This window comes from Antedon mediterranea, chromosome 7 (assembly GCF_964355755.1).
Source record: "Antedon mediterranea chromosome 7, ecAntMedi1.1, whole genome shotgun sequence".
Lineage (NCBI taxonomy): Eukaryota > Metazoa > Echinodermata > Crinoidea > Comatulida > Antedonidae > Antedon > Antedon mediterranea.
This window is the reverse complement of record NC_092676.1, coordinates 21,189,495-21,298,799: the sequence shown is the minus strand read 5'-3', so window position 1 is coordinate 21,298,799 and position 109,305 is coordinate 21,189,495. Positions and strand designations below refer to the sequence as shown.

At 32.5% G+C, this 109,305-nt stretch overlaps 8 protein-coding genes and 3 long non-coding RNA genes across 13 annotated transcripts; 2 read left to right on the top strand and 9 right to left on the bottom strand.

The window, feature by feature from the left end:
- The first annotated feature begins 1,635 nt into the window (after nt 1-1,635).
- On the top strand, nt 1,636-20,421 carry LOC140055677 (low-density lipoprotein receptor-related protein 2-like). Its single transcript, XM_072101045.1, has 26 exons — nt 1,636-1,734; nt 1,919-2,410; nt 2,872-3,006; nt 3,316-3,445; nt 3,577-3,718; nt 4,884-5,000; nt 5,527-5,790; nt 6,082-6,235; nt 6,876-7,010; nt 7,295-7,412; nt 7,788-7,935; nt 8,111-8,233; nt 8,390-8,641; nt 8,890-9,052; nt 9,395-9,525; nt 9,839-10,112; nt 10,379-10,512; nt 10,760-10,924; nt 15,007-15,186; nt 15,380-15,562; nt 15,676-15,861; nt 16,385-16,513; nt 17,066-17,203; nt 17,759-18,061; nt 18,522-19,321; nt 19,688-20,421. Exons 1-25 carry the CDS (start codon nt 1,712-1,714, stop codon nt 19,313-19,315), a joined length of 5,013 nt encoding a protein of 1,670 aa, XP_071957146.1. The 5' UTR covers nt 1,636-1,711; the 3' UTR covers nt 19,316-19,321; nt 19,688-20,421.
- LOC140055678 (uncharacterized) lies at nt 20,145-21,761 on the bottom strand. Its single transcript, XR_011846685.1, has 4 exons — nt 21,739-21,761; nt 21,488-21,541; nt 20,978-21,049; nt 20,145-20,667 (listed from the first exon to the last, which is right to left on the bottom strand). It is a non-coding gene; the product is annotated as an uncharacterized lncRNA (long non-coding RNA).
- A 374-nt stretch (nt 21,762-22,135) lies between these two features.
- Nucleotides 22,136-24,812, bottom strand: LOC140053855 (uncharacterized). Its single transcript, XR_011846460.1, has 9 exons — nt 24,754-24,812; nt 24,569-24,625; nt 24,402-24,479; nt 24,217-24,272; nt 23,547-23,579; nt 23,006-23,081; nt 22,639-22,695; nt 22,273-22,350; nt 22,136-22,191 (listed from the first exon to the last, which is right to left on the bottom strand). It is a non-coding gene; the product is annotated as an uncharacterized lncRNA (long non-coding RNA).
- Nucleotides 24,813-26,306: 1,494 nt separating this feature from the next.
- LOC140054340 (calretinin-like) lies at nt 26,307-32,788 on the bottom strand. Its single transcript, XM_072099293.1, has 14 exons — nt 32,714-32,788; nt 32,323-32,417; nt 32,145-32,201; nt 31,972-32,049; nt 31,682-31,737; nt 31,085-31,117; nt 30,625-30,700; nt 29,745-29,801; nt 29,402-29,479; nt 29,265-29,320; nt 28,909-28,948; nt 28,693-28,746; nt 28,115-28,186; nt 26,307-27,444 (listed from the first exon to the last, which is right to left on the bottom strand). Exons 2-14 carry the CDS (start codon nt 32,398-32,400, stop codon nt 27,334-27,336), a joined length of 846 nt encoding a protein of 281 aa, XP_071955394.1. The 5' UTR covers nt 32,401-32,417; nt 32,714-32,788; the 3' UTR covers nt 26,307-27,333.
- A 1,513-nt stretch (nt 32,789-34,301) lies between these two features.
- On the bottom strand, nt 34,302-39,862 carry LOC140053991 (NAD-dependent protein deacetylase sirtuin-3-like). The gene is made up of 8 exons (XM_072098782.1): nt 39,367-39,862; nt 39,075-39,273; nt 38,539-38,679; nt 37,870-38,102; nt 37,415-37,515; nt 36,999-37,166; nt 36,573-36,785; nt 34,302-35,709 (listed from the first exon to the last, which is right to left on the bottom strand). The coding sequence occupies exons 1-8, from the start codon at nt 39,476-39,478 to the stop codon at nt 35,362-35,364; spliced, it is 1,515 nt and encodes a 504-aa protein (XP_071954883.1). The 5' UTR covers nt 39,479-39,862; the 3' UTR covers nt 34,302-35,361.
- A 1,434-nt stretch (nt 39,863-41,296) lies between these two features.
- On the bottom strand, nt 41,297-46,592 carry LOC140055002 (CD151 antigen-like). The gene is made up of 8 exons (XM_072100150.1): nt 46,483-46,592; nt 45,896-45,992; nt 45,206-45,397; nt 44,749-44,823; nt 44,373-44,477; nt 43,896-44,048; nt 43,666-43,749; nt 41,297-43,195 (listed from the first exon to the last, which is right to left on the bottom strand). Exons 2-8 carry the CDS (start codon nt 45,977-45,979, stop codon nt 43,127-43,129), a joined length of 762 nt encoding a protein of 253 aa, XP_071956251.1. The 5' UTR covers nt 45,980-45,992; nt 46,483-46,592; the 3' UTR covers nt 41,297-43,126.
- A 539-nt stretch (nt 46,593-47,131) lies between these two features.
- LOC140053888 (protein arginine N-methyltransferase 1-B-like) lies at nt 47,132-53,626 on the top strand. Its single transcript, XM_072098624.1, has 9 exons — nt 47,132-47,223; nt 49,098-49,241; nt 49,639-49,794; nt 50,244-50,307; nt 50,796-50,938; nt 51,264-51,351; nt 51,515-51,781; nt 52,093-52,214; nt 52,553-53,626. The coding sequence occupies exons 1-9, from the start codon at nt 47,206-47,208 to the stop codon at nt 52,634-52,636; spliced, it is 1,086 nt and encodes a 361-aa protein (XP_071954725.1). The 5' UTR covers nt 47,132-47,205; the 3' UTR covers nt 52,637-53,626.
- A 793-nt stretch (nt 53,627-54,419) lies between these two features.
- On the bottom strand, nt 54,420-55,315 carry LOC140054443 (uncharacterized). The gene is made up of 3 exons (XR_011846517.1): nt 55,277-55,315; nt 54,876-54,959; nt 54,420-54,487 (listed from the first exon to the last, which is right to left on the bottom strand). It is a non-coding gene; the product is annotated as an uncharacterized lncRNA (long non-coding RNA).
- Nucleotides 55,316-58,093: 2,778 nt separating this feature from the next.
- Nucleotides 58,094-65,862, bottom strand: LOC140054297 (23 kDa integral membrane protein-like). Of its 3 annotated transcripts, none has more exons than XM_072099236.1 (8): nt 65,664-65,862; nt 64,168-64,228; nt 62,639-62,833; nt 61,921-61,995; nt 61,409-61,504; nt 60,115-60,255; nt 59,399-59,482; nt 58,094-59,172 (listed from the first exon to the last, which is right to left on the bottom strand). In XM_072099236.1, the coding sequence occupies exons 2-8, from the start codon at nt 64,225-64,227 to the stop codon at nt 59,110-59,112; spliced, it is 714 nt and encodes a 237-aa protein (XP_071955337.1). In that variant the 5' UTR covers nt 64,228; nt 65,664-65,862; the 3' UTR covers nt 58,094-59,109. The 3 variants fall into 3 exon arrangements, with proteins under 3 accessions (XP_071955337.1, XP_071955336.1, XP_071955335.1); XM_072099235.1 differs by having other exon boundaries at nt 65,578-65,680; XM_072099234.1 differs by lacking the exon at nt 65,664-65,862 and having other exon boundaries at nt 64,168-64,410.
- Nucleotides 65,863-69,963: 4,101 nt separating this feature from the next.
- LOC140054821 (23 kDa integral membrane protein-like) lies at nt 69,964-79,707 on the bottom strand. The gene is made up of 8 exons (XM_072099913.1): nt 79,620-79,707; nt 76,128-76,223; nt 73,940-74,131; nt 73,524-73,598; nt 72,973-73,071; nt 72,187-72,306; nt 71,769-71,852; nt 69,964-71,224 (listed from the first exon to the last, which is right to left on the bottom strand). Exons 2-8 carry the CDS (start codon nt 76,200-76,202, stop codon nt 71,171-71,173), a joined length of 699 nt encoding a protein of 232 aa, XP_071956014.1. The 5' UTR covers nt 76,203-76,223; nt 79,620-79,707; the 3' UTR covers nt 69,964-71,170.
- Nucleotides 79,708-81,121: 1,414 nt separating this feature from the next.
- On the bottom strand, nt 81,122-84,432 carry LOC140055496 (tetraspanin-11-like). Its single transcript, XM_072100839.1, has 7 exons — nt 84,361-84,432; nt 83,403-83,594; nt 82,839-82,913; nt 82,304-82,411; nt 82,031-82,180; nt 81,609-81,692; nt 81,122-81,190 (listed from the first exon to the last, which is right to left on the bottom strand). Exons 1-7 carry the CDS (start codon nt 84,430-84,432, stop codon nt 81,122-81,124), a joined length of 750 nt encoding a protein of 249 aa, XP_071956940.1.
- Between the last annotated feature and the right edge of the window lie 24,873 nt (nt 84,433-109,305).

Sequence of the window (109,305 nt, the reverse complement as noted above, 5' to 3'; positions counted from 1 at the left end):
GTATCTCCATTGAGATCCAGCCACTGATACCCACAGCATTGTCATTTTTTTCAGTATTTTGCCTTTGGATTTATATAAAAGGGTATATAAAAATCTATTATTTTCAAATGAGATGCAAATAAATCAAGTCAAATCAAAAGACTCGATAAAATGTGTTCTGTGCCAATAAAAATATACAATGTAAAATATCTCTTCTATATCAAGCTTCGTGAATTAATATACTACTGAACGATGCGCACAAAGTTGAACTCTTGCGCATGCGTACAATTTAGTTTTGTACAAAAAAATGGACAAACAATGGTGCCATTTTGTCGTTTAGGCCTGTAATCGCCACCCGCCTACCTTATATTATTGCCTAATAGTATAACGAGCGATGGATCTGTATAATTGGTATGTATCTTTGATTTATTATTATATGATTATATTGTTGAATTCAAATAGAACTATTGTACACAAACTCTATGTAAAGAACAGTGTAACTGCTACAGTTTAAGTGAGGTGAAATTCGATTCAATTAAGTGGGAACTACCTGGTCAAAGTGGATTGATAATAAACAAGGCCAACAGCCATTAAGTCGCGTGCTACAATGCATAGTGATACCGGACCGACAGACAGACCGACAGACCGACAGACCAACCGACCAGCATAGTGAACTATAGAGTCACGTCCACGCGACTAAAAAGGCATAATTTTGACGAATTTTTGAACTTTTTCATCATAAACGTGCGCAAATTATCAAAATTCGACGTGCTCGTATGACGTAATTTTAAGTCGAAATTGTTTAAACGTTGGTAAAATTATTAGAAAAGGCTGCAAAAACATAAATCACGCGTAAAGTTTGCGCGCGTATGGGAATTTTTGACATGCTCAAAATGACAAGAAACGCGTAGAAAGTTGATTAAAAATTAATTTTGCGCATTTTAAAATTTTAAATGCGCGCGCGCGTAACTTTGTGTAAAACACATTTTTTTCTCAACAGAAAGTTAGCGCCTGATATAAATTAAACTTTTGCAAAGTTTCAATTTAAAATGTTATTTGGTTTTTGACCTATGTTAATACGAGAAAGTCGTTAAATCGCGCGTAAATCACGTTGAGCAACTCTAACGTCATTCACAATAGGATGTCTACAATTTCACGTAATGCCCACATGTTGACATCAAAACAGTTCAAAAAGTACAGAAAAGCAATAAAACGCATAGTGATACCGGACCGACAGTCTAAAAAACAGTCCTGGCTTTGTTTGTATCAAACCTGTTAGTGGCGGTAATTATCGCTGTTGGTTTCGATTGAATAACTGTTGAACTCAAGCGATAGGAAACGCAAATACAGCTTACCCATTCCCAAAAATTAACTTAACCCTCTAAATATCTCTCTTTTAAAATAGAAGAAAAAATATATCATTATCATCCTCAGAAAAGTTGTGCTGTTTCGAAATCCCTACAATATTTTTAGGGGTTTCCCCTTTACTGTACCACAGCTTTCTTCTCATGTCAACAGGAAATTATCTATCTGGAGTAATGGTCGTATAATAATATGCATTTTCCGTTTGCTAATTCAGGAAACTGACACTTTAAATACTTTTGAAATGGATTGACTGTAAACTTTCACAACAGGAATTCATTTGACGTTTCAATTGTTTCTTTCATTGTTTTTTTCAATACTCTGTTACAACAAGTCATATTTATGGTAGCAGTTTACTTAAAAATACAGAATGGACTCAATGCAATGGTTTATGTAAGTAATTATCATGTAGGGTTTCGTAAAAACAGATAACTTTTCAAAATGCGCGCATAATTTTGCTTCAAAATACCTGTTTTATTCGCGCACTTTCAAACTAACATATTAACTGGCTACACCGTAAATGAAATCTTACAGCCAAACTGAAGTTAATTAATCAATTTTTGTTTTACTAATTAAGGTTGATTATTTTGGTATCTACTTCATCAGGAGATGATCTGCTGCTATGGACAGAGGAAGTGGACACAGGTAACCCATCGCTACCTACTGCTAAAATCCAGACTCTGCCTGCAGACCCTACAACATATGCACCGAGCCTAATATCTACTGGAAAAATCCAGACGTCTTTTAAATACAATGTTGCACCGGGGAAGTTTGTTGCACTAGATACTGATCATCTTGATCAGGTGATATTTTTTAGCGCTAGTTTGCGTACGTCCATATTTAAAGGGACAATAGATACAGGGAGTAACAGTGCTAGTAGAGTATTCGGTGGAACCTCTGAAAGTGTCGAAGGAATTGCAGTCGACTGGTTGGCCAAAAATATATATTATATTGACCAATCATACAACTGGATTTTCCTTATGAATCATAGAGACAAGCAACGTTATATTATGTTAGTGAGAGATGGATTAGACAAACCGCGTGGAATAGCAGTTCATCCAACAAAGGGGTAATGTTGCATATTTCTTTTCTAGAAACAAAGCAATCGTTATCTAAGTGATCATTGTTTTTCGTATGTAGTAATTTAGACTTTATTTGAAAGTAGTAGAAACCACATGATATTTCAGTGAACATTTTTATTTTTAAAATTGTATCTTATAGACTGATAATCAAGAAAATGTAAATAAATTAGGAAAAAAACAAACATTACAAGTTAAATTTGTAATAGTGTATTGTTCTTCATCCAAGGTTTAATGTAATAATCCTTCTAATTTTTAGATTGTTTTGAATATTCAGAATTTTTAAAATATACAGTAATTGACTAACAATATACAAACTATTCTAAAATCCTAGATCAGAGAGCCAGTTTTTGTCACCTTGCACTATTACAAAAATTGTTTGTGTTATAGCCTAATTCGCAAAACACTGTTGTGGTCAGATATCGTAAGTAATGACTTGTCTCTTTCACAGACTTCTATTTTGGAGTGATTGTGGAAAAGTGCCAAAAATAGAAAAATCAAATCTTGATGGGACAAATAGAACAGAGTTGATCACAACTGATATCACTTCACCAAATGGATTGTCTGTTGACTATTCGGACGACAGGTAAGCCATAACATATTATACTTTTAATTATGGATGCATGCCACCATAATTTAAGTAGTGATGTTAGGGATTCATGGGAAGCAGGAAGGTTTGTTTTCTGGTCAAGATACTGACAAATGTTGATTTGCCTTTTAAAGTGGTCAGTTTGAAATGTCCCACACTTGTGATTACGTCTTTTACAGTGACTGTAGCCTATACACTTAAAGAAATGTCATAATAAACAAATATTCTAAGTCTAACGATAAACGCTGACGTGACGCATAAATGTAGCTAATATCAAATTATGTAGTTTGTTTATGTATGTTTTAGACTTTACTGGACAGACGTTGATGGAGAGTTTTCTAAAGTTGAGTCATGTGATTTTAACGGAGCCAATCGACGCATCCTTTTTAGAAAAACCAGATCAACTTCAGAGTTTTTTAAATTGAAAGTACATAAGGTAATGGGAAGTGGACTTGGTATATACGGTAAAGTAATTTGTAGTAAATAAATAACCAGAGATTTGAATGTGTTTGTTACTCATTGAATATATTATAATTGCCTTTAATAATATAAATACTTTTTTTTCAGGATTACGTTTACATAACTGATTGGAATCTTAAACTATGGTGTATACATAAAGCTTCCGGACAGGTCTACTTTAGCTTAAATCTACAATCCCGTCCATATGGTGTTACTATATATGGAGACGATAGTCAAGTTAATCAAAAATGTAAGAAGCCTAACATTTGTATTTTCGTTTACTAATTACATATTACTAATCAAGTGACAAAACTACGGTGGCCGATTTCCGCCAAAGAAAAAAATTATTTTATAATAATACGGCGTTATAACGCCCGTATTAGGGTCACGTGGTACATTACTGGCCATCTTTGTGTCCAACTATGCCTATGTAGTGTATGGAGTCGAGTAATGTGCTTCAAAATGTATAACATTCACAAGGTTTTAAATATCAAAATAATCAATTTGTTTAAAGGTTTTTGTTAAGATAACGCAATCCTAAAGTTACTGCGAAGATGATTTCAAACAACAAAATGTAAAAACAATGCATTACTATAGAGAATCGCTGTACAAAATAAACGCGTAGAGCATGTATGGAGCGCACAGCTAGAGCCGTTAAATTAAATGGATTAAAGCTATTTTTTTTGTTTAAAATCATCAAAATAATGTTATTATTGTTTTAACAAAAACCTTTAAACAAATTGATTCAATCCATTCAAAGTCGCAACTCTTTATGGCTCCGGGTTTGTTGATGTACTATGCATGCGCATGTACATGTGAACGGATTGTATAATTACGGCGTTATAACGCCCTAATTACGGCGTTATACCGCCGTAGTACGGCGTTATAACGCCCCAATACGGCGTTATAACGTCCTAACACGGCGTTATAACGCCATATAGGGCGTTATAACGCCGTATTATTATAAAATAATTGTTTTCTTTGGCGGAAATCAGCCACCATACAAAACAAATGAAATAGGTATAAAATCACACAACACACGCGATTGGAGGCGCTAATTTGCCCACGCTTATACACAGTTCATTCACAATGTTTACGTTGCTAAGTTATTCAATATTGCAGTATAATTTCAAAAAACGCAACTTAAATGGTTTAAATATTTTCAAAATTTACCGAGCGTACTATGGCAGATTATAATGTGAGATGAGTTAGAGAACAAAGGAATTTTAGGAGGTATATCTATTTAGTTTGCAATATTTACAAAACAAACACTTTTTTGTGCCGTCATCGTGGTTAAAAATGTCCACTTTTGTCCTCATATCTTTACCTTTATTATCCTAGTCTAGTAAGCATTATTAAGATGTAAATGATAAGCTGTGTTGTTTTATATTAACGTCAACATTTTAATATTTTAGCCCCTTGTTTGAGCAATCCTTGTTCGCAAGTTTGTACCAGTGCTGATAATGGTGAATATAGATGTGTCTGTAGAGAATCATTTAATATTTTGCCTGATGGAAAAACATGTCAGCGAGGTACGTACAAGTTTATACAAAAGTTAAAATATAAATGAAAAGGTTTTTAGATTTTATAAAATGTACATTTTTTAGACATTACTGTGAAAGAAACATTCATTGTATTTTGATGCGTCATATTTTCATACAAATCAGTGGCATCTCTATTCCTATTCCGTTACGTAACATCCGATTCTAGTACGGTGTCATGTCTATAAACAATAAACTGCGGAGCTGTTTCATGTCAAGCGACGGTAATATGCCTATCCACAACACACGAATGACACATTTCAATACCTAACCTAACCTATTAAAAAATCAATATCTAAAATGTCAACGACATGTCTAAAGCAATGTTAATTATTGATCAGATGATTTTCCCTATTCTAACGTAAATCTACGAAATAATTGGCAAGTAATACGCAACTATCTAACCCTGATGCAAAGCTATACTTTGTTGTAGTTATGATTTTGTTTACGTCATCACAATACCCCCTGGATCAATCTGAGATTAAATTAATTAATGTCGGTTACACTTTTTTTCCAGATGACTTTGTTGCCACACCAGTTGTACTTTTCTCAAATCAAACCTCTGTTTGTAAGCTGACATCAAACTTTCCACACACACTCTCTCCAAACGATCCTCTTGTCGGTTTACTGAACAATCAACGTTTGGTCGTTGCAATAGAGGCAGACGTCAGGCGACGCATTTTGTTCTTTTCGGATGATGCTGCTAAATCCATATTCAGTTTAGATTTAAAGATACAAGGTAGACGAAGGTTGATTTCCGCAAATCTAGGAACAGTGAAAGGTATGTCTGCCATAATAATGCTAGCTAATGCTACATATCTCTATTTCAGTATTCAATTGCGTTAAGTTATTTGAATGGAAACATTTTTCAGAAACTAAAATTGTAAAATTCCACAGATTTAGTAATACCATACGAATATTCGACTTCAAATGATGTAAGGTAACGACGAGTGTCGATGTTTGCATGCTTTGTTTATTTTACGTAAACTGTTGGTACGATAATCTGAGTTATAATAATTAACTTACTTCTACGTTCGAAGACGTTTTTTACAAGAATATTTTATGTTCTTAGGTATTGCTGTCGACTACCTCTCTCAGACATTATATTGGACTGATTCCAGTAATAACCATGTCATGACGTCGTCATATGATGGACAGTACCGCTATGTTCTGTTAGATTCTGATGTTGTGCAACCAACAAGTATTGAAGTCGATCCAATCCAAAGGTAAACATCGCAAAAAGTACTTGTTCATTTAAATATAAGCATATTTAAGCATAACTTGCTCCCAGCATATTGTGGCAGGATTGGGTGGCAGTTTGCTCTCGCGCAGTGCCATTTTTCCTACTGGAGTTCCTTCAATCATTCAGATTCCTTATTATTCAGTCAGAAATGTAATGCGCATGTTATTATAACATGATGAACCGCCATGCGGAACTCTGAATGCTAACTATCTTTTTTATTTAATATTATGCAGGTCTATATCAACTTTGAATAAGTGCATTTTGTAGGATTGTAGATAATAAATAAATCATTTTGTTTGACAAATCCAAAAGAAATTACTCATATTCTTTAGCTTTCGCCATCTTGGCTGATGGCTTGATCACAAGTGATCCGGTCCACTACTACTTCCTGGAAATCTGTTGTTATTGTTTCTAGGTGACGTCATACTTTTTCGTAACAACAGATTTCCAGGAAGTAGTAGTGGACCGGATCACTTGTGATCAAGCCATCAGCCAAGATGGCGAAAGCTAAAGAATGTGAGCAATTTCTTTTGGATTTGTCAAACAAAATGATTTATTTTTTATATCAACTTTGATTCACAGTTTGCTAATATTTAATAAAACGTGTGTCGTGTTTTTGGTAGATATATCTTTTGGGTAGAGGTCGGATTGTCTAAACATATAGAACGTGCTGGACTTGATGGGAGTAACAGAAAGATAATCGTGAACACTCAGCTGGGTATAGCAAATGGAATGACCATTGACTTCAAATCAAATAGGTAAAATAGTTAAGTAAAGATCCACTTATAACGGGGGAGTTAAATTTCAAACATTGCTCGACTTTGGCTTTTAACTTCCGTTGGCATACTGTAGTATTCCTAGCACTTCCGTATTATCATGACTTTCTGTTTCCATAATAATTTGAGAGTCCCTACCGTTCACAGTACTTTAATAACTACAACTTTTTGACATCCACCTTTGTACTTTCTGGAGATCCACTTCTCTTTCTTGAATTTCATAACCGTGGTTTTTTATAAATTTTTCAAACTTCTATTTTATTAAGATTATATTTTGCTGATAAATCGTCTGGTGCTATTCAATCTGTTGATTATGATGGAGAATCAAGACAGGTTTTATACGTTAAAGCGGGCTCTGTATATTCTGACATGGATATTTTCCAGGTATTGCTTACAACGTTATAAAGTTCATGTCCTAATACTATTAACTAATTAAATTCAACCTATGACTTATTTCGACAAATTTCGATAATTAATTGCAAAACAATAATGACATTTTACATTATGTTTAAATAAATCATGTATTAGTACTACTGTATGATTACTGTGTTTGTACATTAACAAGCATTATATTCTGGTGGTATGCACATTGCCTTAGTGGATATGCATTCCTCTTATGGGCCTAAATACCACAACCACAACATTCCGTATTTCAAGGGCACACGGTTCTATAAAATATAGGCACTTATCAATAGAAAATTTATTTATTTCATCTTACTTATATGAAAAATATTGATTCAAAATATGTTACTTCAAAAGGATTTTCTGATATGGACTGAATTGCCACCCAATAATGGTCTTCATGTATTGAATCGAGAAACTGGAGAGTTCTTACGTTTTATACCAACTTCTGGAAGAGCATATGGAATCTCCACGCTAGATTTCTCACGACAACCCAATGGAACCAGTAAGTAGGCATAATGTTATCTAAACATTTAGCTGGAAAATCATAAGCAGTTCCAATGTGACACTCCCAGTTTCAATAGATAAAACTTTGCAGTTTAATTAAAGAACCTATTATTTATATAGGTATTATTCAAAGTATAGATAGTCAGTTGTTACTTTATTATTGGTAATCATAGGTCCATGTATGATCGAAAATGGTGGCTGTGAGCAAATCTGTCTCCCAGCAGGACTGAGTAATAGCAGTACGTGCTTGTGTTCTACCGGTTTCACTGCAGTAGAAAATGGAAATTGCACTAATAGTAAGTAGGCCTACCTGACTTGGCCTAAAGTTTAAACTCTATTTTTGTTTTAAAAATGTAATGGCCATTAAGGTAAAGTGAACACATATTTAAACCTTCTTTCTCGTTGTTGCTGTGCATTATGTATAACAATTCATTTTGTATTTCTCTTAATAGATATTTTGGAAGACAACTTCTTACTTGTAGCAGACACGGGACGTAAAACAGCCTATCAAATTGACGTGCATACACAAAGTACAACGAACTATGCCCACACAGCACTGCACATGGGTCCATTTGAAAACCCAATTGCGATTGCCTTTGATCCAGTTCATCGCTACGTGTACGTGAGTGACGTCGATGCGCGTATGATTATGAGATCATTACTCGATGGCAGGGAACTCGAAATCGTTCATCGTGACGTTTACGGTTTGTAAAATTAAGCAGAATACTCTATTAATAAAAAGAAATCCACAGAAGCATGTTTTATGTTATAGTACTGACGGCGGTTTAGGGGAGAGTCAGAAAGTTGTTTTTTTTATATCTAATCTTTAATGATTAAAAACGTAGGTCTGGACTTAAATATCTTTGAAATTCTAAACTTTATAGTTTATCCAACGTTTTCCATTATGTTAGCATAAAATGTGAATAAAATGAATATAGTTTTCTTTTATTAGCTTGTGATGGGCTTGCAGTTGACCATATTCACCGACTGCTGTTTTGGCCTGATGGCATCAATGGCACTATCAATGTCTCTGGATTGGATGGTAGCAACAAGACCGTGCTGATAAATTCAAACATAGAGAAACCAAGAGCGATTGCGGTTGATCCAATAAGAGGGTAATTATAATAAAGATAATTATTGAAACTACCAACTAGTCTAAATACTGTAATTGTTATGGTTAAATAATCAATTAAGTTTATATTACTGTTATATCATTTTCTCATTTCTCTAGTTTGTATTACCCTCGACAAACTCTCGAAATTACAAATAGTTGCCCACATTCCACATGTAGGCACATCAATTTTTTTTTTGTAAAATCTTCGAAAGAAAGAAGACATCATAATACTGATGTTTACGATTTCACATCTATTGTCGATAGAAATGTATTGTGTTCTGTGATTTACTAGGTCTATTATTTTATATATTGTTATTAAGACGCCTATTTCACACATTCACAGCTTGTTATTCTGGACAGACTGGGGATCTAGTAATACGAACGTTGAAAGCTCTTGGATGGATGGAACTAACCGACGTATTCTGGTCGATACAGATATTGGTTGGCCTAATGGTCTTGCACTAGAGACTGAAAGTAAGTTTGAAAAAAAAATCATCTTGTTTCAATGTATTAGTAGGTAATGTTCATATTGAGTATTAACGACCAAACGTACACAAAGTACAAATTAAGACATTTTTGGAGAGTAAAGGGTTCATTTTGAACCAACTTCATGAAAAGAATTAGATATACGTAGAAAAGAGAGGTGTAAATTAAATGTTCTGCAGCACGTACCCAGCCGATTTTACACAATGACTTTTAAGTGAATTTACATTTTTATGTTGGTTTGCTTATAGATTGGTTTTGGAATTAGTCAAACCTACCCTAACTCAAATGTTTTATTTTACAGATGAATTCCTGTATTGGTGCGACGCACAAGTAAACAAGATCGAAAGAGTAAAGTACGACGGTTCTCATCGCACCGTAATGAAACAGCTTGACTTTCTTTCTCACACGTTTGGCATTGCTGTCGATGATACTTACATCTATTTTACAGACTGGAATAAGAAAACACTTATGCGCATGAACAAGATCGAAGACGATGAACCAGTTTCTGTTGGCGAGGACGTTTTTGGAAAGCTCAGTGGTCTGATGCTGTATAATTCACGTGAATTACAAACTGGAAAGTTATTTACTTATTTACAATATTAGATACGGTGTCACAATCAGACTGAACTTTATGGTCATGTGAACTGATTAAATATCAATAACATATAATAAAAATAGTCTAACTCATTAGATTTAATAATCGATAAACGTGAGATAATTATATCTATAATAATATATAAAGAGTCTTCTTAATCTGATATTTCAATCTATCTCATAGCTTCAAAACCCTTTTAGGCACAGTTGTTTTTGTTAACGCTGTGTTTTATATTAAAATTGTAGGTGAAACGTCTTGTACTCAGAACAATGGAGGATGTAGTAAGCTTTGCCTGGCAACGCCTAACGGACGAACATGCGCATGTCCACTGGGAAAAGTCTTGGCTGACGATGGTATTTCGTGTAGGCGTAGTTCTATAGGTAAGATTGTGCGTTATTAACACTTTTATTATCGCATAAATTAATGAGTGCGCTAAGAATCTGTCAGCTTTTCCAGGCAACTATATAGATGATCGTATGTTTTTGTAGTAATGTAATGACGATTGTACCATGGAGTGCCATTGTACAAGGCAGGAGGTATTTTGTTATCCAATGAGAAGCGTTTTATATAGGCATTATGCTCTTTGCAGTTTCTAGTATAATCATTTAATTTCTTTCTTTATTAAAGGATGTCCTCTTGATATACCAAATGGAAAAACAACTGGTTGTGACAGAAGAGCCAATTCAACGTGTTCAATAGTATGCAATTCTGGTTATCAGACGATATCGACAAACAATGTCACTTGTTTGCAGTCTGGAGAATGGGATGGTTTTGTAGAGCTGGTTTGTATCGGTAAGTACCGAACTCTATAAGATTATTTTACTGGTACTGGTACTGGTTCAAATAACCGTCTCACAGAGACATCTGGTAGCCATTGACTTGAAGTTGGCATTTGGATGTGTTACTTTTAAATGTAGGCCTACAGTATGAGAGTGACTACTACCAAATTACACAGTCACAAAACAACTTATAAAACAGTTCATATATACAGTTAAAACATTGCTGGGAATTATAAATTTCTGTTGAAGCAGGCTCTAATGAAGTTGCATCTAGTAAGTTGACTTTGTTGTACAACTCTATCAAGTACTGATGGTATCTTCCGACCTCTTCGTTTACTTTGTGTTGTGTGAAAAGTAAGAATTTTTGTAGGATCTTCATTTTCTTTTCTAATTACATGTCCGATCCAGTTGAATTGTTGCTTGTAGACATATTCTTCTAGCGGTTGACAGCCAGTAATTTTGTAGAGATCGTCATTATCAATTACGTAACGCCAGTCTATATAGGTTTCATCTGTTTCTTCATCTGAGGATATGTCTACATGGTTTGGTGGGCAGACTCTTTGAAAGCCATTCACTAGCATTCTTCTTAGGAAGGTTTTGTATGTTGTGCTAAGTTTGGACATTTCACTTCCTGTTGCCCTCCAAGCATGGCAACCATAGGTGAGTCTACTCCTAACTAGACCATTAAGAAACATCATTCTTGTTTGTAGGTGGATCGTTCTGTTGGTAAGCAATGCCCTATTCTCTGCAAATGCTCCTTTGGCTGAATTGATTCTGTATTTTACTTCTTGATCTCCAATATGAACATCATTGTAGGTAGCCCATACACCAAGGTATCTAAAGTGTGTTACGTTGTTAATGTGTACGCCGCCAATTTGTATGATGCATCTTGGGTATTCTTCAACTTCCTCTTTCCAGTTCCATATAATGGTTTCTGTTTTGGGGGCACTAATTCTTAGACCAAATTCCAGACAAACTTTATTCAAGATGTTCACAATGGTTTGCAGTTCTTCTTGTGACCAGGAGCTTACAGCAAAGTCGTCAGCATAGCCACTTTCAAAGTCGTCATAGATGCCCCTTGATGGTGCTTTACATCTTTGAGCACGATTTGTAGCTTCAATAGGAATTAGGTATTGTATCATTAGGCCATCCAAACTAGCATCTTTACAGCGTTGTTTGAACACTCTAATAACGTAATCAAAATATTGGTTAAACATGCTGGTACTCTCAATACCACCCTGTCGCACCCCAGAAGATGTTTCGAACTTATCATCACTCGGATCGTCGTCAGCAAGGTATGCTTTCGTTGAGCTGTACAGTGATTGTATAATGTCAATCATAGTAGTAGACTGGTTTAAGTGAAACCTATTACGAACGCTTAGGAAAAGAAGATTACGATTCACATGGTCGAATGCTGCTGTTAAATCAATGAAGCATGTATAGAGTTTACGATTTGAGCGATACGCAATTTCCTGGATCTGCTTGATTACATATATAGCATCATTGCACCCTCTGTTGGACCTGAATCCAAACTGTGTGCGTAGAAGTTGACTTTCATAAAAGATGGAAAAACGTGAAAGAATGATAACCATAAGTATCTTTGAAAATGTAGACCCAATTGATATTCCTCTATACATTGATGGATCAAGTGGACTGCCTTTTTTTTCCAAATGGTTGTTAATTTGGACAGTCCCCAATCACTTGGTACTTCTTTCGTTCTCCAAATTTCCTCAAACAGTCTATGTACATGGTCGACGAATACTGGGTTCTCTGTGGCGACTTGCAACATTTCAGAAGCGACATCTAGGGTAGCTTTGCGACCTTTTAGATGTCCGATTGCATCAATAATTTCTTTCTTGGACGGAGGTTCATTGTCCATCTCAAATTCTGGTTGTCTCAGGTTGATAATATATTCTGGAGGTGTGCTAATTTCATCTGGGATTTTAAGGCTAGATTGGTCTGGATTAAAGTGATCTTTAAAGTGTTCACGTAATCCAGGACATTTTATAGGCTTTGGTGCTTTTCTTATAACATCACCGTGCTCCTTAGCTTTTCTCCATAAATCAAATATTTTTCTATTTTGGTGGGCTTCATTTAACTTGCTTGCTTCTTCATACAAATATTCATTCCGTAGTTCCTTCACCCTTATCTTAATTGCTTTCTGCATAGCCTTGATCTCCTCTTCTTTGTAGGTAACTATGCTTTTGTTAATATTCTTTCTTTCTTTTATAAGCTGTTGTAGTCTTTCATCACCATCCCAGGGATGAGCATTTTGGTTTCTTGTTTTCTTCGGGACTTCTTCAACTGCCTTATTTAGCACTGTCATAAGTGTTGTATAGCGCTCAGTTGATGTAGTGGTTGTTGTCTTTTCAGGAGAAGTAATTTTATTAATTTCTTCTTCTATCTTTGTTTTAACATTATTTCTTACTTCTCGATCTTTAAGTTTACTCATGTTGGCTCTCTTGCTCTGTTTTTTCTTTTTATGCTTCTTCCACCTGGCTGCTTTGTTGGCTGGTGTTGTCATATTACTCACAAGGATTCTATGATCCGACGAAAGATAATAGTTGTTATAGACTCTTGTGTCAGTAACATACTTCCTCAACCAGTGATCACATATGTTGTAATCTAGTATTTTCTTTGTAACACCATCGTTGCTATGCCAAGTGATCCGATGAACGTTTGGATGGTCAAACCAGGTGTTCAGTATGCATAGCTTGAAGTCAGAGCAGTAGTTGATGAGTCTTGTGCCATTGTCGTTACTAATGTCATCTGTGTCTTGAAATCTATGTAGGTTTCCATCAAAGAGTGATTTTCTGGTTGTTATTGTTGATGTTGCATTAAAGTCTCCCATCAGTAAGAGTTTTGTGTTGTTCTCAACTCTTGTTACTTTGGAGAGTTTTGCATAGAAAATATCCTTTGATGATTCTGAACCGGATTCCGTAGGAGAGTACGCAGACACAATTCTTAATTTACAATTTTTTATTGTGACGTCTATTGCCATTAGACGTTCATAAACATAATAAACATTAGACACTTTGATATGGGGTGACTGTTTGATGGCAATAGCAACCCCATACATCTTTTTGATTTTCAGTCCAGTCCAGTATACATTGTAGCCCTCATGTGAGATTGCACCGGTACCAATCCGTCTCACTTCCTGCATACACACGATGTCAAGGTTTGCTGCTTTAATTTGAATGAGGGTTTCATGTAGTAAGAAGTCATCTGAGCAGGTATTAACATTAATCTGTCCTGCTCGCCAATGAAAATATTTTGCAGGCTTTTTTTTCCTAACTGCTTCTTGTACTTTCTTGTTTATGTTAGAAAGGCTTTTAGAATCTATATCTTTATTACTCTTTGTGTGAAATTTTGACTTGCGTCCACCACGGGTACCTCTATAATGGAAAATTCCCAAGTCGTTCAAAACACTTCCAACCGCAGTAGTAATTTTTCCAGCATATTGTCTCAGGTTAAGTAGCTTTGAGTAGCTATAGTTATAGGTCAACATAGTTTACTCGTAGCAATGGTAGATTATAATAATAATATCACACATACACCGACTCTAGGCCCTGTAAACAAATCTTCTATGCTATGCTGTCCCAAAGTTCTAAGGCAACAATAGGCTTTGCTTCACTGAACACTGCTAAGACAATAGCATGCACACAGCTAGATAGGGCCTAGCTATAGCTATAAAAAAAATCTTTTCTAAATCCAGTTTAGCAGATAAAAATAAGAAAAAAGAATATACAATACAATAGTTGTAAGTGCTGATAACAATATTGGTAGTAAAATCACTCTCAAAATGTGTACTTAAAACCCAAAAAGCAAGATTTTAAAAGCAGAATGGGAGTAACACTGTTGGATTATTTACCGACCTATCGCGTGACAAAACAAATTGAGCTTGCCGGTGAATATGTTTCTTCGTTGAAAAGTACTGTTTTGTGCAACATTTATTACCATTTTGCAATACATAACAGACACGTGAAACAGAATCGAATATTCAAATGGGATACTTTTTAGTATGTGTGATAGAAGAACGAACGAATTTTTTAGGTTGTTTATTTCATTCGATGGTATGATTGTATCTTCACTTAGAAACACTGTGTCCACACTTACGAACACCAGCCAATGCTGGCGGAGACTGCAATAATTTAAGAAAACCTGGAGAAGTATGTAACTTACAATGCTTTGAGGGTCACATGATGACGTTTGGTGACGTCAGACGTGAATGCCAAGATGACGGCACTTGGTCAGGAAACGATTTATGGTGTCAAGGTATGGTCGTAAAATTAGTATCTAGTCATATGCGTCGCCATCAACTTGACATACACCGAAGAGCGATTCATCAACTTCGTTAAATAAAATAGTAGAAACAATGCGGCCGAGACCCAACAGTGTGACTATTAATCGATTGATTGCATGGATATAAAATGTGTACATTAATGTTTACCTGTTTATTTGTATTCAGCTATTGCTTGTCCTGCATTGGTTGTTCCGAATTTTGCGACCAGCAGTCGATGCCCTAAACCGTCTCTTTTCCGATCAATTTGCTCTTTCCGTTGTAAGCCAGGAAGTGAAAAAGTTAGCGGAGATGAAACCAGAGTTTGTCAAGCAGATGGAACGTGGTCTGGACAAGCATTATCTTGCTCAGGTATACTAGATTGATCAGCACTAATTTGGGTAGAGGGTGTGACGTGTTTTCGATTAGTGGTGTAAAATTTTGTAGACTGTGCCGTTAAGTTTTTTTTTGTAATATGTTTTTAGAAATGCAGAGAAAATGTCCAGAATTACCTATTCTTCCTGGTGTTGAAGTGGTTCTATGCTTAGAACCAGTACCTAACTCAGTTTGCATATTCCAGTGTGCAGACGACCATTTTCAAGTTTCTGGAAGTTTCCATCGCATCTGCCAGCAGGATGGTACCTGGACAGGAAGTCAACTTATTTGTCAAGGTTAGTAAGCTTTCTTTTTTACAGAACCATCTGCAGATATTATAATAATTATGTCCAGTATCAGATTAAAAAAAAAACAGTTTTATAGTTTTAAGATTCGCATGTCCTACATACCGGTATGCCTAATAATAATAATAATAAAAAAACAGTTTGTAACTTTTCTTTGTATATAAATACCAAGACAACTTACTGATGTCAATGCTGTGGATATTAGTGGCTCGATCACAATGAAAATAAAATAAGCAAAAATATAAATCAAAACGATAAAGTAAAATAGTCAGAAAATATGCAGATCTTTCAGGCAACACTTTAGTCCTTCATCCGTGCATGTGAGAATACTTTCTTTTGTATATAGGCACAAATCAATAATTATGATGTGATGTTTTAGCCATAAGTTAATATCCAATTTAATTGTATTTGTTGAATGATAATTAGAAATATTGAAGCTAGCAAAAAATGACCTGCTATGGTCCTACATTTCATCCCACTCTTACTGTACATTTTGTATATGCTTTGATGATAGAACTTGCATTTGTAAACTCTCTTCAAAATAAATCTGTTGAATTGGGAGACCTAATTACAGAGACATGTTCAGTCAGCGACGCATCCGCTCATGTTGTCTGGTTGAGAAATGACGAACTATTAGAAGAAGGTATGTTGTTTGTGTTTTTAAAAACCAAGGTTTCCAGGAAGAATGGGGATTGAAATGAAATTTGCCAGGCAATATATTGCATAATAATTAAATAATTCAATAAGTTTGTTTGTTTTGAACATACAATAATAATAGAATAGAAAAATTTTCAGTTGAGAAAAATTACTTTACTTTAAAAGTCATAGATAATCCGGAAATTAAAAAGACAACATTTGTGTTTATCAGCGATTTGCGACGACGCTTCTTTAATGCAAATCATTTTCTTGAAATGGTTATAGATATCTTAAATAATACTATTGTTAGTTTAACCAAGGCAATATATCGACAAGATGCTGAGCTCTGGAGATCAAAGCGTTTATCTGTGGCTGCTACACAATCAGTTCCACGCCACTTATAGACAACACCATGTGCCGCAGTGAATATGTCCATAGTACAGTACTGTTGGTATTTGTCGCAGCCAGGCATAAGATCAAAAGACTGATATGAGTTTCTATCTTGGTTCGAGTGTCCTGTTATTGTCTTTCCTTGGTTTAACTTTTGTATGTTTTTTAGGACAAGCAACGGATGGTATTCTTGCTCTGCCTGGAGGAATCTTGTTTATAGCTTCTGTGTCTTACATTCATCAAGCAAAGTATACATGTCGTGCTACAGGACAAAACAATAATGTAATACAACAACAAATGTTTATAGGTGAATCAACTTCATTACTATAATCACAATGATACATTTTAACGATAGTGGGCAAATGGCCATATTATTTTTAATGATTCCTCATGTCGCTCAACACTTCCCAGCCCAAACGTTTTTCAGGGAAGGGTCGATTATATATACCTCTTTATTTTGAATTTTAAACTTTGCTATGTTACAAGGGATGCAGTTTTGTTTTATGTACGACGAGCATGGTTTCCCTTGTAGGAAAATAAAATTTATTTTCCTTGATTTAGGATGAGGATACAATAATTAAGATTAAGAAGAAATCCAAACGAAAGCAGGCTAAACTAAAGTGATTTGTTACCGTTTTAAATATAACGTTTTGATATTTATAATTGGTTCACAGTAGCTAAGCGTTTGATCAAACGCCAAGAACATTGATTACACACCCACACGTACAATAGCCTTATTGCGATGATTTCAGTGTTGTGATTTGGTCAATAAAAACTTTTTGAAAAAGCTTTATGAACTGAATCTGTAATATCAATTTCCTTGTCTTTACAATGGTTTTTCTATATTATATTTTGTACACAGAAGTAATAGTTGGCGATCTTTTAACTACAAAACCCAGTAATATAACACGTAGCTCTGGTGATAATCACATGTTTAGCTGTACATTGGAAGACGATACGTATTCAATAATGTGGGAAAAGGGTGGTGAGGTCATAACCAGTAACGAACATGTGTTTAGTTTGCCAGATGGAAGTTTAAACATTACCACAATTACTGCTGAAGATGCAGGAAAATACGCATGCGTCGTAATGGCAGACGGTAATGTGGTTCTCCAAGTAGAGTATGCCTTTCTCGCCGTACAATCTCAAATTAAAGACATTGATCGTAAGTAACTGACTTGACAAATCACTCTTTAACTAACTACACATTATTTGATTATAAATAATAATTTTCGGCATTAGCCTCTCATGATAGGCCTACATTAAATGTATAATATATTTGTTGTTTATGTTTATTAGCGTCATGGCAGGTAGTATCAGAATAGATTAATCTACCCCATTTGTTTCAGTGATTTTTGTTATATAATAATAATAATGTATTACTGCAAAGACAAAACCACACATGTCAGCATGCGTATGCAGTAACAAGGCCATATACTGTACATGGCTGCAGTCGCGTGCTCAAGTTAGAGTTTACCGACCAACCAACCGACCGACATAGTGAGCTGTAGACTAAAAACAATGGCCAAATATTAATGTTATTATAAGTGTTACGTGGCAACCCTTATATTTATAATTATCCATGATAACGAACAATTAAATTAAAAAAAGGTTTTGTTTAATAGAATGTGGAATTGTTACATCACCAGAGGCGTTACTCGATCAGAAAAAGCGCAGTGCAGGCAGTGGACGTGTGGTGGGTGGAAGAGAATCCGTGAGAGGTTCTGCTCCGTGGATAGTACGACTCTACCACTTTCGCAAAAGGACACATTTCTGCGGAGGATTAATCGTTAATTCCGAATGGATAGTAACAGCAGCTCACTGCATTCTAGAATTCAAAGTGAAAAAGAGGAATACTCTTATTCGTGTGGCTGACCACGACTCTGTATATAAAGAATCTGAAGAAGAGTTTTACAAAATTGCGAAGATTGTTACGCACGAAGATTTCAGTCCTGACACCTTTAACGCTGATATTGCCATGATTAAGCTTGATAGACCAATTTCAACCTTTACAGACCACGTTAGACCAATATGCTTACCGACAAAAAACCTAACCGCGAAAGCCTTGAAAAGGAACCAACTTGGTCGAGTAAACGGTTGGGGGAGTCTCGTGAAAGGTGGCCCAAAACCACGGTTTATGAGTGAGGTATATGTCCCTTTCGTTGACCAAAGAAGATGTATTTCTTCATCAAGACACACAGTGACAGGTAATATGTTCTGTGCTGGATACGAGCGAAAAGTGCAAGACGCCTGCCAGGGAGATAGTGGTGGGCCCTTTTCTATTTTGCACGATGACCGTTGGTATTTGTTCGGGATAGTCAGTTGGGGTGAAGGTTGCGGACAATCAGGAAAATATGGATTTTACACTAGAGTTCCATCTTTTCTTGACTGGATTCGTGACATAATTACAGTAGGATAGAAATATGTAAGTAAATGATTAAGAATATAAACATCTTATATTGTGAGTAAAAATAAAGTACAGGATATTAGGTCAAAATAATTAATTTACAGTGTAATTGTTATAGAATACTTATTAACTTAAGATACTTGCTCGTTTTATAAGCAGGAATTAACAGTAGTTGAATTAACCTGTAATAATTGAAAATTTATAAATGTAAATAAAAGTCAATAAATAAAAGTTAAAAAAAGTACCGTAGGCTATTCCATTTATTTTAATAGCAACGAGAACGTAATTAAATAACACGAAAAAAAAGTATAGATTTAATTTTTATTTGGTAAAAAGAAATAAGAAAACATTTAAACCGACTGTATTTTTTTTTTTTTGGAATAGAATTTCCGCAAATCGGATCATATCTCGATCGTTTTTCTGAACATAAGCCGAACTCATGATTATCTCAATACCTGAATATACCACCGGTCAGAATTAAAACAACATATCGGAAAACTGCATTGAATGTTTTGAACAATCTCTCAAACTATATCGTCTAGCTAAACATCAAACAAATGCTAAATGAAAGCCACTATTGGCTGATTATAAACTTGTGGGTATGCATATCAAGAGCGGGCTAATTTGAATAACAATCGCTAGCAAGCAATCTTATTTCTCTTTGATTATTTTCGTCATTCTTCAGTATAGAAAGCAGTGAAAGGCATGAGTTTATATGGCTTTAATGGGTACGTATACTTATTAATGTATCGTTATTGGTAATATATTTGTATACTTTTCTTTGATAAAAGTTTATATTTGAGTACAAAACACATTAAAGAAAAATTGCCCAAGCAGGGCATTTTCACTCTCCTCTGGTTCAAGTAAACCACTACGTCATACGTAATACTGTTTACATTTGTTAATTACATGTGTGTTTACTGCCGTACAGGATCGTTTACTTACAACATAAATTCCACCACCTTAGTATTGCATTTAATAAAGCTACATTATTTGCAAATTTACTTACTGAAAAAAAAAACTGTATGAAAGTTTTAAAAACTATACCATGATTCTTCTTTTTAACTAACATTCTTTTAATTTTGGCATAGTTTTCCACCAAAAAAACAATACTAGTTGTTAATTAATATTAATTAATATATTTTTAAACACGTCTATCATTTATTATTCATGCTGAGGGTGTCTTGCCACACAAAAAGCAATTTTTAAATATTATCTTGTAAAACAGTGTTTTCATTAAAATTAAAATAAACTTATAGCATCAGTTCACGTAGTTCACTTTTCTGAAGTTTGTTGTCTTTGTTCTTGTCCAATAATAACGTCATTTTTTTTGTGTAACTTTCGATGTCTTTGATGTTAACGTCCTGAAGTGGAAACAAAATATGTACTTGTTTATTAAAGCTAAAAACAAAATAGTATTATTCCTGTTTTACATTACATTAATAGTTCATTAGTTTTGGAATATGTATATAAATGATACACTCTATCTTTTGGTAGTGTGATATGTTGGCTAATTGCTCTACTGTAGGAAGACAATTCGTTAGAATACATAACTTTTATGTTAGTCTCAATGTATATTGATCACTGAGAAGAATAATACCAAACTGTGGCGTATAAATATTGACAACGTTAGAAAGAGGATATTGCTAAGGTTGAAGCATCTAATGTACTTACACCGCCTTTGCTTTCCATAAAGTCTTTCATAAAACTGAATAATTCATCACCATCGAGAGTGTTATCATTATCCTTTAAAAACAAACAAAAAATGCATTTGAATAATTGATAAATTTATCTGGTTTTGATTTATTTGTAAATAGAATAAAATAGAAATAATAATATAAATATGTAAAGATACTGAGAAGTCTAGCTGGTTAGACAGACGAATGTTTTGACACGCAAGTTTTTTTCAGTGACGAGATCTAATAAGATCGAAAGAGTACTCTCTGAATATTACGGTAGTATAAAAGAGGTTAAAAGAGACACTGGACACGTCTCAATGCTCCGATGGAGAGTGACCTTGTAAATAAGTTAAACTGTATTCTTTTTTTATCAAGCAAAAGAAATAGAACATTCAATTGTACATTGTATAATTTAAACCTAATACACGAGGTCAGAACAACACATGCGCAGTATAATTTATTTTGTACATACCGTAATTCAGGATACACAATAGTTTCCACTTACTTTATCATAATGCGCAAATATTCTGTTGAAGTCATTGATTGTCAAATGTGCTCCCTGAATATACCAACATAATATTTGTGATTATTACATATAGTGGTTTTCACAATGTATATCCTTACTTAATTGATACACTAGTAAAAAAAAACACGTCTTAGTATATTTACACATTACATTCTTGTAGGTGAGAATGCAAAAAAATAATAGGTACTTTATCAAACGTGATCAACCACATTCAACAACTTCAAAATTACCTTGAATTTTGCAATGAAATTTTCTTTAATCGGCAAAAGTCTGTAAACAAATCATAAAATTAATATATCGTTATAATACATCTCTAAGGTAAAGATAAAATGTAAATTACATACATAGAAAATATTTTCCGAATTCGCTCCAAATCATACCATAAAACAAACACTATTAGATATATTTCGTCTGTTTGTACCCTTCTCAAGTGTTGATTATTCCTTAGTTCCAACAGTTTTTAAACAAAATTGCAGGTAGTTTGTACATTATTAGTGACAAAATTGGTCATGAAAAATATTTGTATAGAACAAGAGTTTTGTTTTCTCTGTAGGGAGACTGAGGGCTAATTTAACTACGGTGACACTACTCCGTAATTAAGTTTATTGGAAAACACATCATTCTTACTCAAACATTTCCTTTATGTCCAATTTGCCATCTCTATTGGTATCGAAAAACTGCAACTGTAAGAGAAGACAATATTATTAGGTAACACTAAAACACAAACATTTGCAGAGATGTTATCTATTCTAATGGTAACTCACAATGTTTTTCTTATACTCTTGAAGTGAACCAGTACCGTCGGTCTTATAGTTTTCCTTCATCAAATCTCCAAGAAATTTCTAGAACAAAAAGAATCAGATAAATCATTTTTTATTCTGGATATTTTCTATTACTTTTTAAAAATTAAAAATAAGGTTTATAGAAATACTATTTATTAACATTGAAATATGGTAACATTATGCTTAACTGATCATTATTTTACAATATGGAAACGTCTTTTTTTTTTACAGGCTCCTGATCATAAACGCTTTTTGATGTGACATCTACACACATACAGGTAACAATCATGTCATTATTGCTTTATATCGTGTATAACTATTAGGATAGTTTTGGTAAATTTGACTTACGTCCAGTTCTCCACTTTCAATATAACCATTACCATCAGTGTCATACTTTTTCCATATCTAATTATTAGTAATTATAAATGAAAAAAAAATATGATCATTGATTAAGTTATTAATACTTACCACTTTTTTAAAGACAAAAAATGGAAATAAAAATTTAAATCAAATAACAGTTTTTCGTACGAGTTGAAATTGTTAGAATTAGAAAATCTGGACAGAGACTATTTCACAATAGAAAGTAACTTAAGTACAAATAATGACTCATGCATCGAAAGGAAGATATGCATCTAAGATTAAAAAGACAAATCTACACTAAAGAAAAAAAAAAAGAAATTCGAATAAACAAAATCAACGACGTAATTGTAAATACCTTGATAAAGTCTACACTGTGTACACCAGTTTTTGAACGAAATTGTCCAAGAAATACTTGTTTTAGATCGGCATTGCTAAAATGAATTTTGTTGATTAGTGTCATGACAACAGATCCATTAATAGATCAATAAAATGAATAGGCCAAACCCTGGTTGTGGTAGGATTTCATGCTACTTGCCCCTAAAAAATATTAGTTGCCACGGAGTTTTGTAAATTTATTTAACTAATGTGGAGTACCTTTGCTTCAGGAAGTTGGGTATTTGGTAAGATATTTTGCCATAATCTGACTTTTATACTAAGTAGATTTGAGAATAGTAATTCTTGGGTGGGACTTCAGGCTAGTGACTTGGAAGTCGTGGGTTTGAGCCCCATGCGAGAATTTTTTTCGTATTTCCAAATGTACTTAGTATAAAGTACAAACAACTGACCAAGTGCTACTTAGAGTGTAATTACTTGTTGTGGCTTAGTTTTATTTTCCATTTTAAAAACTTGGAAAAAATAAACATTGATTTGATTTAATACTGTAAATTCTTACTTACGTTGAAGGAGATGGATCTTTTATTATGAACAAACTGAAAAGAAAAAATAGTCTGTCTAATTTTATAGTCTATTATGACTTTCTTGGAAAGTATACTCAAAAGAAATCATGTAGTTCAAATGAATAAGGTGCCTAGTTTTAAACAAAATGTGAGATTTAAGATTGCTAATTGACTATCACACGTGTGTCGAAAGAATAAGCCTATGTTAATTCACAGTCACGTGATGATGCTATCCTGAAATTTTCTCATACTTTACACATACAGATATATCTGTAAATAGAGTACGTTTATGAATAGAATCTGCAATGACTCATATTTTATTAACCTAAACAATTTATCTTTTATTGTAGATTGAGAATAATACAGTACAATTGATCAACTCGTTTTTATTATAAATTGAAAATAATACAAATATATGTAGAGTATAGACAATATTGGGTCAAAGGCCTGTAACTTATTGTAGTAGGATCCAGAGAATATGAATAGCATTATCAGTAAAAAGGAATCTTTGCTAAACTTGTTATAGTAACATGTGAAGTGTATAGATTGTCTTATTTATTCCAACAATACACGTCAACTTTGGCGTCTTATATATATATATATATATTTTTTTACATCATAAATAACCACTTAGCTTTACTTGTTAAAAAAGACTAATAATATTTGTCACCTCTACATTTCTCTGAGATTCAGTCTTTTATCGTCGTTACCATCACACATTTTCAACTAAATAAAAAGATTATCCTGTCAGTCATGTACTTCAATAAAGGTATATGAATAAGTTGAGTAGAAATAGTATGAATGAATAGAAAGGATTAATTCTTTATTGTTTGTATAAGAGAAAGAAAAACTCACAATATGTTTTTTGTACAAATCCATATCATCACGTGACAGATCACCTTTTCCAGAATTCAACAAATCATCAGTTAGTTTCTGAAATAAATAAAATAGTTAACTACATGTAGGCCTAAGTTCTATGTTTCTGTATTAGTCTTATGTACTATGTAATGCTAATTTCTTACCTCTAGTTCTTTTACTTCGACAAATCCGTTTTTGTCAGCGTCATAGTTTCTCCAAATCTATCAATAATTTGAAAAATAGTTTTTATTTAATACCGGTAAGTATAATACTATAATTTGTTTGGAAAATATCAAGTCGTGCAAGCACGGACGATACCACGCGTGTCTGCGTTTATGACATACCGTACCTTCATAAACTCATCTTCTGTGATCCCGGCATTTAACTGAAACTGCTTCAGAAAATCTGACTGTTGCTGAGCCATCTTACTGATGTAAAAGCCTTAGAAACAAAACAAATAATAATTAAGTTTTTAGCTCTACAGCTCACTGTGTCGGTCGATTGGTTGATCGGTCGGTCGGTGGGTTGGTTGGTCGGTAAACACCAAACTTAGTATATACTCATGAAAATTTAAAAAAGTCGCTAATCATTAGATATTATTCACTCATTGTGTTAAGAATCTTACAGTAATTATATTTTTTTAAAGTTATGGATAGTACAGTATAATAGAATAGTATAGTTTTGTTTAAAAACAAAACAAAGCAGCACAAAATTGCAAAATTTAGCTATGCATTCTTCATTTAGAAATTATGCTGTTCTCAAAAGTAAAATAAAGGAAACACGGTGTACTTACAAAAACAGAAAATGTTAGAACCAGAATAAAAACTGAGTAATTGGTATCAAGTATATTTAATATCTGAGACTCGGATATAAACTAACACGTTTAAATTGAAACATGTATTCAATATCTAAGCAGTTCATTATAATCCGTGAATTCCTAATCATTGTAACCGTAACCGCATATTGCCTTTTTTGAGGTCCCGTTTATTCAAAATGAAGTAACTAAAATCAGCCTTTATAATATTTTCTTTAAATCGCTGCGTTTTGATAATAGTCTACTCTCTGAATTTCTGTAATATGTTAATAGATTATATAAAACTAACCCAAAGAATTGAAAGCTTAAATGAATCAATTGAATGAAGCATGAAGCAAATGTGTAAAACTGCTTAAAGAGAATCGATAACTAACCACCGAAAGTAAAGCGACTAAGCCAAATGGCACAGTTTATTTAGAACCGAATGTATTATTACAATAGTTATTAAAAACAACACAGAACAAAAACAAAACAAAAATACTTGGAATTAAGTAACCTTGTATTATATAATACTTTGAACTGATGAAAAACCTTAAATTAAACAGGTGAAGTACAAAGCACTTAATAAACGTAATTAACGTTTACACTTAATAATTATAATATTGTAAGGGCGTGTGGCGAAACGGGTCGGCCGTTGGATTACTGGTCGTGTTTCGAATCCAACTCATGGCGCTTATGTAAGATACTTTACTTATATTTGCCTCTCTCCACCCAGGTGTATAAATGGGTACCGGGTTAGATCAAGACACAACCTTGCGCTGATTACTAGATGCACTGTTATTATATGAGTATTATGTTTCCGTGCGTGTTTGATTAAAAAAATGACCGGGGTAATAATGTGCAGCGCATTGAGAGCTTGCTTATATGCGCTATATAAGAATGAACTATTTCTTATATATATTTCTTATTCTAAGATATTAGGTCAAAATAATTAATTTACAGTGTAATTGTTATAGAATACTTTAATTATTGACTTAAGATACTTGATCTGTTATAAGCAGGAATTAACAATAGTTTAATTCACCTGTAATAATTGAAAATTTATAAATGTAAATAAAAGTCAATAACTTCAAATAAATACATACAAATAAAGTACCGTATACCATTCATTTTAATACCAACGAGAACGTAATTAAATAACACGAACAAAATTATAAATTTAGTTTTTATTTTGGTAAAAAGAAATAAGAAAACCTTTAAGCCGGCTGTATTTTTTTTTTTTGAATAGAATTTCCGCAAATCGGATCGTATCGGGTGCATTCGGTCGTTTTTCCGAACATAAGCCGGACTCATGATTATCTCAACACCTGAATCAGAACCAACACAACATATCGGAAAATTGCATTGAATGTTTTAAACAAGCTCTCAGACTATATCGTCTAGCTAAAACACAAATGCTAAATGAAAGCCCCTTATTGGCTGAGTATACACTTGTGGGTATGCATATCAAGAGCGGGCTAGTTTGAATAGCAATCGCTAGCACGTGAAGCAAGCTTATTCTCTTTGAATATTTTCGTCATTCTCTTGTATAGGAAGCTGTGAAAGGAGTGAGTTTATATAGCTTTAATGGGTACGTACACTTATTAACGCATCGTTATTGGTAATATATTTGTATACTTTTCTTTAATAAAAGTTTATATTTGAGAACAAAACAGTGAGTGAAAATTCATTTTATTTTCACTCTCCGCTGGTTCAAGTAAACCACTACGTCATACGTATGCATCTGCTTTCAGGCGAGTTACTCTTTACTTATGTAATCATATGTATGTTTACTGTCCGTACATATACATATGTAAATCGAGATTTTTTACTTGTTTAATCAATTCCACCACCTTACATTCAATAAAGCTACAGTATGTGCAAACTTACTTACTGAAAAAACAAACTGTGTTTATGAAAGTTTAAAAAAAATTATGAATCTTACTTTCAACCTACATTCTTTTAAATTTGGAATTATTAGTTTTCCACCTGCAATGGAAATGTGACATGTAATCTGACTATAAATTAAAAATTAGCGATCATTTTATTCTTCATGTTTGAGGGTATCTTGCCAAAAACATCGTTTACATATCTTGAAAAACAGTGTTTTCCTTAATAAGTAAAATGAAAATAAAGTTATAGCATCAGTTCACGTAGTTCGCTTTTCTGAAATACGTTGTCTTTGTTCTTGTCCAACAATAACGTCATTTGCTTTGTGTAACTTTCGATTTCTTTGGCGTTAACGTCCTGAAGTGGAAACATAATATGTTTATTAAAGCTAAAAATAAAATAGTATTATTCATGAAAGCCTGCTTTACATTACAGTAATATTTCATATATCTATCCCACTATTATTTTGTATCATTATTTTGGATGTTGGATAAGTTTTATTATCTTATTGTATTTTTGTTTCAAGAATTGTAACGTGGTTTTAGCCATTTCGTTTCCGATATACCACTACAACACGCAACTGTTAAACATATATTAACATGCGTAGAAAGACTATGCTTGGTTTTTACTAGAGATAACGCAAGGACGTAAATCAAATCAAGACTGAACTCGTGGCGCGTCGGGGAAAAAGAAGGCGACGCTATGTATTATTGTAAGGCATCTTCATAGTTAAAAAGTGTATGTAGTTTAAATGCAGTAAAGAGGGAGAGACAGACAGAAAAAATAAAGGAAATAAATTTTGTCGAGAATAAGGAAATGCTGATGGTAATTATAAGTTGCACAATATGGTTTTTTAGCTTGATATTGAATTAAGAATAGGTATACACATGATACACTCTATGACATTGCTATAATTTAGGACATTTTGTTAGAATTTAACAAGAAGGTGGAAGACGTATAACTGTTAAAAGAATAACAACGTTAGAGAAATAGAAATAACTGATAGTTAAACATCTTTTGTACTTACACCACCACTGTTTTCCATGAAGTCTTTCATAAAACTGAATAATTCATCGCCATCAAGAGTGTTATCATTGTTCTTTAAAAACAAACAATTAAAGCATTTATATAATTATGAAAACAATTTCATCTGGTTTCGCTGTAGGCCTAGTAGTATAGGTATAGGTAAACAGACCTACTGAAGAAGTCTAGCTGGTTAGCTAAGCGAAACTGTTTGACACGCAGGCTTTCCACTGGTTTATAATTTATGAACTTTACCCAAACATTTATAATAATCGATCGAAACAGTATTCCAAGGGGATTCCCAGCTCCCAGGATAGTTATAGTATTTCTTAAACCAAGTCATATTACTATAATTAGGAAAACATCTCAATGCACCAATGGAGAGTGAAGTTGTAAATAAATCTAATACTTCCTTTTTATACCAAACAAAAGTAATAGAACGTTACATTTTACAGTATAATTTAAAACTTAAAGGTCTTTCACACCTGAACAGACCCTTAATGCACGAGTTATAGAACAAGGTTTTACACATGCGCATTACAATTTAGTTTTGTACATAATGCAGAAAATAGTTTCATTTACCTTATCATAGTGCGCAAATATTCTGTTGAAGTTATTGATGGTCATAGGTGCTCCCTGAATAAATAAACATAATATTTGTGAACAATTAGAAAATCATATCATCATAATAACCGATTCTTAGTATTATTTAGACATTAAATTGTCGTAGGTAAGATCGCGAAAATTAAGAGGTACTTTATCAAACGTGGTTAACCAGATTCAACTACTTCAAATTACCTTAAATTTTGCAATAAAATTTTCTTCAATCGGCAAGAGTCTGTAAACAAATCATATAATTATTATCATAATAAAACATCTTTAAGGCAAAGATAAAAAGTAAATTACATACATAGGAAAAATCTGTAAGGATAGAAATATTCGCTCCGAAGTGTTTTTTTCTTAGTACTCCTGTTTTTAAACAAAATTGCAGGTGGTTTGTACCTAATTAGTGGCAACATTGGTCTTGAAAAATATTTGTAGTGAACAAGAGTTTGTTATTCTATGTAGGCCTCGTTTGGAGGATGAGGGCTAACTATTTTAATACGGTGACACTACTCTGTAATCAAGTTTATTGTAAAACACAACACTCTTACTCAAACATTTCCTTTATGTCCAATTTGCCATCTCTATTGGTATCGAAAAACTGCAACTGTAAGAGAAGACAATATTATTAGGTAACACTAAAACACAAACATTTACAGAGAAGTTATCTATTCTAATGGTAACTCACAATGTTTTTCTTATACTCTTGCAGTGAACCAGTACCATCGGTCTTATAATTTTCCTTCATCAAATCTCCAAGAAATTTCTAGAACAAAAAATATCAGATAAATCATTTTTTAATCTGGATAAGTAAAATAAGGTTTATATAATTATTTTTCATTAACATTGAAATATTGTAACATTATGCCTAACTGCACATTTTTTAAAAAAATTAAAAAATCTTTTTTTTGTTTACAGGCTCTTAATTGGCTGATTGTTGTGACGTCTACATACAGACAGGTAACAATCATGTTTATTATGGCCTTATATCGTGTATTACTATTAGGATAGTTTTGGTAAATTTAACTTACGTCCAGTTCTCCACTTTCAATGTAACCATTACCATCAGTGTCATACTTTTTCCATATCTAATTAATAGTAATTATAAATGAAAAATATGATTGTTTATTAAGTAATTAATATACTTACAACTTTTATAAGGACAGAAAATGTACAGTTATATATCCCGGATAATAACATTTACAAGTTAAAATGACGGATAATTGTTAAACCAAACTCTGGCAGACTGAGAGATTGGGATGTTCCATTCATCGCAAATCAATACATTTGTATAATCGTATATTAAATCTATCAAAATAGTATTTTTTTAAGAAAATCGGCCTGTCTTCAACATTATGATGGTGTACTCTAGCTGTTCAACCGGTTTTCAGCTATTAAAAACAATTATCGTAGGAGGAGATAGGAAAATGCGAAACCTCCTCGCATTTTTGTGGTGGGTATTTTTCAAGATGGACATCCATTAGACAGTGTATACCACGATCGGAAAACACCCCTATTTGGGGCAAATCGTTGAACCTAAATTCGTTTTAATCGTCAATAACTAATTATCTAACTTAATTTAATTAGTAAACAGGGTTACATCAGGTGGTTAAAATCAGTACCGAAAGTACGAACCAACTTTATATACCATCGAGTAAAAATTCTACAAGTAAGGCGCGATTTACCGAATTTTGCCCTTACGTAAATTTATATATAGATGAGAAAGGATGGACAAAAACTAATGCATGATTAAAAGAATAGAACTAGGGCAGTAAAGTACCGAAAATAACTTGCCTAGAAAGAAAGGTATGCGTCTAAAATTAAAAAGCCAATTAGATAATACCAAGGTAAATCTACATTAAAAAAAAAAAAAATTCACAAAAAAAAAATCTACGTTTGATTGATAAATACCTTTATAAAGTCTACGCTGTGTACACCAGTTTTTGAACGAAATTTTCCAAGAAATACTTGTTTTAGAGCGGCATTGCTAAAATGAATTTATTGTGTTGATTAGTGTAATGGCAACAACTCCATTAATAGATAAAGAAAATAAATAGGCAAAACTGAAGTCATATCAAGGTTGTGGTAAAATTCCATGCAACTTCCCCCCTCCCCCCACCCCTAAAAATATTGGTTGCAAATGAGCTTTGTAATTGTATTTAACTACTGTGGAATAGCTTTGCGTCAAGGAGTTGAGTCTCGGTGTACTTAGTATAAAGTAAAAATTACGTTAGATTAGAGCAAAACATCTGACCAAATGGAGCTTTCTTGCTAAGTGTTACTTAGAGTGCAATTACTGTTTGTGGCTTAGTTTTATTTGTTTGGAAAAAATAAACCTAGATTTGATTTAATACTGTAAATTCTTACTTACTTTGAAGGGGATGGATCTTTTATTATGAACAAACTGAAAATAAATTAATCATGTAATTCAAATGAATGTGCCTAATGTAAAACAAACTAACACTTATTGGAATATCCACGTGTGTCGCTGTGCATAAAAAATAATAATATTTTAAATAATCCACAGTGACGAAAAGCTATTCTGGAATTGTTTATACTTGACAAATACAGATATATCTGTAAATACAGTATTTTTATGAATAGAAAAGTTGGATGTGTTCATATCAATCTGTAATGACTAAACCCTAAACAATTCACCTTTTATTGTAGATTGAAAACAATACAAATCTATGGAGGGTAGGCTATAGACAATGCTGTGTCAAGGTCTGTAACTTATTGTAATAGGATATGCTTATGATATGAATACAAATCGTATAGAATGTAAAAAACACTCTATCGGTAAAACATGGGATCTAATTTGCTAAACTGAGTGTATGATTGATTTCATTATTCCGACAACATACGTATCATTTAAGTCAACTTTAGCGTCTCATATATATTTTTTAAATAATAAATTATCCACTTAATTTTACTTGTCAAAAAAATTATAATTATATATTTGTCATACCTCTGCATTTCCCTGAGATTCAGTCTTTTATCGTCGTTACCGTCACAAATTTTCAACTAAATAAAAAGATTGGACAGTCTGTCAATCATAAATAATTCAATATAGGTCTACGGATAAGATCTGAGGTTACCTTTTGAGAATGATAACAATGTAGGGCCTAATTTTAAGCTCAATCAATTTAAATTCCGACCTACAATGTATAAATATGATTGTTGATAATGATATTAGTAGCCTACTTTGGTACTGTAAGAGAAATAATTTTTTCTCCATGGTATAAAAGGAAATCTTACCATATGTTTTTTGTACAAATCCATATCATCACGTGACAGATCACCTTTTCCAGAATTCAACAAATCATCAGTTAGTTTCTGAAATAAATAAAATACATCACTACATAGACACATGTGGCTATGTTTCTGTATTAGTCTTATTACTCTGTAATCAAATTTTGCTAATGTATTACCTCTAGTTCTTTTAGTTCGATAAATCCGTTTTTGTCAGCGTCATAGTTTCTCCAAATCTATCAATAATAAAAAACAATAGTTATGATTTAATACCGGTAATTATGAATACTATAATTTGTTTGGAAAATATCAAGTCGTGCAAGCATGGAGGATACCGCGCGTGTGTTTATACCGTACCTTCATAAACTCATCTTCTGTGATCCCAGCATTTAACTGAAACTGTTTCAGAAAATCTTTTGACTGTTGCTGAGCCATCTTACTTATGTAGAAGCCTTAGAAAAAATAATAATTCAGTTGTTTTTTTGTTTTTTTTTCCGAACTTGTTACTTTAATTATACGCTTTAAAACACCTTGCCAAACTTGAAAAGATATACTCATGAGAATAAAGAAAGGTCGTATGATCATTAGGTATTCACTCATTATGTTATCGCAAGAGTCTTTAAATAAAAAATTATGGATAGTACAGTTATAGTTTTTAAAAAATTCCTAACTATTTTAGCTATTCATTCTTTAAGACTTGATGCTGTTATGAAAGGTAAAATAGAAGAATGAAAAACAGTGTACTTACAAAATCAGAAACGTTTCAGAAATAGAATAAACACTGATCAAATTGTATCAAGTATAGTTAATGTGAGACTCGGATATAAACTAACAAGTTTACAATTGAAAAAAAGGTATTCAATATCTATACAGTTCATAATCCTTGAATTCCTCTAACCATTGTAACCCGTAACCACAGATTGTCTTTTTTCGAGGTCCCGTTTATTCAAATGAAGTATATAAATTCAGCCTTTATGATGTTTTCTTTAGATCGTTGCGTTTTGATAATAGTCTACTCTCTGAATCCTGTTACCAAACATGTAAATAGATTGTTGTATAGACCTAATCCAAAGAATTAAAAGCTTAAATGAATCAAACGGCTGCAGCATTTTGCCCGTGAAAAGTTGTCACAACTCAGCCAATGGTATGAATTTCTTACTCATGCTCAATAGGCTAAAGCACCAACAATAACTCCGGGAATAACTCCCATGCCCATAATCATTGCGCGTACTGGCTGAAACATATCTATCATGTTTTTTCCATGAAATTATTGTGAAGGAAGATTTATTTTCCAAACGGCAGCTGTAGTATGCATAACATATAGTTCACTTACTATACCAATCCGCCACGTTTGTATGGGAAATGTGTAACATTTTTAAAAGAGCATCAGATAACTAACCACCGGATATAAAGCGACTAAGTCAAATGGCACAGTTTATTTAGAACTGAATAAATTATGACAATAATTATTAAAAACAACAACGGAAAAAAAACCAACTAAGTAAACAAAATGTTGAACTGATAACAAACCTTGAAGATGTATTGCCACCCTGAAAAAAATAATTTTACAATTTTTTGTTGAATATGCCATTTTAATTTCACATAATAGTTATCCTCTTACCCTCCAAAAATTGGACTGAAAAAAATGTATTTGCCTGAAAAACAGTAATTTAAAGCAAAGAAATAGTCAAATTGGCTGCCAGCCAGTGAGGTTTTGGTTGAATTTAGTCAATTCAAATTTTGTCATTTTATTAGTGAAAACATTTTTTTTTCTATGGAAGTGATTAACTTTATTAAAACTACAAAATAATCTATCCAACGTCTGATTTAATTAAACAAATAATAGTATTCTGTGGTCTAATATCCATGTGAAATACAAAGTTTGCACTTGTATTAATATAACATAGAGTATTAAAATCAAAACATCAACTAATGTTTCATTGGACATACAGTAACTCAGCAAAGTGGGATTAGATTTGTAAAAATCATACATTCTAAAAAAAAAAACATTTTGAATGTTTTTAGGAATATTTTTTTTAGGATACTATATAAGTTACAGTACGCCATCAGTTTCAATGTGTTGTGAAATGTTGGTGCCAAAATTGTTCTTATATGGCCTTTAGTTCATGTATTTGGTGTAAGTTGAAAATGAGCCAATCCATGCCCGTTTTAGTGAAGATAGCATTTCATTACTACTACTACGAGGGTTCATCTTCGAAGAAGTCAGCCACACTGCGCTTTGTTTTTGTTCATCACAGCCCACTGTACCTATGTTCAGTCCCTGGCGATCCTGTATGCGTTTCTGATATTGAACTACCTAAATTGTTTACACATTGACAAATTGGTTCATTTAAGTAACAGTGAAGGTGATAGACGAAGATATAATAGAGTTATTGAGGCATACCCCACTAGAAGTTGTCTGGGATGCAACATTTCAAGGATCGCATTATGCAGTCAAATATTTGCTGGAACGGATCCATTGGTCGATCATTTGACCTCTAGGCATATAACTTGAGTTGAAACTGTTTTTAATTAACAGCCATACAATTAATGAAAGATTCAATAAAAATTGTAAATCTGTAAAGAATTTATAGTTTACTCTCAGACGAAATAATAATGTTAAATATTTGAAAATTTACTAACTGTTACAGAATTCATCAATAAGTTTAGTGATATTTTAGTGATTTAATTATTATTTATGTAAAGTTTGTAGCTTATAAAACATCAATTATTTACATGGAGATTGGGTAGCAGCGTACATTTAAATATTAATCCTCTACTGTTTTGTATTGTATTCTGGAAAATTGTTTTCATAATTCAATTGCTATGCCATCTATACTAAGTATTGAGGTTGAATGTTGTCCATTACTTCAGCACTATCAAACTAGTAGTAGCACTGGTAGTGATATGCCCTAATATTCAGGTTTTTTTTTTTCATTTCGTAATATTTATTCAACCAAAAAATAGTACAAATTTTATTTAACATCATGTCCATATATGGGCACATAACATTTTTTTTGTCACAAAAAGTTTGATACTGTAGAGAGATCTTTGGTGCCACTTAAAAAAACTTAAATAATGTGGAAGTTGATATTGCATCAAAGATTGAAATACTGTATATAATTGTTCTATTTCTAGTGATAATAAATTAATAGTCTGCATAGTAATTGCTAAGTTCCTCCAAAAATGTACATTCTATTCTTCCCGAAATACAGCATTATTGCTCTGAATCACAACATTTCACAATCACATGTGAATTCGATATCATGAAATTGCTGACGTCGAAATACCACAAGAATCCATGTAAAGTAGTATACTTCCATATTACCATTATGCCTTTGCTTATGAAATCACTCAGGCATAACAAAAATGCATTGATCGACATCATTATCATTTCTACTCTAGATTATCACTAGAACTAGTACTTTCTTTAGAACTACTTGTTGATTCATCACTACTTGAGTTATCTTTCTTAGAAAAGTAAGTCGACCTTTTGGCAAGTTGTGGCAATCGTATACTACTTGCTGCAGATTGTAGCTGTTTTCTACGAACGTCCAACACAGAATCAGACTTAATCTGCCGTATAGCAGTGTGTATATTACGTGTGCTTGGATGTGATCTCAACAGGCCATTTTTAGAAGACATTGGATCTGATTGAGCACCTTCTAATGGTTTTGTGCCATTATTTGAATTGTTTGTTTGTTTTAATTTCTCCACTGCTTTATCCTTTTCAGCTTGCTCTTCCTATTAAAATAATTAAGTAAAATGATGTTTTAGTGACCCTACAATTGGTCAATGTTGTTAATATTTGTTTGTATTAAGCTCTGTCTACACTATCAAACTATATGTGACGAAAAAATGTGTTTTGTCCATATACTATCATATTTAAGCATATTACTACCCTATTTGGGCAATTTACACACTTCTTTTGTCAAACTAGTTTGACAGTGTAAACAGAACTTTATACAAATTCCAGTATAATTCCTATTGTTTTGATACCTCATAATACACCTAAAATACCCTGACCACAATAAACTCCTGCACATCCACGTTGATAAACTATTTCCTTATATCTTATTCTTATTAACTCAAAATTATTTTTACTAACAAACATTACTATTTGTATGCCTAGTGTGTAAACATTATTGACATAATTTCATAAACATCTTCATGTCGTACAACTACTCGTAACATTTTTCTCAACTTTCTATCATCTAAGAGTCGTAGTTAGTCATGCCTCGGGTCACATTCTATGGTCACCGTACAGGTAGGCTACTACATTAGTACTTCTATGAATGGATGACTAGCCGGTGACAATAACGCTAGTTGGTCATACCCAGTACCGTTTTGATTTTACGATCATTCGGGAAACCACCTCACGACGACTAAACCAGTTTGTAAATGACAAAAATCTATACAGTTTGATGTAGGAGGGGATAGCAATTGCTTTAATAAGTTCATTGATTATGAATGATCCTATTTTAGTTCAGATTGCATCCACGGAACGATGGTAGATGTTTTCTGGATGATACTTTAATATTTGTTTCATGTCAAAAAATAAAGATAATCTATGCTTGGTGGACATGTCATGTTTAATCAAAACTTACCAACTTCTTTTCACACTCAATAATAAGATCATCCATTGCTTTCTTCCAACCTAGAACTTGAGCAAACTTGCGGACACCTTCAACAAGATCGCCCTCTCTTGCAACATCATTCACTCGCTTTTTGGATTTAAATGGCTCAACAATTTCCCGGTTGATGAGTAGTCGAGGGATGTAGCTTCTTACTGAATTAACAATATCAGCAAATGGGTAAACCTGAAAAGAATTATATATAACTAGAAAAGAGCGCAACTGAGCGTATCAAATAAAGGCCTATGTATTTTTTTTGGGACACAAATTGACTACAGATTTACAGAAAAAACATCTAATACCTTCCAAGAGGGTATACTAATGATAATTAACTATAAACTGTAAACATGGAGTTACCCTTTAAGATCAAGAAAATGACTGTATTCTTGCTTTTTTTACCTGTAATGATGTCCCCATAACAATAAGTAGATCGCACTGTGGAAAGTCTTTAAGATAGTAGAAAAACCTCTTAGGAAGATCTTCACCAAAGAATACAATGTCCGGCTTCACAACACCAAAACACGATCTTTTAGAACACTTTGGTACATTGCCAGACAGAATTGTAGCCTTAAGAAAAAGAAAATTATAACATACCAATACTATTATTAGTATTCCTTCTCGCACCTAAGCTCTACAATAGGCTTTAAGGCGGTTTATGTTGACATAAGCACTCGCACACTGGTTCCTTTCAATTTCGTTCAGTTGACATAAAAGCTCTTGCTCAACTTATTCCTTTCAGTTTAGTTGAGATAATTTTGAGTTGCATTGAGTTTTATGTCGACATAAGCCATACGTTATAGAAAACCCATTCTTACCTTGATTTCTTGTCCATTACTCTTTGATCCGCATTTAACACATGATGCAGTTGAGAATGTCCCATGGGCTTCTACCAGCTTCACAGCAGGAATACCAGCCACTGGTAAAGAACAATTATTAGAATAGAATTTAGCATATTTTAATGAATTTAATGAATTAATATTAATATCAATAAATATTGCTTTTGATCCTACATCCATGAACGCCATGTATATAACAATATGGTTGAACTTTTAAATTTAATTATTAATCTGGATATATTTCTTGGAAAATATGCAAGCTTCTTATTCCATCCAACTGAATCAGACAGAAGCACTTGTACACAACAGGGTCAAAAGACCCTCCTTTGGAACATGACTGATCAGGGGACACCCCTATTAAACGGACATTTTCATGTGTCCTGAAAGTGAAACCTTAAGTGTTCTACTGTATATTAATCTTATTATTGACATACATCTCTCAAGTCCATCAATATTTTGTGTGTACATCCTCAAAAGCAGTCCTTTCTCATGAAGCATCCTTACAAAATAGTGAACATAGTTTGGCTTGAAGTTTCCAGGATATAGCTCCCTAGCCAAGGCAAAGAAGGGTCGAGGATCCTTGTGGAAGTAGTCAATGTCAAATATAGCTTCTGGATATGGAATTCGGTACTGCTGTAGATTGTCATATAGACCAGTGCCAGGGGTTCTGAAAAATTAAAATAGCATACAAAATGATATCCTTTTCTGAATATTGAACCATGAATATATTTTACTAATAATTTGAGTGCAAGTTTCTCGGGAAATAACAGGGAGTCTAACTGGCAATACACTGCTACTCAGTCTCAAGGCCAAAATATTGATATGCTATTTTATAAAGCATATTTGTGCGGATGTTTTTTCATTTGAATTTGTTTATTTTAGAGGCAGTTTTACAGCTTCTGAAGTTAATATTTGAGTATTCGATACTATAGCATTTGATACTACATCATGCATGCATCATTATAAAAAATACATCTACAATGCTATAATAATACAGTAAGCCTCTCTTTCTATTGCCACATAGTCATGCTGTATTTTCATGTCAGTATACTCTTGAACATTAGGGACATATGTACAATATTATCAGTATAGTTATGTATTACCTGAAATCTGGTATTCCACTTGGTGTGCTAATACCAGCTCCTGCCATCACTACAATATTCTTACTTTTTTGACTTAGAATCCATCTAGCCACATCTTCTAATGATTTGCAAGTGCTTGAGGAAATTGAACGAGTCACACATCTAAAGAAAATACAATTTTTTAAAAAAGGTTATCATTCATCCAGGTAGAACATAAGAATATATTATGACCTGGAATTTTTGGTCGAATAACGTTTGCTATTTTAATAAAGTAAGTTGAGTTGATACGATTTACTGTAATTTTTCATCCATCGCTCTCTGTCAAAAGTACCTGGCAGTCTTCAATCAAAGAATGGAACAGGGCCCAACATTGCTTAACTTCTTGGACCTGACAAGAACAGGTGTTTCGATGGAGTATGGCCGTAATAAGTCCGGATTGAATCCCTCTGATAAAACCAAAATTTAACCATCTATATTCTACATTTAATCACAACCTTGCAACCTATATGTGTATGCATGTTTACAAAAATAATAGAGAAATATAGTTCCAATGTTACCTTGTTGCAGATGTACTCTTTTCTCGTAAAGTTAACTTTTGAAAAGATTTTTCAAGTCCAACTGCGGACTTTTGAGGATTTGATTTCTGACTGACATTTCTTCTTGGGTTGAGATTATTGACACTACTGGAAGACGCTGATATATGGATACCACTACTGGGGATATTAGTGGATATACTTGTCTTTGGTCTTGTGCTTTCTAAGAGAAACAGTTAAATACATTTTAAAATGATAAAGCTTGTCGACATCCTTGGGGTTCAGATTGGCATACTATAGCCTAGGCCTAACTTACCCTTCTTTGCATGCCCTTTCCCTCCTCCTGATGAAGACTTTTTCTTTACTGATTTGGTCACATTTCTTTGCATGTTTGCTAATAACAATTTGGCATTAAATCTCAACAACATAACATAATTATGATAGGCTCAGCTAGTATAGTAGGCCAACTCAAGGCTAAGCCTAGGTAGTAGCCACTCTTAGATTGACGAGAGGGAGTATACAGTAGTACCAGGCTAGGCCCTATCCCCCTCGGCCTAGGCCGGGTTACTAGGCTGCAGCAGTCGCCCTTTTTAGTTGCAGACAGACTGCTGTCACTGCTGTCAGGCAATCCTTGGTTGGTGGGCTAGGGCCTAGGCCTAACCAAACTTGGGCCTACGATTTGTTTTTAGAACTAAACGCATACAATGTTCGCCCAATATTATGATGATGATAGTAGTATAGTAAATTATTAGCTCATAATGTGACAGAAATAGTCCAAATAAAAGTTTTAAATTGCGGACGAAGTCATGACAACATTTTGTCATTATAAGTGGTATGAAACGCGAAATGTGCCAACTGTGAAAATCATCGTCGTGAATCCAACCATGGGAGCTGGAGGTAAAATACCTCCTGATACAACTACTGTATACTTTTCATTTCATTTTTTTTTTTGCTATAAAAATAAATAAAACATTTTTAAAAGCAGATTTAACAAATATAAAACAGTACATATAACAATTTTGTCATAAAAAAAAACTGAAAACATCATTATGCATTGTTATTCCTATTCACAGAATAATCTGTTTTAATTCACTTCATTTCGACTGTTACATATTTTTGGAGTAACAAAAGAGGTCGGAGGATTAACCTAAGCAAATTACAAACAAATATAAAAAAACAATTGATATTAGAATCAACAAGAATCACACATTAAAAAGACATAAGTAAGAATTATAAGTATCGTATTTTACACAAATTACACGAATTTTAAAATCTTTATTTTGACATATTATACCATAAACATACCGTATATTATTCCCTTTTAATAGTCATAATTAGATTCTTCACGGGAGGTATACCGTAAATCTATTTGTAACCCTGGGTTATTATTATTTGATTGTTTTTTAGGGTGGGGACTATTAGAATGGGGGTTACTATTACTGATCTTAAATTAGGCACCTGAAAATAGTAACCCATCCCCAACTCTTCCGGTCAGCAACTCATAGCAAAATAATAAAACAGTATACGAATAAAAAAAATTGGTTGAACTCTAACTTTATTTTCTAAACTCAAAAACACTCAATCTTCCCCCACTCCCGAAATAAACATGCATTATCTCGTTATTTTCAAAATAAAGCTGCATCATATGTTTTTGTGACTCTAATAGTAATCCCCATGGGTTGCTATTAGAGTAGTGGGTTATTATTATTATAGATTGACTTATAAGGTGGGTTACTATCAGAAGTGGGGTTACTATTAGAGTAGTGGGTTACTATTAGAAGATTTACGGTATCCACACTACTGACGAAAGGTGTTGACGATCGAGGTCAATGCAGGGGGCCGGACCTAGGAGCTCTATTTTTCGAAAGATTTAAGAATAGCGAAAGATACGATTTCAGTAATAACTACAAACTTTTTACCATAACAATTTTCCATTAAGGAGGGAGGGCAAACAAACAAACATTTTTTCGGCCTTATTATAGCGTTTATGGTGACCCGTATCGGAAATATCTTCATCGGTGACTTCTTGACTTTCGCATTTATTGAACACCAAAAAATGTTATCTATTGTTACTAGTCGCGCCCTAGATCCGCCCCAGATCGTTACGTGCTGTACGGCCAATAGTGAACCAAACTGTTTATAATTATAACGTGTCTATGATCGATATCTACGTTGCTCTTTTTACACCTCCGATTTCCTATCTTTGATCCCAAATTGAAAACAAAATCAAGAAGAAAATCCAAAACTATAATGTAAAACATCCCAGATGTGTTTATTACTTTCGTATCAAATAATTTACACATTAATATTAAAGCTACCTGACAAATAACACGCACAAATGTGACTACAAACTAACATCATTTCTAACTAAATTATCAAGGAGACCTACTAGATAGTGATTAAGTTCGCTTTTTAGGAATCCTGTCTCTGCCTGGTATTGTGTGATGTTTTCTTGTTCATGTCCATGTTTTTTTATATTGTATTTTTATGAGACAAAATAAATGAAATTTAAAAAAAAAATCAATTTCTATAAATTAAAAGCAAAAATGTAATAACTAACATGGCAAAGCAATTCAATTATAGTTCTGTTAGTTTTTAATTGTATTTTATACATAGTGTAATCTTAGGTATTACAGTGTACTGGTAGACCTATACAATAATACCATAAACAATTAAGCCACTTTCTTTTATGTTGGGCTAGTCCATTATCGCATATGGAACTTTATTTATCAATAGCATAGCTCTCTTTCAGGAGAACAATGGCTACTGTTGGTTTATCCAGATAAACTTGGAATTGAATAGACCAAAATAGTCTATATCAGCACATGGCCCAATTTAATTATAGCTTTATAGTAAACACATTATGTAAAGTTATTTAATCGTTTATATGCAATGTTAGTACAATTATAGAAATTCATCATCGGGAAAAAACAAAAAACTATACACACTTCTATAACTATATAAATTATCAAAGCAATAAACAATATCAAGATTTTAATTTTTTAATAATACTGGAACTTATCATTTGACTACATCTATTAGCATAAATTAGCATAGATTATTATAAATTATCTATTATACTATATCATAAATGATCTATATTATAAATTACTAAACACACTAAATCAAGTATACTATGATAAAATATGGCATAAATTTGTATTTTGTAAGTACCAAAGCATGAGAAAGTTGTTTATTAGGCCTAAAATACAGTTGTATTATGTAATATGATGGTTGAATATATTTTGTGTTTTTTTATAATTATACATATATTGTACAGTGTTACCACATGTTTATAGATTTATAAAAATATTAATTTTGGTCACTTACAAAAAAAAACTTATACAGATACAGAGTTTGAAATAAAAATGATATGGACTGTGTACTTAATATATAATCATTACAGTATAGTCATGATTTGGCAAGTAAGAACATTACTAGAAAAAGCAGAAGATAAACATTCACACATAAACAAACTTCGATAGCACTAGTTGATAAATTGAAGACAAGCTATATTTATTTTTTTAAAACAGCAGTTTTTAAATGATCGTGGGAAGAGTTTGGCGGTATAGTTTTAATACATTTAACAAAACACTTTGGAACAAAAATGTCAAAACTGCACCAAATATATTTTCACATGAAAAGCATTAAAAATCATAAATGTAATGTATTGCATAACATTGAAATGAGAACGGTAGCTTTTAGGATGGAGTGCAAGCTATGATGAAATTGAAAAGAAAACAGAAAAATAAAACCATTTTAAATCAAAATAAAACAGTATAACATAACAACCAGACAGAGAATGCTTAGCAAACTTTAGCCTAAATTGGAAATATAAAAACATGAAGTTTTATTTATAGATTTATTAAAGTTTACAATAATTATATTATAAAAAAAAACAATTTCTATTGATATCAAACTAAGAAACCTCTTTGGTTTGTCTTCAGTGTAAACACACATTTAATTCAGCTAATTTATATATTCTAAAGTCATGTCCATACATGACATTTAATTAGCAATCATATTTCTAAAATGCATACCATTCCATTGTAAGTATGATGTTTTGTTTTCCCACATCAATAAATATCATCATCTTCATGCTTCAGATGACAAAGAAGACACATGGAGAAAATTAAACCAAGTATCTGCAACAGAAAAGAACACAGTATAATTAGTATTAAAAAAAAAGAAAACAAAATTATAAGAATTGTTCAAGATCACACAAATATAGGCATATTATTACTATGAGAGAGTGCCTTAATAATTATTTACACTGACATGACTCCTTGATAAACTATATTCAATTCAGGTGAGATTTATATATTGTATAGCCTGTCACTCATTTTTAATTACTCTTTTTTATTTTATTTATTTCATGGATTACTTATATTGTTATGTGAAGCGCATAGAGGCTTTATGTATTATTATATAGTCCAACAATTATTATATTATTATTAGGGGAGAAGCTCGTAGTGTAAGTGTAACATCCGATTTCAAAGCACCATGAGCAATGATCGTTATACAAATGGACGTCATACAAACGTTATCAAATCAATTTTAGTCCCCAGTTCGGAAGCAACTAAGTATAAAAATTTCAAGAATAACCTGCCCTCACCTGGAACACACAAACACCGAGACAGACAAGTAGAATGACAAGCAACTGGTTTCCTATGTAATCACCAAGACCATCTTTACATCCCTGAAAAGAAGAAATGCAAAACAAGGTGTATCTCATATTCCACAATACATTTTACAAATTTAATTTTGCATAAGATCTAAGCATAAAAAAACATGTCTACAAACGAAGTTCCGGATCGGTATCTAAAATATAAAATAGATAATTACGCGTCTGTAAATGTTAGAAGCGTGATCACGGATACCACACTGATACATCTCCGACTTGCAACAGCTGTCAGGCACTTTGTTAACTCCCTCCTGTGTTTTCTTCCACATGCTAGTATCCCAGTCCTTATAAGAAGCAGCACCACAGCAATTAAACTGGCAAAAAAAAAGCATATAGGTTTCAAAATATAATTTTAAATTTGAAAAAGGTGAACCAGTTTTATCTTATCTCTGTATATACAATGTATATACAGAGATAAGATATATTACATGCAACATTACATTGGACAGTAGGTATTTATAGTTTGGAGTAAAAAAAATAAGTATGTCATGTGTGCTGCTACATAGGCTTTTCACCCAATATTATTATTTTGCTCTACCTAAACATCTAAATAAATGTCTCAAGTATATCAAAGTACGCAACATTTCCGTGGGTCATTTCCTGAACTTGTACATTAAGGTGTTTTAATTATCACTTACATATCCTTGCATAGCATCAAATGACTCCGTGAAGGCTTCATAGCCTGGTTGTCCATACTTCTCCACTAAGGATTCATTCAAGCAGTTTTGTAATTCAGTATCAATCTAAAGGTTACAATTTATTTATTTTTATTTAAACTTTCTACCATATACAATACAAAGAAGACAAAACAAACATAAAAGGCAAGACCAAACAGATGCTAAACACCTATGCTAGACACCTATGCTAGACACCTATGCTAGTTGGTCAACTCAGAACAGAAAGCAGAAAATAAACCCAAAAAAAAAATTACATTCTACAATTAAATTTATCAAATTAATATGCCATTCATTTATTTACAAATATTTACACTTTATTATAAGTACAATACTATACCTGCTGTCTGTATGCATAAGCTACAATGCCAGCAACAAGTTCCAGCAGAAATATGAAGAATATCAGCAAGAAATACTGAAAAGACGGATTTTTAATTACCTTATCTTTATAAAAAAAAAAATGTATCAAAATGGATATCATATGTTTATGGTTCAAGGCATGTATAATATCTTCAAATAATCAATTTTTTGACCAACATATAATCATTGATGGGCACTACAACCATTCTAATCTTTGCAATACGATTGATTATTTATAGACTAAAGGCCAATTTACACAGACGAGCGGCAATGTCAAGCATAACTTGTCCCACACACACTCGGTATCTTTTTTTTTCTACTGCCTGTCCGCTCCGTGTTGTTTGTAAATAGTTAAAAAGAATAAGAGTTTTTTACATTTGCCTTTACAGGTAATTTAAATTTATTTTGGGAAAATGCTTTTAGGTAAGTTAGCTTACAATAAGAAGACAGCATTTCTGTTCTTGTACAGCACCACAGCAACCCATGGTGGCCACAAAGATTATGAGAATGCCAGATACGAGTAGAATGTATGTAGCAGCAGCATATGTGTTGCTGCACATAACTCCAGCGTAGTCATACTTTTCAACTAAAGTCCAGATTCCAACACCGGTCACTGCAGCTCCTCCACACTATATGAATATATATTTTTTTAAATACAAAAAAAAAACAGAAGAACAAATTACAAAATTTACTCTGAAAAACAAAGCGTTTAAATACATCCTGCTAGGAGCGTTTGGGTGAAAGCCCGCCCTCACACCCTTCACCTAAATTTGGCAAAATATAATGCGAAAGATGGCAAAACATTTAAAGTGTTACACAATTTCTTTTTTGATACTCAAATACATTATCTTACTTATAAGTCAAAGGCAGTCATATGATGAAAAAATACAACCCTTGAATATTTACTAAAGCTCTGTCACGTCTACACTATCAAACTTTATGTGGCAAAACAATGTGATGTGCCTGAATATGGTAGTACTGTAATAATATGACATTTATCATCATGGTCATATATGGGCACTGTAACATTGTTTTGACACATAAAAAAATTGATAGTGTAGACAGAGATTTAGAATAAGTTAGAGACATAACTGTACACCATTATTAAATGCAAATGTATGCCTCACCCATAAGAAAAAATTGAAGATAAAAAGCACGTATTTGAGACAGGAAATTCCACATCGTGGTTCAGAATCATAACGTGAGCCCATCTTTATAAGTGATCTGTTGATACAAAATGATTTAATTATAGGAAAAACAATACAGTATTCATCAATAAACATAGAGATCATAAAGCCTAATTTGAAAGTTTAGAACAGAGAAAGTTTTGTAGTTAGGCCTACTAGGACCTATAGGGCCTCTAACTAGCCTAGGCGGATTTGAAAATTTTATAAATAATTTTAAAAAGCAAAAATAATAAAATTATAAAAACAAATGATGATCATTGATGGCTGAGAAATAGTGGTTGGTAGATTAATTTTCTTCTTTTTGCATTTCAACGAAAAAAAACTAGGCCTACTATTTCAAGCCCAGTATACCAGGTAGACCAACACCCTCCCGTTTTCTCCTTCTTCCCCTGCTACCTCCCTACTCTGTCTAAACAGACTAGCCTAGCCTACCTAGAATATAGCCTATTTATATTCCCTTCTTTTATTATAATTATACATAATTTATAATTCGATAAATTGTATAATTAATTAAACAATAATCTTACAAGTTACTGGTTACACTTATCCCGTTGTTAAAGAACTTTAGAAGTGGAAGTAAATACAAGTTGATCGACTTTCTATCTCTTTTTCAATTCGTTCTTGAACTTCCAAACAACTTCCGCTTAGATCGTAATTACTTCCGGTTTCCATTGATACTACACTGTATCCTATCTTAATGATGCTGCTGCAGCTGGTCTGTCGATTCCATTTTACAGTGGGTAATAATTATATTCTCCAACTGATTACTATGTGATTTTTAAGTAAAAATTAATATTATATCTCTATAAAATATTGTTACCCAAATTCGTATGTATAACTATTGATTATGGTGTATGTAAATAATTTATTGTTAATGAAAGTATTAAAACAGAAAGAAATGTACTAAAATGGTATCGTCTATCTTTGACATTTGATGAGATGTTGGCAAGCTTGCATATCAGATTTTCCTGGGGCGAGAGCAACATTTTTCACTTGCGTACCAAATTATATATTAGTACTGTACTGTATATTCAATTTTAATTCATGTAATAAATCTCTCCATTAATGAATATAAATTCATCAAATCAACAGCCTAATCGTGACGTCACATTTAAATACCCACATTGTATTGAAACGGATCCAGTAGTCGTCGTTAAGAGATAGCCTATTGCGCGTCGTATCGCACATGGTATGTACGATTGAATTTTCAAACAAAGTCGAGAAAACAACTATTCATTTAACTCTATAAAATGGAAGAAAACATGCAGGTAATGCCAAAATTATTGCTATTATGTTATGCCCTACTATTAAAGATAGTATAAGATTAGTAAAAGGGCAGAGACGGTATATTTTAAACGTGATTTAAGCTGTTTATTGTTAAGCCTAGGCTAGCCTCAGTCAGAGTGACTGTAGAGTGTAGTACTACTGTATTTCATCCATGATACCGGGCGGTGAATGCCTTGGCAGTGTATGAAATGTGCGGCTTAGCATAATGCAGCAGGCCTGGTATTCTTAGGATGTTATTAAAGATGATAGAACAATAATAATAATATTTAGCTAGGCCTATTACCCGCCGGTAATTAATTAATCTTACCTTTTTAAATTATAATTACAAACAGTTTTTTAGGCCTAAATTAATAATTTTTTATTTTTACAATAAACTTGTCTGATGATTGGATACGCTAGAGTAAAATCTTGTTTGCAAACTGGTTTAAACTCCCTCCATTCAATCCATTCCTACTCACGATTTACCCTCTACTTGTGTGTTATACAGTCAGTAGAGTACAGCATTAATGCCAAGATTATTTAGGTCTGGGAGTCTTGGGCTTGTTTTGGGTTAAATTAAAGGCGCTAGTTCCGTTTCGCACCTGTCGTTTATTTCGACTCAAAATTTGTTAAGTAACTTTATCGTGAGTACCACACCTTAGAATTAGGCCTCAAAAATACTTTACGAAGAAGAATCGCATAAAAAGTAACAAATAAATCCTTTAAATTGATGAATTTACAGACGTGTTTCTCGGACATCGGTTCGTGAATTTTGCATACCTCATGTTCAATGTTGTTGTTTCTATGGAGCGCCAAAAGAGCAATCATAATAGAAGGCTAATTTTTAAACTCGGTATAATACGTATATTTACCGTAATGCATTTATTGGTGAAAATTACGTTTAATTTTAACATATTTTGTCAATGTCAATGCAATAAAAATGTTATTGTTACATGGTTTTCGCAAGAACTTTTAGGAATGAAAATCAACAAATTCATTATCATATTACATGTACTGAAGGTTTATACCTCAATGATCTAAATAATATTCCTCTTAGGCCTACTGTAGGCTAGGTAGTAATGCCGATTTAGGGTTGGTTGCTATTTGAAAACAGGACATTATTAGTCAGTAAAATGTTACAGCATTTTTATTGACATAAAATATATTAAAATTAAATGTGTATTTCAATAATAGATGCATTAAAAGAAGACGCATTCACTGAGTTTTTAACCATCTATTGTTGTTGCTCTTTTGGCGCACTATAAAAACGAAAATATTGAACTTCGAGTATGCTAAATTTGCGAACGGTATGCAAGAAACATGTCTGTAAAATCATCAATTTAAAGGATTTATTTGTTACTTTTTATGCGATTCTTCTTCATAAAAGTACTTACAGTATGACGCCCAATTTTAAGGTGTGGTATTCACAATACTGTAAGTTACTGTACTTAACAAGTTTGGAATCAAAAGGAAGTAGAAATAAAAACAGGTCCCAAACGGAACTAGCACCAATTAAATGACTGCCCAGTGCAGTTTTATAATGGAATATTAATATATTGTTTTAAATCACATTGTACTTGCCTGCAAATGGTCTCATCCTTTAGAACTTATCCGAATTATTACAGTAGTATTATTTTATTAGGCGATGATTTGTAACAATTACTTTGATTTTTCAATGTTTTTCTCATTTTCATATTATGTACTTTATCTAATTCCATTTTAATATAAGATGTTTTTTTAATGTGCAATATTTTGTAAAATTTTACACAATTTAGCCTTTGGCTACAATGTAAATTTTAGTTTATTGAATAAAACCCTTGAATGAAATGACATATATGCATTGATTGAATAAGAATTTAATTCTCATTTAAATTAGACTTCGGTAGCAGTTGCTTGTAGTAAAGCAGACATCGTTCCATCTCCTGAAAAGAAGGCCAAGGGTTCAGATGAAGCAACCGTAGATTCAATGACGTCTAAAGATTATTATTTTGATTCATATGCGCACTTTGGTATCCATGAAGTGAGTATATATATAAACTACGGTATTCAAATCTAAAGCTCTGTCCACACTATCAAACTAGTTTGACAAAAAAGTATGTGTCAAAATATGGTAGCAATATGCCCAAATATGGTAGTTATATGCCCAAATATGGTAGTTATATGCCCAAATATGGTAGTTATATGCCCAAATATGGTATTGATATGCCCAAATATGGTATTGATACGACATCATCATCACATCACCACTACCCATTAATTGTAGCTTTCCCCCCCTACACACTCTGGCTTGGTTGGTACTGTTTGGTTGTTGGGGTATCCAAGATCTGTGCAAAAAACCCTTGATACATGTATTAATTGGTTAACGAAAATTATAGCTATGTTTAAAAAAAAATAACATTTGCGCAATTTTATTCCAGGAAATGTTGAAGGATGAAGTTAGAACGTTGACATATAAAAATTCAATGTACCACAACAAGCATTTATTTCGCGGAAAGACCGTGCTGGATGTTGGATGTGGAACTGGTATTCTATGTATGTTTGCAGCCAAGGCAGGGGCAAAACAAGTTATAGGGGTAAATAATGTATAATTTTTACTTTACTCTACCTTATTATTTTTTTTTTTGATAATAAAAATTCCATTTTTTTTTACTCTCAATCCTCATCACACATGTACAGATAGTTCTTTTGCATAGGCTAGATAGGGCCTCAACTCAACCCCATCAATTTTTGTATACAAAATCAATCAGCAAAACCAAGGCGTTTCAAAACAACAAGGCAGGCATTTAAAATTGAACTTTCAGAGTCAAGCATATGGTACAGATACTGTAGAAAGGAACATTTCATTTTTTATTTCGTCAGAAAATAACAAATACATTACAAAAAAGAAAAGAGTTCAAAATTCAAATGACTGGTTAACCAAAAAGGAAATTGAGTTATACAATTATAATTAAAATCCATTACGATTCTTTAAACAAATATATGACATTTAATTTTATCAATATTAAATTAATGACTTTTTCAGATTGAGTGCTCAAGTATAGTGGATCATGCTAAGAAAATAGTAGAAGCCAACAACCTAAGCCACAGTAAGTTATCACAGTCAAGTTGTATATGCACTATTTTATATTAAACAACGCTTAAAAAAGAACAATGTTTCGACTCCATAATGGAGACATTAGTAGTTCATGTTTTAGTATATACTTAGGAGATGCAAAACAAATTTGACTTATTATTGATTTATTTAAATGCTGTACATCAGACAATTAAAACCTAGTCTGAATAAACAATGTCATTCTTTAACGCTTTTCATTTAACAGGATGTTAGACAATAGGTCTTTTGTTATTTAAACTTTGACCCTTGATTAGTGTTATATAATTAGCTGTTTTTTAGAATGTCTTCATTAGACTTGATAATGACCCCATGATGGAGTTCGAAACATAATTTTTTTAGCCTTATTTTCCTTTTATTTATTTACATTAAATGTAAATCATACATCATTTGTAATATAATATTAGTCCCAATAAAAAAATAAAAATAACATGTAAATTATTAGGCATCTTTTTTTTCTTACAGTTGTAACATTGGTGAAAGGAAAGGTTGAAGATGTTACATTGCCTGTAGATAAAGTAGATATAATCATCAGTGAATGGATGGGGTATTGTTTATTTTACGAGAGTATGTTAAACACAGTGATCTATGCACGTGACAAATGGTTGGTAAGTACTGTAGATGTTCTTTTATCAATTTAATAAACATTGTTGTGGTTAGCTATATCATATTATTGCTGAATGTTAAAGTGTATAACACCATTGATAATCATTGCCCAAATTTGATGGTGTTTAACTTGCATGGACTACATAAACGCATAACATCTCATCTAAAACAAGTTCCCAGCCAGAAGCTGAAATGAGACGCAGTGTTCACAGTTCAGCGCAAACAATAATACCGGATGCGAAGATAGAAATTTAAATCGTAAGCCAAGGAACGTTCACAGCGCGTTTTATGCATACAACCACAAACAGCAATTTGATTTACCAACAGGCACCTGAAGGGCTTATATTTCCTGACCGTGCAACACTTTATGTAACTGCCATAGAAGACAGACAATATAAAGATGAAAAGATCAATTGTAAGTACAATACTAAGTTACTCTCAAATTACTGTAGACCTTGTTACTATTTAGGTACTTTGGTTTTTTACTAATTAGTCGATAGTTTTGAAATTTGCAGTAGAAATTTAATGTTCATTTATGGAATTATATATTCAGTGTACTATATCTGTATTTTTTGCAGGGTGGGAGAATGTATACGGGTTTGACATGAGCTGTATACGAGATGTCGCAGTGAGTGAGCCGCTCGTCGATTGCGTTGACCCGAAGCAGGTCGTGTCAAACGCTTGTCTACTAAAGGAAATTGACATGTACACAGTGAAAGTGGAAGACATGAGTTTCTCGTCGCCGTTTCAACTGAAATGCAGTAGAAGTGACTATGTTCAGGCTCTTGTCACTTACTTTAACATTGAGTTTACAATGTGTCACAAACGCACAGGGTTCTCTACAGGTAAATCTATTTTGGTATTAAATAATATTCTACAAAGAAGTGAATTCATTCATTGGTGAAAACATTTTCTGATATGGTAGAACCCCTATTTAGGAAACACCTGCGAAAACAGACGTATGTGTCTCGAAGATTTATCCCCTGAAGAGAGGTTGGCCGTAGTTTTAAAACATATTTCCTGGGGTTTTTTTTAGGGAAAGTGTCTCTTTAATGGAGGTGTCCTAAAAGAGCGTTCTACTGTATATATTCCGACTTGTACAAGTAATTTTCATGGTCACATGCAATTACCTGTATTTCTAATTTTTTTCATGTAGCTCCCGATTCACACTATACTCATTGGAAGCAGACTGTCTTCTATCTTGATGATTATCTGACTGTTAAACGAGGTGAAGGCATTACTGGTGTCCTTACTATGACACCTAATGCTAAGAACAATGTAAGTAATTATTATGCTTAACTTAAAATGCTAATACAGGGTACTGTATTTTATTAGAATATATAGAATACAATATTTCGAAAAGGCAATATATTGCAATATTGACTTTCTATTTTATATAATTGTTAATAATTTGTAATAGTGATATACAGTCAACTCTCTCAATACCAGGCACCTTAGGGCTGGCGAAATATTTCTGGTTTTCCAGAAAGTCTGGTATTTAAAATGTGCTTGGAAAGAGGAATTTGGGACCTTTTGCGAGAGTTTCTGGTTTTCAGAGAGTTTGGTATTGGGAGAGTTGACTGTATCTATTATTAACATTTTTTATTCTTTTTCAGAGGGATCTTGATTTTGAAATAGATGTCGAGTTCCAAGGCGAGTTGAGTGAATGTAAACAGCGGTTCACATATCACATGCGTTAGGACACCGGGCTTGAATGCTTTGTCGTGTTGTCTTTTGCATTTAGGCCAAAGCAGATTCTTATCTGAATTCTCTCTGCCTTGCATCATTTGCTGTTCCAGAATTCCAAAAGTATTCAACTGGTAATTTTGAATGAAGATATTTGGACATTGGATAGCAATCAACGTTTAAGGAATGCAGCTTGTACTTTCCTTATGTTTTAAATAATGTTAATAACGAACTATTTTACAGTGTTTGGAATGAGGTATTTATATTCCAGTAATGTATGCATAATTGTCAAAATCAAACATGCATAACAAATGAGGGTCATGATGTCATTTCAATAGTGTATTAATACACTACTACTACTGTCAGCCTAATAAGTAGGCTGTGAAATATTTATGAAGAAATAAAAATGGCGGTAATCACTGCAAATACGATGTTAAAATGTGGTATGTTGAATACTACATTATGTGGTATGTTGAATACTACATTATGTTAAATTAAATTATTTTAACCATGATAAATCGATTAATTCAACAGTGTATGCTTGGTGCATTTTCGTTGAATATTAATTGCATTAGAACCTCTATTAAGGGGACACCTTCAGGATTAAATTGTCCCAAAGGTAAGGGTAAACTGTATTAAGACTTTTGAAAATGTTTTATATGGAAATTCAGTGTAATATACAACATATACTGCATGTATTATTGTATAAACATAATACAGATTAGAAAATGAATAAGTTAGTCAGGTGCTGTTTGTAAAATATCTGTAGGCCTACTTTTAAATGCTGAATGAAGATTATTGTATTCATTGAATGCTTATTTGGCACAAAATATTTTTTAATTGGAAATTTTTTCTTGGACATTTTTGTTTAATGGAAGGCTGCGATTTTTTCTCTTTTTTTAATGTTTTTTTTTAATATATTTGATGCAGTTATTCAAATCAATCTTCTACAGGTCTAAAAAGTTGAATAAATAAATCTACCAGTTGTACGTACTGTATGTCCATATTTGTTGTTTGTTAACCAACATTTGCATGGATCTTATCTTTTCCCTTATATATTTCAGACCATTTTACACAAAAAAAGGTGATATACGTAACTATTTTAAAGCATGTTCACATTTAGATGCCACACAGGGGTAATTGATTAAAGATGTATTGTCCCCCTCAAAAAAATGTTTTGTTGTTGAATATGCCATTTTAATGTTACATAATATTTATCCACTTTGAACAAAAATTGAATTGAAAAAAATTATTTACCTGAAAACACTATAATTTAAACCAAAAAATAGTCAGATTGGCTGCCAGCCAATGGGTTTTTGGTTCAATTTGACCATTTATTTTGTAATTTTTATATGAGAAAACATTATTTTCGTTCGTTTTGTTTTTATGGAAGGGATTAACTTGATTAAAACTACAAAATAACCTATTGAAAGTCTGATTTAAGTAATCCTTATTTTTAAATTTTTAAAAATTAATCTTTATTATTGCATCTTCAAATCAATGCAATCTAACATAAAGCATTTGATCTCCCGAGCTCAGCATCCATGGTTAAATGACGATGTCATTGGTCAACTGACGTTCAATTGGGAACAAATCTTTAGTATAATAATGAAGGTATAAGATAATGTTATAATGGTATTATATAATAGGCACAAATGAAATGTCTTTGAAGTTCTTGCACGTTTTAACTGTCTGGCGTTGAAGACTAATGGTTACCCCCCCCCCCCCCCCCCACTTTCTGGAAGCGGGCGTTCCTCATTCCATGTTTAAAGCTCGAAATTACAACTCATCTGTCCCAAGATTCACAATTTTGTTGTTTCTCTCAATTCAAACACTAGCACGCAAGATAGAACCATTGCAAAAATCTGAAATAAAACATTCAGTAATTGTTTTCATATTGAGATACAGTAACCCATTCACATGCCTAGCGCAACTTCTGAGCATCGAAACTGCAGGGTTTTGAAGATTCTTACCAAATACGACATTTTTTTTTAAATGACGGTATTTACAGTACTAGTTACTTTAGCCTATGTACGGAACATTGTTGTCAGTGTTTCTTGTATATGCCACCAGATTCTCCCACCAGATTCTCCCACAGTGTCATAAACTGTGCTGCTGTTTGTTGTTGCGAAACACAATGTATATACTACAACATATCAGTATCAATTTATTCCACTACAACAAAAAAATATAAAAATGTATACATAAAATGTTGTTGAGCAAAGCTCGTTTTCCGGTCACCAGTAAACTAACCTCAATAGCCAATACTCCAAAACAAACACCAGCAACGGCTGTAAAATAGTCGTGAATGTACCCATACAAGACTTCTACACAACCCTAAATCAGAACAATAAACCATTACATAGTGTATTACGAATTTCTAAATTGTTTCCAGATCGTCGCTCAAAAGATCTTGTAACATTTAAATGTCTAATTTAGACCTTAGGTATATATATTGAAGGAGTTTTTATAAAAGTTAATTTATTCGTATTAGGTGGAAGGCTTGATTTCCTTGTCGTACTATATGGTTTACTAGCGTTTATTCATTCCTATACTCCCTGCCTATACCACTAAAGTGTTTTAACTTGATAGGTTGAGAAGCTTGAAATAACACGTACCGTAATTGTTATAATAAATATAAATCTTATTCTTACTCTTTGATATATTTTGCTAGAATCATAACCATCCTCCCAACATGCTTCTTCGTTACAACACGAAAGAGGTACAACACCCGTTGATGTTTCGTTGCTTGAAACCCACCAAGATGTCCGCCAATCCTCGGGCCCAACTGATCCACAGCACTCGAACTGATTAAACATCACAAATAAAATTAATAATTAATTAATAAAAATATTTATTATGAAATGATAATATGATTAGGCTGGTCTTTTATAATTTGTCTTTTGTAATTGTTACCCAAATGAATGAAGATTATTAACGACATTGTTTTTAAATTATTACTGCATTGTCAAATTCTAAGAGTTGGTCATGAAAGACAAACAAGATCAACCACGCTAAAAACTTAACTGATAATATGTACTGTATAATCATGGGCAATAGAGTGGGTGATTTTATTTGAAGTATGTAGGCACTGCCCTATTAAATAGTTGGTAATCCCACTAATACAGGAGGTATCTGTGAACCAGTTTACCGAGTAGTCCTCTACTCGTCTCGAATAATGAACTGTGCTATTTAAAGTTCACTCGGGCAAACTGTGTCTATTGCGCTTATCCGAGAAGACTTTCCACCACCAGTACTAGGAGCGAGTCGGTTTCGAACCCTTACCGATATTGTTGGTTATTTAGGTATGGTACCCGGCGTCCGGCCCGGCCCTAAACGCCCGATAATTTGACCAGATGGCTTAAATTATGATTGTAATGACTTAGAGTATGATGATAAAAAATACTGCAATACTTTTTTTTGTATATAATCAATGCCATTTTCAGTTTTCTTGCCGTAAACATTTTTTATTGTATACTTCATGGATTTGTCCATTTCCTTTTCAACCTAAACCAATGATACAACAACGTGATATATTATCAATCATTTTCACAATCATCGCCATAATTATCAACATACTTATCACTTTCATTATCAGTGTTATCATCTATCACAAATTAAAGATAGTATCTACACCATCACCTATAACGTCATTATCATCATTGATAATTAATTTACCTAATGCCGAAGTACTTTAAAAAATTCTTATCGTATTTCTTACCACAGATAAAATACTAAGCCCAACCGATGCCACAGCAACCTCTATCAGAATGACTACACCAAGCAATACGAAATACTGGATATAAACAAAATATCATAAGTGGTTAGGCCTACTTAAGTGAATTGAAAGTCATACGAAAACTTTTTGAGGCACTACAAAGAATAATTGAACTGAGGAGTACTTGTATCATTAATTAGGTTTTAATTTTCAGGCATTTCTTAATATCCTTTTCAAATCATGGATTCTCTTCTGGGTACAAACATGTAATAATATCAACGTGGTAAAGTATCTTAAAACTGGATTGGGGAATACAAACAAAAATAGATGAGAAATTTCCGGTGAAAAAATCTATTTATTTTATGATAGGCCAACATTTTAAATTTAAAGATAAAATGTCTTTTTCTACCGACCAAGTAAAGGCAGCAGAGATTCTCTCTCATTATACCACAGCAGCCAATGAAACCAACAAAAAACACGAAACATCCAGCGCTAATGACAACTATTGCGACTGCCTCCACAACATCTTTTCCAAACTCAATTCCATAATTTGCAAAGTCTATCAAAATCCAGAGTCCAACACCCAGTATAGCACCTCCAGCGATCTAACAAACAAAAATGAAAGCGCTCAGAAACTGAGTAAAGTACTTGGTAAAATATTGCCACAGAGGGCGCATGTTGACATTTTAGCCCATGTTACAAGAATACAAATGTTTCTTTTTTTATTTGTGATGTAATTAGTGAACCGATTTTCAATAGATATTCTGTAAGTATATACAGTACCTATGTATATCAGAATGATAACTTGAAAACTGTAGGCGATATCGTGCAAACAAACAAACAAGTTGTAAAGAATTGTAATTTTAATAGGCCTATGGATTTTTCTGGTTCGAGGGTTGCGCTTACGTCCATACAAATACTTACCCATGTGAAAATGTTTACTATTGAAAGCAAGTTTCTAATGAACGATATCTTGAAAGCCATCTTAGTCCGTATTTTTTAATCTAAAAAACAAATATCTTTATTTTCATTATGAAATTTCAACTGTTTTTCCAATGCATGTACAGGCATAGATCTAATAATGAGAAATATGCCTATAAAAACCTAACTTATAAATAAGTTACATCCCTGCTATATGATGTCATACTGTATTATTAAATCTTGTATTCACTTTCACTTGTTATTCACGTTTATAATCGTCAACAATACACAGCATCGCTATATAAACAGTTTTTTGTGATTAGGCCTATTAAAGACATTTTTTCCGATGCTTTTTAGCAAACCTTAAGAAGGATGATTACACGTCTGTGTCATTGTTCATAGCGCTCCACAGAATATGCCCTACTACCTTAACTATATCAAAACAGCTTGTTTTATGATTAGACCTAAAATACAGTCTATTCAAGACACAACATACTTTATAGTAGCCTATAAGGAGAATGGACCTAGACTAACATTATCATACCATCTTTGAAAACTTGGCCTAATCTTACCTTTGTATCGATGTTCGTAACTCTACACGAAATAATATGCCGTCTATCGACTGGTAGAACGTATCAATATTTAAACACAGACCTTCATTTCAATGTATAATTTGCGATAACCTATACCGTACAACCGTTATCTACATGATACCATTCTTTGGACTTTGGATATTCTGCAGACTATTTCGTTTTTAATCGGCGTTAGTGACCGTTAGATAAACATGATTTAAATACAAATAGAAACGACATTACTCGTAGGCGTGACACTATATTAATGTTTTTATTACTATTTAAAAAACTAATCTACAGAATGCTATAATTTTACAGAAATATAAAAGGTTTATGATTATTGTTTCTTACAGAAATTCAAAATAAATACATAAAAACAAAAAATTGAATAATTTTTATTTTGGATGAGATATTCCTAAATTTGAAACTCTCACAAATTTACTGACTAATATTGAACATAAAATTAAATAATACACAAAGTGTCGATGACTCTCTAAGACAATCTTCTCTTATGAAACGAATAATAATGATAATAAAGGGGTTGAGTTATATCTGTTACACGGTAATGTTGCTTCATTGACGTCGGCAATACATGCATGTAATACTCCTGCCTCAGCAGTAGGTGCGGAGGGTATGACTGCCTATACTCTATCCACAATATGTAGTGTATTGTTAAACTTAGGCCTATAGGGAGCTTTTGATTTTCGAGGAATAGGACTTATGTAATAATCATGCATTAGGTCATAGTATGTCCCAAGTCGTCACCATACACCAACACGTTCACATGTGAATTTCTGTGCTAAACCCATTCAAGGTCGTCACCTGGACCTATTCGATGAATTTGGGTCCGACGAAATTGCCAAACCAAATTCAAACGCATGCGCAATAAATGAACATGACGTCATAGACTCCACGTCGCTAATTGAAAGCTTTCTAATATCTCATCAATAAGTAAATCAGGCAAAATAAGACTTACAGAAAACATAAGTACAGTATCTACATAAGTGTCTACAACTTACAATACTAAATTATAGTCAACAAATTAATTGATAATGTCCAAATCTGCGCCCCGTTACTCTAATATAAGTCATTTAAATACGCTCATGGAGTACATAATTATAGTATTGATAAATTTGACACACTACGTTTTCGGTAATATTAAATGTATCATCTCGCGTTTTATTCTAAGTACTAATTTTTACTAAAAGCTTTAACAAACTATAAAATAATACGATCATAATGCTGTATTTCATTTACAACGATTGTCTGTATATCGTTATACTTTTTCTTCATCCTGAACTGATCGAATCAAACAACAACCAAAAATGAGAGAGAGAATCTGAAAAAAATGCAAATTTTGAATTACAACTACATGTCCGGCCTAACGGGGAGAAATTCACGTTTTAAATTTGAAAACTATTGGGCTTCTTTCTCCTTCATGCACTGGGGCCTTTTTATCGCAGATTTTCTGTAGGCCTAAATTTAGTCAAGTAATCGTTGTTGTTCCATCATAAAAAAAACAGAACATATAATAAAAATATATGTGACTGTGAATGTATACATACCTGGCAGACAAGTAAAACTAACGAAACTCCGATGATACATGCTAGATATTCATCAGCATACTCTACCAATCTTTCTGTACATCCCTATAGAATAAAACAGAATGTGAAACGGTGAATGGAGAGATGGATTATTTTTTCCCCATCAGGTTAAGGCAACATAATGCGAACGAGGTCGTTGAAAGAGGACTGAAAAGACCAACAGGTTTTAGAGGCAATAGTGAATGGAGTCAGTTTTTGAAGTTGAGAGAAAGCAGAATCCCATCACATGTTTAGTGCCTTAGCAAGACGATTGTCTAATCTATCCCTTCATTAACGCGATAGGTCTTGTTTTGTTTGTTTGTTTGTTTTATCTTTATACTGGGTGACCTCTTCAGTCAAAGACTGATCTCCCAGAGGGCCCAGTTGGTGATCAGTGGCTGTGATGTACTAATACACCGGGGTAACCCCCTACTCGTCTCGAAAGATGTACTAGGTTCTTTAAAGTGCACACGAGCAAGTTGTGTACACTGGACCTACGGTTTATAGTCCTTATCCGAGGAGACTCGTTCTACCACCAGAACCATGGAGTGAGTGAGCCTCGAACCCCTGCCGATGTTATGGCTACGTGATTACGGTTCCACTGTCTTAACCGCTCGGCCACTCACTCACTTATTAGCTAAGATAAGAATGTTGCCCCACCCTTAAAAATCTAGATCATCCTGGGTAATTAGACTTACTGTTTGGTAGACAGTCTCAGAATCTTGCATAAAGGTGCATTCATCCATAGGCTGCTTACAGCACGTTGCCGGTACCATGTTTTCTGTTATGTTTATGTTTTCGTTATAGTCACTAGGACCTGATGAACCACAACATTGCAACTGTTATCAAAAGAGTTGTGAACATCATTAAGAGTATATGGAAACAAAATAAAATGACGTACATTTTAGACAATGTATAGCTCTGTCTACACTATCAAACTTTATGTGGTGATGATGATGTCATATTACTACCTTATTTGGGCATATCACTACCATATTTGGGCATATCACTACCATACTTGGGAACATCACACTTTTAAGTAGTTCACTAGTTTAGATTAAAACAACACATGGTGGCTGTACAGTAGGCCTAATAGACTCTTTCAAAGTATAGATTCAGTGGACGAAATTTAAACAGATTAGAAACAGAAACTATCTTTAATTAATAGTATTTGAACTGTGACCTGACCTTAACTATACATACAGAACAGAATATAGTATACGAACAGAAAAAAAGAACATTGGGGACTGAAATTAGAAGAAATAGGAAAGAACCAGTTCATTTGTATCATGTAAGGTGTACATTATTTTTCCAAACCAATTTTTTAGCCTCAAACTTAATTGTCTTATTTCTGTTCATATTTGTTACAAATGTATAATAGGCATGCCTCAAATAGTTTTATACACACACAATCTAAAGGTTTTGCTTCTTCGTAGTATGTTGCTTTTTTCCGTTAGTTAATTTTTCATTTAAAGTCACCCCACCCTCGAAGAATTTGTCTTGCTTAGTTTATTTGGCGGTCTCACTCAGCATGAGATTCTTATGAAATAAAAACGGTATACACATGATAGGGGTCAATAGTATAAAAGCATAAAGCTATCAACAAGAGTAATTACTGGTAAAAATTCACACAGGTCAAATATGAGACAACAAACCAACAGGTCAAATTAACAGCTATCTATCAGGTCCGTTTGTTTTTGTTACCTCCCTCATTCACAAAACACAAATAACGTTCATCCCATTACAACACAAAATAAACGACGAGCAAATATAACTTTGATCTTAGTAAACAAAAATATACGTCCAGTTCAAGTAATGCGTAAGCGAGTTGACCAATCACAAGCTTTGGATTATTCGAACTTTCGCTTGTCATTGGTCAACACGCTTTCGTTGCGTTACAACCTTGCGTTTTGTCTCCAATGGGAACCAAGCTTAACTCTACTACCTATTTATGTTACGTCGTTGTATCTAACCTTGTCCAAAATGTCTTACCCCGTACTGAGCACGATCTAAGCCTTTAGTTGCCTCTGGATGGAGGTTGTACACCTTTACAGATTGCATCATTTGTTCGTCTACTTTTTCTTCAATCTGTTCCAATATAATAGAAGTAATTAAAGTCTGGTGGAAAGTTGAGGGGTAAGGTGGATAACTCGGCCTCCTATAACTTAACATATTTTGTAAAAAAAAAACATTTTTAAGCAAAAGTTTGCCGTACAGTACTACAAATTTACAAATTTTTAATATTATTGCAACTTCATACATGTATCTGTAAATCCTGTATAGACCCTAACCCTTAACCCTTGATACATGTGATACTGTATTGTGGAATTTGCCTATGATATGATAATTTATGCCGGGTGGAAATTAGAGTAGATTATAGAATGCAACATTGCAATGAACCTCAAGTTACATTGCTATTTTGTTTCCAATAAAACACATACACTATCGTATAAACTGTAGATTATAACATTATATTTGAACTTTCATTTATTAACATATTGTACCTGGCTAGACATCAAAATAGAAAACACTGCTATCACAAGTTCCGATAAGACCAATAGTGACACCAATGCAACAAACTGTAAACAAACAATGTGGTTAGGGAAACAATAGGAAAGCCCGAATACAAACCAATCTTTATTTTAAAATAATGATCATAAAAAATAATAATAATAGTTATATTAAGAGTAAATTGGATTTAAATACCCCGGTCCCGGTATCTGATTTGAAAAATGTAAGGACTATTATCATTGCGTTATTCTCATTGAAGAGAAGCATGTTCACATGTACATATTTAAACTGAATCAAATCATGAGGTACTGTGCATTCAACGTATCTTACACCTCCGTATCATTAACTCCGATGCAACTTCAGTGTACTGGTTTATATAACTCCGGTTTACATTATGTGACGTCGGACCACATACATTTTATATGTATATTTTGTATGGCTTTTTTTATCGTATTTTATATTTTATGTACTGTATCCATTTTATATTTGTATGTACTGTACTTTTGAAAAGGCCAACAGAGTTTCCCCATGGGGATAATAAAGTTTTAATTGAATTGAATTGAATTGAAAAGGTTTAAACGTAAAGGAAGAGAGAGATAAACCAAATGCTTGGGACAGTATTTAACTCCGATAGACAAAAGAGCGTGTGAACACGCTTGTACTAACTCCGATAGACAAAAGAGCATGTGAACATAGCTAAAGTTATCATACCAATTTGAGGCAGCAGACATTCTCTTTACAGGCTCCGCAGCATCCACTGATTCCAATTAATGAAACAAATACACCCAGAACAACTGCAGCTATTCCAATTCCCAAGATAAAGGCCTGACCCGGAGCTTCTTGTTCGGTATCAGAAAGGTCACTGACAATCCATGCACCAACGCCTAAAATAGCTGTTCCTCCTAGCTATAGCAATATTAGAAAAAAAAACATGAAATACTAATTTAATGGACTAAGTTATTAAATAATAAGAAAGAATTGGTTAGCGCAGTGTTTAGTTTAAATATTGATATACTTACTAATGGAAGATTAGATTTTGAGAGAAATACTAAAGAAAACAACGGACGGGAAGGGGTGAGGCGTCTGACCCAGCGGTCGTGCGGTGCGCATTATAAACTTATGGACCACCACAACAGCATATTGTGCAATATTGTGCATATTGTCCAATACCATATGGGAGGTAACAGCTTTTATTTAAGGTTTCAAGTAATACAAATTCAAATTTGGTCAGATTGACATACATTACTGTAGGAGGATTGTATAATATTAGTCTTTATACAATTTCGTAATGATTTTTACACATTTTCTCAGCATACATTTTGAAAAATATACAACAAACATAACGAGATCTGCTTTGTTTAGAATTTTTCTACAACTCGCCAATTTTCACTGTGGTATCGTGGTTCACAATTTTCCTCTATTGTGTTTTTTACTCAATGCCTTCTTTGAGATCGTATGACATAGTTAAGAAAGAGTGCAATAGTTTGGTACAGTAAAGACAGTATATACTGTACAATAAACCAATGTACGGGTAGCATAGTTATCAATAACATACCAATTAATTTAATTTACGATTTATGGTGGAATTTAAATTTAGTAACTTTAGCTTGATAAGGGTATAAATCTCGTCATTGATATGTTTTATTTAGTTTGATACAGAATAGAAGTAGACATAAGGTCGACTTTGATATTAAATTGTTTAATACCATACCGTTAGTTAATTCGCTGCAATTAAGGATAATAAAGTCTGGATCCCAGACCCAATAAAAAAGTTTTGACCAAACACAATTATGAGCATTCGAACTTTAGCTTGTAATAAGCATAGGCCTATACATCATATATCGTACATTTGTATCCTAACACATTTTTCAAAACTATTTGAATACTATCAAAAGTCGAAGAAAGTCAGGTATAGTCGCCATTGACTTCTTCATCAGTACTTCTATGAATGAATGATTAGTTAGGAACATATAACACGGAACATACCCAATACCGTTTTGATCGTACGATCATTCGGTAAAACACCTAGTATAGTACATTATTAGTGCAATAGCTAGAAACAGCCGGCCCATTTATATTAGTAAACATTATATAAAATGTTTCTAGGGTTTAGATGAAAATTAATAAATATCAGCTGAGTTGGACTGTGTGATAACTTCGCTCTCTTCCCTGGCTCAGCTAGATGACCAACCTAAAGATGAAAATAATTATTCATAACTAATGTTTAATATATAACTTACCCAAACAAACAGGTTAATCACGATCAAAGCAGACCGAACAAAACTGCTGCGACACGTCATTCTAGAGAAACAAAAACTCATGGCATTATTCTAGTAGGCCTAGCCAAAAAATGTGGGCCTAATATTCTCCGCATGAACAAAAGCAACAATCTGTCCCTGGGGCTTGATTTTTATAATGATAATCATGTGAGGATTGTAGTTAAATCTTAAAGGAAGTCCTCCATGGTTCAATGAACTTGGTTCTTACAGGCAAGTCGCATGGTCACATGATGAAAATTATTTGAAAAAATGAATCGTAAATCTTTCAGGCATTTATAGTTATACTAAATCAAAAGTTCATAAAAATAGGCCTAGCCTAAATGTACAACATTTAAACAAAGTAGAAAATTTGTGTTTAGAGATTAATGGAGGCTATATGGTATTTACTCCGTAGGCTAGGTCGTAGATCCGTAGATTAGACGGTTCTCAATTGTCTATAAAGTCTGAAATTCCGACATGTTTTCATTCCCTGAAGCCTCAAATGTTCTTAATTATTTCGGTTTTAACTCGATACACACAGATTGTGTAGTTATATGCATTTATGCATGTTATGTGCCAGTCGCTTATACTTGAATGTATTATTTATAGTAGCAGATTACAACTTTGATGCTATAGTTTTAACCATAATATCATTTTTAAATATTATACAAAGTTTAAAGTCGACCATGGTCCTGACCTTCAGATTAGTGCGTGGCTTTGAATGTGTTTACTCTACACTTCAATTCGATACAAATAAAAAAACAAACAAATGCGTTTCGTCTGTGTGTTAATGTAAAAAGGCCCCTTGGCGCGACCCCTGGTGCATGGTATACATGACTTGGTTTTTAAAGAACTCTTTACTTTACATTAACAAGTTTCTGCGGTCTCCTCTCAATAAATAAGAAACACATGGTAGGCATACTAGGCCTACTATAAAGAACATGCAGGATAGTTTTAGATAAAATGTAATTTAACAAAAAATAAAGAGATCACTTTTTACTTAAAGACCATAAATGTAACAAAAACGTTAAAAGTATATCTATTATAAAATATGGCACACTATAGAATCCATAGAATCCCATACTAGATGGTACTAAATATTAAAAACTAAACATTTAGGCATACGTACGTGGTTTAAGAAGGAATATAGAATATGTTTAAATAGCTCGGCTCTAGAATTTTAAATTATAACAATTTTTTGAATGTCCATACTAACATTCTATATACCAACGATCTAAAAAAAAATATTCAAAAAACAAACATGGCATGATAGAATCAGGCTTATACTACTTGATTGATTAAAACAAACATACGATTCTATTGTTTTAACATGGACCCTTGTACTCTGTACATCTAATAGTAATACCAGAAAAGCCGTCTGGATTGCATTACCTTAAAATGAGGAACACCTACTGTGATTAAGCTTACCAACGCGTACCAAACTGTGCAACAATCGATGAATAATCTTCCAACCTCACCTTTTCTTACACTACACTCTCTGTATCTTCTTGAAGTATCGATATAGTACTTTCACGTCGGGTACCAGCTAAAAAATGAAGTTAGCGTAAAATCAGACCAATTAAAATACTGTATAACTAAAAGTTAAGTAAATCGCGATGGCGTGACGTGAACTTCGAACAAAATTCCAACGATGCCCGCGAAAATTGAAGTGATTATAGTTTACTTAAAAAATCAAATTCAAGACCATTAACTTGCTACAACGACGCCCTCACCCGGTCAAAATGTGTCCGTACAGTTATACAGTATTATTAACATTTTTATAAAAGATGTGTCACAAGAGGACGTACTAGTAAGATTAAGCTGGTATTACAGAATTACGTTCTCATTTTTTCGTTCGTTATATAAACCTGATTACTAACGCGTTAAACACACCGTTTGGAGCTTCAGGCTGAAGGTGAACAATTTAATAATTTGTTTTATATCCTGAGTTTTTAGCAAACGAAAGGATAATATATACATATTATAAAATGTCGATATTTGGTCATTATTCGAAAAAAATCCCTGTACTATTTATTTTCGGCATAACTGGTTACTAACATAAATTGGCATGTGCAGACGTACATAATGTGTTCTTATTCTTATTCTTATTCTTTTATTGCCAAATATAAAATACATGAAAAACACGACATACAAAAAAACAATATAACCAACTGAGTGAACTGGCATGGGACACAAAAGCGAACCTAATCACTATGACTTAAAGCCTGTGTTCCCCACTCACCCAGTTTCACAAGCAATGATTATACCATCTTAAAATATAATATATCAAAATTCCAAAGCAAAGTTTAAATCATAAAATAAAAAATATATATAAAAAGTATTTTAAATTATATACATAGGCCTAATTATTATCGGAGAACAAATTTATTTTAAGTTTAGCAAGGAATGTAGGGAAATAATCCAATATCTGAGAATGTTATGTCAATAATTATAAACATATTTTAAAATATCGATATGCCAGGGATTTTTTCTTATTTACTATAGTACAGGGATTTTTTTTTTTAAATGACCAATTTTCGACCTCTTTATTTTTCGATAAAACTGGTTACTATAGTATAATTGACATGCTCAGAACCTAATATTCGTCTCTGCGCATGTTTATTATGCTATAGTAACAAATTATATCAAAAAATAAAAGGGTCGAAAAATGGTCATTTTTTGAAATTTTTCCTGTACTATAGTACAGGGATTTTTTTTTTAAATGACAAATTTTCGACCATTTTATTTTTCGATAAAACTGGTTACTATAGTATAATTCACATGCGCAGAACTCAATATTCGTCTCTGCGCATGTTTATTTTGCTATAGTAACCATTTGTGTCAAAAAATAGATAAAACTGGTTACTATAGCATAATTGACATGCGCAGAACCTAATATTCGTCTCTGCGCATGTATATTATGCTATAGTAACTAATTATATCAAAAAATTAGAGGGTTAAAAAATGGTCATTTTTTGACATTTTTCCTGTACTAGTCAAATATTGGGTTCTGCGCATATTAATTATACTATAGTAACCAGTTTAATCGAAAAATAAAAATAAAAATAAAAACTAATTATATCAAAAAATGAGAGGGTAAAAAAATGGTCATTTTTTGACATTTTTCCTGTACTATAGTACAGGGATTTTTTCAAAAAATTACCAATTTTCGTCCTTTTTATTTTTCGATTAAACTGGTTACTATAGTAAAATTGACATGCGCAGAACCCAATATTTGACTATGCGCATGTTTATTTTGCTGTAGTAACCATTTGTGTCAAAAAATAGATAAAACTGGTTACTATAGCATAATTGACATGCGCAGAACCTAATATTCGTCTCTGCCCATGTATATTAAAAAAAATGAAAGTGTCGAAAAATGGTCACTTTCCGAAATTTTCCCTGTACTATAGTACAGGGATTTTTTCAAAAAAATGACCAATTTTCGACCTTTTTATTTTTCGATTAAACTGGTTACTATAGTAAAATTGACATGCGCAGAACCCAATATTTGACTATGCGCATGTTTATTTTGCTGTAGTAACCATTTGTGTCAAAAAATAGATAAAACTGGTTACTATAGCATAATTGACATGTGCAGAACCTAATATTCGTCTCTGCCCATGTATATTAAAAAAAATGAAAGTGTCGAAAAATGGTCACTTTTCGAAATTTTTCCTGTACTATAGTACAGGGATTTTTTCCAAAAAATGACCAATTTTCGACCTTTTTATTTTTCGATAAAACTGGTTAATATAGTATAATAGAGATGCGCAGAACCCAATATTCGACTCTGCGCATGTTTATTTTGCTATAGTAACCATTTGTGTCAAAAAATAGATAAAACTGGTTACTATAGCATAATTGACATGCGCAGAACCTAATATTTGTCTCTGCGCATGTTTATTATGCTATAGTAACTAATTATATCAAAAAATGAGAGGGTAAAAAAATGGTCATTTTTTGACATTTTTCCTGTACTATAGTACAGGGATTTTTTCAAAAAATGACAAATTTTTGTCCTTTTTATTTTTCGTTTAAACTGGTTACTATAGCATAATTGACATGCGCAGAACCCAATATTTGACTATGCACAAGTTTATTTTGCTATAGTAACCATTTGTGTAAAAAAATAGATAAAACTGGTTACTATAGCATAATTGACATGCGCAGAACCTAATATTCGTCTCTGCCCATGTATATAAAAAAAAATGAAAGTTTTCGAAAAATGGTCACTTTTCGAAATTTTCCCTGTACTATATATAGTACAGGGATTTTTTCAAAAAAATGGCAAATTTTCGACCTTTTTATTTTTCGATAAAACTGGTTACTATAGTATAATAGAGATGCGCAGAACCCAATATTCGACTCTGCGCATGTTTATTTTGCTATAGTAACCATTTGTGTCAAAAAATAGATAAAACTGGTTACTATAGCATAATTGACATGCGCAGAACCTAATATTCGTCTCTGCGCATGTTTATTATGCTATAGTAACTAATTATATCAAAAAATGAAAGGGTCGAAAAATGGTCATTTTTTGAAATTTTTCCTGTACAGGGATTTTTTTTTTAAATGACAAATTTTCGACCTTTTTATTTTTCGATAAAACTGGTTACTATAGTAAAATTGACATGCGCAGAACCCAATATTTGACTATGCGCATGTTTATTTTGCTGTAGTAACCATTTGTGTCAAAAAATTGATAAAACTGGTTACTATAGCATAATTGACATGTGCAGAACCTAATATTCGTCTCTGCCCATGTATATTAAAAAAAATGAAAGTGTCGAAAAATGGTCACTTTTCGAAATTTTTCCTGTACTATAGTACAGGGATTTTTTCCAAAAAATGACCAATTTTCGACCTTTTTATTTTTCGATAAAACTGGTTAATATAGTATAATAGAGATGCGCAGAACCCAATATTCGACTCTGCGCATGTTTATTTTGCTATAGTAACCATTTGTGTCAAAAAATAGATAAAACTGGTTACTATAGCATAATTGACATGCGCAGAACCTAATATTCGTCTCTGCGCATGTTTATTATGCTATAGTAACTAATTATATCAAAAAATGAGAGGGTAAAAAAATGGTCATTTTTTGACATTTTTCCTGTACTATAGTACAGGGATTTTTTCAAAAAATGACAAATTTTCGTCCTTTTTATTTTTCGTTTAAACTGGTTACTATAGCATAATTGACATGCGCAGAACCCAATATTTGACTATGCACAAGTTTATTTTGCTATAGTAACCATTTGTGTAAAAAAATAGATAAAACTGGTTACTATAGCATAATTGACATGCGCAGAACCTAATATTCGTCTCTGCCCATGTATATAAAAAAAAATGAAAGTTTTCGAAAAATGGTCACTTTTCGAAATTTTCCCTGTACTATATATAGTACAGGGATTTTTTCAAAAAAATGGCAAATTTTCGACCTTTTTATTTTTCGATAAAACTGGTTACTATAGTATAATAGAGATGCGCAGAACCCAATATTCGACTCTGCGCATGTTTATTTTGCTATAGTAACCATTTGTGTCAAAAAATAGATAAAACTGGTTACTATAGCATAATTGACATGCGCAGACCCTAATATTCGTCTCTGCGCATGTTTATTATGCTATAGTAACTAATTATATATAAAAAAATTTAAAAATGGTTAATATAGCATAATTGACATGCGCAGAACATAATATTCGTCTCTGCGCATGTTGATTTTGCTATAGTAACCATTTGTGTCAAAAAATAGATAAAACTGGTTACTATAGCATAATTGACATGCGCAGAACCTAATATTCGTCTCTGCGCATGTTTTAATTTTTCGACATAACTGGTTACTATATCATAAATCGTTTATGTTACTTCAATAAGAATATCATTTTTTTTTCAATTTCTTTCAACAATTAGGTCGGTTTCTTCGCTTTATTACTTAACAATATCCACTAAAGATACGATAAAACTTGTATTTAATCGTATATATTATTAACGCGATATCACTATAATTCAGAAATAACATTGTTATAAATAGTTACAAGATAAATTCAAATTTTAAATCGGTTAAAATCTATAACAACATCGTAAAAATATTAAAAGTTTTCTTACAACATTTTCATTATAAATATAGATTATTTTGTATGTTTGTATTGTATTCTCCATCCTATCAAAGATCAGATAAGGTATTGTAATAAAAAAAAAATAGTTGCTATGTCAGAGTAAGGCAAGAAACGTCTGACCAATTACATTGTTGCAATCCTTAAATAAAAAATACACACTTAAAAAATCAAAATACGTATAACTATTTTCCTGATTTCTTCTTTCGCACTGCAATTGTTTACAAACTTACAAAAAAAGTTCAATTAGTTTTTGAAATGTATCTTATATTATTAATGAAAGTGTGCATATTTCCACAAAGTACAAACACACAATTCACTTGGCTGCGTGACGTGCCCTAATCTCTATCTAAAAAATTAGTCGAATCAAGTTTAGAAGGTCTATGCTAAGTTAAAACTTAATTTTGGCGATGCTGTTTTCGAAAGACATTATTGTATAGTACTATCTAGCCTATCGTACATTACTGTTCGAATGTAGGCTTACTTTACCCGTAACAAAGTCCCGGGCTGAGTACATTTGCCTATAGTGTTTCATATCAATTATCTAGGCCTAAACTTGTTATCAATATTGTTACAATCGCCATGTATTCCGTAACTTATGTAACGTGGTGTTGGGTTTATAATTAAGATTGAAATACATTTATTTTACACTTCAATACAACCTGAATGCCTAAATTAAAAACAACACTTTCTACATTGATAAATACAAGTACCAGTACAGTATATACAATCGACATGGTTAACTAAAAAACGTTTAAACAATTCTTTGAAAATAGAGTAATGACAACTCTATAATATAAAATATGTTAATGAGTAGTAATTTTAAAACACAGTTCGTAGACAAGAACCATAAAACATTACAATATTTAGTCGTCTTTGATCAATTTCCTTAAGCAACAAGCAAGGCACATTGGGATAAGCTGAAAAGAAACATTGATACGAAATAGTTATGTTTTGGCCTTTATTCGGTGTAACACAGTTTTTTAATTCTTGTTGTTAAATATGCCATTTTAATGTCGCATCATAGTTATCCATTTTGACCAAAAATTAGATCGAAAAAAAAAATTATTTACCTCTGTAATTTAAAACAAAAAATGGTCAAATTGGCTGCCAGCCAATGGGTTTTTGGTTGAATTACCATTTATTTAGTCTTTTTCTAAGTGAAAACATAATTTTTTTCGGTTTTTTCTACAAACTAACCTATTCAAAGTCTGATTCAATTAATCTTCATTTTTCATGTTTTTAGGGGACAATACATCTTTAATAAGCTTAGTTCGCAGGACTAATTGAGCAATGCAAGCGATTTGACCAATCACAAGCGATGGATTATTCAAACGGTTGCTTGTCATTGGTCAATTCACTTGCCGTGCACTTACATCGTTGCGTTGCATCCTTGGGAACCTAGCGTTAACCAATCTACACATTCTTAATCTATTTGAAAAAAAGGTGCGATAGTGTTCATACCTCAAAGACTAGCAGACCAAGACACAGGCCACCGAGAATCAAAAGATTCTGCTTTCCCCAATCGTCAACAGCGTCGACACATCCCTGTGAAATAAATAATCAATGGTATAGGAGGTATATAGAAAATGGTCATTTTGGCACACATTGCGTGTCATACAATATTTCTTGAGCAGCTTGAGTGAATTTGGAAATATGAAAACACCTGCTGGTAGCGCTATGCAACTCTAAGAAACTAAAGACTTGTAGAAAGAGTCTAATTAAATGTTACATCAGTAACATAAAAAAACATGCATGCAAATTTCGAGAGTAAATTGGAATGGCTATTATGACTTGATGTGATGATTAATGATACAAATAATTATGAAGATAATAATTACAATGATAATCAATTATGATGGCCATATGTAAATGCACTTACAGATTCCCATGTAGTTCCCGACGTTGACGGGTTACAGTCTGTTTCCTTACAACATGATGCAGGTTTTCCCAGGGTTCTGTCATCCCAGTCTGCTGGTGACATAGCTCCACAGCATTCAAACTATTAAGAAATTCAATACGGTAGAAGTTTAAGGTGCTCACCCGATTCTGTCCACTGTCCAGGCAGTATTGTGTGATGCGCAGTCACGACGCATGTGGGTAATACTTTTTATTTACTTTTTTATAAGCGTAAGGATGGGTAAATGCGCCTTGAGCGCTATAAAAATCCTGTTATTATTATAAATAAAGCGTCACATACATGTGATTATTGCTCCTAAGATAGTAGTCACGTGTCAAGCAGTATTATACATATGGTGCTAGATGCTATACAACATTTACAGAAGTGAGAATCGGACTTTACATGTCACCGATCTACTAATTTAGGCCTACTATTCTTATAAAAATATAAGCTAGCAATGGTTGCATACTCGAATCCTGAATTAGTTTCCGCACAACAAAATGAAAGTTCAGTGATGAGTTGCTATAGGCCTGTACGAGGTCTGTTCTAAAATGCTTTTTTGCTGTTTGCTTTATTCATAATAATGTATAGTTATACACAACAACATAGGCCTAATTTAATATGATAGTTATTGCAATAGCACCACTCCATTTGGGACACCACGCATTCTCGTCTAACAAACGAGGGGCGATACGTAATATAATACTACGAATTTTTTAAGGTTCAAAAGCTGTCCCAAGAGGTTCTATTGTATGTTGGTCTACTTACCTTCTCCTGCACATAATCTATTGAGTCTTCAGTTTCTTTGTTTGTGTCATAATCGTTCTTAATAGCATTTTGCATTGTAGTCTCTATTTCAGCTCGCAACTATTTTAAACACAGAACAAATTGCAATTTATAATATTCATAATTCAATCGTGTTTTTGCTTGTAATTACATCGGCCACACGATTTTAAGATAATATAGACATATTGACTCTTAAGGTCAATTTACACAAATACGAGCGGTTACGGTAATGATATTTCTTATGACCATTTACAAAAAGGGAAGCGGACGGGCGGTTGAGCGGAAACACACTCAGGATAGATACAGATCGTGGGTGTGTGTGTTGGGGGAGGGGTGGAGTTGTGTTGACAAGCACGCGCTTTCCGCCTACCGCTACCGCTCGTCGTTTGTGTAAATTTGCCTGTAACCAACTAGCCCCTAAAAATCAACCAATCACTAAATAAACTGAAAATAATCTTCAGCCGATACCATGGTAGTGACAATGAATAGAATAGAACAGAAAATATATAGAGAAAGACAACACAGTTACTTACGTCATCTTGATAGATAAATGCCATGATACCACCGGCTAATTGCATAATCAACACAATAAGCATTAATCCAAAATACTATAAAAATTTAAGTAAATGTGTTATTAATTATTAATTTCACTGTTTTCTGTGTATAAACGATTGACATGACTTATAAAACTTGAATAAGTAAGTAAAATTATAAGTAAGTATATACGTATACAACGTGTGTAGTTTCTTTCTGTACTGCTATATAAGAGGATAAGGAGGTGGAAGCATGGAAGAAATGGAATGTTGTGACAAAACTCGATACCCCATAGATAATTTAGGCGTGGCGCGTACAGTACAGGGCCCACACAAACATTTCCTCAGTCTCCAGTGAACTGAAACCATAGGCCACACATTACATATTTACAATAATGTACAGCTTATGAGCTTACCAGCATCAGACAACAAACATTCTCTGCGCATGCACCGTAACAGCCGCTTAATCCAACCAAGAACAAAAATCCACCCGTAGCCATCAGTAAAATGGCAAAGTTGTAAATTGTATCGGATTCAATGAGTGATGAGAAATCGTCTGCCTCAATGTACACATATGCACCAAGTCCAAGTATCACGCATCCCGCTATCTGAAATGAAAATGATGATAATTATTTAGCATCGTAAAAATTGTACTGCGTACGGTACCATAGATTGTTATTTAAATCAAACCTATACGTCAGTTATACCTCTTTCTCCTCATCACGTTAAAGTATTGAATTAGTCAGACGGACAGATGGACATTCAACATTTATTTGATTTTTAACTTTATATAACACATGTATACATATGTATTACTTATCTAATGTCATCAAGATATTCGGTTTAAGGGTACTTAGCTTTTATTAAGCCATAATCAGTAAGCCTTTAAATTCATCAATGTATAATAACAGTAATGTTAATGACGTCATAATAATGTCACATAAGAAGATCAGTTTGTCGCAGTAGGACGTAGAGGAGATAGCTAAACGTAGAAAACACAATGACAGGGAATCCGTTATTTGTAGAGCGAAAAAGATATTTTAAGTGCTTCACACCATAATATAATGTAGGCCTAGCACGTCTGAATCTGACAAATGTAGAATATTGCTACATGCCTATCTTGATTAACAATTTCATTAAGGCTTAAACCTCGTTTAATCAATTCGAGCTTCCGTGATAAACCGTGAGATTCCATAGCAAGAAATTGTAGGACAGTTTTAAAATTACCAGGGAGTTGTAAAATAACTCCCAGATATTACATCCCAAATCGACACATTAACCTGAGATTAGGCCAGTAGGCCTACATAATTCCAGAAAAATGTCACATATTATTAATATTACTCTATGTTACTCTATAACGAAATATATATTCTTTGCGTTAATAAGTAGATTGTGAATATTGAATTTAATCAAACTGTACACTATGATTACCACACAATCACTTAAGCCTGAGTTTGTACACAATGACTATACACCTTTGGGAATATAAGGTTAGTGTATATTGATAATTTTGAATGCGTTTAATATTAAAATACTATTGTTGTTCTGTGAGCGGCCTTGCAATGTTGAGCATCATGGTAAAGAGCAGCATGCTGCGTGTTCAAATCGATAGAAGGCCGAATAAACTATAATAAAATTAATAACGAAAGTCCTTATGTAAATTAATTAGTATATAACTTATTTATATAACAATAATGATTAAAATATTATATAACGATATTAAAATTTAGAGTCAATTGAAAATTCTGTAGTCTACGTAAAATGCAAACGTATGCTAGTTACCCAGCAACATGTTATGAATACATATTCATTCCGTAAAAATAATTCTATAATAAAATTCATCATAATAAAAAATACATGTAAAATTGCCACCGTTACCGTACATTAAATTTATTCTTTGAAATATTATACAAAGGACAGTTATACGTTCTTGGTATATAGAATGTAAGAAATTAGTACTACCGTATATTATTATCAGTTTCGTGTTGTTAAGTGGCCAACCTTATCCGGTATAGTATAGTTTCAAAGGAGGTAATTGAGATGTATTGATCCATCACCAATGACTTCACGGGAAGTTAAAAACGCAACTTATAAATATTGTCGTCCTACACGAAAAAGACCACCGTATAGAATGATTATTGTTTTATATTTGTTCAGTTATTGGGGAATGTTAGAACCCCAGTACACTTGACTGTCATACTGAACGACCCGGGTTCAATTCCCGACAGCTCACAGTCTATACTCTGCTACAAATGAGTACCTGGTTGAAAATACTAGGGGTGATAAGGCGGCGTAGAAAGGAACTAGCCACACTCTGCCACGTAATGCCGAGGCTTAGTAAAATTAGCTCATTCTCCTACGTTTATGAATCAATACGGGAGTTACCTTTACTCTGCAGTGGATACCTCTATTAAGAAAAGGATCCTTTTTCGTGAAACAAACAAGGAAGAATAGTTTTACACTACGGTCAATCCATATCAAAGAGACACGACTCCTATCGAGGTGACATTTCATTGATTCCCATCCGGTCCTACTGTAGTAAAACTTACTTCAGTAAGTAAAAGGGCAACAAGTTAGTTCTGTATTAGTATTAGGCCTACTTACCCACACAATCAAGTTTAGCACAAATAATATGATTTTAGCAATTCCAGACCCGCATGCTGTACAACAATCACCCATGATGACCTAGGTTTTCGTTTTCTGCAATAAAAGAATAACATACTGTAAAATGATGCTTAGCAGCTTACTTCTCTTTTCTCTTAAGTTTCTTATGAACGGGTGGTTTTATTTCATTTCATTATTTATTTAAAAACATAAAGGATTAAAAAAAAAGGATTAAAAAAAAAGGATAAACCTAAAACCATAATGATAGGCATGTTTCAAACGAGACCAAATTATCGAAAGATAATTAATGGCCTACGGTATGGTATTTCGAGGGGGGCGGTGGGTTAAAAAACTGTTTATTTTAATAACGATGAACCTCAGTGGAAAACTGCCAAACTATCATAACAAACACGACAATCAAAGCATGGGACTATAAACATTAGTCCTGGGCCTATAACTGAATAATTGAAATATTACTCAATCAAATACATGATAGGGCGTTGACGTAAACCTGCAGTTAATAATTGCAATATTGTATTCGTTGTCGTGGGAACCGATGGTTTTTATTTCATTACCGCAATATAATGGTTGCAATTATGCTAATGAGCGCCATTGAAATTTATCTAACCTATCTATAATAACAGTATATTGTTGTACATAAACAACGCTCTTTTTATCCATATTATACAGTACAGTGTATAAACATAGGCCTCCAACAATTGCTGTACATTCCATATAACAAAGAGCCAGAAATGTCAAACTCATCGCAAACAAATATTCGAAGTCGGTGCCCCATTGGGGGGGGGGGGGGAGTGAATCCCGAAATTAATTATCCACCAATTTTATTTTATTATTACGGTTGTCGAGTCAAACCTATGTCATACCGGATTTACATACGTCAACCTTTTAAAACCAGCTGCATTAGTACACAAATGCAACTCAGTCTGAGGGGCGTTTGAATTAAACCGGAAGTAATTCCTTTCGATTATAACGTCTGCATGATGACGTCATGATGGTACGTTGTAAATACAGTAAAACTAAAATAGGCTACTATGGGTCTTTCACTGTACGTTTTCTCCACCGTGGAAATGTTTTCTAAATAATATATCATGAAAAAAACATAGTTGTATACATTTGTGTTATTATTGTTTAGGTATGTAGGCGCGCATTTTTATATTATTATGGAACAATTGGGCCTATAATCGGGCCTATAATCGGGCCTATAATATAAACACCATGTGTCAAGCACTATACTTAATAGGAAAGATGCATTGCTCATTAACTTGTATGACTCCCGTGGGCTACTTATGTCATGCATTCTTTCTATTTAATCACCAAAACAGATTCTCGAATTATGGAATAGCAGTTTTGATTGACCCTGAAATTAGGCGTTGGCTCAACATACATTGTTCAAAAGTGAATGACATACATCATTATCATTCGGTCGTTATGTTAAAGCTCATGTACAGGCATGAATTTTAAATATAATTGTACATAAATCCAATATTTGTAACAGAAATCAAGATAAAAAAACATGATTTTCCCTTAATATGGTCAAATACAAATATTGGCAAAATTCTTCCATAAAAACGAGGAAGACTTTTTTTCAGTAGTTAGGTAGTTAACCTAATGTAATAACATGTATGGTGACTCCCTAGACGGTGAAAAAAGATGGTAGATATATGGTGGATAATTTTTGCTATAGCATGAAAATAAAAATCTGAAGTTGAATAAAAATATCAGAAATGTAATATTCAAGTTATATTACCTTTATTTAGTCATCGGATAACATTTTTTACCAAGTATATAGGCCTATCATAAGTTTTAATCACCGAATTCTTTTATATAGAGAGGTCGAAAAAATAGTCAGTCGATTCATGGAGGTATAACCATAAAGATCACTCTGACATCTTACTAGGCCTATAGCCTTTTCGGTATCTCGTGGTTTATACGTAAATACACGTCGTATACTAATTTAGGCCTACAACAATTTGATTTGAGTAATAGGCCTATGGGAAGAAAATTTAAAATATGAAGGCAAAGTTTTGTGTTTGCGCCGTTCCTATAAAAAGAAAAATAACAACATTTACTGGTACTGCAGCATATAAAATGTATGTAATTTATGAGTTAAAGACAAGGTCAGTGACTGTTTTAGTATCACTTTATCAGGAGCTATAAAATAATGTATACCTAAGATATATTAGCAAGTACAGTACAATATTTATAGAATATAAATTTCTCAACACAGCACATTTATTAAATATAAGATAGGCCTAAATGTTGAACAATAAAAGAAGTTATAAATTAAAATTCTTAAATCTTCAAAATAAGACTGAGGAAGTGTTTATAAAACGCGAGCTTGTTGTTATAGCAACCACTGTTGTGAGTTCCTATTTGAGCATCAATTTCTCATCCAAACGCACAAGCATTGTATCATCTCTTTTTGTTCAATTTTAATTTATGCTAAATAAGGCCATACAAAAACAAATAATTGTTATCGTCCACTCCCATACCACACCGATTTTTTTTGGGGGAAAAGTGCTAATATTTCTATGTATAAATAAGTCCAGTGAAATGAAAAAGATTGGTTTGGTAATTGTAGATTGTAGTCTACTATTTCAATAGAGAATCTCTCAAACAACTCAATGGATGGTGACCTCTTTCCAATGAGTTGTAAAATATTACTATATTTATTTTACATATCCTTGCTCTTTAAACGTTTAATGAAGTGAAAATTGGTTCTACCAAAAATGTATTGGACCTGATGAATGTATGAATAGAAAAAAGGAAACAATGACACTGATAGTTGAACTAACAAGTTGGTTGATCTTATTTTATTATTAATAATTATATGCTTTATCCTAGTTTTTATAGAATAAAAAGAGTATACATTTGTTTTGTTTAAAGGTGTTAGCGAGAGCATAAATGATAAATAACCCGCCAGAAAGCCGATCGACTCTGCCTGTGCAAGAATGATAGTCACACTCTCTTACAAAGAAGTGGCAATAGAAAACGTATAATAGGTCTATAAAGAAGAGCGAGTCGTCGTATTCAACCGAAACTGTTCGCTTTTGTTTTGCTGATCGATTTGTTGGAATACTATTGTACTAAAATTAAAACAGGCTTTACATACATAATGTGACAAGATGGAATCGTTCGTAGTCAAAGCATAACACAGCAGCTATACAATCTTCATCATATGTACCAAACAGTAAACAATAAATGAAATACAGTAGTGTGTTAAAGTATATAGTGTACAGTAGTGTACAGTAGTGTACAATATGTAAACTACAGTAGGTCAATCTCAGTATGCCGTTATGAATCTCCGCAGTACGTAAGTACTGTCAACAATTCGAAAAATTCATACAGTGACAATTGACGGAAAGGATTGCTCGATACAACATCAACATAAATACCATTACCACATTAATACTGATAACATATTCTTGAATAATGAATAAAGAAGTAAATTAAATATGAGCAGAAACTTACCGTTTTCGTAGAGCGATGTTTACTTACTACGACTCGAAATTTGATTGAATACCGCCTCGATGACACTCCCAGGTTTTGGTCAATTAAACTACTCAGGCGGAACGAGCGCGTAGGTTTGTATTACACAAACCTACGCTTTACAAAACAAAATGATTTTTTTCGGTCGAAGGACGTCTATTGATTAGGCAAAATGAACCTATTGTTAACGTGTAGTTTACGTAAAGAATTTCGACAAAAGGGAAATATTTGTCTTGGATTTTCGATTCTGAATGAACCACGCGTTGGAAGCGCCCACAACCATTTTCAAATGTGGCATTTTGAATTAGTCATTATTATCTTGGTGGGGCAGATCTCTAGGCCTACAACTGAAACCAAAAAGTTCCTAAATTCGTTCATAGTGCATCGATCCAGAAAATCGGACTAAGAGATAACTTCACATATGTAATGTAAATAAAATTTAATAGCAAAGACGTACATAATATTTTCTCTAACTCTTAAAAGCAAGAACAGCTACTAAACATATCTGTAAACTTACTTTTTCTTAATAACATTTCATTGATGCAAGATTAATTAATTAACTATTTAATTTGAAATAGTAAACGTCAGTTTAATTTTTAGCCCAAAATAAATAAATGTATGATTGTAATCAGAGAAGAGTAAAAATATTCTTTCCTGTCTTGTTGTGATCTACTTTTTACACGCGTCATGAATCGAAAATAACGCCGCCAGACACCAGAGAATGTAAAATAGTTTACATCTCCCTGCAGACACCAAGTATCATATTTATTTTTTTTGTTTCAGTGACAAGCTTTTATGTATAAAAGTGCGTTTATTTAGCTACCAAATTCAATCTAATTTGAACACTACACTTTCTATTCAGTCTCTCCAAAATATATTCTTTAATTTTGTCTTGATGTATTTTTATGTAAAGCGCCGGTTAATCATGTTTTTTTTTCATGAAAAGTGCGCTATATGTTAGTATATTATTATTATTACTGTATTATTATTTTATTGTATGAAAAAAAAGGAAAGAAAGAGAAATACATGTATTAGTATAAAGCGCGTCCTTCGGTACCGATGTCTTGGTACTGTTTCCACGGAAACATTTTAAGCTGGGTTAGGTACGGTAGTCAATTTAAACATCCTCCATGATTTAAATAGATAAGGGCAAACAAACGCCATCTATCCAAACTTCGAACTCGTGCCGTTCTATACATCATGAGGGCGCTGTTCCAAAACTATAATGTGCCATTCAAGAGGTTTATCTATATCATATTAAATATATGTAAACACTGCTGCTTTACATTATTATTAAAGCTATTATAACGATTAAAGTTACAATTCATTAAAAGTTATATTTCAACAATCTGCATATCACACCATATCTATAATGAAGTACATTCGTATAATATAGGAAATAGTAAAAAAAAATCGTTATAAAATTACAAAACTGAAATTAAGTAGGGTGGGGAACTTGCTTAATAGGTAAACACGAGGCGTTATCATAGTAATCTGCTGAGGTCTGTTGGAACTAACCACCGAAAACATACCACCGCCAGTATAGCAATTCCCTGCAGAGAATTAAAAAAAGAAGAATAAATGTACATTTTGGTCGAAGTAAACAACACATTTGAAATCTAAACCTCTACAAAAGAGTATGAGACCAACGGGATTATCACATTTTCCTAGTTTTGAATGACAGTACTAAAGCTTGATTTGCACTTAGACATAAACCCAGGTCATCCGTACTGTCGCATGTGATTGGTCAACTCACTTGCGTTGCGCCAACGTTGTCCATGTGGGAACCAAGCTTTAAAAACGCATACCGAATCCACTTACATTACTTACCGCAATTCAATGTCATTTTTTATTTAATTTAGAATAAAGGATATCTGGTTTTTTGACCTTCTATATCATTTTGGAATCTACAATGCCATCACAAATATTTAAAGGGAATAGAAGATATTTTGCAATAGTAGGCCTACTTACGTGGACAGGTATAATCGCTAAGCAGGTTGCTCCGGCTACAACCAAGTTTTCTTGCATCCAGTCGCCTCCTTTAACCGTACATCCCTAAACAAACATTTATCAAGAAATCGGTAATAACGGTAGGCCTAATAACATCAATAATGTTCATGTCGATTTGATTGGATTGATTTTAAAATAGGCATATCAATAGATTTATAAACTCTATTTTTTTACACTAAAGATATAATACCATAGAAATATTAACGATGACGTTTAAGAATAAATTTTATTTCCATTGTCAAACGAAGGCAATCTAACGAGGACAGTGAGCTCGCCTTACCAAGATAGGAACTCGTAACAGGGTGTGGAACTGTCGCAGTCACGGATAACCCCTTTGATCTCCGGAGCTCATCATCTTGTCAGATTGCCTTGGTCAAACTCACCTCCTGGTAAATGCCGCTACTACGATACGAGGAATCGTCCACGCAATCTTTTCCTTGGGCACAGCAGGATTCCGGAACCTTCTTCCCTGTATCCCAATAATACGCTGATTGGTACCAATCTATAGGGCCATCAGCTCCACAACACTTACACTAGAGATTAAATGTACATACGTCGCGATGAATCATGAAATAACTGATAAAGCTGTACTATAAGTACTGTTTATCTATTTTAAACACAATTATCTGTTTATATAAGCAATGTAAAAATCTTACTTCATTTTGGAGATAATCTATAGCCGATTTCGCTTCTGTTACACGGTATGATGTGGTGTATTCATACCGAATCATATACTCTAGATTATCTTCTAACTCATAGCGTACCTGGAAATATGATAGAATTGCAAAAAAGGATGGCCAATATATTGTTATAGGCTACTGGTATTCAAAATAACGGAACGGAAGACGACTCTGACACGTTTTTCATTTTCTGAAAATCGTTCAGTTTACGTTTGGTCAAGCATAGTGCTCTATAACTAAAAAATGTATTGTAGATGGAGAAGTATCCTATATTATGGATGATTTTTTTCCAAGATATAAGAAATTGGAATTGAATTACTCATTGCAATCTAAATACATAACTTCGTAGGGGACACATTCTGGATCGACCCAACAAATGTCCCCTTAATAGAAGTGTCCCCGGGGCTTGATCGTAATGTTAAATCCTTGCCCCTCATGCGGTGTCCAAAGGCATGGTTCTAAAATTTGATAAATATTGATTATGCCTATGATATTAGGCTTATCTACCTACCTTATCTTGATAAACCAGCGCTGTGACTCCTGCGCCAAACTCTACAGAAATGATAAAAGCTACCACGATCGCATACTGAAACAAAATACAGTGGCGTAACAATAAAAACTAAAGCAATATAACAGTCCCTTTAAGATACCAATATATGAATCGATTAGTTTACACGTTGAAAAGTATTTTAAAGATGTATTGTCCCCCAAAAACATGAAAAATAACGATTAAAATCAGACTTTGAATACGTTATTTCGTAGTTTTAATAAAGTTAATCACTTCCATAGAAAAAAAATGGAAAAAAAATAATTTTTTCACCTATAAATTGAGAAAATAAATGATAAAATTCAACCAAAAACCTACTGACTGGCAACCCACCCCACCAATGTGAACACTTTTGCTCTAAATTACAGTTTTTTCAGGTAAATACATTTTTTTTTAATCAAATTTTTGTTCAAAGTGAATAACTATTATGTTACATTAAAATGGCATATTCAACAAAAATGTTAAGAATTATTATTCTTATTTTTCAGGGGACAATACATCTTGAATAGCCTATTGAAAAAGAATTACCGTTATTATGATGTATTTATTTTTTCTTGAATTACCGTAAAAACCAAATAAGCCGGCAAGAATTGATAACGTGCCCACTACTATTGTCATAATGGCGACCACAAATAACGTAACTTCATCAAGAAGGTATGAAATGTTATCAGATACCGTGAAAAGCCATATTCCAACGCTGAGTGTAGCTATTCCTGCAAGCTAAAAACAAAACCATTAAATAACATTTTATTGACATACAGTAGGCCTATGTTCACGCCGTCTTTATTCATGGATATAGGCAGCCTTCGGTTTTCTTCATCTCAATTACGTATAATATTTCATTTATAAAAAATATATTCAGTTTGAAATATTCCCCGACAAAAGTGATACTCATGGTAATCTGGGGTTATTACTTAAGCTTGGTTCTCACGCAAGCTATAGTTGACCAATGACAAGCGATATTTTTTTAATAATCCATCGCTTTTGGTAAAATTACTTGCGTTGCGCTGAAGTCCTTGCGTTGCGTGTCAGTGGAAAACAAGCCTTTTTGCCGCGGAGGTCGTTGTAAATCTAAGAATTATCGTATGAACGAGTCCCTAGTCAGCGTTAAATGGAAGTAGTGAAATTGAAAATTCTTAATTTTAAATGTAAACACTATAGGTATCGAGTAACTCTACACGGATCAATAGTACAGATAAAAAATGTTTATTTGCCGAACAATTTGAACTTTACATCATTGGCTTTATTTCGGAATTTCCCATTTATTACTAATCACTTGAAATGTAATTAAGCTATACTTATAGATGAGGTAATACCGTACTTTGTAGAAGAATAAACACATTATTATTATTCTTCGTATAATAAATGGATAACTACAATATCTGTACTATTATTTTATACTGATCTATTTCTATATTTTATACCACCAAACTGACAATTGTGATGTTAATTGTTGTTCTTATAAATAATTTTAATCATAATTTACCAAAACGAATATGCTAGTCACATACAGGAATGTCACTGAGAATTTACTGCCAATCTGTTTACAGTCCACCATTGTTTTTATAATTTAAAATTCCCTGATAAGCTTTGGAATAAAAGAGTAAAGTAAAAGTTAGTCTCAACCATTATGAACAGAGCTCTGCTCACTGTACAAGACTCTAACTCAGCATTATGTGGTTGGAAGGCCAATTCCTTTTCATGCCGTAGTATTTTCAACCAGGGGGTAATCAGGTGAGTAGACTGGGGGGCCTGTGTGCTGCATGATAGTCAAGTGTCCTAACCACTCGGCTAGCGCAAATATAGACAATGCAAAAAAAAACTGTTTTGTTAGAGAACATCCCAATAGTATTGTATTTTCCCCGGTACTAATATTTTCGCAGTAATATATATAAATAATTTTTATAAACGTCAGTTATATATCGTACACCATAATGAAGACTATGATTTTAATATCTTGAATGAAAATGGAAATAATGGGAAGTAATATCCACAAGGTGACAAAAGACAAAACACGGTAAACGTTATTTCATTTACCGCTGGACAGCAAGAAACACTTATCGACAAAACATTACGTAATATTGTGGTCACCTAGAGGTTAATAGTTTGGCAAAAGTAGTAGGCCTGAGAGTAGTATATTACCACTTAAAACTGCAGAATTAGGAGCATAGAAACCATGATATAGCAGAACAATTATAACATTTATTTCACATACTCACCTTATCGTGTGTCTTCCCTACAGTGATGAATATTGGCAGAATCCGAAGCTCTGGGCTATCATAGGGCTGGGTAAATATTCCTCATTATGATGCTAAAGTCCAACTGTAACTGCAGATTAAAAATAAAAATTTATCTTAGATTCGTTATCCAATTCTCACTGCTGTATCTCAATATACTACCATTGGCTCAGTATCAAGAATATTTAGTAATACATTATCTCATTTGCATCACATGTGGTGCCTGTATCATGTAAAGTGTGTTGTGAAACACATTTGATGTTATATTACCATCCTATGACCGGAGAAATATAGATATAGGCCTAGTACCGAGAATTGGGTAGATCATGGAGTATTTCACCATGGGTAGATTCATAAGGAAACGTTAAACTTTGATTGTGTTTCGTTTTTTATGATTATACCTTCCACAGATTTAGGTTCCGTTTTTTTGTTGTTTTTTTTTTGCTCTCCACTTTTACTTTACTTCATCACTGACTCTCTCACACTTATTACAATTACTAACCTATCATACTGGCCTGTAATTTTTATAGATGACGTGAACAACAAAGTATACATCGCCCTCTTGCAAAAAAACCATGATGAAATTGCTTGCCAGTTTAAATAAACTAGAATTTAGCACGTGAAAAAACCAAGCCGACGTCTAAAAATGAATTTTGTCATAAGTGTTAAGGTAGCTTAAATGAAGTCAATTAACTAATGCAATTCCTAACTTTAAATGACGTCGTTATCTCAAGATAGTTTTTGCATCTTTGCTAATATAGATATATCCGTTTTGTGTCGGTTTTAAGTACTCCAAAGACATGTTTTAACCAACTTTAACCAACACTATACATCACTTAGTACCATATATTTATAAGTTTGAGCACACATTCATAATCTAGCAAGATGAAGCCTTATAATCACAGTAACATACCATCTGATACTACTTCTCTCAAGGTAACTGACGAATAAATACAACGTTCCATTCCACTTCTCACGCCTAAGAATATATTCATTGTGAAGGAAACATTAAAAACAGTTTGAAACACTTTATTTCATTCATTCATAAACATTTTATTATATAAATGGTGCATAGAAAATAACAATAAAAAAAAGAATAAATATACAATTAATAGGAGGATTTTACAAGAAGTAAAACTTGTCAGGTAAAACCCTTGGAAAAAACAAACACAAAATAAATATATTGTTTGAGCAATACCATGAAAGTCCCAGTGATCTAATGGTTTAAACATCTGCATATCAAGCAGAAGGTTCCGGGTTCAAGTCTCGGTTGGGTCGTTTCAAATTAATTAATTAAATTTCAGTAGGCCTATATCACCGGGCGGTTTAGAATTAATGTTCTGTGCCTGATGTGTTTATATACATATATAGATAGAAGAACACTTTATACCGGGTTCACGCCAATTAAATTACATCCGTTACATCGAACTTTTCTCATTTATGTAAGTTGTTGTATTATATAGGTAATATTGTAGTAACATAATTAATTATCTGTATGTCCATGGAATAGTGAATTATACTCTTTCCTGGTATATGACGGAGCGTCAGTAATTGACGTAAACCACCAAAGAGTAATAATAGATGAAATGCCGAGTTTAGTAAAAACAACACGGTAGTGAATATATTAATTATAGCTCACTGTGTGTACTTTTAGTGTTAATTATGCCCTCTAATGACCATTCAATCTTTTCAACTACGATTTTCTCGGATATTCTGGCGACGGAATTGGATGATTCTACGTGAAGATGTTCTAAACACGTTAAAAGCGTACTTGTTTTTCTTCTAAGATACAAATTGTGTTTTATTGAAAACATTGTGTAAAAATAACCTTTTTTAATAACCTTAATTAACGCTTATTATTATATGTAACGTGTAGGCTACATGAATATAATAAAGAGCAGAACTGAAAACGGAGGTGGACTTTGGGTTTTGATGCCTGTCCTATTCACGGATTAGGTGAACTGATCAGTGTAGGCATGTTGGTAGAAACGTATTTAATGTTCATTTAACATGTGACGTATCAAAATACATTGCCCCCCTTCTACTAAATACCGATGGCTATCCGATGAACTGTACAAAACAATCTAATAAAATCCTGTATAGTTGATAAACCTAACATACACACAGATGTTAAAAGAGAAAATCTACTAGCATTAAGCAGAATAGACGTTTGTTAATTATTTAGAATAGTTTAAATGCAAATATTTAAAATTTACATGGACATGACTGATTTTAAATAGCATAAAACGATGATAGGAATACAAAGAGATCATTGCATGACAGTAAACGAGTTGACTTGTATGTAAATTCATTTTCTCTTAGACATTTTAAAAATCAATTTAAACGTACAAGCTACCAATACATAATCAAAATGATGTAACTTAATTCCATTATCCTAAAATACGTCGGTTTTTATTACGTTGCTGTTGTAAAGATAATCAAGTGTCTAAGCCGGAGGTAGCAAGATTGGTGTCACATACAGTACGTGAAGCAGAACGGTAAAAAGGTGATAATAAAGTCTGTAAGAATTAGTTACATTATAATCAATGTATCGATTAACCGATACTCGGAACTTCTACTTGATGTAAACGCCCACTAACCGTATCAACTTTGTTTAAGTCTGTTTGTATAGCAATCACTCATCATTATTTAAAATCATAAAATTTGTTGAAATATGTCGATAGTAGGGGGGGGGGCTCATTTTTCTATAATACAGGCCGTCGAGGGCGCTGTTTTTCCTCGTCCCCACCCCCCCCCCCCCCCCGGCAATACTAAAGTTGCTTAAAATAAAGTAAAATTATTTTATAGGAGACTGTTTAATAATGTGTATAATATGGGCATCTGTTCATCAAAGAGGTTGTAGGTCTAAGATAATAAAAATAAAAAATTAGGTTTTACATTTCAGTAAAATGCGTAAGGTAAACTATTTGTGGAAAGATCACTATCAGACCGAATTTAATAAAGGAAATACACGCCCTCGACATGGTTTTGAATCGGATATGGATCATAGCAGTTTATTAAATGAAACCATTGTCACATTCGCTTTAAATAACATAATGGTACCGCATTTATAATTTCCTAAACACGAGATTATGAAATGAATTTCGTTTATTAGACAAAAGTATTATTGTGGTATGTGTAGGCAAATGGCAAAATCAGCACTGTGGTCATGTTATAAGAGTTGTCAAAACAATATACTGATGCAACTCCTAGAAAAAGTAGGAAGCATTTCGCCATTTTTTCCTGTGTGGTAAGATCGAATAAATACAAGAATGAGTATAGTACTCCTTTAAAATCATCAAATGCGCTATCGCTTCTAAGAATTGAATTCTCAAAACACATTCTAGACTGCAAAATGTATAAACTGTATTAGACAAAACTAATTGTAATGTGATTAATATTCAACCCATGTAAGTCCATGCTACTCTAGGGGCAATGTATGTTTACCTTCTGAAAGGTTGACTATCATTGGTCTATGAATCTGCGTCAATCAAAAGTTCCTAAGGCCTGACTTAAGAAATGCACCATTGTAAGATATTTACATTACCCGAACTCGCCCTAAATCTGAGCGCATCTAGTGGCATTTACTAATGCTAATTCGATTTTCTAACTGGCAATAATAAATGCAATACATCGTTGAAATTCGTTCTATCTCCACATTATGGCATTATGTGACATATTACTGTCAGATAGGCAAAATCCTTAATACAGTATCACACACATGCCGCCTGATGGTAATGTTAAGTTTGGGATTAGACATATGGCCTATAAATATAGGCGACACATGTCACAAAACTTGTCCATGATACTGTACGCAATTATTGATACCGACCGAGAATTTACCAAGTTAAATAAGCATGCTTTGTATAAGTCGTACTAGATCGATCCAACAAAACGTCTTAAATATTATATAATTTAAATCCACTCCGGAAAGCTCCATTTTTGCACAAACATCAACCAAATTTAATCATCATACAACTATTTTAAAAATCATTATCATATCTAATCATTTTTTTTTTCAAATTGAATTGCATTATTGTAATAACTATCAAGACAACATAATAATAATTACATTACCATTTTATTCAACGTTCAATATTATTACAGCACAGTATATATATATATTTTTTAATTTAATAATCTACATTGCTACTGTAAGTAAACAGATTATAAGTTCAATTGTACTGTTGTGAATTTCCCTTCAAAACGAGTACAATAGAACACCTATTTAGAGAGTTACCTTAAAGACCCAACAACGTGTCATTTAATAATGTTAAAGCTTAGGTACATGATTTTTAAAGATAATATCTGGTTAAATGCACATAATTCAAATATTTGTAACAGAAATCAAGGCGAAAATAACATTGATTTCCCTTATAGTGGTAATATACAAAATTTTGCGCTATAGGCCTTAAACCTGAAAGACTTTTTTTAGTAGTTAAGTAGTTTAACCTATGTAATAAAATGTCTGGTGACTCCCTAGAAGATGAAAAAAGATGGTGGATATACGGTGGATAATTTTTGCTATAGCATGAATTGAATAAAAATACCAGAAACGTCCAATTCAAGTTATATTATCTGATTATCTGATCTGATAACATTTTTACCACACCGTTTATTTTTCAAAGTTTTTAAAAAATGTCTTTCTATTTACAACATTTGTGTACAAAAGAATGGTGATTATTGCTGTGTAATTTGAACTATCCGTGTGGACTTGATATTGAATACACATATAGGCCTAACGTTATACATTGTCTCTAGATAGGAACCTAATGACAGAGATATCGTGTATTAAAAGTACTTAATACAGTTAGTTATATATCTAGTAGACTGGCAACAGTCTTCCAAATAGAGTCTGCTGACAGCCACAGAATCGGGTGGTGTATATAAGTGCATTCTTTTTTTTTATCACTAACACGATCGACATTACTTGAAGTTTATTTATTTATTATAAAATTGAATACGTGTGAACGGTACAAATTACTGTATAATTTAAACGGTAAACATACAATGTAACTTTCTGATGATGTATCCTTTATTAGCAAAGTTTCATATTGACAGAACAAAATGAACACCTAATACAGAATCTAATAGTACCGTTGGCAATCTACTATATAATACATCAAATTTCTAAAAGCTTTCTTATATCAACATTTTGAATTGAGAGTGCTGTACTCTTTTATACATTATACGTAAAATGAAATTCAACAACTTACCCAAAACATTTACGTGATATTTGGAATGATTGAGTATTTTGTTTACAGCAATAATGGAAAATCCCTTTAAGGTAAAATTATCTTAAAGATACGAGAGTTTCAAATTGTATTTAAAAAAAACTGAAAATACATGGTAACAAGATCTCAAATATGGAACGCCGAAAATAGCAAACTTGATTGGGAACGCGTGAAGGCCATTACTTTTTAAAACGTAGAATATAATCTGAATGAATAAAATCACTTGTGCAGTAACTTTGGCCTGAACCGGTAGTTATAACAATATGGTTGACAAGTACGGCAAAAATTTACTTTAAAAAAAAAATAATTTTCTATAGAAATGATTATGATGGTATCTTAGATTTATTTAAAACTAAAATACATTACAAGAACAATTTTGTGTCAATGACGTATAATAAACATTTAATGACGTCATCGCGATGATGTAATACAACCAAGTGTTATCAATGATGTATTGTTTTTATTACATTGAAGACATTTTTAGTACATGCTAATTAAAGTCATCACAGAAATACAATGTCTTGAACCTTCTAGTGATGTTCACTCCTTACCTCTTGGTTGGTTAGTTAGTGGATTCGAAGTGTCGAACATTTTGTATTTCATGGTTCTTGATTTTGAACCATATCTCAAATCGCACATCAAAAACAAAATTCTCTGGTCGGAACACATAAGCTTACTCATATTATATTTGCACATTATTGTCTAAGTTTTTAATAAAAGTGAGCGCCTATAGATTCAACATAAGGACAATTTTAATATATTTTTTTCTTAGAGGCCGAATCATGGTTGTTTTGATATTAATCTTCGCGCGCATCACACCGTAAATCTTAAGTAGCCAACAGTACCGGTATATCGCTTCAGACAATATTTAGAAAACCTAAAAAAATTACAAGTGTTATTCATTTAAGTAAACATATTACATAAGATATATTTTCACATTTAACGACAATTATACTATTGTGTTTTTAAAAAAGCGATGGTTGCTTTATTTTTACTGGAAATGTTTTTCGCGTGATTGCCAGAGGTGGGTGAGTGATTATTGTAAAAAAGCCAGCAATGGAATTAGAATTATAGTGGATTGCCAGTCTATTTTTACCTGTCAAATACTGGCTATAAACAAACAAAAATTCTTTAATTATAAACCTGAAAACAACTATAAGCTGTCACTAGATAACACGTGTGTTGGAAACTTCTTTGTTAACAAATAGCCGTTAATGTCCTACTACACAGTATTGGCCATTTAATAATGTCCACACCCAACATAAAATAAATGTATAACGATCATGGATATAGCGAACCATGGGTATAAAATGCGGTCACACACAAACTATTTTTGGATTTAAATTACTTTTTTCAATAATTGTTTGTAATAATAGTCAAAGTGAATAACTTATGTGACATAAAAAATTCCATATTCAACAACAAAAATGTTTTTTTTTAAAGTCCATAATTACACCAGTAATACTAAAAAGTGCAAATTCGTATTGATTCTTTTTAAATTGGTTTATCAGGTTTTAAATTTCCTATTATGAAATTAAATAAAATACACCTACACAACACGTACCTTACATGTGTACTTCATTTATTGATCTAATATCATTGTCATCCTATCATGATCTTCTTTGCAACGTGTTTTTATATTAAAATGATTAATAATAAACATGGATGTTTAAGAGTTGAAGAATTGTTTAAAAGATTGACTGTTCTAGACTATTAAACGAGGTGAGGCTATCAAAAAATTAAAATATTCTCCCCATTCAACGAATACAAAATTAATTTTGTATTCAATTAGTACGCTGCTTCTATCTTAACCCAATGTTAAAGACCAGGAGAGAGGCTAGATCTACCGCAGGGCCGAACGATTATAGATGGCGCACACTAACAGCTTTTAACAAAAAAATCATTCTCAAAATACGTTTACGAAAGCTGAACATAAACTAAATGGAACTGAGCAGAAGGTAGTTTTTTTTTCAAGATGATATAGATACATACGTATATAATGATATTAAAAAACATGTCATAGTTTTGAAATTTATTTATTTATTGTCAAAATGAGAAAGTAGGTCGACTGCATAAAATATAATGGGTTGCATGGGTTGAAATGAAATGTGCGAGCCTAAGGACAACAAATGTCATCCTCATTATTACTGAAATGTGTTGGAAATCCTAAAATATTTTATTTTCGAATATATATTAAAATTAAACAGTGTAGAACATGTACCTGTAGAAATATATGTCATGTCATTTATGGTTTAACAGAATTATCTTTCAAAGTCGATCAAGAGGATGTTCCATAGACTGTTCTTTTTTTTATACTGTAAGCATTTCTTTATCACTTTTTATTTAATTATTTGTCACTAACATTATATATGACGTGACTGTCATCTTGACGAATACATTCACGTAACAATATTTGATTGTTACAATGACGATTTATGTTTTAGACACATATACGCGCTGTCACGTGCCAAAAGGAGCACCGAGGTAACATTCCAATTATATATATTGAACGAAAGAAATAACAAATCAATGATATACGCCTAATTGACTTTCACGAATTCGTGATATAGGCATTATGTTTTTATTTTTATAGTACAGAAGATCAGGAAATAAGCAGATATTCTAATTACTAAAATCAATAGATCAATTATATTAACGTAACAAACATTAATCCATATTGAAAGATTTAATGATTGGTTTTGAACTTTTGAAATTAAAGATCAAAATTGCATGACTGTCGTTGGTTTGAAGTAAGACATTACTACATTGTAACCGCCTATGAACACTCGTGGGACCGACGGTTTAATGTCTCATCGGAAAGACGAGGGACAAACATTTTACCAGATAATTTTACTATACTAGTTGTGTTTATATGTTGTCTGTTTGTTTGCACGATATCGTCCACAACTTGTTTTCTTTTTTGTAAATAGACCATGCCTATTGATATTTTTTTTTGAAAAATCGATATATTGATGTCATAAAAGCTGATTAAAATCTCGAGTTATCTATATCTTCAATATTGCTCGAATAGTTAAATAAAGCGCCCTCTGTCGTCACACTCTGCATTTCTCCAAGTTTTTTCAGTGCTCATGTCTTAGACACACATTTATTTATTTTAGCCATAGTTGATAACATTGTTGAATCTTTGTTCCCTTTGTATCTTTACAGTGCAAATCTGACTCTATTTTTGCAATTGTTTAAAATTTGGGCTCTGTTGTAGTATATAGGCCTATACAAATACAGTAGCCTATAATAGGCCCACACATCTTACCGGACGTGGATATACTTCCCATTACTCTAATAAATTACTTTTTCGCTGTAGGCCTGAAGCCTTAATGCTATATTGATATGAGTACGTGTTTCTTTAGATCCTTGTAAAATTGTTAATATTCTGAGTTCATATTAATCATGTTATTTTTATGTTCGGTGTAAACTAATTATTTTACTAATTATCAAAACATGAATTATGTAAAGCTTGTCACAGGATGCTGCAGTGATTGTGTCTTTTCTAGCCTCTAGTTAAAAGAGATGACAAACAGACGTCGTCATTACGTCGCTACATGATGATCCTTCATACAGTTGTTATTACTGTATTACATGCTTGACAAAAAGAATATATAATTTTATTGAATATAGTTTTACAAGGCTAAAAGTTTATCAATGTTATTGCAAGTTTATTACACTCGGCAGTTTTGTTACTTCTTTATTATTCTATCTCGGAACTTTTTTTATTAACATTAGATAATCACTTGGGATTCGTTTAGTAGTTTGGATTTGGATAGGTAGAATCAATGTCTGTTTTGATATTCATGTATAAATAAACACTATTAGCAATACAACAGTGTGGACAAATAACACTGTAATGATGATTATAATAAACTATCATCCGTAGTTATCAAAGTAGGCTATATTGTATAATATTCTCGAGAGTACAGTATCTAAGCAAATCGTGTGATACAGAGCTCATGTCCATTACATAATGTTAAATAAATATTAAATACAGTGTTTATAAACAATCAAATGTGATTGCGCTCTTACATTGTACATTTTATTACCTATGACCTAGATATAGTATTAAGAAAAGTCAAATAAATGTATATAACTATTTCCCCTTGGCATGATTGTAATGATACTTTTGATCAACTATAAAATATTTAATCTTAAATTAAAAATGGAAATCTGTTCAAGTTCATCTTGTTGATGGCAATGCAGCCTAGAGGTCAACGTATTTGACGAGTGTTTTATGCGTCTTAAGAAATAATTATAATGCTCTTTTATTCTCGTAGGCATTCTCCTAAAGTCATTGGTCAATTGTAATGACCTAAGGTAAATGACCGAATTCTAGTAAGAGGATTAAAGCTTGATAAACACTTGGACGCTGCGCAAAGACGTAAGCGCAACGGAAGTAATTTGACCAAATTCGACGCGATGGATCATCCTGTTGCTCGATGATTGGTAAACTCGCTTTCGTGGGAACTAAGTTTAGAGGAAAAACATATTTGCAACACAATTACATGCAATGATAAATACAATCAAAGTCAGAAAGAAAAGATATTGTATTGTATTGTAATTTTTTTTTTTTTTAATACAGGTAAATTAACGATTGCCATCCTTCCTTAACCCTTGATCCTACATAAATTTTTATTTTATGACACGGCGATAGAACTAAGGACCGAACACGCTTGATTTGTTTCAGAAGCATTTCTCCATTGACTTGTATACGATTTATTACCGACTGTAAAGCAGTAAAAGACGATAATCCGTGATTCAACAGTCCTCGCTCATAGTCAACAATCACGAAATTCACAGTCACGTTATTTTTATTTGACCATCTACTCTACAAACTAAATGAACAGAAAATATATAGCAATAATGAGAATTGTGTACAGAGAATGCCGACAGAGCAACTTACAAAAATAGACTAATGACCTATATAATATATATATATATATATATATATAGCAATAATGAGAATTGTGTACAGAGAATGCCGACAGAGCAACTTACAAAAATAGACTAATGACCTATATAATATAAAAAGAGAGCAAAAATATTCATGTAATAAGGGAATACTATCTATCTATTTGCCATCGTTTCAACAAAATAATCATCAAAGTTGTCGCCAGAGCCTACACAAAATCACAACTTCTGAATGGTTGTCTTAGTTTCTAAAATAAAAGTAGGCCGACATTCAGATATTCTCGACAATGAGTTTCAGCCGTTTTTTGTTCCTAATTCATATTAAATTTTCGTTATCCATCATCCGATGTTTTCCTTGCCTATCATTTAAGATAAATTATTTTAATTATTTATTGCTTTGAAATCAAGATTTTCTAACATAATTAGGTACGGATATTTAATTTATTGTTTGCGTTAACAATAGGTTAATAGTTCAAAAACCTGATAAACTCGCAAATACTTTTATTATGCTCACGTATGCACCCGCGATTGATTTAACCATCATGGCGGCGATCGCACCCCATGGGTAATACTGTGAGATAATTATATCTCTATAGTGATAAGTATGGAAGCCACGAACCTGATTAGAGGCTAAAAGAAATTATTTCGGCAACTAAAACATCCTTCATGGTTATCACTCGACAAATTTTTGTCTTTAGTGCACATTAAGAACGGAGCATTATGCCCATTCATTACAATGTAAACCTTAAAACAATCATTTCAACGAGCAAATATAGAGTGGCGATCATATCGATCCAGATTTATTTAGGCCTATCATTTCATTTGTTTTCAATCTTTTTACATAACAAAAAAAGTGTAATTCTAGCGGAAAAGCAAAAGTAATGAAACTGTCATCTTGTGATGTGCTTACAATACAATAAAACCGCAATAATGAAGATAAAATAGAAAATACAAATATGCTATTTATTTTGACTAAATTAATTTTGATTACTTCGATCCAAGTATTTTTGTGCTAATGAAAAATAAGTCCCTAAGTTACGTGCAAATAAAGAGATATTACATAGGTTCTTGTCGTACATATTAAAAACAGATTGTTAATGTACAATCATCTGAATTGTGCAATACTATATTTAAATTTAATTGGAAGAATTCAATCTTAGTAATGGAAATACAAAATCTTTTTTGACACTATTCTGTGTATATCTCTTAATCGTGTTTGTCGAAATTGGTTATTAAATTATGGTATAGGCGGTTCGGGAATTAGCCATTTTCGTTGCAAAATCTCTACTGTTATTAAGCGAGGTATTTTAAACATTATATTTTGAACAATCCGCTGTGAGGTGCTGTAGGGTTAATTTACTGTATACGATTCAGCATGAGTTTACAGTAATGAATTACCGCCATTATGACTTATAGAAGAACTGAGATAGATTATTTAGAATTTATTTCTACTTATCCATCATCCACTTTGTTTCGCTTACGATATTAGATAAACTCGTTAGAATCCTAGCAAACTATTATCGTCATTAACTAAGGGCTATACGATGTTATCTACTTTCTTCACCACAAACATCTTCTACAAAGCAGTCTTAAATGGGTTAAGACACTAACATTTAACAAAATGAACTGATAAGATGACCAGTTACCCCACAAATTAACCGAGTAATATAATTTTAAGTATTAACAATAATATTAATTTGAATTTTAAAAAAATGTTTAATATGATAAACAAAATCACATTGTTGCAATTCTTTTCAGCGTTCTTGGAAGTAGACTAGTCCAGATTTGAGAAAAATGAAATGCTGTAGGAATTTCGTGTTAAAAGCGAATAAACATGTGTTTTAGGGTAATTTTGGGGTTCTGAATTCAAATTTGCTGATTACCCGGCTCAATTTTTAGATCTTCACCCTTAAAATGTGAAAAACCAAATGGCCGCCATTTCAGACTTATTTTGGCTTATAACTTGACTTTTAAGTGACGTAGCAAGTTAAAAATGGTGTCTATACCTATGTTTGTGATAGTGAAGATTCCAACTATATTGTTATTAAAGTTGAAAATATTCTATTTCAGCCGCCATGTTGAAATCCAAGATGGCCGCCATTTTAAACGTATTTTGGCTTATAACTTGACTTTTAATTAACATAGCAAGTTAAAAATAGTTTCTATACCTATGTTTATAATACTGAGGATTCCAAATATATTGTTATTACAGTTGTAAATATTCTATTTCAGCCTCCATGTTGGAATTCAAGATGGTCGCCATTTAAAACGTATTTTGGCTTATAACTTAACATATAAGTAACATAGTAGGTTAGAAATGATGCCTATACAGTACCTATGTTTGTGATACTGAGGATTCCAAATATATTGTTATTAAAGTTGTAAATATTCTATTTCAGTCGCCATGTTGGAATTAAAGATGGTCGCCATCATTTTAAACGTGTTTTGGCTTATAACTTGACTTTTAATTAACATAGTTAAAAATGGTTTCTACCTATAGTCCAGTAAAAGTATGGTTGAACCTAGAACAAATTGCAACATAATTTGTTTTTGTTTTGTCTGGTTGATATGGTCCAAATTAACATCATATCCAAAGTTGACCAAAATCGGACATCGTGAAGTGGGTTCATTAGCATAAATTAAAAATGGCCGCCATTTACCATTTTGAAGCCCTGTATATTATCTCCTTAACGGTTGGTTTTACTTATAGACCACCTACTGTAAGTGAATTACTATTAATTATTATTAATCAGATGTCTTGTTAATTTTGGACTGAACAAAAGATGCATGTTTCGAATTCATTCATAATTCATATCTTTGTTTCTTTGCAAGTACAGATCGTTTCTCATTCGAAATGCCATTGAAGATGTTGCCATTTGCTCCCCAGTGTTTTCTTTAACTACCGATTTTTCCACTATATTGCTTCTTCTGTCTTAAAATATTTTTTTAATGATGGCAAAGTAATAGTAGGCCCCTAATAGATTTAATGCTCCATCTGCATTCAAAGTTTCGATTCCATTTCCTGAAATGTTTTGCCAAGGAAGTTAAATACTGCTTGTTGTAGAAATTTAAATACTGTAATTAAGTACCAATTATCAATTTATTCACCATTTCAAAATATTCCAAATCCATAAAGATTTATACCAAATGCTAGTGTGGATGACATAAGAACAAAGCTTGTTTACCGGTCACCGGTAGTGATGGCAAGTTAGAAAATTACCCAAACCCTTTGAATACCGTTGATATGCAGTATCTTTAACTGATGGTTCTTCATCCTTGTTGGCACAATATAATGTCCTTTATGTTCGATGAATCTTGGAAACAGCATTATAATATAAGCCAAAAAAGTTGCTGACTTGGTCACCAAACAGGTAAATTCTGGCAATGAAATAGCAACTTTGATTGCAGATGAAGATGCTCACTTGTTATACCAAAAACTGCAATATGACATTATTTATTTCATGTGTCATTTAAATTTTGGATGTTTCCATACACGTTTGATCCAATAGACTGGGGTAATAATGTTTCACAACATTAGGTTCTATATAAATCCACGATATTATTGTATGAAAACTATTAATTTGATATCTAATTATTATACTATAAATTAAACTTATATTTATGTGTTTAGGCCTACATATTACCACTAATTGCAAAGCATATAGCTTAATGTTTATTGCGTAATAATTGTTTAATAGGCTAGGCCGGCTATGTGCAGGTGTTCACAGGTCCCCAGGGCACAGAGACCAACATGCACAACAGGCCTAGGATATGCGCAAAAGCAAGGCAAGTCAGAAATTTATTCGAGGCATCGTTTTACCATCATCAAAAAATGCGAGGCATCATTTTATCATTTCCCAAAATTTAGGATCGATTATTATTCTTTGAAAACAGAAAAGTATCAGCAGTAATATATTACAGCATTTTTATTGACAAATTAACAAATATATTGAGATTAAACGTGTTTTTCACCAATAAATGCATGAGAAATTGACGCATTCCACTTTATTTAGTCCTCTATTATCATTTTGGCCGTGAAGCTTAATTCTATTTCCTTATTCTGAATTGAAGGCATTATATATAATACTGTAGATGAAAAAACCTCAAAACGAAACCTCTACTTCCTCTGGTATCCAGTATCATTTACTACTATGGCTAATGCTATCATCTTACACTATTGATAATTTTATAAATTACAGTACCTTTTTTTTGTAAACATTTTGTACTGTACTTTTATAAGTGTTACCCCAAATTTCACAACAATCATTAATATGGTAATATCAATGCATAAATAAAATAAATTATACACTACTTTTTAGCAGTTTTCTCAATTTATATATTATTATTATACTGATGTATTTATCAATTGTTGTTTGTATACATTTAACATGTTTGTTTTTTTACCAATTTTACAATCTATTTCTATTCCAAGAAATGTTTTGATATAAATACGTTGTTGTTGTATTTAATTAATTCTGTGAAGTCTTTTTGACCAACTCTTTCATTAGCATTATGAACAAACAATTTCAATATTGTTGTCAACTTCCATATGACTTGAATGAAAAAAACAATCGTTACATAAAAATAAACAACATAGCATGATGAGTGTATACACGAATCTATTTCGATACGCTAGGCCTATTTTAAAAATATAAATAATTAATTATTAGGCCTATAATATAGCATAATAGCACGTTAAGAAATGCCTCGCACCTTTTTGAAATTGTAAACTATATGCCTCGCACCTTTTTGAAATTGTAAACTATATGCCTCGCATGCCTCACACTTATATTTGGTGTGCCTCGCTGCCTCGCACAATCGAATTGGAACAATACAATGAAAACCCCAGTGGTCTAATGGTTAGGAGATCTGCATATCAAGCAGGAGGTTCCGGGTTTGAATCTCGGAGAGGGCTTTTTCTCATTCTCACAGGTTTCGTCATTTTTATTTTTTCTAATTAATTAAATTTCATTATATCGGGCGGATTAGAATTTATTCTGTGATGTTTATATACTGTATATATATATTTTTTTTCTCTTTTGTGGCGCAAACACTACTTTTATTCACATTCCTATTATCTCATGTCATTAAATCATATTATTTAACACATTTTTTGTTAATTCCAAATGTCATCTGCAGTAACATTTTTACATTTATGAATTCCGTATTACCTCCTTTTTTCATGAATTGTCTTATATTTTTCTAAACACTTGACAATGATCATCATTATCATCTATCTCGTTTTAAAATATTTTACACATAAACAACAATCCCTTTGTGAGTTTTTAATTTTCATTTGTTTGTTTGCCTCGCACTTGTTACTACCCTGTGTGTGTGTTTAAAATAGGCGCCATCTTTGATTTCAACATGGCGGCTGTTTACAACTTTAATAACAATATATTTGGAATCCTCAGTATCACAAACATAGGTACTGTATATACATCATTTCTAACCTACTATGTTACTTATATGTTAAGTTATAAGCCAAAATACGTTTTAAATGGCGACCATCTTGAATTCCAACATGGAGGCTGAAATAGAATATTTACAACTTTAATAACAATATATTTGGAATCCTTAGTATCACAAACATAGGTATAGAAACTATTGTTAACTTGCTATGTTAATTAAAAGTCAAGTTATAAGCCAAAATACGTTTAAAATGGCGGCCATCTTGGATTTCAACATGGCGGCTGAAATAGAAGTATAACAACAATATAGTTGGAATTTTCACTATCACAAACATAGGTATAGACACTATTTTTAACTTGCTACATCACTTAAAATCAAGTTATAAGCCAAAATAAGTCTGAAATGGCGGCCATTTTGTTTTTCACATTTTAAGGGTGAAGATCTACAAATTGAGCTTGGTAAACAGCAAATTTGAATTCAGCACCCCAAAATTACCCTAAAACACATGTTTATTCGCTTTTAACACGAAATGCCTACAGCATCTTATTAGAGTGGAAATATGACTATCTGGACTAGTCTAAAGAGGAAAGGGCGACTGAAAAGCAATGGGGTCATTAACTTGATTTTAAGTTCATATTAGCCAATCAGATTACTCGATTTGGGGGAAAAATAATTAATCGAGATTTAGTTTGAAATTCAATCAATTAAATTTATTTATAAACATATTTCCACTGGATAACAATGTCATCGTTGTCCCACAAAAGTAACATTGTTGTTTTTCAAAAGGTCTAGCATAAAACATTACAACATATATAATACATAAATAATCTTTATCAGAACATACAAACACCAACTACAGAAAACTAGACGAAAATATATCAAAAAAGCTTACGTGAAAAAATACAAAAAAATAGGTACAATAGCTACACCAACCTTATCGAAAATATTAAAGACATTTGTATAACAACTTTTCAGATTGGCAAATTTTGCAAGCTTTTCTTCGAACTTTTACATTCACCGGTGCACATTCCATAGACCTACTTTTAATATCAACGCTTATATTAAATTATAATTCAAATATTTTCAAATCCATTATTTCCATCTATTATCTTTATACTATTCCAATATATTGTTATTGGTAATACGTGTTCTTGTTAGGATAACATTATAAACGTACATCCTCTATTAACACATTTGGTAAAGTTATAAGATTGCACGAAGAAAATAAGATATTACACAAACAAATGGAACACGTTCAAACAATAATATATTGAAATATAAATAAGATTTGTTGAAAGGCTAAACAAATCTTAAGTACTAGAAAACTATAATTTAATCATATTTCAACAATATTATATTTTAGTAAGACGGTGCAGTTGAGTTATATCATTTGCGTAAGCAAGTAACATGAGCCTATTTTACTTTTAGTAAAATAGAACCTATTTTGTTCCGTATCATTTAAGTATGTAAAATGTATTCTTTGGGACGCCCTGATCTACTGTTTGCTTGAAGTCATCTTGAAGAAATGTTTTCAAGTCTACAAGATTCGTTTCAAAAGTGTGATTCGCGTTCCGTTTAAACGCATAAAATGAATTAGTTTGTTATACTGTAGTCAGTTACTGTTTTTTAAAAATATATTGTCAATATCTAGCTTTCATACATAACACGTGTAATAGACAATGTTGAACTTTATTCTTGTTGTAAGAAAAACAAATCTACAAACTGGTTTACTGCCTTACAGTATCGACATTTCTTACATAAATTAACAGTAGGCCTACAGAGAAAAGAATAAATTGCTAGAATCTCGTGTAGGCCTATATGTCTCTTTCAAAACAATTTGAGAATTTACCAAGTTATTAATAGAAGTGACATTCAACCAAGAAGACACATTTAAACATACAGTTTAATTCCAAATCTAATATTAAACAAGGCCAACAGCCATAAGTCGCGTGCTAAAACGCATAGTGATACCGGACCGACAGACAGACCGACAGACCGACCGACCGACATAGTGAACTATAGAGTCGCGTCCACGCAAATAAAAAATATTATATACAATTATCATCATTAACAATAAAGTATTTTCGGTAACAAAAAGTAAGTTAGATTATTAGTATATTAGTTTATCAAGAGCTAGGCTATCCAGTACAAGATCGAGAACAATATATACCCTTGTATTATCATATTATCGGAAAGTCTTATACTAATCAGCATTATGTAAGAGGCATCATTATTATACAAACGTGATAGATTGTCCGACCTCAGGCAGAAAACAAAGTAAACATAGAACGCGGTTGTTAACAGAAATTATGCTTAAAAACGTCAGGTTGTTATTATTTCCGTTAGTACGGACCGATAGATATTGTCTTCTAGAGCCTTAAGCTGTAAAAAGATTCTATCCCCACTCATTTTTCCGAATCAGATAATAGTGTCTTTCTCACTATTTCTAATAGTCGTGATTATTTTACACTATTTTCTTGACATCCTCTTGGCTATCTGAGTGATTTGCTCCTCCTAAGGGCAAATACACGCGTCAATGAAAATCTGCATTGTCGTCCTGACACTCATAATCTAATAACAGACTTTAATAGAAGGTTTTATCAACATATAATTCGAGTAGTAAGATGAAGATGCACCGATTATGTCAGTTGCAATTAAATACGCTACGTTAGATTATCAATTACAAATTAGACAATGGGAGTGTAATAGTCCGAAAAGTGATTAAATATCTAATTAAATAATAAAATCCGGGTTTTTAATTTTCTGATATATGTTCAAACGTATCAAAATGTAAAGGAAGAGTACGATTACAAAATACACATCCATTAGTTGGATAGCGCTGAAGGCTAACTACCAGCCACCTAAAAAGCATCAGCTGCTGTAGTATATAAACGAGATGGAAGTGGAGAAGATTTATATTATGATTAAATAACACCGAAAATAAATCGTTCAGAAAAAAAAATAAACAAGTTTTCTTTCTTTCATTATTTTTTTTAAAGATTCAGCAGGATTTGAACAAGGTTTTTAACGGTGGAAAAGATGCATACCTATTACACCAAACTCACATTCACCTCTTACTAAGGCACAAAATGATAAAGCACAACCAAGATGCACGTGTATTTAGCTCTGTCTACAAAAATAGTGTGATGTGCCCAAATGTCTATAATATGGGCATATCACACATTTTGTTTGTTAGTGTAGACGGAGCTTTACTGTTGCATCGCCCGAGTCCATCGCCTTAGTACGAATGAATATATACCCGAATAAGGGAATAATCTTTTAATCTGAATGCACTTTTATTAGTCTTGCAATACACTTATTTTAAGCGTTGACCATTATAATGATATCATCCGTTTTACATTTTTTTCTCAATCTTATTTATGTATTGGTATTGCCGCATTTTTATTGCCAATCTACTAAACTATTTTCACAAAACAGTGCTTATGAAAATTAACTCCAACTTCAAAATAACTCATCCAATATTTTAATCAAGACTATCAGTAGCCTTGTTTTCATTAAGTATGAAACTTCCATTTTATCTTGATCACTTTCATTAAATAGAAACTCTTCATTATTTAAATTCAATGTTGTTCTAAAGTAACAAAATGCCTGTTTCTTTAAGCATTAACATTAACATTTATATGGCGTACATTTCTCACATAAACTAATAATTAGCGGCGCTTTTACAACAACAACATTTTGATTGCCGTTTGTTCGTACTAAATAATACAAGAAAAAAGCTGACTAGATGCGTAGTATATACATATGGTTCTCGATATTCAATTTGTACATGATATATCTCATAAACGGGATAATATAGGCCATCTTATATCAAATTACATGCAAAAACGTTTATTTAAAGTTATAACGATTAGGTTATAGAATCGTATTAAATTGTGAGATTGATACCGTTATTAAGTGGAGTATTGAATATTGTGCAATGTCTATGTTTCGTCTTGTAATATGAATATTACACCAAATTTTCCGTACTGTATATTATTTTGTTGAGATATTAGGAAAGTTCTATGATACAGAATCACATATGAATTTTTTTTAAGGTCATGTTGAGGTTATTAGAATAAAACTTTCCTCGATACAACAGGAGAAGCTGCCATTTATCAGTTAAGAGGGTATTTTTAGGAAGATTGTATTTTTTTAATTGAAATTGTAACTTTTATTAAGTTTTAAAGAGAGAGTATTATACAGGATCGTATTCTACAGCTCAATATGTTGGTCGGTAAACACTAACTTGAGCACGCGACTGCAGCCATGTATATGGCCTTGTTTAGGAAGAGCGTATTTTATAGGTGTGTATTTTTAAGGAAGATTGTATTTCTTTGGAAGAATTATGACCAACATCGAAATGAAATTCCATTAATTAATAATAATGTTTTTGATGTCTTTTGCCATATGTTTAGATACTCAACAGGTTCAAATATTACATTAATAATATATACTTCATCAGACAACGTTGGCAGATATGCTAACTTCAATTTAAAGCTGAGATACCTAATAAGCATGTAGAGTCTCTCTATTGTAACTTTTTCATTCTATTAGATTTCCACATACAGAATAAATGTAAGTTGATTTTTTTTTCTATTGTCTTAACTTGACGTATTGATCCCCTTAGGCAAAATTTAAAAGCGTCAATTCAAAGAATAAGTACCGCATTTGATGTTGAAAGTAAATCAACTAAAATATGCAACGATCACCAAAAAAGTACCATGAATTATTCAGTTTGTTATTCACTTCGTTACGCGTTGATTTACATGATTTTGGAGTGAGACGTTCTAGTGACTGCTGAACTGCTAATGCTACAGAAATTTCTCTGACCAAACTAATGGTTTTTATTATTAATATTATTATTGTCTTTACATTAGTGATAAGTACATGTTATTAATTACATAAAGTGAATATAATATTACCTGGAATATCATTACTGATATTGAAATACATTTATGAATATTGCAATCTTAAAACGTCATTAGATGATTAAATTTTGTTTAAATGCTCACAAAGCAGAAACCAAAATTATCAAAGAAAAAAAGCTGGGTTGGCACTAGGACGCAACACAAATACGTACACGCAGCGCAGCCAATTTATACAAATAAGGTTTGGTTCTCACTAGCGAGGCAACGTAAGGTGTAACGCAACGTAAGTGATTTGACCAATCACAAGTGATGGATTATTTGAACAGTGGCTTGTCATTGGTCAACTCGCTTGCGTTGCGCGTACGTCCTTGCGCTGCGTTGCTTAACAAGTGTACTTGCGTTGATGTGTGTCCGTCTTTTACATTGGCTTCTGATGGGGACGTACCAAATACTAAGGTTTAAAAAAAGATGTACCAACCCACGACAAGATAATAAATGTACATAATAAAACGGTATTATAAATCCCACCTCTTTTCATAATTTATTGTTGAACAAATTAAGAACTGGACATTCAGATTGTTATGCCTAAAAAGAATACGTATCATATTGTGTAACCAATCATTTGCCGTGCATGATTTATAATAACAAATTCACTAAAATACACTAAAATACATAAAACGACTTTTAAAAATATCTGCAAAAGCTAAAAAAACACGAGTTGTTTATTCTTTCTAAAGCATCATGTTGTTGATATATTTTATCCCAATACGTCGATAAACAACATGTATTTTTATCGCCAGTTTTACGATACAGACAATAACGACATATATAATACACTCTCTGTTGTTGAAATTGACTTTGTAAAATGTCAATGTTAAAAATGGAAATATTTAGTAACATACATTTTGCTTGAATATAATTAAATATTTCTTTTCCTATGTTTAACCAAAAATGATTGATCATGGCATGTACCCATATTGTCTAAATTATTTTCTGTTCCTTTTTTAAAAACAATAAAATAATATTAATTGCACAGTGGAGTGGCATGAGTTTTCACTACGAGTTCCCGATTGAGTCTAGTAATACATCAAATACATTTGTGCGTTTTCTTCTGAGCACGGCCTTACTGAAATCAGTTGAGTTACGGTAAGTATCCGTGAATAAATAAAGCTTATTATTATTATTATTATATTCATATATATTTCCAAGAGTTAAGTTTAGTAGGCCTACCAAATCTGTAATTGGATTTAGCTTTAGGCAAGATACAAATGTCATACAAATTCATGAAAATAATAATCTATTTATCGCAGAAAATGTACAGTTAAAATCTGTTTATAATATAGTAGGCCTAATGTGTATGCATTTCAGCAAGAAATATAGCATACAGAAGGGACACGTTTGTATGCCAATATCCATGAACTCCCGATATCACGTGTGTATCTTACACGAACCTTCTTAGTTACATCTAGATTCTATCAGTTGTATTAATAGTTCAGTAGAAAAGGCTTGCAAGAGATCCTTGAATTAGCAGCTCTTTTATTAACAGCAAATATAATAGCTAGCATCATTCTCAATCATATACAAGATTGAAGGTTAATAAAATTGACAGCTCAAACATTAAACCAAATAGTTCTTCGATAGGCCAATAATGAATTGATTAGTAATTAAAAGAGGTAAATCGGTTATGATTAATGTTGTGCGAGTTTCAAGTTCGTTAACATTTACAACAATGTTTAAAGAATGCATATCTATTCGTATAGGGGCTTTCGTTGTTACAGGAGCGTAGGACTACGCAACTGTCGAGTACAAAAGTAATTTTGCCCATGTTGAAATGTTTCTGAGCATGCGCACGCACACATTTTTTAAACAGCTAATTTGAATTTATATAGGCCAAAGTAAAAAGTCATTTTTCCCATTTTGAAATGTTTCTGATTTGTTTACAGCTTTTTTTTAAAACAGCTAATTTGGATTCACATAGGCCAAAGTAAAAGTATAAAATCTTGTTTTGTTTTAAATAATGTGTTATTTTGTCAGATTAATGTAGGCCACTCCTATTTATAAATAGTACGTTCGACTAACAATACAGTTAATATTACTATTATCATCTTAGTTTGTTAGATATGTCTAATAATAATGGAAACCAACATCAGTACCTTTGATGTTAGTACAATTTGTATTCATTTACCTGGTTGAGACTTGATTAAAACCGTTCGTGTTAACATAATTTAATGACGTTATGAAATTGATTAGCCGTTCTAGTAAAGTCGTAGTATCGACAAATTTAAGCGTAGGCCAATAATTATGTGAAAATATAATAAAGCATCATAAACAACCAAATGAGATGTGTTTATTTATTATAGACCAAATATACGATTTAATACCACCATTACATATTATACTTACAATTAATGTGGAAACAGGAATTAATGCTTTACAGATCCGGAATGAATTATATACCTACATATTTGACCCGAACTGTAAAAAAAATGCTCTAACGGTCTGGAACAGACAATTGCGCCATAACCATCACAATATAAAAACACGTCACGGGGGTATTGCATTGGATGTGAACCTGCACAACAAGATATTCTAATGTTAAAATATTATTAGAACAGTTCGAAAGTGAAAAACAGAGAGAAAATGTAATAAAGCCATCCAACCACACACTATTTTGCGGTTTTTAAATTACATTTTTAAAATATGCAAATTTTCTAGTAAACAGAATTGTGTCTTTAGTGCAGACACTGCAATCATGTGGTTAGAAGCCCATCTTTAAGTTACGTCATGTTAATTGATTGTGCGCATGGAAGGCGCTTCCTCCTTTCAATATTGAATCTATTTCCATATAAATAGGCCTATAACGATAATAACAGTTTATAATTAGCACCTCTGCGTCCATATCATTGGTAAAATAAATAATATACATCCTATCACCGATGGATTCGATGACTCTGACATGGTAATCGTTGTAATGTAATTATGGTTAAATTATTTAATGTACTCTTCTAATTATCTCACAACTAAGAACAATGTTTGAAACAGTTGCGTTTTTTGGTAATTATATGGCTTTTGGTAAATATCTTGATTTACAATTTACATCTGGGTCGAGTGTACTTTAGAGATGTATCATTACTGCCAAAAGCGATAACACAAGTGCACGACTAAATTTGAATCATTTACGGATGTTAAATCTGTGTAACTATTTACACAAGATTATGCCTGTGCTCGATTTAGATATGAAAAAATGGGTCGGGTTCCTCTCTTTCCATTAAAATTTCGTTAAAAATACAATGCAAAGGATGTTTAAGTTCAGACAAAGCAAAACATTTATGTCCAGAACCATAACCACTACCTTCTTTTTTAAATCATCGAATCACCTATTGTAATCGTGTTTACCTTAAAGATGTATTGTCCCCTTGAAAAATAATTTTTAAAATTTTTTATCTTGAATCTGCCATTTTAATGTCCCATAATAGCTATCCACTTTGACCAAAAATTGGATTAAAAAAAATGTATTTACCTGCAAAAACTGTAATTTAAAGGTTTTTTCTACGGAAGTGATTAACTTTATTCAAACTACGAAATAAGCTATTAAACTTCTGATTGAATTAATCTTCATTTTCATGTTTTTGGGGGGACTATACATCTTTAAAAAAACACAATTCTAAAAATAATATATAAACAAATATAATACGATTTCTGAACACGGTCGTCACCTTTTGCTTCTCGTCATAACTCAAGAATTAACTAAATATGT

Bases quoted from the DNA above. Each gene is read 5' to 3' on its own strand.
- LOC140055496 (XM_072100839.1), bottom strand. From the start codon at position 84,432: ATGGTGGACTGTAAACAGATTGGCAGTAAATTCTCAGTGACATTCCTG. The intron at 82,914-83,402 runs GTAATTCTTTTT...ATTTTGTTTCAG, and splicing joins ATAAATACATCATAATAACG to TATGCGATCGTGGTAGCTTT. The intron at 81,191-81,608 runs GTAAGTAGGCCT...AATTCTCTGCAG, and splicing joins TAGCGATTATACCTGTCCAC to GGAATTGCTATACTGGCGGT.
- LOC140054297 (XM_072099234.1), bottom strand. From the start codon at position 64,248: ATGAGTTTTTGTTTCTCTAGAATGACGTGTCGCAGCAGTTTTGTTCGG. The intron at 61,505-61,920 runs GTACAATATGTT...ATATTGGAACAG, and splicing joins CTATTTTGATGTCTAGCCAG to ATTGAAGAAAAAGTAGACGA. The intron at 59,483-60,114 runs GTAAGTCTAATT...TTTATTCTATAG, and splicing joins CTGAGACTGTCTACCAAACA to GGATGTACAGAAAGATTGGT.
- LOC140053991 (XM_072098782.1), bottom strand. From the start codon at position 39,478: ATGTTGTTGAGATTTAATGCCAAATTGTTATTAGCAAACATGCAAAGA. The intron at 39,274-39,366 runs GTAAGTTAGGCC...TGTTTCTCTTAG, and splicing joins GAAAGGGCATGCAAAGAAGG to AAAGCACAAGACCAAAGACA. The intron at 35,710-36,572 runs GTAAGTTTTGAT...TTATTTTAATAG, and splicing joins TTGAGTGTGAAAAGAAGTTG to GAAGAGCAAGCTGAAAAGGA.
- LOC140053888 (XM_072098624.1), top strand. The intron at 49,795-50,243 runs GTAAATAATGTA...TGACTTTTTCAG, and splicing joins GGGCAAAACAAGTTATAGGG to ATTGAGTGCTCAAGTATAGT. The intron at 50,939-51,263 runs GTAAGTACTGTA...ATTTACCAACAG, and splicing joins ATGCACGTGACAAATGGTTG to GCACCTGAAGGGCTTATATT.
- LOC140055677 (XM_072101045.1), top strand. From the start codon at position 1,712: ATGGACTCAATGCAATGGTTTAT. The intron at 3,007-3,315 runs GTAAGCCATAAC...TGTATGTTTTAG, and splicing joins GTTGACTATTCGGACGACAG to ACTTTACTGGACAGACGTTG. The intron at 18,062-18,521 runs GTAAGTAACTGA...TTTGTTTAATAG, and splicing joins TCAAATTAAAGACATTGATC to AATGTGGAATTGTTACATCA.
- LOC140055002 (XM_072100150.1), bottom strand. From the start codon at position 45,979: ATGGGCTCACGTTATGATTCTGAACCACGATGTGGAATTTCCTGTCTC. The intron at 44,478-44,748 runs GTATAGTATTGT...TGTAACCTTTAG, and splicing joins CTTATGCATACAGACAGCAG to ATTGATACTGAATTACAAAA. The intron at 44,049-44,372 runs GTAAGTGATAAT...TTTTTTTGCCAG, and splicing joins TTGATGCTATGCAAGGATAT to TTTAATTGCTGTGGTGCTGC.
- LOC140054340 (XM_072099293.1), bottom strand. From the start codon at position 32,400: ATGGCTCAGCAACAGTCAAAAGATTTTCTGAAACAGTTTCAGTTAAAT. The intron at 32,050-32,144 runs GTAATACATTAG...TATTTATTTCAG, and splicing joins TCGAACTAAAAGAACTAGAG to AAACTAACTGATGATTTGTT. The intron at 29,480-29,744 runs GTAAGTTAAATT...TTTTTGTTCTAG, and splicing joins TTGAAAGTGGAGAACTGGAC to AAATTTCTTGGAGATTTGAT.
- LOC140054821 (XM_072099913.1), bottom strand. From the start codon at position 76,202: ATGGGTGATTGTTGTACAGCATGCGGGTCTGGAATTGCTAAAATCATA. The intron at 74,132-76,127 runs GTAAGTAGGCCT...TTTTCATTTCAG, and splicing joins TGCTAAACTTGATTGTGTGG to ATAGCGGGATGCGTGATACT. The intron at 71,853-72,186 runs GTAAGTGCATTT...TTTATTTCACAG, and splicing joins CGGGAACTACATGGGAATCT to GGATGTGTCGACGCTGTTGA.